General features: G+C 31.5%; 9 protein-coding genes and 2 long non-coding RNA genes across 19 annotated transcripts in view; 5 read left to right on the top strand and 6 right to left on the bottom strand.

Moving 5' to 3' along the window:
- Window positions 1-29,993: 29,993 nt before the first annotated feature.
- LOC131607737 (uncharacterized) lies at window positions 29,994-31,346 on the bottom strand. Its single transcript, XR_009285396.1, has 4 exons — window positions 30,994-31,346; window positions 30,770-30,904; window positions 30,550-30,679; window positions 29,994-30,480 (listed from the first exon to the last, which is right to left on the bottom strand). It is a non-coding gene; the product is annotated as an uncharacterized LOC131607737 (long non-coding RNA).
- Window positions 31,347-31,360: 14 nt separating this feature from the next.
- LOC131607736 (uncharacterized) lies at window positions 31,361-34,349 on the bottom strand. 5 transcript variants are annotated; one of them, XR_009285395.1, is made up of 5 exons: window positions 34,053-34,349; window positions 33,753-33,898; window positions 32,876-33,209; window positions 32,596-32,691; window positions 31,361-31,853 (listed from the first exon to the last, which is right to left on the bottom strand). It is a non-coding gene; the product is annotated as an uncharacterized LOC131607736 (long non-coding RNA). The 5 variants fall into 5 exon arrangements; XR_009285393.1 differs by having other exon boundaries at window positions 31,361-32,691; window positions 32,876-32,936; window positions 33,062-33,209; XR_009285392.1 differs by having other exon boundaries at window positions 31,361-32,691; window positions 34,053-34,169; window positions 34,249-34,346.
- A 1,121-nt stretch (window positions 34,350-35,470) lies between these two features.
- On the top strand, window positions 35,471-46,593 carry LOC131603114 (WAT1-related protein At1g25270-like). Its single transcript, XM_058875375.1, has 7 exons — window positions 35,471-35,747; window positions 37,926-37,988; window positions 38,101-38,217; window positions 39,108-39,360; window positions 39,479-39,637; window positions 45,766-45,917; window positions 46,025-46,593. The coding sequence occupies exons 1-7, from the start codon at window positions 35,548-35,550 to the stop codon at window positions 46,146-46,148; spliced, it is 1,068 nt and encodes a 355-aa protein (XP_058731358.1). The 5' UTR covers window positions 35,471-35,547; the 3' UTR covers window positions 46,149-46,593.
- A 6,884-nt stretch (window positions 46,594-53,477) lies between these two features.
- LOC131605702 (uncharacterized) lies at window positions 53,478-54,897 on the top strand. Its single transcript, XM_058878029.1, has 2 exons — window positions 53,478-53,671; window positions 54,618-54,897. Exons 1-2 carry the CDS (start codon window positions 53,478-53,480, stop codon window positions 54,895-54,897), a joined length of 474 nt encoding a protein of 157 aa, XP_058734012.1.
- Window positions 54,898-61,058: 6,161 nt separating this feature from the next.
- Window positions 61,059-64,834, top strand: LOC131607735 (WAT1-related protein At1g68170-like). The gene is made up of 4 exons (XM_058879706.1): window positions 61,059-61,172; window positions 63,580-64,000; window positions 64,178-64,329; window positions 64,588-64,834. The coding sequence occupies exons 1-4, from the start codon at window positions 61,090-61,092 to the stop codon at window positions 64,706-64,708; spliced, it is 777 nt and encodes a 258-aa protein (XP_058735689.1). The 5' UTR covers window positions 61,059-61,089; the 3' UTR covers window positions 64,709-64,834.
- A 14,035-nt stretch (window positions 64,835-78,869) lies between these two features.
- LOC131607733 (WAT1-related protein At1g25270-like) lies at window positions 78,870-81,037 on the top strand. The gene is made up of 7 exons (XM_058879704.1): window positions 78,870-79,236; window positions 79,335-79,397; window positions 79,490-79,606; window positions 79,880-80,126; window positions 80,217-80,375; window positions 80,523-80,674; window positions 80,776-81,037. The coding sequence occupies exons 1-7, from the start codon at window positions 78,956-78,958 to the stop codon at window positions 81,035-81,037; spliced, it is 1,281 nt and encodes a 426-aa protein (XP_058735687.1). The 5' UTR covers window positions 78,870-78,955.
- LOC131607734 (flavonoid 3',5'-methyltransferase-like) lies at window positions 80,210-82,489 on the bottom strand. The gene is made up of 5 exons (XM_058879705.1): window positions 82,344-82,489; window positions 82,007-82,092; window positions 81,776-81,920; window positions 81,562-81,690; window positions 80,210-81,443 (listed from the first exon to the last, which is right to left on the bottom strand). Exons 1-5 carry the CDS (start codon window positions 82,380-82,382, stop codon window positions 81,153-81,155), a joined length of 690 nt encoding a protein of 229 aa, XP_058735688.1. The 5' UTR covers window positions 82,383-82,489; the 3' UTR covers window positions 80,210-81,152.
- Window positions 82,490-94,434: 11,945 nt separating this feature from the next.
- On the top strand, window positions 94,435-96,529 carry LOC131607732 (protein BYPASS1-LIKE-like). 2 transcript variants are annotated; one of them, XM_058879702.1, is made up of 2 exons: window positions 94,435-94,642; window positions 95,018-96,529. In XM_058879702.1, exon 2 carries the CDS (start codon window positions 95,155-95,157, stop codon window positions 96,331-96,333), a length of 1,179 nt encoding a protein of 392 aa, XP_058735685.1. In that variant the 5' UTR covers window positions 94,435-94,642; window positions 95,018-95,154; the 3' UTR covers window positions 96,334-96,529. The 2 variants fall into 2 exon arrangements, with proteins under 2 accessions (XP_058735685.1, XP_058735684.1); XM_058879701.1 differs by having other exon boundaries at window positions 95,011-96,529.
- A 3,888-nt stretch (window positions 96,530-100,417) lies between these two features.
- On the bottom strand, window positions 100,418-106,252 carry LOC131603113 (uncharacterized). 3 transcript variants are annotated; one of them, XM_058875372.1, is made up of 13 exons: window positions 105,530-106,252; window positions 105,363-105,448; window positions 104,174-104,390; window positions 103,850-104,036; window positions 103,414-103,482; window positions 103,037-103,252; window positions 102,815-102,951; window positions 102,515-102,707; window positions 102,340-102,399; window positions 102,009-102,251; window positions 101,659-101,917; window positions 101,306-101,562; window positions 100,418-101,192 (listed from the first exon to the last, which is right to left on the bottom strand). In XM_058875372.1, the coding sequence occupies exons 1-13, from the start codon at window positions 105,706-105,708 to the stop codon at window positions 100,905-100,907; spliced, it is 2,391 nt and encodes a 796-aa protein (XP_058731355.1). In that variant the 5' UTR covers window positions 105,709-106,252; the 3' UTR covers window positions 100,418-100,904. The 3 variants fall into 3 exon arrangements, with proteins under 3 accessions (XP_058731355.1, XP_058731356.1, XP_058731357.1); XM_058875373.1 differs by having other exon boundaries at window positions 103,414-103,468; window positions 103,842-104,036; window positions 105,530-106,245; XM_058875374.1 differs by having other exon boundaries at window positions 104,174-104,359; window positions 105,530-105,583.
- An 11,925-nt stretch (window positions 106,253-118,177) lies between these two features.
- Window positions 118,178-121,979, bottom strand: LOC131603112 (probable U3 small nucleolar RNA-associated protein 11). Its single transcript, XM_058875371.1, has 8 exons — window positions 121,788-121,979; window positions 121,604-121,694; window positions 121,415-121,506; window positions 121,231-121,324; window positions 121,047-121,126; window positions 119,926-120,009; window positions 118,472-118,571; window positions 118,178-118,381 (listed from the first exon to the last, which is right to left on the bottom strand). Exons 1-8 carry the CDS (start codon window positions 121,841-121,843, stop codon window positions 118,289-118,291), a joined length of 690 nt encoding a protein of 229 aa, XP_058731354.1. The 5' UTR covers window positions 121,844-121,979; the 3' UTR covers window positions 118,178-118,288.
- Window positions 121,980-143,807: 21,828 nt separating this feature from the next.
- The window catches only part of LOC131607731 (ABSCISIC ACID-INSENSITIVE 5-like protein 3), a 2,239-nt gene continuing 1,867 nt past the window's right edge, over window positions 143,808-144,179 (bottom strand). The window contains exon 4 of one of the 2 annotated variants that reach the window (XM_058879700.1): window positions 143,808-144,179. This exon is cut by the window's right edge and continues 353 nt beyond it. The gene's annotated coding sequence lies outside the window, so the exon portion shown is untranslated. The other variant, XM_058879699.1, reaches the window with a different exon arrangement.

Here is a 144,179-nt window from a genome sequence, read left to right as displayed (position 1 = left end):
ACCAAAGGTAGAGAATGCAAAGTTAGAGAATCCTACTCCGTTTTTTATGTTTATATTTTTTTTGTCCCTCTAGGTATTAAATGATAACATTTGAAAAAGTGTGGCAGTGAGTTTCGAACCCTCTCCCTCTAGTTTATTGCTTCCTTTCTACTAAACCCCAAATGTTATTTGTTTCTTATTTACAATGCATTGGTATATTATGGATGTTATAAGCAAATATTTTAGTTTAATGATAGCAAATTGTCTTATACTTACTAACTTTAAGTTTGTTTAAAATGTTAAATGGGTTAATTACCTCAAGGTCCTCTAAGTTATTTAATTGTAGGAAAAATACTCTTTTTAGTCCCGTATGTTTACCTCGGGGTTCATTTTGGTCCCTTAACTTTAAAAAGTTTCATATTGGTCTCTTAACTCTTCAAAAGGTGTCATTTTAGTCCTTTTTGACATATTAGCGACCGATATTTGAGTTTTTTCGTCGCTAATATGACAAAAAGGACTAAAATGACACATTTTGAAGAGTTAAGGGACCAATATGGAACTTTTTAAAATTAAGGGACCAAAATGAATCCCGAAATTAACTTACGGGACTAAGAAGAGTATTTTGCCTTAATTGTAACAAGTTAGTTTTTTATGTGAGTCCTTTATGTTAACTAACGCCTGCGCACCGTTGACTTTTTTTTCAAACTTCTTTCCAAAATAGGTGAAGTGGCACTAATGGTAGTGATAAGTCACTTAACATAAGTTAGAGACTATCATTGGATCATATAATAAATTTTTCAAAACTTTTTAGTGCATAAAATTATTTTTAAACTAATTAAAATGCACACAAAAGAAGAAATTAAAGAAAAATAGTAAAATAGAAAATGAAATTCTCATAAAATTGCACGAAGACTATATAAGAAGAAATATTTTTAAGAACTGTTTCATAATTTTTGGACCAAAAACGGATTTAATATAAATTTTAGTAGTTAAAATAAAATTAATATAACAAAATAAAATAGAAAAAATGTCAAAGGTACAAACATTAGTTAACATAAATAACTCACATGTAGCGAAAAAGACATAAAAAACTGACTTATTACAACTAAATAACTTAAAGGAGACTGAGATAATTTAGCCATGTTAAATATAGTTAAATATTTTAACTATTTAATATCTCAACTATCAAAATATTTATGTTAAAAAATTTTACATTAAAATTTTCAAAATAATTAAATATACTTTTAAAATTTAATTGGATATTTCAACTATTAATATTTGAAATATTAATAATTTATAAATTTAATAGTTAAAATATCTAGTTTATTTATTAAATAGTTTATATATTTAATAAATTTATCAACTATTAATATTTCAAATAATTTAAAATATTAATAGTTTATTAACTATCAACTATTAAATATAATTTAAAATATTAATAGTTGATATATTAAATATTTTATATATTCAGTAGTCTAAAAAATTAGTAGTTAAAATATTAATTTTTTATATATATATATATATATATATATATATATATATATATATATATTTCAACTATTTATTAAATATTTTAACTACTTAATATCTCAACTATTAAATATTTCAATTATTAAATTTTTTTCTTACGATTTTACAGTATCATATTAAAATAACACATATTCAAACATAATTATTCTGTTTATAACTAATTGGGAGTCGCTTATGGCTTTTAGTTTGGAGGCTCTCATCTCCAAGGCGAGAACCATGCCAATAATAACGGCCTCGTACTCTATCTGATTGTTGTTGGCACTGAACTCAAACTTCAACACTTTCTCGATGAATATGTCGATAAGTCCCTCTAGGACTATCCCAATGCCACTTCCTTTCACGTTCAATGCGCCATCTATTGATAGCGTCCATTCTGGGGGTGTCTCTTCGTCTACATGAGAGCTGAATTTTGATACGAAATATGTCAAAGCTTGTGGCTTGATGCTTCTCTTCAGGGCATACTGGACGGCGTATTGTGGGAGTTCCACCGTCCAAGATACTATCTTTTAAAAAGGAATTCTTGACATGTTAAATTCAACAAAAGAATATGACATTGAGACAATACATAGTTGAAATGTGATAACATATGGTTATATGTTCGACAAAGGTAGTTTTCGACTATTGCTATCAAAGTTTGACGCACTAACCCTAAGATCTGGGACTTAACATATTTTCAAGAATTATGAGAACGATGTTCCCATAAACTCGACATGATGAGTTGTTGACCACAACAATTGAGACAAGATAAAAGATCACATTGAGTAATTGATTTTTTATCTTATCCTGGTGTCGAAGACACATGGAAGTAAGTTAGATAATTAGAAACCATGAAAAGGGTTACGTATTAAACACTGAAGACATAGTCGTTGTAGACAATTATTTATATACTAGTATACAAAGTAGTTCTAGCATTAGGAATTGGGTGGCAATACCATTGTAGAATCTCTATAGAACTCAATGTATCCAAGTCAAAGTGAGAAACAATTTTGTGAGGACTATGTATGATTCTCCACACCAAATTTTATACATTTAAGCAACTACCTGTTGGACATGATAATTGGTTTTGACAAAGATCTTATGACCCTATAAGTAAGATCTCAAATTCCTCGTTGCGACGAAGACAACTAGTGTTTGCTTCTCAATCTTCTGATAACGTGTTTCGACACCTCTGAACACCTTGCTTATGAAATACACAAGCCCTTCTGCCTCGTATGTATCCTAGACAAGAACTGAGCTCATCGCCTGATATGTAACTGAGCGATAGACGAGTAGTGGCGACTCCTCTCTCGACTGAGTGAGGATGTGAGGCGATGCGAGGAAAGCCTTCACATTTGACAAAGCTTCTTTGCACTTGGCGGTCCATTCGAACCTCTCTTTCTTCTTTAAGGTAGCAAAGAAAAGGAAGACCTTGTCACCTATGAAAAATGGGTAGTGAGATAGGGTGAAAAGGCTATTTGTAATCTGCTGCACTTCCTTGACGTTGTTGGGGCTTCTTATAGCGATGACTGCCTAGAATTTATTCGGATTTTCCTCAATGCCTCTTTTCGTTAGCAAGAACCCCATGAATTTTCTACCTTGAAATTTGAAAGAGCACTTGGTAGGATTCAAGCACATTTCGTATTTCCTGACTTACTACAGGACATCCTCCAAGTCTTCAGCATGGTTGCGTTTAGCGACGAGGTCCAGCGGCAGAGGACGAGAGTCTATGAAGGAAGAAGTCAACACAATAAAAGCATCAAGTGATAATACTCAGTTGTAAGAACTATGCAAAACCTCCTAAAATAGGGGATAAAGATAAGAGGAGAATGTTTTCAATATGAATTCATTCATAATACGCTCTAAGAGTTTCGTACAACAATATAGTTGTTTGTTACTGTTAAGAGTCATACATCGGACAATATATGGCTTGAACATGTACTTATAAGTAGGGGCAATCCTTTCCCTACAAGCCGATTTCGTAGGGTTGAATTAGGTCAAACCACATTACTTAACATGGTATTTGAGCCTTGTTTAAGCTCCGGTGGACCACCTATTATGATTTTCGCTATCGAGTCACCTACTATTTATTTTCACGATCCAGTTGTCTAATCCTGAGCGTGAGGGTGTATGTTAAGAGTCTCATGTCGAATAATATATAATCTGAACATGTACTTATAAGTGGGAACAATCCTCACCCTATAAACCGTTTTGAGAGTTGAGTTAGACCAAAACAACAGCTACAACAAAATCCAACACTAAATATCACAACTCATCATATCCTAACAAATCAAGTTGAGTCCCAAATCTGCTAGAACTTGAAAGAATAAAAACAAAGTATTATTTTATTTATAAAGCATATGATCATGGTACTTGGTAGAGATTCTCTTGAATGGGGCCTTGTGGATTGTTCCTTGTGTTTTCCTCTTCTTGGCCGAAGCCATTATCATACTACGACTAATTCGTTTCACTTTATTTTTATGTTATCATCTTCTCTTTTTATAGTTTATAAATTTGAGAATAATTTATTACAATGTCAAATTCTAGCACCAATAGTACATGGAAGAAAAAAAATGAGATTTGTCATTTCAAGCATAATTATTATGTTTATAATTAACTTTTTTTTAACAATTTTTAAAATATCATACTAAATTATAGTTTTTATAATATTTTCACTTATTTTTCGTGTATTTTGTTTTTTCATGAATCAAGATAAAGAAATTTTATATGAAATAAAAATAATTTTAATTATATCATTTAATTTTCTATAACAAAAATCTAATTGAAGACATAACAGAACAGTTTTGTATCAAATTTAAAATAAAAATTATTAACATTCTCAAATTCAAAATTTAAAACAAAATCACCCTTAAAGATTCTACCACCAAACAAACTATGGAGAATTTTGATTTTGATTCTTGACTTTCACTTAACTTTCAAGAAGTGTGTAGTCAAGTTGGATTTGATTTCCAGCATTAATTTTTCTAATAATTATTACTTAGTGCAGAAAAAAATGGATCCCACCACTTAATTAAGAGGCTTAGTTCTTAATTTCAATTAAACAACTAATAATGATAGTATCAATCAATAAATTTGATGGTTATCTTATAGATTATGTCTCTCCCCTTTTTGGTAATAATTAAATTAACCCATTAACCATAGATATGTTTTAAAGTGCAACTATCATATTAACAATGTGTCACAAATTCCATTGATCCAAACTTTACCTATACACCATTGAACCTAACTTTACTTTAACATGTTCATTATAAAATACTTTAATTTATAAATATTTCTTAGCAATGGACCTACTCATTCTTAAGTTGTCACCTAATCCTATGTATATACTAAGGTTGAGGTGTGTACATTTTTCAATGCTATGATACTTTAGTTATAGCTTTATTATACATTTTTCAAATTGAGGTGTATTGGAAAAAATGGTTGTAATCCAAAGCATATTCCACTATATATCACCGAAGGCTATCTTAGCATAGTGCTTGGATTAGCTTATAGTGTAATCTATACGTCAGAAAGTGATTCAGCAAGACTATGTGTGATTTATAGAAATTTTTACTAAAGTATAGTCTTTTTCCAAATTATTTCCTAAACTACCATATTTTCCTCACATATTCTTAAACTATCATTTTTTTCAAAAAAAAATAATTATTACTGAAGGTCCGTTCAATGTTTTGGCGGACCCATTTTTTTTTTAATTATTTGTTTAATACCAAGGAATTCGCAGATTTTATCTGCGGATTTACATGCAGTTTACCTGCAGATTATTCTGCGAAATTTTGAAGAAATTTCATTCTTACGGATTTACCTGCGGATTACTCAATAATATGATTTTTCTAAATACGATTTTACGCAAATTTGTAGGAACACAAGTTCTGCAGATTTCCACAAGAAAATCCACAGGTAAATCTGCAGGTAAATCTGCAGGTAATATCTGCAGGTAAATCCGCAGGTCCTTAACAAATAATTTAAAAAAAGATAGGTCCGCCAAAGCAATGGGCGGACCTTCACTAACAAGTTTTTTTATTTTTTGAAAAAATGATAGTTTGGGAATATATGGGGAAAGTATGGTAGTTTAGGAAATAAATTGGAAAAAGATGGTAGTTTAGTAAAAATTTCTAATTTACATGTTTAAAGACAAATTTAATTTAAATTATATTTATAAATTATTATTAAAGTATGTTTTAAAATCTTTGTTGATAAAGAAAAAGAAAATATAATTGAAAAGATTGCATAAATGAGAAAAATCATAATTTTCATAAAATTGTTTTAGAAAGTTAGAGATGTAGAGATTGGACAAAAATCGAAGAAGGTTGTGTTGGAGCTAGAGAAGCGGAAGTGGTAGGCGGTGGTGAGTGGTGGCGGTGGGCCGCAGAATTTCAGGGAGGGGGGCAACTGCGTGAGTTGGAGTGCAGCACAGGTGTCTAAATGACGGTAAAAAAAAATTTGTACAATGTTTGATTTTTCGATCTTTCAGCTACTTTTTTCGGTTCGTGTGCTATGGGAGTTTTCGATTTAGTTCATGGATCCATTTTCAAATGGGTTGTGTTTTAAACTTTGTTTGTTGGTTTTTAAAAATTATAAATATCTATCTCTTTTGTTATTATAATGTGACAATTTTAGAATTTTAGAGAAGAAGAAAAAGAGAAAATAAGAGTTTATGAAAACTTCTTAAAATTATTTAAAAGGTTCTTAATACCTTGAGTTTGTGTGATTACATATTAAGAGTTAAAGAAATTGGAAATATTTGGGTAAAAAAAATAGTTAGTTCTTAGAAATTCTAAAGATTATTTTTTTACGACACATTTTGTAATCTATTATGTTAAATTTACTGTTTATTTATTACTATTGTTGAATACATTTATTTTATTTATTAATGTTTTTTTCTCTATATATTTATTACTATAGTTGAATACATTTATTTTATTTATTAATGTTTTTTTTTTGTCTGTACATATCCAATTATTTGATGTGAATTAAATGTTATCATTGTCTCAACTATTATTTTTAAAAAATCAATCATATATGAAACACAAATGAACATCAAACCAATGTGCGACAATCCTAATAAAGTAATAGATAAATTACTTTAAGTGCGATAGTTTTGAAAATATATTAGAAATGAGTTTAAATTTAAAAGATGAAATTGGTTACGAAAAATGTTTAGATGAATTACATTATTTGAATAAGAAAAGAAGTTTGCAAAAAGTGAAATATTTAAAAATAAAATTATAAATTAAGTTAAATGGCATAAAAATTTAAGAAAGTACTTGAATTGAAATGTCGAAGGAAATTTAAATTTCTTGAGTGTAAAAGATTACATGAAATTAAAGAAATTTTAAAGTTAGTAGAAGGCATAATAAATAGCCAGGAAAGCTTGAACCTATTTCTAGTTAGGAATAGACTATAGAAAATTCAACCTCGTACATTTTGTCCTCTTGTGGAAACTATTATTTATAAAGAAATTAATTAAATAACTCAAATTCCACTATTAGATTGAGACAATTACCAACTCAGAACCATCCTCATCTTCTTTCTCTAATGCTTGCAAAGAAATAAAATGCTTTCTTTTATTTTCTAGATTGCTTTAGTTTTTTAATTAAAAATATATTATACTTATCCATTAGAATAGTTTTATTAGTTTAACTAGTCTCTTCCGTCAAAAAATTTTAAAATATTAAATATCGCTTACATGATAATTCTGATGCCTTTTTAAAATGTGACAGGACTATTTGTTTGATTTTCTAATTTTATTAATTCAATTATTTTAATTAAAAACTTAATTCATCTTTTGAAGTCATGCATTTTATTTGTTTGACTTAATTTTGTTTGCTTGCAATCTTTTATCACCAGAATAATTTCTTTTAATTTTACAATGTAAAGTTCTCAAGTTCTCTTCCTCTTCAGATAATGGTGTACCGAAAATATGCTGAGGCACACACAATTTCCCTTTATACTCTTTAAGCAATTCATTCAAATACACAAAATTTGTCTCTCCAGCCTCATCACTCTCACTTTTCAGCCGAAAATTCTTCAACCTCTTCAACAATGGATTCAAAATACTCTCATTTGATTTTTCTACCTAAATTCTTTTTTTATTGTGAAGTATATAGCTTGTTACCAATTAGATACTTGGGCGAGACTTGGCTTGGATTTTCCTACAAGACACGCTTCACAAAGTCAATAGAGCTGGATGTCAAAGTGGATTTGCAGAGAAATATGAATGGCCTCCGAAGAAGAAGTTGTTATGTTCTGGTGCGATTGGAATGGAGTGTTGTATGACAGTGAGTGTGAAAGTGATAGGAATTGTTGTTGGGGTAGCAAATGCATCATCTGTAAAGGATTTACTAAGTTAGGGTTTTGAGAAAGATGAAGAATGCAAATGCGCGAGGAAGAAGGAGAAGAAAAATGAAAGAAGAAGTTATAAAATCTAATATGTAACTAGTTTCATTTCCCACCTAATCTGATAACCCCCTCTTAATTTTACGAAGTACAAATATACTATTCCAATTGAATGATTGTTGGACATTGTAGTACTTCTTGAAAATTTTGACAATGGAGAAGATTAAAACCCTAGAAACGCAGTTTGAAAATCCAAAAAAGTGGAATGAAAGAAGATGATTAAAATACGAATGAAACTGCATCAAACAAATAACCCAGAAAAAAAATAGATGAATGAAAGAAAATGCAGCTTGAACACTTGAATAAAATTTTTTAAAAAATCAATCTTACCCCTCTATGTTATTCATTAAAAGAGAAGGAGCTAAGGTTCAAACCCATGTGTATAAGCATTTTCCCTTTGGTGTTTTAAAAAATGAGGGGGTAAAGTTGATAATCTTCATGACGCCTTTCGTTACCTCGCTTCTTTAGACAAAGTTAAATGCAATTCGCGTCCGAGGTGAAATGTGTTTTTTGTAGTAGTGCCTCTGATTGTCCAGTGATTCTACTAGTTGTCACTTGTTTTGTTCTGAATAAGTGATATATCTTAAAGAGTTGTTTTGCCACAATTTTCAAAAGAAGGAAATTTAACTTACTTGAGGATAAGATCTTTGGATTAATTGCATTTTTTTCAAAATAACAACATGGCGAGGTGTTCAAAGTGTTCAAGATTTATCTAGCTTGCTTACGCTACATGGAGGTGCATAAGGGACACATGTTGGGCGCAATGTCCCAACGTATTGGTACGACATGTGGACCTTGTGTAACAAGTCATTCTTACTGCATTTTGGAAGACTTTCTAATCAACGATTGGATTAGATTTTGTTATTATTGGTTTGGCAAAATGATTAGGTGATTTATTTGATAGTTGGAATAAGATTAATTCTGATTTAAATGGAAATTTAAATTTAGATTTAAATTGAAACAAACCATTTCTTGTTAGATATATTTATGGAACAAATAATATCCAACAAATTCTGCATTATTTATAATGAAATCAAATCAAATATTCATGAAGAAAAGTCTAGAATAATTATGTTTTATGAGGAGCTCATAACCTTCGTTTGAACTCAAGTATTCACATTGAAGATTTTAGAATTCTAGGTTTAAAAGAGTCTTATTATTTTATATACACCACACTATGTTTCAGTAACTTGGCATAGTTTTAAGTTTATCTAGTTGAGTTGTAAGATTCAACATCACTCTTCTTGTTAATTGAAGTTGATCACAAGGGTTTAGCGGTTATAGTCAAAATACTAGGGGTTAATGTTTGATAGAAAGTGAGAGGGTGTCTCATATTAAGGGGGAGTCCTAAATAGAAATTCATTTGGTAGTGTTAAGAAAATGCATTTAACAACATAAGGTTTGTTGTTGCTTGTAAGACTAATTGTACTAAGCTACTAATAGTGAATTTCCTCTCTTGGGCTGGAAGTCAATCCTCTTGACGTAAGTGCAGGTTGCATCGAACTGAGTTACCAATTGATTATGTTATTTATTGATTTTCTGCTCTGCCATCTTGTACAAGTTAATTATGGAGATTCTAGTTTAACTTGTCGAACCAGTTGGCAGGACATCACGTGCGACATCTGCCCATAAGGAACAAAATTTCACTTACTTAAGGGTTAATATGAACAAGTTGCATTTTGCAATTTCCCGAGTGTGATAACAGTCCACTCTGGTATCTATATTCACAACTTATTTGTCTAGATCCCTTGTTCCATCATAACTTTCTATCTTCGGGACCTTTTCAAGGGATGGGGATCCTACTATCAAGGATTCATCATGGCAGTGCGTTTCTCTTCTGGGAGTAGTGTGTTTGCAATTGATGATGACGACGCTCATCCGAAGGCGTGTAGCTCCCGCTTCTTCCTCCAAAACCAAATTGTGAAATTTGATGTCTTTGAAATAGATTGCAGTTTAGAAATCTAGAGGTCACCATGTGTGGTGAAGCTGTATCGATGAGGATATGTTTTGGTTAGATTCTCTGCTCGCCACAAGATACGGCCTCACAGGCTAAATTATCCTTGGGGAGAGAAATGTAAGTTTTATTTTGCTGTTGTAGTAGGTCATAGACATTGTTTAGCATATCAATTTCCCGTTGCATGCCTAAATTAGCTTGCAATTGTTAGAGATTGTAGAACATTTCATGTCTAAGAATTATAGGTTGCGAAAGAGGCTATTTGATGTTTAACGTTGGAGTTGTATTGAGAATGTTTGAAGGTTCCCTGTCCAATTATTAGAGGTGATAGATTTTACAGATTGTAAATGCAGGAGGAGCTAGTAACTAAGATCAGAACATCTTCAATCAACAGAGGAAGTAGAACCCTACTCACCGAATTAGAAACAATAATAGAAAGAGTAGTCAGGGTGTTTGCATTGTGTACAGTGGCTTTCACTACTTCCATGACATTAGGAACCAGATCGAAGAAATGCATGAGGAAAGATTGTGATGAAAAGATAGTGGTTCTTTGTGGAAATTTGCAAGAATCAAAAGTTATTTCTCATAGATGTCGTCACTGTTTCAAACTGGAACTATAAATAAATAGAGATCGAAAGGAATGAAGTTCTGATGGGGTGGAGTGAGATTTTGATACGACAAACGGGGGTGGACCTGTAAGATTAACACTAACGTCCAAATTAGTGAATAAGTGAGAAAGTAGTTAAAATGCATAAATGAGATAATACTTGAAATGGTACGAGTTGAACTTTATATAGTGTGACTGATGAAAGCAATCCTTGTGAGATACAACATCTCATGTGGATTGTCGTCCAATCAAATTTAACAATGAAAAATACACTACAATCTGAAATAACCTGTCTTCAGCTTGGGAGAGGGCCAACCTACTATGCGTATCTTTTTTGCGATCTTGTTGTTGAGCCTTCTATTGTGTATTTGGCAAATGGCTCGGAAAAATACATTATTTTTCTGTGAGCCTTTATAATCTATTCTTTATTTTCTAGCATATTACAAGCTCACGAAGTGAACAATTATGATTCGCCTTAGCCTTAGAGATTAAACGAGATTTAAAATTATATTGGGAATGAATGCTTAATAGTTGAGAGGAATTTGTTACGCTTGTTTCATGGTTATAAAGCTTATTTGGCAAGGTCACAAATGAGAAAAAAAATATAAATTGCAAATGTTATGAATGAGAAATCTTGATCAAAGAGAGAGGAGAAGAAAATTTGATCAAAAAGAAAAAAATTGGTGCCAAAAGGATAAATGGAGTTTTTTTTTTTTGGTCATTGAATTGTATTGAGATGAATTTGCATGCTTATTTATTTAGATTCATTCCTCACTATTCCTCTAACCTCTTTGGTTTTTAGTTAGCATTCTTACTTATATCCGTTCACAGCACACCTAAGCTCTATTTCAATCCTTGAAAAGACTTAATGAACTTTTTGTGCATGTTGTTCAAGTTGTAGAAATTATAGACTTGACATGTTTATAGTAGTATTAATTTTCATTAAGTGTTTTGAGAGTAAATACAATCATAAGCAATTCATGGTTGGAAAGTGAACCTATTGCGAATTCCATTAATTTTGGTTCATGTGATTATTGGATTTATCCTCTTGTATTATTTAAATGAAACGAATGTATTGTATTGCTGAATCAAAAATGGTTTAGAAAACAATTATCTCTTTTAAAGGGTTTTGAATATAATAATATACATAAACACTCTTGTTGCAATATTTTGTGTGGTTAATATAAAAAAAAAAAATTAAATCTAACACAATGCCAAACTAACTCCCGCTTGTAATTTTCTCATTTTCATCCATTAAAACTTACATATTTAAAAATTTTATGGAACAATTCTAGAATTTTCTCCCATGAGTGCAAGAAAATTTTACCCATTCTCTAACACTTATTCTCCCACCCCTACATTTTTTTTTATAAATATTCTAATTATATATATTTTGAATTTATTATTACTTTTTTTAAAATTGGAAAATTTTGTACATTTATACTAGTTATCGAAGAACGTCACTTAAAAAGTTTGATATATATTTTCTTCGAATATTTTGTAATAAAATATTTCGACAGATTATATATTCATTGAAGACCTTACATAAAAATTATTCGGTATTATAATTTTTTATCAAATAACTTAGTTATAAATTTTCTAGTAGTTTTCTTTTTGTTCACCGTTTTCTTTTTGTTCACCGTATAATTTGGTTATAAATTTTTGATAGTTTTTTTTTTTTTTTTACAATGATATAATAGACATGAATTTGAAGACAGTTGTCAAAAGTAGTCAGACCACGTTTAAAATCCTTCCAAAAAATAGGCAACAAATTTTTTTACTTTAGCTCACAATTTTTCCGTTGTTATTGAAGTCACCCGATATATTAACATAAGTCACTTGGAATGCAAATTTGATTATTTTTTAAAGCTTTTTTTTTTTCAGATATAATACACAGGTATTTGGTTAAATCAAATAAATTGTAAGGGTGAGAAAATAATTATTGGTGTATGGGATGAAATTTTTTGAATGCAAATATTCAAAGGTGGGCATTTCATGTATTAATAATTTTGAAGTTCCTTTGATTGTCATGTACAATGGTTGAATATTTAACACCTTCTTTTTTTATTTTTTATTTTCCACATCATCTTCTCTTTCTTCCACATAATAATTTAACACTCATTTAATTTTTACTATTACAATGGTTTTGTTTAATAAAATTCAACACTCAATCCCACCATTTTAAACAATCACAACAACCAATAAAATTTTGCAAAGTAATATATGTGGGCTCACACTTTCTCATTCAACATGTTGAATGTTTTCAACACATATTAATCCACATCACTTTCAACTCTTTATTCAACACCTCATTGCACCTATTCAACTATTGAATAATTTTTTCAACACCCCCATTATAAATGGTCTTATATTTGAGAAATGTTCCTACCAGCTCCGAAGTTGAATCTGACACCCCATTGTAAATGGTCTTATCGGATTTTTTAGGGTTCTATGAGTTTTTATCGGATTAATTTTTTGAGGAATATATGAGTTTAATTGGATTTTTAAAAATTTACTAGATTTAAATTGTCAAATTTTTCAAAAACACTACCAACATTTTCAAAACTCGGAATTTTTATCGGATTTTTTAAAATAATCTACCGAATTTTTCAAAACTCTGAGAATTTTTAACGGATTTTTTAAAACGCACTACTGGATTTTTCAAAAATATTTGAGTTTTTATAAGATTTTTAAAAAGTCAATGAATTTTTATCGGATTTTTCAAGAAATTTATGAGTTTTTACCGATATTTTAAAAAAATCTATGAGTTTCTATCAGATTTTTAAAATACACTATCAAAATTTTCAAAACTAAGAATTTTTATCAGATTTTTCAAATATTTCAATATTGTACCGGATTTTTTGAAATATTCCAGTAGTATTAATTTCAGTTTTTTTTATCTATCAGAAATAAATTTTTAGATTTTTTCAAAAATCTGAAAAATTACAAAACAAATAGATTTATCAAAAAAATATGGAATGTTTAATTTATTTTTTTAAGCCCGGTAAAAATACATGCCAGATATTTTAGAATACACTACCCAATTTTTCAATTCATAATGAATTTCAAAATTGCACTGAATTTTTTTGTTTGTTCTTTTTTAGTTAAATTTTAACAAGAATATTATTGTGATTATGAAAGATGAAGTGGTGTCAAATTCTATGGTGAGGGTGTCAGAAAGATTCCTCTTTATATTTGGACCACATAATTTATTTATTGGCCTATTATAGAATAAATGGATTAGTTTTGCATTAGTGGACTTCATTGGGCTTAATACTTGTCAATATTTGATTAAGACAATTTTTTTATAGACCCTATGAGGTGAAAATCCTGCTAGAAATTTTAAAATTACCTACGGAGATGCATCTTCAAAAAAGTTGAGATTTTGATTAATTCGGATATGCATCTGCGAAAAAATCCAAAAAATGGTTAAAAATTTTTTTGGATATGCATATCTGAAATAATCCCAAAAAATTAAAAAATTTGGGATACTAATTAATTCATATATCATAAAATTGATATAATTTATAAGTTATTAATAATAATAATAATGATAATTATACGGTTTATATTTCTATTCTAACTCCAATTATAAATTAAAAAATAAAACTAATAAAAAATATTATTTATTTTTTGATAAATTTCATATTAATAATTATTAAAATTATAACTAATACACAACAATTTTGATTATATAAAAAATAAATACATTAATAATTATTCAACAAAAATTTTAAATAAAAGAGATCAAGCAAGAATAGAATTATTTACTACTTTATTCATATTTTAATATAAATTTAAAATTACATAGTTTTTCAAAATAATAAATAAAAATCACAAATATAAAAATTATTTTAATAATTAATTATAATAAAAAATTTATTTTTTATTTAGTTTAAAAAATTACAAGAAGATTTTGTCTTAATTTTATTTAGTGAATAAATTATATATTTAATTTTATATAATTCAAAATTTATTTATGAAATATAATAAAAATATTTTTCATTTATATAAGTTAGTAAAATAATTTTTAACTCTAAAATTGTTTTGGAAATTTTGTTTATAAAATGAATTTTTTAACTATAAATTGTTTTTGAAAATTAGTTTATGAAATAATTTTTTTATGTATCATAAAAAAATAAACAAATAGTAAATAAATATATTTATTATTATTATTAATTTTATATATAGAAATAAGGTGTTGATTTAAATATTTATTAGGCTATTATTATTATTATTATATCTTTATTATAATGATATATATTTAATAATATATTTTAATTAATATAATTAATTATTTTATTAATTGTATTGATTCACCTTGATTTTAAATTTTTAATAATTATTGAGTTTTTTCGGATATGCATATCCAAAAAATTACAAGACCAAAAATTGGAATATTTCAAATATGCATTTACGAAGACACCCATTTCCCAAAAAAAAGTGTTTCTGAAAGTACATCTCTGAAATCACCTTTTTTTTTCTTAAAAGGGTGACTTCGGATATGCCCTTCCAAAATATAGGGGCATTTTTAGAATTTCGCCACGGGTTTTCAAGAAGGTTGAGGGGTCCATAAAGAAACTGTGTTTGATTAATTCCCGGATTTTATTTCCACTTGGCCTTGGAGATATAAGAGACATAACTATAATTTCTTCTAACTAGTAATAAACTCGTGCGGGTTCTGTTCGTTATGTGCATTTGGATATATAATTTATTTTAAATAAAATATTACAAAAATATATATTTAGTTAAATAATTGAATATTTTGTATATAAAAATATTTAGATCAACAATATATTTTTTCCCGTATACCAATTTTGGATCAAAAATATTTGATCATAAATATCATTTCCCGTATATAAAAATATTTAGATCAATAATAAATTTTGTTCCCGTATACAAATTTCATTTTTGTTTAGGTATCATTTATAAAAATATTTGGATCAATAGTAAATTTCTTATATAAAAATATTTAGATTAATAGTAGATTTTTTCCCGTATACCATTTTTGAATAAAAATTTTTTTGAATAATAAATACAATTTTTCATAAATAATAGATTTTTTTCGTATACAAGTATTATTTTTGTTTAGGTATCATTTACAAAAATATTTGAATCAATATTAAATTTTCGTATATAAAAATATTTAGATCAATAATAGATTTTTTTCCCGCATACCATTTTTGGATAAAAAATATTTGATCATAAATACCATTTCTCGCATATAATTTTTTTTTTTGAAATAATAGGAAGATAAATTATATCAAAAAACAGTAAATACATCGCAACCCAAAAGGTCCAGCTAGCCAAAAGGACTAAAAAGCAACTAAATCAATAAGGTAGCTAAGTAACTTCGCAACTTCACCTTATTCCAACCACGGTATACAATCCTATCAATAATGGTAAACCCAACCTTAGAGCTATCACTCACCCTACCAAACGACGAGCAGTTCCTGTAATGCCATACCCCATACACAGTCTCAGCAACCGCCAATTTAAGAATATCCGATCTTTGGGATTTGCCCTTACAATTCTGACTCAACCACTACAATTCTTCATTCCATGCTTTGGGCCTATGCCAAATACCAATCCACTCCAACACCTGTTTCCAAATTGCATTAGTTTCATTACATTCAAATAGTAAATGTTTAATTGTCTCCTCATGATCACAGTAACAACAAGTGTCATAACCCACGAATCCAAACCGCTTGAGCCTACTCCTCGTTGCCAACTTCCCATGACATGTTAACCACAGGATGAAGAATGCTCTAGGACTTGCAGTATTACCACAGAAAATCCTATACCAAGGCACCATATAAAAATATTTTGATCAATAATAAATTGTTTTCCGTATACAGATTTCATTTTTGTTTAGCTATCATTTACAAAAATATTTGGATAAATAGTAAGTTTCGTATATAAAAATATTTAGATCAATAATAGATTTTTTCCCTTATACCATTTTTGAATAAAAATATTTGGATCATAAATACCATTTTTCGTAAATAATAGATTTTTTCCGTATATAAATATTATTTTTGTTTAGGTATCATTTATAAAAATATTTGGATCAATATTAAATTTTCGTATATAAAAATATTTAGATCAATAATAGATTTTTTGGCTTATGCCATTTTTGAATAAAAAGTATTTGAATCATAAATAACATTTTTCGTATATAAAAATATTTAGATCAATAAAAGATTTTTTTCCCGTATACGGACTTCATTTTTGTTTTATTTGGATCATAAATACCATTTTTCATAAGTAATAGATTTTTTTCCGTATGTGAATATTATTTTTATTTAGGTATCATTTAGAAAAATATTTGGATCAATACTAAATTTTCGTATATAAAAATATTTAGATCAATAATAGATTTTTTTCCGGTATACCATTTTTTGATCAAAAATATTTGATCATAAATACCATTTCTCGTATATAAAAATATTTAGATCAATAATAAATTTTTTCCGTATACAGACTTCATTTTTGTTTAGGTATCATTTACAAAAATATTTGGATCAATACTAAATTTCTTATATTAAAATATTTAGATTAATAGTAAAATTTTTACCGTATACCATTTTTGAATAAAAAATATTTGGATTATAAATACTATTTTTTATAAATAATAGATTTTTTTGCGTATACAAATATTATTTTTATTTAGGTACCATTTACAAAAGTATTTGAATCAATATTAAATTTGTGTACATCAAAATATTTAGATCAATAATAGATTTTTTGAATAAATTTTTCCCGTATACCATTTTTGATTAAAAAATATTTCGATCATAAATACTATTTTTCGTATATAAAAATATATATGTCAATAATAGTTTTTTTTGTGGAAGAAAAAAACGAGAAAGTGATCAAAGTGAAAAAAATAGAAAATGGAGAGAGATTTAGTAAGTTTGATAATATATGAAGGTTGTATTATTTTAATAATAAAATTAAAAACTTTATTGTACAAAGATCAAATAATCATAATTTTAATGTGATGACAAAAAATTAAATAAAAATATTGTAGATTTTTTGTTATACTATAGATAAGAGAATCTTCAAATTCGGCTATATACAGTGTGAAAATAAGTCTCCATGAACAAGATTCCGACAGATATCACTTTAGCTAGCAGGGGTTTGTATCTTCCTTCTCAATGCTCTCTTTGTGGCTCTCATGAAGAATCTACTGCTCATCTCTTTTTCGATTGCGCTTTTGCGACCAAATTCTGGCGTTCCCTTTCGGTAGCTATGTCGCATAATTTCCACTCGGTCGATGACGTTTGGCTGGCTTACAATAGGTTATATTCGGCTCAAGGTAAAGTGGTTCTGCTGGCTGCTTGCATTTGCATTATCAACAAGATTTGGAAGGCGAGAAACGTTAGAAGGTTTGATGACAAGAATTCCATTTTTTCTTCCCTGTTTAATGAGCTCAAGTCTGAAGTTGCTGTAGCTGGAAATATCACCTCTAAGGTTGGGTCGAACGCGATTCTGGACTTCAATCTTCTTAATTTTTTCAACATTAAAGTTCACCCGCCTAAAGAGTTTAGAGTTAAAGAATTTTTGTGGCACCCTCCTATTCTCCATTGGATCAAATGCAATACGGATGGTGCGGCTTCGGGTAGTCCTTTGCGTGCGGCTTGCGGTGGCATTTTCCGAGATCATGTTGGAAACCATATGGGAAGCTTCTCTAAGTTCATTGGGGCTGGAAATTCTTTGGTTGCAGAGCTGTATGGAGCAATTTATGCGGTTGAACTTGCTAAGTATCACAATTGGACCAATATTTGGCTAGAGTCGGATTCTGCGTTTGTGGTTCTTGCTTTCTCCAATCCTCGCATTGTTCCTTGGGAACTCCGTAATAGGTGGGAGAATGTGCTTCACCACACAAAATCGATTAATTTTTTGGTTACTCATATTTTTAGGGAAGGAAACACTTGTGCGGATAAACTCGCTAATATTGGTTTGTCGGTTAATGATTTTATTTGGTGGGATATGGTTCATAGGGAGATCCTCAAGGATTTTGCTAGGAATTTTATAGGTTTACCAAACTATAGAGTTAATCTTTAAGGGGTTTTGGTTTGGTCCCCCCCTTCTTCTTCCTTGTATCTCCTTCTTTTTGGTTAATTGAATCAGTGGGGGCTTTGCCCTTTTGTTTAAAAAAAAAAAAAAAAGGCTTATAATACCTTAATAGAAATATGTTTCAAAGATATTTAACTGTGGAATAGATAGAGATGAAGATACACGACATGACATCGGAGGCCAATATACAGAGGATACATCAACACGAAAAGGGAGTTTAGAGTTAGAGTTTTTTGTTTTGTTTAGGAACTAGTTTTTGAAAGCTTTTGATAGTTAGATAGTTTTCTTTTATTTTTTATTTTAAGATTATTTTTTATCAATAGTTGAGGCTTATTAATTTGAAATTATATTTAAGTGTCAAATTTAATTGTTTTACATAAATATTTATCAATTTAAATCATAAATAATCACATTAAATTCTCTAATTTATCATTAAAATAAATATTTTGACTAGGTTATTCATGAACACATGTGAAAATGATCCAAGAAAATCTAAAGAACTAAGAAAAACGGTAGAGACGCTGCTACACGGTATATGGGGCATGCCGAGCAAAACACATGTTGTCAGTTCGTCCATCCAAGCAAAGACCTCGCCCAACCATATAAAAGGTAACACACGTAGAGATCTTCTCGTTAGGTGGGGAAGGAAATCCGCTTGGGAAGTTAATGCATGGCAAAAATTATTCAAACCTTTCTTCAAAGCCAAATTATTTCAGAGTGAGCAAAGTGAATCTCACTTGACCAGGATGACTATCTCGCCCAGCAAAGCAAGGCGATTAGAGAATTCTTAAAGGCTGAGTAATTTCAAGGGGAATAAACACATGCTTACTAGGCAAAAAATAAGGCATCGCCTAGCGAGATATGGCAGAACATGCCCACTTGGAGTAGTTTGCAGACAATTTGTGTGGAAAAAGGCAAACCCACTAGGTGAGCTAAAGGTCTCTCCTACCGAGACTAGTGCTAGCTGCCCCTATAAATAGTATATCAAACCAGTCAAGGAGACTTTTGGCATAAGATTGTTGAGGTATTCGCAAAGAAACACTCCAAGAATAACAAGAGAGAAAGAGAGAGGGGACGACTTAAGGAAAAGCGTCATCGGAGAAATCAACACAGACATTCAATTTCTTGGTGTTGTCTCCACTTTCGAAAACGGTTAGTACTGACATGTGCCCAAGCACCTGCACCTGCTCGCCCGTAGAGCCGACGAGCGTGACTTTGAAAGCAAGCATCTCGGAGGTTTCCATACCCATACCTTTGAAAGCATCTCAGTATAAGACATCCGTAGAGTTGCTCGGGTCAATCAGTACCCGCCTGACACTCCACTTACGAATATAAATCATTATCACCATTCGGTCATTATCGTGGGCCAGTACGCCCTTTGCATCTTGCTTGGAAAAACTCACGGTAGCTGACTCTTTCCCCCGTCCTCGGGAGATACATCCTAGGACACGTGCAACAACATCCAGTCATAATGCTTCCTTGTCGAGCTGGTCTCACCGCCCCCGGCAAATCCCCCCGCAATGGTGATTAAAGTGTGGCGCATCACCCGCATTTCGCACACTTCTTCTAAGGTTTTTACCTTTCTTAATCTGTGACTTTTCTGCCATGGACTCTTACCGAGAAGGACTTCTCTTTCTAGTTGGTGACGACGCGTCATCCTTAACATAGGATAATAACTTTCCGCTGTGAATTAGTGTTTCGATCTCCTTTTTGAGTTGTACACAATCATCTGTATGGTGACCCTTCATGCGATGAAAGGATCACCAAGGGTCGTCCTCCCTTCCTGTCATCGCGCCAACTAAGTGAGCTCGGGGCGGTTTGACTATTAGTCCAAGGTGATATATTTCATGTATTATGTCGGCTCTTCTTTGAGTGGGGTAAAGGACTTCGGGTTTCTATTGACTGGCCTCCGGCTCGAGCATGTTAAGCTCGGATATCGGGTCGGGTGTTGCTGGTTCTCCTTTTTGGAAATACCCCCCTTTGACCTGCTTGGAGGTCTCTCCTTGGCATCCCAGTGTCGTTTCTCTATATTACTTTCCTCACCTTTAATGTAGCACTCAGCCTGGTTCATCACCTCATACATGTTGGAAGCCGACTTTTGAGCTAAAGATTCATTGAAATGGCCTACTCTCAGGCCATTTCGAAAAGCTCCTATGAACATCTCCTGATTTAGGCGAGAAACCTTTATGGTATCCTCGTTGAACCGTTCCATGTATTCCTGTAGAGACACGGTCAGTCCTTGGCGAACATTGAATAGGCTTGTGGTGGACTCCTTTTTATTCTTGCTGGCTGCGAAGTGCTGAACCATCTTGTGCGTTAAGTCTTGATACCCGGTGACCGAGGACCTCGGCAAACTCATGTACTAACACAGGGCGACATCTTTGAAAGTTCCTGCCATCAGCTTACATTTCAGGGAGTCGAAGGCTACGACTATGGCCATCTGGCTGTTGATAAAAATGATGTGCTCCTGAGCGTCGCTCTTGCCATCAAAGGATGCCAAGGGAGGTGGTTTAAACTTCTCGAGAATTGCATCCTCCCAAACAAATTCTGCCAAGGGATGGAGGTCCAAGGGCTCCTCCTCGAAGTTGTCGTCACACCCTGTTTGAGTCTGTAATGTTTGGACGTTGTCATGGAGGCTCTCATTTTGTTGTCTCAAGGCCTCCACTATAGTGATAAGTTTCAAATTGTAGTGTTTTTTAGTATGAATAATTAGCAGTTATTGGCTTGACTCTTTAGTTTTTCTTGCAATAAACATCAACTTGTTTGTAAATACGTTTATATTGTGTATAATCGTAATTTTGTGTAAATATCATTCGATTGATTTTTTATCTTATTTTTTGTAGGTATTCCATCGATGATATTATTTCATTGCTAGATATAGCATTGAATAAGATTTCCTACGCTTAAAACCGTGCATAAATCAGAGTTATAATTCAAAAGTTATGGCAAAAACAAGTGCTGAACTTTTTTCAACACAATAGGTTTGGGGCTAAGCGCCCACAGAGCGGGCTAAGCGTGTAATGTGATTTTTTAATTTTGTATAAATATTTTAAATCCTACTTTTAGGTTATTGGTTGGGTATTTTTGAGCCCTAACTCCATCACTTTCATTCTTTTGATGTTAGAGCTTATAAAACACCATTTGGAGGTTGTAATCGGATGATCCAGAGTCGAAGCTTCTTTGCTCGTGATTGACACCGCGAAAGATTTGATTTTTTTCTCCATTATTCTCTTTGTAAGCTTCATTTATTGGGGTTTTTATAAGTATATCTTGTTTGTATGTATATTTATTTCTCCTAGTATTGTATAAAACCTCTTTTAGAAATCAATGTTGATGTTTATCCTTGTTTTTGCCTTGTGCTAAGATTTGAGTTGCTTTAGGCATAAACTCTTCAAATCTTGTCCTTGGATGAATATTTTCTAGGTTCTAGACTCTAGAGACAGATTTAGGCTTATTCACAGTGGGTATCAACTCTTAATGTCTCCGTGTTGGTTGAGTTGCGCGAGACATCGCGACAAGATCAAAATGGTTGATATCTCACTTTGTGTAGATATAACTTTTGTGTGAGTGATGCATGATGATATTAACGAGTAAATTAACTTGAGTATGAATGAGTTATAAGGTTAAGTATTTGATGGGTATATGAAATTCAATCTCGAGAGTTCTCTCATATCCAAAGAATGTACTTATTTCCTGTTCATATGTTTTATTTTCCGCTATTACATTTAAACCATCCAACCCTAGCTCAGAATTGCGGAAACTATTGAACATCATTCTTTCCCTCGCAATGATCCTTGTGGAGACGATAAAACCCAAAATATTTCTAATATTTTGCTTGCCGCTTTACCGCACCAACAAAATGGCATCCCTGCCGCGGATTGGTGTTTTGATATTTTCCGCTTGAGCTTTGTACATATCGTATATATTGTATATGTTCACTTGTATATGTCTACATGTATATGTTTACATAGGAATATACGTTGTTTGGTGAATGTTAGCTAAACAAGTTAAAATTGGACCAGTTCTTAAATTCAAATCTTCACTTCTCAACTTGCGTATCTAACATTCACCTATTTTATCTTTTAGTATGTTTATAGTTGTGCTTGTTTTCATACTTGTATATCTGTGTTAATTAATGTTTGTGTATATATTCGTTTATTTGTGTTTTCTTTTATCAATTTGGTTGCCATTTAGTCATTGTTAGATAGGGAATTGAGTAAAGAGGGCTTGAAAACAACAATAGAGCTTTCATCTTGATGATCCGGAGTCGGATTGCTCATCAATCAGAGTTGACAAATCGGAAGATTTGTGATTCTTCTTCTTTTATCTCTATGTATTCTCTATTTGTTGTGTTTTTTTGTAAGTTTACTCTGAACCTATGTATATTTGTTACTCTATTGTTGTATAAAATTTGCTTTATAAATATTTGTCGATGTTTCGTTGATCATTTTGCTTAAATGCTTTGGATTTGTGTTGTTATAGACATGTAGCTCATGAATCTTGATTACAGAGAATATATGTTAGCTTTAGATTCTAAATATAAGTTTGGGGTTAACATCCACATAATATCGGAGTTTAATGCCTCTGTGTTGTTCGACCGATCGAGATATCATCGAAAGAGAAATATGGTTGAACTCTCATCGGTGTTTCAGAAATGGACTTTAATATGAGAGATATGTGGTGATTCTGACGAGAATTGTAAGTTGAGTGCAACAGAGTGATAGGTTTAAGTTTATGACGATTAGTTAATTCGTGCCAGATTAGTTTCTCTTCTCGAAAGTGCATTTATTTTCTATTTATAATTTACTTTTCCGCACTTTACTTTAAAACCCATTTAACCCGAACTCTAGAACTAAGAATCCGTCAAACGGAAATTCTTTCCAACCAAACCCTATAAAGATGATAAATTACCGGAATAATTTTTCCAAATCTTTTGTTGCTAGCCCTCTATCGCTTCAACAAAATGGTGTCATTGCTGGGGATTGGTTTTGGTATTGGATAACATTGCAATAGTTTATTGGTTTTTGAGTTTTTGTACATACTTGTATATTTATACATGTTTTCATACTTGTGCATTTATATGTTTATGTTTATCACTCTTGTAAATTTAATGTTGGCTATAAAAATTGAAATAGAACCAGTTTTGAATTCTCTAATATTCACTTTTCAATTTGTTTAGATAATTAAAATTTTGTGAATATTTGAGTTTTGCGAATATTTGTGTTTTGACACATACTTGTCTATACTTTTTTTTTTTATTCGTTTGTTAAGTGTTTGGATTAGGATGCTTTCTTTAGGTTGCGTTGTGGTGAGAGCACCGACGTGTCATGGAGAGGTTGCTTTTCAAGCACGAAACAATAAAAGGCGTCAAGCTAACGACGTAAAACAAGCGCTTGCGGGAGGCACCCCATCATTTATAAATTCTTTCATTATTTAGTATATGTCAATAAATGGAAAGAGAGGTTAGAAGTGGATCTGTTTTAAGCTTGTGGGACTTTATGTCTGCTGGAGCCCGCTAAGCGGTAGAAAAGCCCGCTTAGTGTGGTCCCCTGGACACACAAAATAATCTTCTTCTTCTTAATCATTCTTGTCCCATTCTTTTTGTATCTTTTCTTTTATATTTATCCTTTTGTTTATTTTTTATACTATTGGTTGTTGTTCGTGTTTATTTATTAGTTCATTTTTGTTGAGGTAGCATGGTGGATTTTCAAGTTAAATGTCTCAACATGCTCTTGTACGGTAATGATAAATTACGAGTTTTGTGCATCGCCAAGGTACTCGTTTACCACTTTCTAGAACATAACATGATTAGGAAGCTTTTACTTTGTACAATTTGCATGTCACTTATTCTTTTGCATTACTTTTCATGATTGAAACACCTTAGATCCAAAAAAAAATTGTGAGGTAGCTTTCCATTGTTCATATATGCTTAGGAGACCAACCATTCTTGTTTTAACTGGATTTTATTATGCTGAATCTTTTATTTGTATTGCTTTTGTGAAAGCATGAAAAAGATCAAGGCACTTGTTTGATTTTAAGCACAACCACTTGGCCAAATAGTCAATTTACCTTATGAGTGAGTGAAAATTTGCTTAATCCCCCCCCCCCCTTTGAGTTTTTTGTCAACATCTATGTTATTCTTTAAGTTTTATGATTGCATTTAGTTCACTTATTTTTGTATGGATGTTGATTCCTTTTTTCTTGAACCCTCAATTTGGTGTTGCTGTATGAATTATTGCCTTGCCTTAGAAAGTATGGAGTATTCACATGATGATGTAGTTGAATTCAAGCTGGGGAGAGATGATTGTTCATTTATTGGTTGATTACTATGAGGTTGAGGTTGAGAAAAAAAAGAAAAGAAAAGAAAAGAATATATATATATATATATATATATATATATATATATATATATATATATATATATATATACAAAGAATGTGAAAAAGAAAATAAATGAAAAAGCCTTGAAAAAGGAAGGAAAAAATAGAATAAGTTGTGTTAATAAGTATTGTTTTTGGTGTAACAATTGGGAAAACAGATAAATTTGAATAGAATTGTGAATGCTTGAGATTTGAGAAGTGATCTCTCTCACTTGTTAGGCAAACATTTTTATTAAAATACCTTTAGAAATTGCCCCTTGTTTGTTAACCAAGCCACATTACAACCTTGAAAAGCCCTAGTGATTCTTGCTTTCATGTTTTCAATATGAGTTTTTAGGATGTATGCATAATTTAATCTTTTGTTTGCATAATTGTTGTGTGAGAGTTGTTTCCCCCCACTTCTATCTTTTTTCCTTCAAAATTTGAAGATGTGTGCGATAAGTGTGGTTTATGATTGATTGTGTATTGTTTTAGAATTTTTGACATGTACTTAGGATTTGTTTCATTTTTCATGTTATCGTTGTAGGATAGTGGTAAGCATTCTTTGACTTGTGTGTTTTTTAATTTTTACCCGTACATTAGTTTTTCATTGTTTTGAAAACGTATTGATTCATGATTCTTTGATTATTGCGTCTGTTTCTTCATTATTGAGTGACCATTGTTTGAGGACAAACAACATTTCAAGTGTAAAAATGTCGTTATTTGTGTTACTGTTTCGTAGCACTTATTGATTGTATTGTATTATGTGAATAAATCCCCCGTTTTTGTATATATTTTGTAATAGTTTACATATTGTATATAATCGAGTTACTTGTGTAAATGATGTAATGTTTGATACTTTTTATGTCTTTTTGTAGGTATTCATTCATAGTTGGAGCATTGAGTAATAAAGACCAAAGGCTAAGCTTCAGGAATGCAATGTTTAGCAATTCATCAAAGAATAAGGCTCAAAATAACGATGATAAAAATCATCAATTTGGTGATCATTTAGTCATTGTTAGTTAGAGTATTAAATAAGCTTTTCAATGCTTCGAACCGGGTGCAAATCGGGGTTACGGTTCTCAAGTTATGGCAAAAACAAAATCTGACTTTTGTTCTTGACATCAGAGTGTGCTAAGCGAGCTTTGCTATCGCTAAGCGAGATTTGCGGGTTTCAAATTTTATAAATAGAGTTCCAAACACATTTTTAGATCATGGGCTGGATATTTTTAAGTCCCAACACCATCACAACCATTTTTGAATAGGGAGATCTTGAAAACAACAATGGAGCCTTCATCTTGATGATTCGGAGTCGCATTGGTCATCAATCGGAGTTGACAAACTGGGAGATTTGTGATTCTTCTTCTTTTATCTCTATGTATTCTATATTTGTTGGTTTTTTTGTAATTTTTCTCTGAACTTATGTATATTTGTTACTCTATTGTTGTATAAAGTTTGTTTTACAAATTTTTGTCAGTGTTTCCTTGATCTTTTTGCTTAAATGCTTTGGATTTGTGTTGTTATAGACATCTACATAATATCAGAGTTTAACATCTACATAATATTGGAGTTTAATGCCTCTGTGTTGTTCGACCGATTGAGACATCCTCAAAAGAGCAATATGGTTAAACTCTCGTCGGTGTTTCAGAAGTGGACATTGATGTGAGGGATGTGTGTTGATTCTGACGAGCATTGTAAGTTGAGTGCAACAGAGTGATAGGTTTAAGTTTGTGACTAGTAGTTTACCTTTGTGCCAGATTAGTTTCTCCTCTCGAAAGTGATTTTATTTTTTGTTTATAATTTACTTTTTCGTACTTTACTTTAAAACCCATTTAACCCAAACTCAAGAACTAAGAATCCGTCGAACGATAATTCTTTCCAACCAGTCCCTGTGGAGATGATAAATTCTTGGAATAATATTTCCAAATATTTTGTTGCTTGCCCTATACCGCTTCAACATCCCTCAGGTGGGAGTCCTTATTTATACTTCTGAAATGATGAACTATAGCTTTTATGGAGTGACCCTTGGAGACCTTCAACAATGGCAGCTATCATAATTTTTGTCGCCCTCCTTTAAGAGGCATAATGCTCCGTGTAATGGTCTAGGCGTCCCTTTGTATCTGTAACTATCGTAGCTGACTATGGATAGTCGGCAATCGAGGTGATGACTGGATACCCCCTGACTTGGTTAATGATAAATGCCAAAATATCGTTATTTTGTGTATATAATTTGTTGCACTTATCGATACTTTTTGTTAACACCGTTTGAATAATTCCTCGTTTTGTATGTAAATTCATATACTTTGTGAATAGTTGTATTTTCATATAATTTTATACCGTTTGGTAGTTTTTGTGTCTTTTTGTAGCTATTGATGCGTATTTGGAGCTTGAGCAATAAAGTGTCGAAGACACCGCTTCAAACGGGCAATTTTGAGCAACTCGTCAACGAATAAGGCTCAAAATCAAAGAATAATAAATCATCAATTTTGCTGTTATTTATTCATTTTTAGATAGGAAATTGAATAAGTTTTCCAACGCTTCAAACCGGGCGCAAATCGGAGTTACGGTTCTCAAGTTATGGCAATTTTACTAAAGCTGAATTTTTCTTACAACACAGTCGGCGCGATATACCCTCCCAGTGCGCGACGTGCACTCTGCAAGTTTCAAAAGTGTATAAATAGTGGAAAACAGATTTTTTTTAGGTTATGGTTTTGGGGTATTTGTTCCCAACTCCATCAACCTTCATTTTTCGGTAGAGAGAGGCTTAGAAACATCAAATGGAGTTGCATCTTGGTGATCGGAGGTCGAATTTCTTATCGATTGGTGTTGACAAACCAAGAAATGTTTGGTTCATCTTATTCTTTTCTCTTTGTATTTCTCTTTTGTTGAGTTTGTAAGTAAATTACTCTAAACCCATGGATGTTTGTTACTCTTTCTATTAGTTAAATAAAGTTTGCATTACAAATCTTAATCGGTGTTTCCTTGATCTTTTTGCTTAAATGCTTTGGATTTGTGTTGTTGTAGAAATAGACATCATGAATCTTGATTACGGGGGTATCTGTTAGCTTTAGATTCTAGAGATAGGATTGGGGTTAACATCCACATAATATCTAAGTTTAATGCATCTGTGTTGTTCAATCGGTTGAGACATCGTCGAAAGAGCAATATGGTTGAACTCTCATCGGTGTTGCAGAAATGGACATTGATGTGAAAGATATGTGGTGATTCTGACGAGTAATATAAATTAAGTGCGGCAGAGTGATGAATCTAAGTTTCTGAGGAGTAGTTTAGATTCAAACCAGATAAGTTATTCTCTATCAAGAATGTATTTATTTTATGTTCATATGTTGTATTTTCCGTTTTTACTTAAAACTCATTTAACCCAAACTCAAGAACTAAGAATCTATCGAACAGTAACTCAGTAGCACTAATCTCTGTGGACACGATAAATTCCCGGATAAATATTTCCAAAATTTGTGTTGATTTCCTCTTTACCACTTCAAAAGTTAACGTTGTGAGTAGGATAGAATCTCTGACCTACTCGGCTAAATACTACAAGTCGGCTTCCTTGCCATAGCCACCAATCTCAGCATCCGAGCTCCAATGTCGGCCTAAGTATTTTTTGTGAGTACACATTTAATTCAGAATTAAGTTTTCAACAGAAACAAACTTTTACAACACTTCCTTAAAATCATAAGAACTACGGAACGAATTTTGAAAATCTCTGGGGCCTTCTAGAGACAATAAACTAAATACACATATACTTTTATTCTACAACAGTATGACGCCATTGTCGGTGATTTGCGTTTAGATTTTATAAAACACTAGTAACAAACCCGTGCGTACGCACGGGTTCTAGTATGGTACGCGCATTTGTTTATATATTATATTTATTTTAAATAAAATATAAAAAAATTTAGATCAATAATAAATATTTTTCGTATATAAAAATATTTAATCAATAATAATTTTTTTCCTGTATCCAAATATTATTTTTGTTTAAGTAACGTTTACAAAAATATCTGGATCAATAGTAAATTTTTGTATACAAAAATATTTAAATCAGTAATAAAGTTTTTTCCGTATATCAGTTTTGAATAAAAAATATTAGGATCATAAATATTATTTTTTCTATATAAAAATATTTAGATCTATAATAGATTTTAGAATAACATATATTTAAATTTTTCCCGTATAAAAATATTAGTTTTATATTGTCATTATATATAAAAATATTTGATTCAATAATAAACTTGTCTCGCTTATAAAAATAGCATCATTTATAAAAACATTTGGATTAAAAATACTTTTTTATCTATATAAAAAAAATGGATCAAGAAAATATTTGTTATAGTATTTATAATTATATGTCATATGTTATTTTAAAAAATATATATATAAATATTCTTTATTAAAGAATATGGACTAAAATATTTATAAATATACTATAATTAAATATAATTAAAATCAATTATACAACATATTAGAGAGAGAAAAATCAGTCATGTTATCTAATTATGCATATAAATACACATTCAATAAAATAAATATAAATAATGTTAACATAATAGAGAGAGAAATAAAAAACATATTAAAATCAAAATAAATGTTAACATAAATAAACGCTACAAAAATAATACCAATGTTGAAAAAAAATTGTTTTTATGATACTATTTAGATAATGTTAAAACATAAAAAATAATTTTAATTCTATTTATATCACTTTAATTACAAAATATTGTTGTTACACTTTTATTTAGCAAGAAAATTTAAAAATTAATATGAAAGTGTATTTAATTTAAATTAAATGGTATATTAAACATGTATTTAATTTGTAATAATACCACATTTAATTTAATTTAAATAAAAATATAATTAAAATTATATTTGTGAAAAATTATATATTCATTTAAAATCAAGAGTTTTTGATACCCTATTTGTTTAAATTTTATTTTTGTGAGAGTGAGTATATTATTATTTCAATGTTAATTATCACAACTAATTAATAAATTATATTTTATTTTGTTTCTTTTAGCATTGTGAACAATAAAATAAATGGAAAAGAAATTAATCAAATGAAGATCAGTAATGACAAAAAGACTGAAATTGTCCAACTTGTTAATCCTTGTAATTGCAATGAAAAACTTGTTAATCACTTGCAAACAGATTCGGTTTTGGCTGATAATAATTGCCCGGTTTTGGCTGATAATAATTGCCCATACTTAGATTGTAGCATAATGGATTAAATAATGACTTATTCATGAAAAAAATTCTTGAAGCTTCTGTAAAAGCTAAACCACCAATATTATAGTGATAATTCATCAGATCATTCATTAGAAGTGTTTCTGAATAATATTCATGTGAAGATAGTTCTTTGAGGTTGAGACAGTGTCGATATTAACATTGATGATTTTTCATTCTCTTTCTTTAGAACTGATTCAGTAATATTGAAGAGTGGTTTATGTGTAGCTGGGTCGGTCCCTTGCTTCCTTAGCCTCTTCTTCAAACATGAATCCCAAAAGTTTTTTATCTCATTATCTGTTCTCCCTGGTAAATGTGCTGCAATTTGAGCCCACCTAATAACACATTGAAAATTAACCTATAATCATTTTTGAAACATAAACATGTTTGAACATTTATGTTACCTATTTCCAAGTATTTCATGAAGACTAATAATAAGATTCTCCTCTTGTTGTGAAAACGCTCCTCTCTTCAAATCTGGTCTCAAGTAGTTTATCCATCTCAATCAACAACTTTTTCCACATCTTTGCAACCCTACAAGTTATTGATATATCTATATACGTTATTACATATATAACTTAATGTGTAAGTATATGTATGTATTTGTATTAGTTAATATTATACCAGCAAGTTTGGACACTGAACTCCAACAACCAACACCAAAGATGGTTATGTAGTATAGCAGGCTTGGTGATAAGAAATGTTAGCTACACAAATGTCTTCGTATTCTGCCGGTGACGTGCACACTTTCATCAATGACTGAAAATACAACGGAGTTAACATGAATATCCATTAGCCTAACTTTAAAATAATATAAGAAAATTATAGTTACAGTTGAAGAACTATACCGTAATAGCCTCACATCATGTCCAGCCATACGTTGTGCATCGATAAACGCCTCCACTCAATTAGAAGGAATAACTTTGTCTGCAAAACTCTATCAGTTTGATTGAAAACTGGAGCTTAAAAAGAATATTAGAATTAGTTTTCAAAATACAAATGTTGCTTGTGATTCCTTGTCGGCGAGCTGATTTGGCAACACATAAATTAGTAATGTAACCATCATATCTACTTGGTGATGTCCTGTTTGTGCTGCAAGAAAAAGGTTTCTTAACTCTTTCCTACATAAATGATGACTGTGTTGTGAAAAACATAAACAACATTAGTCTAGACAGAACTGAGACGGGAAAAGTATATAATGTGTAGTACCCCGGGAAAAGTCTCTCCTTGCAGGAAATACCGGATATTCAAATCAAGTGTTCCTACAACACTTTTTATTATCGAGCGCTTTACATTCTTCTGCTCCTTCCTCACCTGATAAACTTGACTTCAAACACCGTAAGTCGAAAATATACTCAAGAACAATCAACTATCAACAGTAAAGAAACTAACAGGTAATGTTAAAGTAATATATTTTTCAACTACATCAGAATCTATGAGATTGTTTTACCGCGATAATGCAATCACCTTTTTACCGCACAACTATCGTACCTGCTCGGCGAATTTCCTTTTGTAGACACCAACATATCTGGAGGGAAACAAACGTAATGCCAGTTATTACCAGAAAAATTTACATCTATTGTGAGTCAAGCCAAATGAATTACACCCACAATTGGCAGGGTCATTCATACTTCTTCCTACATCCTTGACCATTCCCCATTTAACCATGTCCCGGCTTCATATCCTTCATAACCTTGCACATGTTAACCTGCACAATCATAATGCAAAACTAACCTACCATAAATGAGTTATTACCATCTAAATAAGTGATTAATGAAAAAGTATTTGAGACATTTAACCCAAATATTGCATAAAGGATTTTACTTGTGCAATTTCTACTGAAGATCCCTCTTTAATTTTGAATTGTCTGTATATTATAAGTCAATAGAACACATCTGATGTGAAACCAGATTTGCCTATATAAACACTAATCAAAATGTGAGTAAAGAATCCAAGAAACACGTTAAAACTAAAATTATGTTACAAAAAGCAAAGGCAAACCAAGTTATAACAGGTTCGAGGCACAAAGCATATAGGTTGCGCTACCAGAAGGAAACATAATAAAAAGAAAATCGCCGACAACAACACTGAAACGACAATAGAACAACAGAGAGGAAGCACCTGTGACTGCAAAAAGAAACCAGAAACCAGAGACCTAATAAAAGGATTCAAATACATCATGTGTAAGCTATTATACATGCATTTCAACAATAAAACACCCTGACACGCGAGCTTCAATCAGACATTGATTCTGACCTCAACGAATTGAGTCCAACCTAACAGATATTCTGACATCCACATAACCCAAACAAAGGATATTCTAACATCCACATAACCAATCACACTTATAACAACAACTATCAAACATTCAAAACTATGTATAAAACCAAAAGAGCATAGTTTCCCTCCCTCAAACTAAATCACATATAAAATTAAAGTAGATAACATACCTAGGCAATAACAAAAATATCGAAAACTAGAAGTGTTCTTAAAAGCTTCAATCAATTCTTCTCGTTCAAAAACTGGAAACATATGAGACATACTTGCTGCAAAATAAGAGCAAAAAAACTTAGATTCACATAATCAAGTTTTTTGAATCGCTATAGCCGTCGCAACACCTGAACCGACCAAAATCACAAAAGGTCTTTAAAACCTTGACAACTACACCTCAATAGCATTGCATCATAAAACATTCCAAGAAATCAAATAAAAAATAACTTTTCTACTCACCCCAACGTAGCTTCTAATTCCATAGTAAAGTCTACTTAGACTTTCTCCTTCACTTTTTTCTCTGTAAAAATTAAAGTTGTGATCAGTTTATGATAACTAAAAAATTTATGGTTAAGATAACAAAACATCTTCCTCTTCAATACAAAAATATACCAGATTAAAAATTTTATGGTTAAGATAACTCACAAGTTTCCCTTGAATAGAAAGAGATCGGTAAGAACCTGAACAATCCATGAGTTTTTTAGTAATAAATGCAAATCAATACAAAAATATACCAAAGTGAATCATAAGCTTGTTTAAAAGGATGTGGAACTTTGACATGGATGTCACAACCCTGTATGATAGACCAAAAAGCAAAGTTTCAAAGAGCAACCACATATGAAAAGAGCAAGGACATATGAACAAAGATGTTAGTTTATCAAACTTTCAAAGAGCAACCACATATGAAAAAGAGCAACCACATTTGAACAAAGATATTAGTTGAACAAAGTTTCAAAGTACAAATAAAGATGTTAGTTTGAAATCAGTGTTGCTATAACAATGTTTCCATGAAAACACAAGTTTGTTTATACAATAAATCAAAGTATAAATACATTGGTATCACCATTTTATGTTATGTTAACAGAGAAATAAATGATATACCACCAACAACAAAAAGAACAGTTTCGTATAAAATGCAGGAAAAAATTAAAAGGACGAAGAGAAGAAATAAATTTGACACCCAGTTTGACATGCGTAGATCTTCATCATTAAACCCAAAGTTTGACTAAGCCAAAAGTTTAGATGGACAAAAGCATTTTAACAAAAAAAATGCAGGAAGAAGAACAAAAACGATGAACAGAAGTAGTAAACAAAACACCTAAATAGACATGCTTACATCTTTATCAACGACAACCGACTCAAAATGTTCTTTGTTCTTGTTAACAATCGTCCATTTGTGATGGATACGAACAACTACTTTCCAAAGCTCCTTCATATCATTAACGTTCTTCACCGGCTCAAACGGTCTAGCCATTATTGTGTCTACAAAACCAGAAAAACGATTTGAGAAAGTAAGAGGAAGAGATAGTGAAAAGAAAATTGTTCTTCGGTTTAGGGTTTGTTCCGGACAGTAAAGAGAAGAGGAAAGAAAGAAAGAGAAGAGGAAAGAAAGATAAGAGGAAAGAAAGATTACAACCTGTAAACAGTGGTCATTGGGAAGACCATCACTGAACACCTGCTCTGCAGACACATTTTCTTCAGTTTTCGGTGCTGTACAAACACCTTTTCTTCACAGTTTTCGGTTCAAATGCAACTCATAAGTGTAACAATAATATTAAATAATGGATGCAGTTCATGATATGGGAAAAAGAAACCAATTATGTAACTAATACCAACTAATTGCCTGACAAATGATTACTTTGGACCTAAATTACCCCCATAAGTGATACTTGTCACATAATTAAGGCAGGGTTATTGTGTCTTAACCATCACATTTTCCTTTCTTATATTATAGATTGCGATAATTTTTATCGTTTTAAATTTAGATTTGCATTTAGATTTTATAAAGCATAGATTTGAATCACAATCACTTACATTTGAGTCTTTGTTTTTGTGGCGCGCCATCAAACATAGAATAGTTATATATTCATCTAAAGTTGTATTGGAAGAGTAGGAATATTCATCATCTTCCCAAGTGATGTATGATCTACGGTCTTTAGCATTCTTGCTCTTCATCTTATAAAGCATTTGCTTAATTTTGTGCTTCACTAAACTTGGACAATCAGTCTTGTAGTTTCTAGGTTTACCATATTCATAGCATGTTACTTGTCTTTCTTCCTTCTTCTTGTATTCCCATTTCTTTGGTGGGTTAGATTTTCTAAATTTAATCAAGATTTTATTAAAATGCTTCAGACCATTTTTTTTATATTTGTTGTAATGTCCAACAAACAAACCCATATCTTCACCCTTTAAAGGGTATTCACGGCTAATATCTTCATCATTTTCTACTTTGGCCTTGGAAGAGAAGGCATTCAAGTAGATGCTTTTGTTCTCTTATTTAACCTTATATTTCTTTTTTGCATTTACTTTACTTACTTTGATTCTTTTCAACTAGTGTTCATGTTCGGTGAGCTTTCCAAATAGGTAGATATTTCAAGTGTTTTAAGACCATTGGATTCCTTGATGGCAGTTACTTTTGGCTGTCACTTCCCGCACATAGAACTTAAGAATTTGTAAGCACAATCTCGATTAGACATAATCTTACCCAAATTCTCTAACTTGTTGATTATATGGAAGAATCTCATATGCATGGATTTCCAAGGTTCCGATTGGAAGACTTCCCACTCTTATATTTAAAGTTTTTAAAAAAGTTCCTTAAAATTTCTTATTGATTAATGAAAGATAATAAGTAAATACCTACAAATATAGAAGTAGTATAAAAAAAACCAATAAATTACCAATAAAAAACTAACTAGTACTAACAAACTACAACTAGCATTTTTTTACTCACTTTAATAATTTCATTAAAAAAAACCACATTCCATTACCCTTTAACTCTTTTCAAATATATTTTTCCATTAAAATAATATACATAAATAATTGTTTCATCTATTAATCACTCCATTGTTGAGCTACAATTTTCTTCTTCTCTCTATTTTCTTGTCTCAAAACACAATAATAGCAACAAAAATATGAAGTGGATAATTTGTAAAAATTCATTGAAAGCACTAATACCAGTGGTGCTAATGGTGTTCTGTCAGATTGGATATGCTGCTGTGAATATAATGTACAAGCTGGCCATAAATGATGGGATGAGCATGAGGGTAGCCGCCGCCTACCGCCTCTGTTTTGCGGCGGCTTTCACTATTCCGCTTGCTATTATCTTTGATAGGTCCATTTACTCTTTATTAGTACTTTTTATTTCTAATATTCATGATTCTTTATATGATAATGTGCTATCTCATGTCTAAACTATAAAACATTTTTAAAAATATCTTAAATTTTTATAATATTAATGAAATATTATTAATTTTTTTTTTATCATTTTATTATTATTTTTTAAAAACAAACCTCCAAGCTTTTTATTCATATTAATTTTATTTGGACAAGAGAGAGTTTATTAATATTTTGTAAGATGCAAATTTTCAAAAGAAAATTGTAAGGAAAAGTTATTCAATTATATTGATTTTCTTTCACATTTTCGAATGAGCGTAAAATATTAATTCAGAATTCAATAATTAATAATTATATTTTTTTATAATATAATAATTGTAATTTGTAAATAAATATTTGATATTTATAAATTAACAAGTTTATAAAAATAGTTATTTTCTACTCTTTTTATTCTTCTTATGTTTTCTCATAAAACTAATAAAAAACATTTTTATTCTTTCCATTAATTTTTTCTTATATACATTCTTCTCTTTTCTTATAAAACCAAACACTAATGTTTCAAAACAAAAATTAAACAAAAGTAAATTGACAAATAGAATTAAAAGAATACACTTAAAGTTGTTTAAATGAAATTAGTATATAATTTGACTGCGACTTAATTTTTCACAAAAATTATTTATTATATAATAATATAATAAAAAACATATAAAGTATTTTTTTTAAAATAAATGATGGTTAAAACACAAATAAAAAACAAAACTAGAGCCAGTATTCCCAAAAGTGATCAATTTAAAATAATCATGTGTTTTGATTTTATAGTTAAGTTTTTTAATAAAAAACTGTCCCGTGTTAGAATTTTGTATATAATAAATTAATATCAGCTACAAAGCTGTCAAAATAAAATAAAAAATCATCTATCTATTAAAATATATATAAAAAGACAGGCTATCACGCATTGGCTGAAACATAATAACATTATTAATTACTTCGTCATTAGCCATGCAAAAAACAAAATTACTTCCTCATTAGTTTCTATGGTTTTTTATTTTTTATTTTTATAAATAACATTTCTTCATTAAAAGCCTCACTTTCTTGAAACTATCCAGCTGTCCAAAAAATAAAGATCGGCTATATATCTATTCAATTAAAAACAAACAAAAAGAAGGGAGGCTATCACCCCTTGGCTAAAATATAATAATATTATTAACTACTTGCTCATTAGTTTTTAATAAGAACTTCTTATGAGTTTTTTTTAAGTGCATTTCTTCCTAAATGCATTTTTTTTAATGTTTGATTTATAATTAACAATAATTTATATTAATATATTATAAAAAATTCAAAAAATTGTTGCAATTAGAGATTGAATTCTAAACCAACTACTTGCATTCTTTCAAAACAATCATATATTTGATATTTTATGAGAAAAGTACACTCCCATCTTTTTGATAAATATTTAAACTCCCTTTTTATGTAAATATACTCATTCGTTACTTTTTATGTAAAATATATTCGAGAAATATGTTTTTCTTCATAAAAATATGAGAATAATATTCATAAATTGACAAAATTATTTTACACCTGCATTCAATTAAATCATGATATATAGACATTTGAAGTTATATTTTAAAAACAAATCTATAAAAGTTGCATTATGATGTGATTTTATTAGATGCATGTATAAAATAATTTTACATCCACTATTAATCTCTTAAAATATAGTTGAACTACATATATCTTCTCTCTTATATTTAAATATATATTTATTTTTAGTTAAATATTTTGGTCTGTTTTAATATCAAATTAACAAAATTTATATTCTAATTTTAACTCCTCTCAAAATAGAAGTGCAATTATTGATATTATTACTATTATTTAAAAATAATATTTCAATAATAATATTAAAAAATGAATAATACTAACTTGTATCTTTGGGGCACATGTTAAAAAATATTTAAATAATAAATTTCTATTAAAAAAACAACAAAACCATTAAATATAAATTTATAGTAAATTCAACACACAATTTCAAAAAAAATATTTACTATAAGTTAGCATTACCTTTTATAAATATATTTCAACCCTAAAATGTATGAATAGAGAGACAAATTAAAATTAAACTCGTGCATTTAAATAACTAAGCTAAAATGGTTCTGACTTTTTTCTTTCTTTTGTGAAGGAAGGAGAGACCAAAGATTACTTGGAAGGTTCTTTATATGGCATTTCTTTGTGGATTGTTTGGGTACGCTACCTCAATTGTTCACCTTTTTCTCCATATAGTATATATACTAGTATGCTTGATATTATATAATTAAATTGTAGATACTAGCTAATATGGTAATCTAATGTTGTAGGGGAAGTTTACTTCTAAACCTTTATGGCCTGGGATTGACTTTGACTTCAGCAACGTTTATGTTGTCCATGCTCAACCTTGTTCCAGGAGTAACCTTCATCATGGCTATATCCTTCGGGTAATCACTCACACTTAGAATAATTTAGAATTTAGTTTACTTTGCACAAATAATATTGCAATGAAAATTTATCCACACGTCTTATCATATTATTACATTTTAATGGAAAATATTTTAGAAGTAGAGCATAAAAAGTATTGGAATTACTCAAAACCGCACTAATTAAGAGAGATAGAGTTACAAGATGAAATGAGAGAAAAATGAAAGAGATAATCTAATTTCAAAATTAAATGGAGTCAAAAGGCGTCTATTTTAAAAAAAAAAAAATTATATTATTGTTCTCTTGTCTTAGACTCCTATTTATTAAAAGACTCAATATTTAGAGAGATTATTCTTTGAATAAAATATTTAAAAGACTAAAAATGAAATTTGAAATATTTAGAGAGACTAAAAAATTCATTAATCCTAAATTAAATCACACAAATCCAAATACGCTACCTAATTCGGAACTCCAACCCTCCATATATTATTACTCTATACATATTTAAACCTATTTACTTAAGGTGAACACTCTGGTACTCTTACATTTAGTTGGACACTAATACCCTCGTCCAATCAAATCTTATTGATCAATAACGCATCACTTTTATAATTATTTTATTTTAAAATAAATTTAAAATTTAAACCAATTTATATTCAAGGTATCGGTACCCAATTACTTATCATGGGTACCTAAGAATTTACCTTTACTTAATTAAAAAAAAATTATATAACTTGAGGTTGAATATGGAAGACATCTTGGAAAAAAAAATATTTACAGCATTTGTACACCATTATTAAACTCATGATAATTTGAAAAACTACATACTCTCAATTTATTATAATCTAATATAAAACTAAACCGATTGGTTTTCTGTTTTGTTATTATATATATTTTTTATTTTTCATAGATTGGAAAAGCTAAATTGGAGATTAGCAGAGGGAAAGGCCAAGATAATAGGAACAATAATTAGCATTGGAGGGGCAATGCTAATGATATTTTACAAAGGAGTGGAAATTAATATTTGGAATTCCAATATAAACCTTATGCATGACCAAAATGGGATTGTGGAACCAATACCTGTCAACTTTAGTAGTAAACTCTTGGGTGTTCCATGTGGCATAGGAAGTTGTTGCTCTTTTTCTTTGTGGCTAATTATCCAGGTCAGCATAATTAGTTAAATGATTTTTTTATAATTTTGTCTTTTATATAGAATTGTTTTTATATGAATGTGATGTTTGAGTTGTTTTTCCTCTTATGGGTCCATAATAATTTACGCAGACTAAGTTGAATGAAGAATATCCAAGTCATCATTCTAGCACAGCTTTGATGTCTACTATGGGAGCAATACAATCAATTGTTCTTGCTCTATGTGTCGATAGAGAATGGAGCAAGTGGAAGCTTGGTTACGATATCAGACTTCTCACTATTGTTTATTCGGTATGTTTCTATAAATTTAAAAACAAACAGTTAATTATATATATATATATATATATATATATATATATATATATATATATATATATATATATATATATATATATATATATATATATATATATAGGAGGATTATATTTACTCCAGGAGTAAGTTATTATAACTTACTCCAAATCTAGACCATTGATTCTTTTCAATCTAGTGGTTAAAAATAATAAGTAATTAAATGTGGAGAGAGAAAACTATTACTTATTATTTTTAACCATTAGATTCAGAAGAATCAATGGTCTAGATTTGGAGTAAGTTATAATAACTTACTCCTGGAGTAAATATAACCCTCCTTTTATATATATATATATATATATATATATATATATATATATATATATATATATATATATATATAGACACACATATGCGTGACACCCCTATAATAGTACGAGTGATTAGAGATTTTAGAGTTTGTGGTGGTTAGAGCAAACTCACACAGGTGAGAAGCCTTGTTTTGGAAGAGTTTGTGGTGGCTTCAGCATTCGCAAGATCTGGCCCCGCCTTGCTTTTAGGAGGAGTCTCCTTTGACATATTTTTTGACGTGGCCCTTTTGAATTAAGTGCTCTATCTCCTTTTTAAGCTAGTAGCAATCTTCTGTATGGTGTCCCTTAACCTTGTGGAATTTACACCATCTGCTAGGCTCAAGTCCCATGACATCCGCCTTTGGAGCTGGAGGCGTAGGGATATCATTTAAGTGGATAAGCTCCTGCCATATCTTCTCGCAGTAAGTGTTTAGGGGCATGAAACTCTCCACGATCTTTCCTCCCGCTTATACAATGTTTTGTCCCTAATGGCTAAAGTATAGTTATTCTTTCACGAGTGTTGTGAGTCTTCGGCATTTGAAACACGCTCGTTCACATCTCGAGCCTTATTCTCGCCCTTAATTTCCTCTTCCTTTATATAACACTCTTCCCTTTTGACCACCTTCTCTAACGAAGACGCTGGCCTTTGGGAGAGGGACTCTAAAAATTGCTTCGGTTTGAGACCATTCTAAAATGCTCCCACAAATATTTCTTTGTTTGGGTGAGAGACTTTTATATTAGCTTTGTAGAAATGGGCGGGGTATTCCGTTAATGATTTTGATGGGCCTTACCGATTATTAAATAGAATGGTGGTCGATATATTTCTATATCGACTAGCTGCAAACTGGTGCATGGGTTTTTTCGCATGATCTTGGTATCTGGCGATGGAAGATCGTGGTAAGGCCCATGTACCATTGTATGGTTGCACCTCTGAAAGTTTCAAATAAAAGCTTGCATTTTAGAGTATCATGTGCTCTGATGATGTTCATTTATGTGTTAATGGAGTCAACGTGCTCATAAGGGTTGCTACGTCCATCAAACTTCTTCAACGAATGAGGTTTGAAACCTTCAGGAATAGGTGCTTCTCATATCTTGTCTGAGAGTGGTTAGGGATCTAACACCCCCATCTCCTATTAGGGGTAACATATTGGTGTTTTTGAATGTCAAGGACATTGTCCTCTAAAGTTTAGTTTTGATGACGCAACTCGTACATGGCGTCACGCATCTCCGCTATGGCGTTAGGATCGCTGCTACCTCCAGTATCCTCCTATGTGGGAGACTGTGCTCTCCTAGAAACCATGACTGGGGGCGTTAGGGATAGGAATGGATACTTTGATAAGTGCCAAAGTAGCTTACCAATGAGGCTTCTATATTGTGTTGAGTCACTAAATGGTGTGGAATTGTCACATGTTAGGTTGTGACTATGGCCCATAGGTGTTGCCTCCAACATGGCTGCAATGAAGCTTGATTCTTGTAAGAGGTCAAAATTGTACTTGTGTTGGCACATGGAGATTCCATGATGAAATCTGGAAACCGTAAAACTTAAGAAATATTTGCGATTGCCAAGGTCATTTATGCTAAAAGCTGGATCCATAACTTATTGTATATGATTGTTTTCGATCATGTTGTTACCTGGAAGAACTAAGTCATCAACATAAACAAGAATGGCAATAAAATAAATGTTAGCTTTATTATTGAATAAGGAGTAGTCAGGTTTTGACTAAGTAAATCCTAATTCAATAAGAGTTTGATTTAATTTATGATTTCTTTGCCTACTTGCTTGTTTAAGACTATAAATAGATCTACTAAGTTTGCAAACAAGGATTTTGTTAGAGGCTTTTTTCCATTTCTTTGATTGAGTCGTTTGGTAACATGGTATACCTTGTTTCTCTATATGGTGCCATTAGTTAGGAATTTAAGCTTGAAAATCTATTTACATCCAATAGTGGAGACTATGTCTTTAAATAGCCTAAAGGGAAAATAGTTTGATGAGGATAATTGTCTAATAAATTCCATTTAACTCTAACTAATGTATAACTAATTTTATTATTCTCTAACATAATAAATAAGTAGATAAAAAAAAAGTAAAAAATCCTAATAAATACAAAATACTTATAGTTTAATAGGTCCTCAAATGTAAAAGGTGAGTCGAGGAAGGCACAAAATTTATTGGATTAAGGACACGGAACGACAAAGATAACACAAAGAATACAAAAAAAAACAATAAAAAATATACTCAAGTCTCGAACAAAAATAAACTAAAAAATTGAACTAAAATGAATAAGTCCCAAGCAAAAACCACCTCAAGAGAGGTAAGGTTAGATATCAACCGAAAGAAATCACCATCGACAAAAAAGAATCCTCTAGGTAAATAACTAAGAACACTCCAATGTAAGATCAAAGATTCTCAACATGCTATAGGCTCATAAAAATACTATATTTCTAAAGTTAGGCACAAAAAGCACAATAATTTCCTACAGACTTAAAAATATATCATTTCCAAGCTAGGAAAATGCTCTTGTCTTCCACATATTTCACGCTATTAGAGGAACCTAAAAAAATAATTTCATTATGGGGTTTACATAATGACCACACTATTAAACACTATATTATATAGAGACTATCCCTCATCCTAGATATAGGGAAATCATTCAATATACAATTGAGTAAAATCATCAGCCCTTCTAGGCTAACTTACCGATGTTTCAATCAGTTCAAATGGATAGATATTAGACTAACTAGAGAGTCTCCTTGTTTTAACCTCTTTTGGATTCTAATTTCTTCGGTTGCACAACCATTCATAAAAACTGCAAGTACCAGAAAACACACATGCATGCATCTAGGATTTCAACTTAACATTAAAACCAAAATTGATGAGGTTATAATCCAGAAAGCTCGAAATGATTGTATCATATGCCTTTTCAAAATCCACCTTAAAAATGAAACAAGGTATTTTTAGTTTTCTTTTCTAGGTTCACCAACTCATTCACGACCACCACCCCATCCACTAACAATCTACCTTTAAAAAGATCTTCAGATTCGGGGAAATGAGTTTGTCCATAATCTAAGAAAGCCTAGTTACTAACACTTTGGCTACAAAATTATAAAGAGACCCCATCAAATAAATAGGTCGAGAGCAACCCAACTATGAGGGGAATATACTTTATGGATTAATGTGACAAATAGGAAGAAAAATTACAGAGTAGAGATGAAAATAATGAAACTACGCAAACATAGTTAACAAGTCATCCCTAAGAAAATGTCAAAACCTTCTAAAAATAAAAGTAAAAGTAGTATTATCCTCTTTATACCTGATATATCTCTAGAGCTCTTAGTTCTATCACAATAGGAAATCTTTCGATCTATATCTAAAAGCAAAAAAGGATAGTAAAAGTAGTATTAGCATCTCCTTACTTAAGCCATATAGCTATATACCTTTGAAAGAATTAAGAATATTTAATTCTTAGCAAGGACCAAAGATCTATAAAGACCCTTTTCATTACCACCACATCCTCTATCAAAAGAGCACGAAGGTTAACTCTAAAGTCCAAAGAACTCACTGCCTCCCTCAAGGAGTAGATTTGGGAATCAAGATTTCCAAACGTATTTTTCTTTTCTTTTTTTCTACCTTACAGGAAACAGATTGCATAAAGTTATTACGATATGAAATCACATTGTTAATGATATTATAATCTTCTGGTTGAGATTAAATATTCTAGATTCGAAAATTACTAATTTAAAAAATAAAATAAAAAAGCCAAAATTTGCTTGAGACTATGGCACTTTTATCTCGACCAGAAGGTAAAAACTCCAAACCACAAGATTGTATGCTTTAATGGTGCAAAAACTTCAGGTTATCACTACATCATGATAACAAATAAGAAGTTAAATATAATACTATGTAGCAGACTAGGTTGGAATGAGTTAGGTATTTCCAAGTCATACCTGATCAAAAAAATTAAGTTTTAAGTTTGACTTATAGTCTGCCATAGACTTATTTTTAGGTTCGGGTCTAACCTTTTTGAAAGTCTGGAGCACCTATTGGTATACTTAAAGCCTATGTATTTTGAAAGTATTTAAATAAGTAATCTTCTGTTTAAATAGACTAACAAGTTAAAATATCTATACTACAAAATTCTTGTTTAAATTGATTTATCTGAGTTAATCTAAAGGCATAATTTTGTAACTATTTGTTTGAAAGAACTTATAAAAAAACTTGTGTCATTGTTCATAAGTAGTTTTTAACTTATATAAATAAGTTCTCCAAGATAGTAAAGTTTTATGTTGGTATTTAACTTGAATTTGACTCTAGTTTCTAACAAATTTTCTATAGAATTTGACTATATAAAATATCATATTTCAACTCTAATTTATAATTATATTAAATATGAAAAAAAATTATGAGGTTGATAAATAGATAATTTAATTTAAATTATAAAATGTAATATATAAAAAAACAGAAAAAAAATAAGGATATTTGCTTAAGTAGGTCGGCTTAATAGACTTAAAAGGTTTTTTATAGCCTATGACATAGTCTTTTTCAACTAAATAGGATTATAAAAAAGTCTGAGTCTTTTTTATTTTAAAAAAGAAAAATCTAACTTGTCTTAGACCTAATGTATGTTAGGTCATAGCTCTAAGCCAGACATTTTAACTTATTTTCAATCTAAAACAATATAACTTTAAAACACCAATGAGCGGATCATGGAAAGGAGAATGGATAGAAGTAAGAGGCCTAAGGAGAAACATTTGTTACAACTATAATTGTTTAGAGCTTGAGGTGTAAAGAAATGTAGTGTCTTAATTATTTATCAAAATACCTCACATTTTTTACTTAAAGGAAATGTATAATATGATCAAGAAATACATTGTTACAAGGAGGCAGTTGTTAATAATAAAGATAACAAATTAAAGAAAGAAGTCAAGGGTTGGGATTTCAATAATGAGAATAAAATAACTTATAAAAATAAGGGTTACAGAGAGAATATATAATACAACATAAATAGAATAAACTATCTTTAGTCCAATTATTACAAAAAAACTCATTATATAGTATCACACAGTGGTGATTTACAAAATAAAAAGGATAAGATTTTGATTTGCAAGGTTTAAGAATATTGAATGCATGAGGGTATTAATTATAAAATTAGATGAGATTTTTATAGGAGCTTTGAAGATTAATACGAACATTCCAAGGTTACGACATCATAGTACAAAAGAAAATAAATGGTAACAAAACAATCTGAAAAAGCATATGAGAAAGTATGCAGTAGGTGGCTTCACAATATTCCACGACTAACAATCAAAGAATATTTGCATAAGCATTAAAATTAAGTTATGTTAGTTGCCTTGGAACTCAAGAAATTAATGAAATGGAGCAAATTTGAAAGAGATGGGAAATTTAGAACGATTGTATTATGATTGGTGTCTTATAATACAATAGGATACATGGACTTATAGATCCATTAACACTCCCTAATTGGATTTCTTGGTGATTAAGTAAACTAGTAAGCCTAGTTAATCTTAATTAATTTATCCTCCTAAATACCTACCTTAGGTAACTAATAATCACAAACACAGTTAATTAGTTATGTTATACAATAAATTTTTGATTAGTCCTAAGATTTTATTAAACAACACTATGGCGTAAAAATTATGCATTAAGACCTAGAGGATTCAAATGGATGAAAAAACCTTTATATACATTGATATTTACTTAATATGTATGTCATTTTCTACTCAAATGAAGTTATTATAAGCATGAGAATACTAATGCAGGGAGTTATAGCTTCTGGATTATTGATTGTTGTTATTGCTTGGTGCATAAAGATAAGAGGTCCTTTATTTGCATCGGTTTTCAATCCTCTTCAGCTTTTACTTGTGGCTATATCTGCTTATTTATTGTTGGATGAGAAGTTATATTTAGGAAGGTATATCATAAATCTTATTTGCTTCAAACACATTATTTTCCATTTTATCATTTTTAACCTTTCAATTTTCCATACGTGTCATTTGATTTATTTTTTTTTGCACACAGTGTATTTGGAGCCGTGTTGATCGTATGTGGCATATATGCAGTGATTTGGAGCACGAGCAAAGAAATGGAAAATAAGAAGAAGTTATTATCATTAGAAACCAACATTAAGTCAGAAAAAGTATAACTTGTTATGCCCAATTTATACAAGTGAAAGAAAAATTACATGAAGTGAAAGAGAAATTATATTCCACCATTATCATTTTACAGTCTAATAAATTAGAATGCATTCATTCATACATACAGTTAAGGGAAGAACTTAACTTGTGTTTTTTATGAATAGAAATGCAAAAATAGAAAATGCCTAAGTACTCAATCCAGGAAGTGAACACAATACAAAATATAGATCGGAGACCATCACTCAAACCTTCAACAATAAACAATGTTGAAGAACGTATAATAGGTTTATATTGAGGGACACGAAACCTAGTTGTCGATGACGCTGTATAAAGGCAATTTAATGTGTTTTAGAAATCTTATATATATTGTAAGTATTGTCTATTATTGATTAAGTGTGTCATTAATTCTTTTGTTACTTATACATTTCATATATTTATTGTGATATTTTTAAATTTTTTTCTATGATTTATATGTATTTTTTATATATTTTTACATTTAAAATTTGTTGTAAAATTTACTTCCAAAAGCAGTTTACATTTTTTTCATTTTTGTTATTATAACTTTATTTTTATATTCATGCATTTTATTTTGTGCATTTTACATATTTCAATCAATTTTTTCTTTTTTTCGTAAAAATTTTATGTTATTTTATATTTATAAACTTTTTACATTCTAATTTTTACTTTTCTTCATTAAAATCAATTGATGTTCATTATTTGAAATAACTATAAGTCAAGTTTGAACAAATTAATGTCCCATCTCCGAATTTATCTACATACACATTAAATAGGTTAAAACTTATTTTTATCTTGTTAAAGAATATCACATTAACAAAAATTTACATTGCATGAGATGAAAATGAAATGACCTCCTTCGATGAATCCAGAAAAGTGATAGAAGCCAACATATGTCTAATGATAAACCACAAAGAAAATGAGATAAATAATCTAACATTTGAATTTACTTATTATGAGATCTTCACCATCTTTAAAGAATTAAAGTATGAATCAAGTAGATTAAAAAATGTTTCTATTTCTACAAAAGACCATTTTCTCTCTTGAAAATAAAAACAAAAAACTTATCGAGGAAATAAGATTTCTTAAAGTAAAACAAGATTTTTTAACTAACAACTCTCATACTACTTCTTCAAATATATTAATGGATAAATATATTAATTCTTTAGAAAATAAAATTGAATTTTTGTATAACACACTTGGTAAATTTATCAAAGGGGGAGATAACTTGAATATGATCTTAGATAATCAAAGAGAAACTTGAAATTATGTTCTTCAAGGGACGGATATTAGACCAAATGTCTGGGATAACTTGTCCAACTTGTTAAACCAGTTTTAACACAATATAGTAACAACAATAATTCAAAGTACAATCAGTAAAAAACACAAGAGAATTGGTGACTTGGTTCAGTGTAACCACACCTACGTCTGGAGGGCTTCCAACCCAATAAAGGAAATTCACTATTCAATAGAATTAGTACAAAGTGTATTAAATGAATAAGCTCCTTATTCAATATCTCTCCTCTTAATTATACCCTAGTGTCTTTCTATTTAGGTCTCCCATAAATATGAGAACCCCTCTCACTTTCTCTCAATCATTAACCATAGTGATCAACATCAATAATCAAAATGATGAATGTTGAATTACAACTCAATTAAACAAACCAATAACTATGCCTTATGATATGAATGTAGGTGCTAGTGTGGTGTATAAGTAACACAACAAACAAGGACTCAAATAAAACCATAACACCAAGATCTTCAATTAAGCATGTGGTCTTCAAAGATGGAATGAGTCTCTTTAAATAGAAATCCAAAGCTAGGCTTTTCTCCAATGGGAATTTGAATTGCAATCACAAATAATGTGGAGATTTGGTTAAAATTTATTTTTCCAAAACAACTCTCCTGAATGATTTGATTTGATTTGATTTCAAATTTAAATCTCCATAATTTAAATTTGACCTTATTAAATTATCAAACAACTATAACTAATTAGGTTGCTAAAAGATAACAATAAATCTAATTGAAATACAATTAGAAATTTTTCTCCAAATAGCAACAACATTGGCCAGGTAACAAGGGCCAGATGTTGTACACATGTTGGAAAATCGTGTCCCACATGTGTTCCTTCTTCACCAAAACATTTGTATACTCCATGTTGATTTGAATAATACAACCAATAACATTGAATAACAATCTCCCCCTCTGACAAATTTGGGCAAAAAACAACTCTTCCAAAACTCATTAGATGTGCATGGATAAGTATTCAAAACTTAACACAAGTTAGCATCATAAGCATACCACACTCAGAACACAAGGAATAGACTATATTAGGAGCACCTTCAATGATTATACATTTTGCAATTGAGATTTTGTTGGCACACCATTCAACAAAAGTCTCCAACATAAAATATGGATTTTGCTTGAAATATTTGGTTTCCATTATTTCTCCAATCCTTATAAACACTCTTCATTCTACTTGGTGTACTTTCCAATCCCTCTACTACTTGAATATGTCCTCAAAGTTAGGTGACAAATAAACTTGTTCAAGAATTTGCAACAAGTCATCCAATTGGGTTGATTCTATTAAGTCCAAAATCTCATTCTTTAAAGCTGGGTTCAACTCTTACCTCCTCATATTCCATAGACCTCTTTCAACAACCCTTTGTTCTTGGCGCACTGAAATATAAAAAATTACATGATAAAGCTTTCTCAACAAGTCATTCGCACACCATTTTGATTTCCAAAAACTAAATGAGATACCATTTCTAACTCTGCATCTTATGGACTTAGAGAACCAGTTCTCAGTATCTAAAGTGTTAAACCCTAAATCTACCATAGCTCTCCATCATAAGGAGTCCTTTTTATCTTATTGGTGTCTTTGAAAAACTTAGAATCTTATATTTCACATCGCCATACCTGAAAGCTAGAAGCTCCATCCAAACTGAATTTGGCTCTAATAGGATTCTCCATGGCCATTGCTCAACAGTCCCACCTTGAAAGCTTTAACATGCTTGAACTCTAATACATCCTCTTTCTTAATTTTACAGATTTTCTTCCAGTTTATCCAACTCATTCATTTATGGCCACTAACACCACCCCACAGAAAATATCCCTGAATCTTAATGATTTCTTTCACTATGACCTTAGGAGCTTTATGAAAAGATAAATGATATATTATTATACTAGAGAAGGCTCGGTTGATCATCACTACCCTCCCTCCCGTAGAGATATTTCTACCTTTACAATATGACAATCTACATCTCAACTTGTTTACTAATGGATTCCAAGCCTCATTCCTTCTTGGATTGATCCAACCAGTTACTTTTAGAAAAGTGAAGGGCATACTTCCAATGGGATAGGTTAGAAAAGAAGAAGCAACTAATATAAAATCATCCTTCAATTTTAAACCAAAGAGCTTACTTTTGACAGGTTCACTCTACGGCCAGATGTCATCTCAAAGCCCCTTAAAATACCTTTAATGCTTCAAAGATGGTTCCATGCTCCATCACATAACATAATGATGTCATCTGTGAATTGTAGCATCTAAAAATGAATATTATCACTAAGATGACCAAGCAACTCTCTTTGACTTGATGCTTTGTGGACCAAGCCATCTAGGCCTTCTGCAACTAACAAGAAGAGAAAAGGGGATAGAGGATCCCCTGCCTCAAACCTCTCCTAACTTGGAATTCATCAGTGGGGTTTCCATTAATCAACACATACATAAAGCTATTGAAAACTAGGGCTTTCATCCAATGAAGCCACTTGGATCCAAAACTCACCCTCTTCATAACATTTCTCAAGTAATCTGAATTGACACTATCATAGACTTTTTAGGAAGTCCACCTTTACCTACAAGCAATCTTTTTGTGTCTAAGAACATAATCCACCACTTAATTTAATATCAAAATTCTATCCTGAATGTTTCTCTGAACCAAGAAAGAAGAGTGGCATTTAGATATTGAATTACTTTCTTTAATCTTAAAGCAAGAAGCTTAGTTAATATCATGTACATGCTGGAAATCAGACAAATTAGTCTATAATCCTCCAAGCTTTTTGGATTGTCTGATTTAGGAATCAGAGCCAAAAATGAAGTTGCACTGCTCTTAGAACTTAGCTTTGAAGTGATATTCATTAATAAAATTGACTAAGTTATCCTTCAAGATCGCCCAACACCCCTTGAAAAAGTTAAGAATAAAGCCATCAAGCCCAAGAATTTTGTCTCTTGCATTAGATCATATCACTTCCTTAACCTCCTTTATACCAAATGGTTCTTCAAGATAGCCCTTTTCCTCTAAAGATAACTCCTTGAAAGAAACTCCATCTAATAAAGATCTTATCTCATATAGTTCTTTGAACATTGATTCAAAATGTCCCTTGACAATCCTCTTTACTTCATCCCTCTTCTTTACCCAAAATATTGCAGAATGAACACCTACTAGTTTATTTCTTCTAAACCTCTGCTTCATACTCTTGTAAATGAACTTTGAGTTGGAGTCTCTCTCCCCACACACACATACATATATATATATATATATATATATATATATATATATATATATATAAAGGTTTATATTTTTATTATATATTAATTATAATAAATTTTCACATATGCAAACAATGTAACAAAATCTTGAGATACATGAATTTATGAGATAGATGAATTGAGTACTTCAACTATTCACGAAATTATTCCAACTAGAGTTAAACTTAGTAAGAGAGGTGTTGTTAGTGGCCCTCACAATATAATAGAGCTGTTAAAATGGGCTCGGCCCATCATACCGGCTCATAAACCCAACAATTTAACGCTTGCCAGGCCGTAAAATACTTAAAAAAAACACAAACCTGTCTATTTGGGACAGCCTATCGAGCCTATGTTTTTTATGGATTGGGTCGGACCGGCAATGCGGGCTTCAGGCTGGCCCATTAAAAAAAGATTTTGGTAAATTTTAGAGAAAAAAGATTGAGATAAGATATGATTTCATAAATGTGTTTTCAAGTGATAAAGAAAAGTTAAAGATGATGAAGATATATTTTTAAGATGATGTGATCAAGGAAATGATTGTGAGATGGAGAGAAAATTTGATAAGTATTGGTGATAATATTAAGTTACTTTGTACTTTTACATGGATAATTTTGTGGTATTCATATATATTTATGAATAAATATTTTAAACATCACTTATATACATTTATGATGACTATCTACTTATATTGTGTTCATTTATCTTTTACATCTTTTTTATAAAATTAAAACTATAATATTGAAATACGGGCCGGACTGACCCATCAGACCGCACGGACCTTTGAAAAATAGGTCAAACTCATTTTATGTGGCCCATTAAATAATCGGGCCGGATCAATTCTTTTAAACATATTAGTCCACCGAGGCGAAGTGGGCCGGACCGACCCATTTGACAGCTCTACAATATAGTGTGCCCCCTGTGTTTTAAACATGAAGAAACTAACGTTAAATATTTACTTCTCTATTGCATTGTTTCATCGCAAGTTTGGAGTGTTTCTCTGTCTTGGATGGGATTACCTGAGTTCCTCCACTTGATTCGAATTTAGATAGCTTTGTCTTGGCGGTTGTTATTTATTTTTTATTTTTTTTGTAACTTGATGTATTTAGTTAATTAGGAATGCTATCTTTTTCAAAGGGATCATTTGGTTGAGAAGATTATTGTTTATCTTGTTAAACCTTTACCGTGGGATTGGTTTGTGGCAAGTTGTAGAAGTACTTTAGATCTTTGTTTTCCAACCCAATTCTGAGTAGATCTCTCTTGTAATGGTTCTCTTTTTTTCCTTTTGTATTGGGCTCAGTACCCTAATGCTATTTTTTATTTTTTTTATTTATTAAAAATAATTCATGAAATTGAAAAACACACAGAGAAATACAGAGAAATAACTTTCAAAAGTTTTCATAAATTTTTATAAAAGCAAAGAATGAACTCTATCTAAAATAAAGTATAAGAAAAATAGTATTTGATAAGTTTATCTGTTTAATATTAATTTTAAATTTGATACATTAATTTTTCAAATATAATTTTTCTTATATTTTATTCTCGAAATAACAAAAATTTAACATTTATATAAAAACTCTATATTAGTGTTTTAATATTGACATATTATTTAAAACCAACTTTTATAATAAAGACTGCATCTATTTACATACTTATAAATATATGTTCTAATCAACATTTAATTTAATGTAAGGCTTTTGACAAATTATTTATTAGTGATATTTTGGATAACTAATAAGAAAAATAGTTTTTTTTTAAAATTATGTATTCCAGACACAAAATTACAGAGACTAATTTCTCGAGTCAGATATGATTATAATAAAACTCTCATTTAAAAAAAATTAATATTGCTACGTGTATAGAGCCGAGACCGAACTAAGAACCTCTGTGTAAGAGAAAAAGAGATCTCTTATCACCTCATTCAAATTCAAATGCTTTTGATTAGAAAAGTAATTATTTATTTATTATTGGTGGGAAAAATAGTTATTATTTATTTTTAAAAAATTTATATATCTACTAGTATTATATACAAATAATTTGAGTGAGAAAAATATATATAAGATAATTTTGAATAATATTTTTTGAAATAAAAATCCAAGCATTTACTCTCATTTACTTTACTTTATAGAGAGTAGAGACTATAGACAAGTTATTAATATTTTGTAAGATGTATTAATTTACTGTAGTCATGCAATGACAAAAATTGTAGTCATACAATAAATGAGTACTAAATGGAAGTATTTAATGTTTTTACAAATTTCGATAAAGGGGTATATAGAAAGGAAAAAAAAAGCATTTTATCTATTTATTTAATTTCTTATATTTAAAATTGAGTGTATTTTAATTGTAGTTATTTTTTTTTTGGATTTTTATATATAAAGATAATCAATAAATTTCATTATTTTATTTATTTCATATTATTTTTAATTATTTATTCTTTTGTGTTTTTTCTCTATAATAAACAATCAATAGTATTATTAATTAATTAGTAATTAATACTATATTAAATTTAAAAATAATACTTTCAATTAAAATGTATTGTAACACCGTTATTATAAATTAAATATTAATTTTTAAATATTTTTATTGAAAAATAAATTCACATTTTGTCTAACACTATTTAATTACAAATACTACTTTACATAAACTCTACATAGAAAAAGTTTTTTAAAACAAAAAGAAAATAAAATATATGTATTAGAGTCCCAATAAATAACTGAATATCGTGCTTCATTTTCAAACCAACACCAACTTGTTCTCTCTAATTTCGTTGGTTTCCCAAAAATATATTGTGAAGATGAAGGGGATATACAAGTCATTGGAAGGATTGAAACCAGTAATGCTAATGTTGTTTGTGCAGATTTCATCAGCTGCTGTGAATATCATAACTAAGCTCGCCATAAATGATGGAATGAGCATGACAGTCGCCACAGCTTACCGCTTCATTTTTGCATCGGCTGTCACTGTTCCACTTGCGATTATTTTTGACAGGTAATCACAACTTCATGAACCTACACTCACGTTCCATGTTTATTCTTGGTTTTACTCTCCTCTTTAGACTTAATGGCTCTTAAATAATTTCAATTTAGTGATTTTATTTTATCAATTATTTAAAAAATATAATTTTTGAATTAAAAAATAGAGAAAAAAATTTGCATTGACAATATAAAATTATTTTACATTGTCAACCAATCACCATCATATATTCTATCAAGTCATACCGATATTTTTAAGTTAATTGTATAACACGACTGAATGATAAATCTCTATTGAAAGACAGTATAAAACTATACACTATCAAATCATATTGATATTTTAAAATTAATTGAATAATATAATTGAATCATAAATATCAATTAAATGAGAGTATAAAATTATACACTTTAACTGCACTACCTGTAATGTTTAAAAAATATATAGACTTCCCATATATTTTTGTTTGACTAAAATGAAATTTTTACACACTTGACACAGTCGGAAGCTCTAGAAAATGACAAACGTTAAACCTAAAATAAAGAATAAGGTTGTAAGCGAAAAACCTAGAATAAAACATAGGGTTGCAGGCGCAAAATTTATCAGATACGCTCTGGAGTCCACCATGAATAAAGAAAATTTCAAATTTTATTATATGAAAATATAATCTTATGACCACGGCAAAAATCTTTAAATACGGAAATTAAAGAAACTCTATTAGACCTTATGGGCTTTTAATCCAATACAGAGTTAAATAAAACAAATAAAATAGAAATTGTTTAAATATTAATGAATAGATAATCCATATGGCCACACCAAATGTCTTTAAATACAGAAAATCAAGAAACTCTATGGGGCCTTATCGGCTTTTAATCCAAAATAGAATTAAATAAAACAAATAAAATATAAATGTCTTAAATATTAAAAAACAAAAAATTGCTTAAATATTAAAATGTTTTTCTAGGCGATCAACCTTCCTACATCAGTTTCCTCCACCTCTGAAGAAATCGACCCCAAGTTCTCTTCTTGATAAAGAGTTTCATTTGACTGCAGCTTGCTGTAGGTACCAACAGGAAACTTCTCCTTACGCAAACTCCAACACATCTTATGTCACATTGAAAACTTTAACTTCCATTTGTTTATCTTCCATAGGAGGCAAATTGTTTGGTAGCTCATCTGCGGTGAACTCCTTGAAATCCTTTAGGACTCCTAGCAGCTCTTCTGGAATTATTGTTTTCTCCTAAACAACACTCATCACCTCTTTAGTTAGTACTGAACATAAAAATTTAGTTTCTCTATTAGCCTCATCGAGTTTCTTTTCACTCTGTGTCATCACCAAGAAACTAGACTTTTTTCTTCCGGATTCTTATGAAAGTGAAAAACAGAAGCCATAGCAATTTCATGTGTAACCCATGTAAACATCATCACATTATTGCGTCCAGGGTCGGCCCAAACAATTTAGAGGCCCTGATCTATTTTTACATTAGGCCCCTAATAGATGAAACACAACAGCTTAAAAAAAATTATATTTCATTTAAATTGTAAATAAAATTAATTATATAAAGAAAAAATCATATAATTTTTTTTAACTCATTGAACTTTAGTTATTCGCTTTTTTCTAATCCTACATTCCTTGATTTATAAGAAAAATTTATACTATTTAATAAAAGGTAGTAATTCTTTACACAATTTTGACAATGTTAATAATAAAGTATTTTAATTAATAATTAATCAACATTGTGAATTTACAAAATATAAAAGTATAATTTGATTTTTCAAGGTCTAATAACTATTGTGTCAAATTTATTATTGAGTCAATTCACAATAAAAATCTAAATTAATGAAAAAACTTGTAAAACAAGTTAGGAAAAAATATATTCAAAAATCATTTAAATAAAATATTTTAATTTATTAACTTAATATATTTAATAATATTTTAAATAAAATGAAATAAATCATTTATTAAAGTTTTAAAACATTATTCTGAAAGAAAACAATACTCAAAAATAATATTGTACATTTAATTATAAAATAATAATAACAAATGAGTTCATCATATAATAAATTTTTAATTATTTAATTATAACACCTTCTTAAAATGTTGTAACAGATTTTATTTTAAAAATTTATATTCATGTTATTATATAATAAAGGAAATGAATCTTTATTAGCTTTTCTTTATAGTAAAATCTGCGTGTCCACTCAGCAAGGTTTCAACCTAAAAGCTATACATAATGCTATCTTTAATAATGAAAAAATAAAAACTACACATAATGAGTTGAGATGCTGGGAATCGAACAAGTATGGTTTCAACTCAAAAGCATGCTCTCAACCGCTTGGCTATAGCATAACAATTACTCTAAGTTAGCACAAAACTTACATATTATTTAATAATATATTTATATCAAGCCCATCAATTAAATTTGGGGCCCTTTAAATTTGGAGGCCCTGTGCGGTAGCACTCTTTGCACCCCCACAGGGCCGACCCTGATTGCGTCCTTGATAAGTGATATCATTATCATACTGCCAAGATCTACCAAGTAAAATATGACAAACATCCATAACAAAATTTCCATCTTTTACATCATTAATTTGCAAATGTTCCACCTTTTTATCCATGTCATGATTTTCACCTTTGCTCTCATGCATATCAGAAGCTAATAGCTTTGAATTTTCACTTAAAAGATATTTTTTCTCAGATTTAAAAGAAATTGCAGTTGTAAAAGGGTTTTCACTCACTTCAATACAAGAATTAAATTGAGTAGAAATACCATTATCATCGAGCTGATTTTCGCAATTGATTGTGAAACTCTCATTCCATAATTTACTTCAGTATCCTTTGCTGCCCCTTTGACAATTTTGGACCTTGTCTCTTTAACAACAACTGCCTCCAACTTCTTTAATTTAGGAATGTTCCTCTCAAGTTTGCAAGGTATAGAGCTTTTCTGCAAGCTGTGTAAATTGGAAGCTTTTACTTGAGAAAAGAAATCAATGAAAGGAAATGGCTTCTGTAGGCCTGATGATTTTATTGTCCATGTTTGATGCATTGTTTGATGCATTGTTTGATCCATTCTAAATGGTGGACATAGAACGAAAATTTGATTATACGAAAGTTTTCCACCCCTAACATGTTCTCTCCTGTCTCTTCGTTGATTCCCGTTGTTAGCATTGTTCACTTGATTTGCTAAATTCTTCATTTGTTCAGTCAAAGCAGTTAAAGTCGCAGTAAAACCCGCAATAACTCCATCAAGATCTTCTCTGGTTACTGGTTGATTTGCCATGGTTGTCAAGCTACAAAAAGTACACGAGAAACCTGCTTTGATACCAACTTACCCAATCGAAAGTCCTAGGGAATAGCAAGCGCTAAACCTAGAATAAAGAACCGGGTTGCAAGCGCAAACCTAGAATAAAACACAGGGTTGCAAGTGCAAAAGTCTAAAGTCTTTATTATATGAAAAGATAATCCATATGGCCACGCCAAAAGTCTTTAAATACAAAAAACAAAGAATCTTATTGGACCTTATGGGTCTTTAATCCAAAACTAAATAAAATAAAATAAGTAAATTAAAAATTGCTTAAATATTAAAACAAAAATTATTTAAATATTAAAATAATTTTTGACGCGCGATTTCTTCTTCAATACGGTAGCCAGTCTTCCTATATTAACACTCATTTCAAGAAATGACTTCTATTGACTTGTCTAAGTTGTATCAAATGTTTGTGATGTCATTATTTGAATTATTATTTCATTTAATTTAAAATAAATATTTAATATTATTAAATAATTAATTATTACAAAAGAATCTGATATTAAAATCAAGTTTTAAATTAAATTCAAAGAAAATATAAAATTAAATTTTAATTTAATATTATTATCATATCACAAATCAAAAATTTAATCATCTCAATGTTTATGCAATTTTCAGAAGTTATATATATTTAATATTATCTAAGTTTCATTCTAAATGCACGTGTGCTTACTTTAACATAGAAACAAATGTAAGCTTCACTCTAAATGCACGTCTCAATTCTTTTTAAGATGATAACAAATTAGTAGTTATAAATGAATTTCATATACCAATTATTCTGGTGTGGAACAACATATTGATAACGCGTTGATGTAAAGATCTTTGATACAGTGACGCAAATCTCCAGTATAATAAAGGAGGAGTGTGTTTGTAAAGTTAGCACTCAAACGTTCAAATTAGAGAAATTAGAGAGGTGTAACTTTGCAAAAAAGAATGAAGTATAATCTATTATTGCACAAAATTGATCTTATATATTATTGGTGGTTAAAACTGTCCACTATGAGTGTGGCGTGGATAACGAGCAATCGTTGGATTGGATGCAACAACTTAAGATGAGAGAGCAACTTGATTCTGGTGTGCACCCTTCTTGGTAGAGTCCACATGTTCATCATTTTGATATGAGAGTGTATTGGATTGGACATTTAGATATTATGTTAGTTTTATCAGGCCTCTTGACGGACGCGAAACAGATTCCCCAACTCCTTAATGCGAGGTAAGGAGCAAGGATTGTGAGAAAGCATCGAGACTGACGTCAAAATTGTTCTTCTTCGCCGTCTTGAAATATCCATGAAGGTTTCCACCTTGGTGACAAGGTCTGATATGTGATGAGTGGAAGCAGGTGACATCGAAAAAATGCACATTAAATTATTTTCTTTTAAGTGAAATGTTTCACATCATAACTTCTCCTCGTGGCCCTAGGGTAGGGGAATGGCGATGTCATTATAACACTCGAGTGCATCCAAGTGTCGTTGTAAAGTTGATGTTCATCTTGATCTGTTAATCACATCCTTTGGTATTTTATTAAATTTTGGTCATCGATTTGCACCCTCTGGTTACCTATAAAAAAAGGTGTTATTTGCCAATAAGTTTCATATTTCCCTTTATCCGTGTAATATCTGCCTTGCAAGTTTCATATTTCCATTTATCCGTGTAATCGCATTGTTTCTTTTACCTTTATCCTTGCGACGCTTCTTGGTCTTTCCTGATTTTTCTTTGTTCCTTTGACTCAAACTCTGCAGTTTCTCGAGGTAACATCTTTTTTTTATTCTTTCTGTCGTTTCCATTTATTTCTATCCACGGTCAACATTGGAACCCAAGCATTGTTTTTTCTTCATTATTTCCAATAAATCTTATATATATATATATATATATATATATATATATATATATATATATATATATATATATATATATATATATATATATATATATATATCATGATCTAAATATGTAGTTATTCAGAGAATTATTCATAAATATTTATCGATAATGACAAATTTTGAAATCATATACAGAAGTGAGATATCAAATGATTAGTTTTTCAAAAATTATACAATCATTATTCATAAAAAATATCAAAAAGTTCATTCTATATAATATTTTTCAAAATTATTTTATATAATTAGATCACAATAAGTATAATTATTAATAAATCAATTCTTTTTGGATACTTTAATATTAATTTTTTTACGGATTATATCATACATGTTTCTTATAATTTATGATAAAAAAATATTATTCATTGTACAATCCTTCTGGAATATTTTAAAATAGTCATATAAATCAATGTATGGTATAAATTCTTAGTTCTTCATGAAGTAAATAACAAACATTTTTATTTCAGTTCTTCAGGAACTCAATCACAATTTTTTGTCGTTCTTCGAGAATTCAATCACAAATTTTTTTATGAAATTCTTTAGAAACTCAATAACAAATCTTTGTATGTAGTTCTTGAGGAGCTCAATTACAAATTCTTTTATTAATAAAAATAATAATATTTGCAATCCTTCAAAGATGTTTGATAAGTTCTTCAGAAATTATATAACAAACTTGTTAGGGATACTTGATAAGTTCTTCAAGAACTATAAAACAAAATCATTATTTTACTATCCTTCCGGAATGATTCATATGTTCTTCAGGAACAGTATAAAGTTATTATTTTTCTATCCTTCAGGGATACTTAATAATTTTAAAAGAAATAATATAATACCAAAATTCAAAACAAGTAATGTAAAATAAATGAATTAAAGACCAACATTACCTTTTTGATAAATAGAACTTCAAAATTTTTTTCTTTTTATGTTTGGTAGATTTTCGTGCTAATAAATGATATTAAACAAAATAATAAAGGAGAGAAATAGAGAAGAATAAAGTGTATTGTATTATTCTTATTATCAATATATATTTTAAATATAATATAAATTCTATTTATAAGACATATGTAATGAATGAAGAATCAATATAAAATTATCTCATTAATGAAAATCCATAATCATTAATGAAGTGTTGAATTAAGAACCTTAAACATTAAAGAGATTTTAACCATGAAAGAACGTGAGATGAATGATGAGTTACATAATGTTTAATTTGTTCTTCAAATATAACACAATTGTTCATATAATTATTTTCCTAACCAATTTTGAGGCGTTATATGTTCAGTTCGGGTTTAGTGAAATAAGCAATCCATTAGATTTAATAAACTCAATCGTGTTTTACCCGTTGATTTTATGTCAAAATTGAGGTGAAATGTGTTATACTCATCGGTGGAATGTCAAAACTGAGAGGTATTGAGTTTTTTTCCATTTAAAATTTCAAAAAGAATCTTCTTGATGATCAAACTCATATGAAGAACATTTTACCCCTCCTTGTTATAATTGAGGTTAAAACCCCTTCGCATCCGAGTTTAATTGAATTTTTTTATAGGAGTGGAACTAAAATAAACAAGCACCTTGATTTCGGTGCACGCCTCCTAACAAAAGTCTGTATGTTCATCGATTTGATAAGAAAGTGCATTGGTTTAGGTCTTCCAGCATTTGGCCGAATTTATTTCTGAGGTGGCATATGCAAAATTAATGTAAAATGCGGCATTTAACTTTGAATAATATAATTTAATAGATGGACTATATTAAGTGGTGTTCTTACAATTTTAAAAATTCATTTGCTAGTTCTCAAAAATCACACGAGACTCGTGCTTCAGATTAACTATAGGCTAAATTTGTTTTGCTTTTTTTTTTTTTTTGTAATATAGGAAGAAAAGGCCAACAATTACTTGGAAGGTTCTTTCTTTGGCATTTCTAAGTGGATTGTTTGGGTACGTTACTGTTGTTTAATTTTTCCTATACATTAGAGCACCCGTATTAGCACAAAATGGTATGAGGTGATTAAATGAAATTAGAAGAGTAAAGATCAATTTTACCAATAAGATATTATGTGAATTGGCAACATGCATGACTATATTTTATTGAAAATTCTTGGATTTGATTTCTATGGTATCATAATTAGAATATAGCACAACTATAATAAATAAAAATTAGATTTGTCTATGGGATTTTATAATCTCAAAGTAATTTAAAAAGTTTAATACTATATTTCAGGGGAAGTTTAATTTATAATCTTTATGCCGAGGGCATGACTCTGACCTCAACAACATTTATGTTTGCTTTGTTCAACCTTACTCCAGGCATTACCTTCATCATGTCAATACTTTTCAGGTATTTACTTATTCTACACTCGATATTTTTGGGTCTTTTTGAATCAATGTACAAAGAATTTTGTTGGACCAGAGAAGCTTACACAACATCATTTACATTGATCTCTTTGAGAACTTATGCCTGACTCGAGAGAGTTTTATCCCTTACAATGGAAGCGCGACCTAAAGGATTCAAAGGGTAGACAATAAGACCATGGAGTTACAACGAACTAATGGTGTCTTTTGGGATAGAGGAAACCGAAAAAACAATGAAGATCCAATTCGTGGTATATAGTTGATTGTAAATTCGTGTACAACTATATTATCGGATGTCTGGCGCTATCCAGCCTAGGAGTGTCTCTTTGATGGTTCACTTGATGTTAAAGCGTTGCATTTACGAGGAAGTCTGGCTACTATGGAAATGGACTTGGAGGCATGTTGTTAGGCTACATTCACAAAACCCTCTCACTCGCACTAGCATCTTCCACCTCAGGATCTGAACATGCCTTACCAAGCCAAAGAACTTCATAGCTCAAATAAGAGATTCTCTTCTTGAATAAAGGACAAACCTCTTGTTGAATTCTCCTTAATTCCACATTATCCAGGGCCAACGATAAAATTTTCTCTCCCAGTCTCTCAAATATATTTTCATCAGAATAGATCTTCAAAATATCTTCCTCGAATCTAGAAGCTACCCCTTCATTATTCTTCAATACATATGACCATCAAAACGTTAACATATTCTTCTCTTTGTCCAACAACTAGATTTGGTCTCAAAGGTAACTCTCGGTCAGTCGGTGGTTCTTAAAGAGTTTCTTCAAATATTTGTAAAAGTGAAGGAGATCCTCGTCGCATTTCTCTTTTACTTTTTTAAGCCTGGATTGAACATGGAGGAGCGTATTGGTATCATTCTAAGATTCAGATCTCGCTCGCTCTGACTAACCCATGAGCTGCATCTCTCTCAATGTTTGAGTACCATCAAAGGCAAGGAAATGAAAAATCAAAGCCACTAATTTAATCATGTAATAAATACACTCAGACAACACAAATTGGTGACCAAGAGGCCTTAAACCAGTAACCCACAAAGAGTATACCTCGGGATCCAAAGCTCCTATACAGAAAGATCAGAATGAAGTATTAAGCCAAACAATATAGGAAACTTGTGAGTGACCTTGTTATCGGAAGGTCCAACAATAAGGTCTCGCCAACGGATACAATCAGATTACCTTTTGTCTACTTCGAAGACCTTGTTTTCTCGCCTTCTTAGGCCTCGCCTGACGTGTTTCTATTCTTTCCCAACAATGAATGAAGTGCGGCCAACATGCCATCCATGACACATTGATTCATGAGAAACTTAAGACAACAAATAAAGAGCCACAAAGTGAAAACAAAATTCTTCTACCAACAAAGGTAAAATTTTGAAGAGAGGGAAAATGACGTAAAAGTAACTAAACCATTCTAGATGATTTTAAATATAGCATAAAATACCGCGATCTTAGGTCTTAGTTAAAGGCGAGTATATAAATTTTAGAAAGATCGAATATAATTCCAAGAAGGAGAGAAAATCATAGAAGGGGGCAACATCAAACTCGACAATAGATGATGTTCAAACAAGGTGAAATAGAAATGAAAATTGTAATCCTTAAATGTGACCTCATACAAAATAAACCATCAAAAAAGAAACCTCGTACAAATTTGATTATTTTTCCTGGGAAGGGCCATGGCCCATTCCTCGGGTTTTTCAAACAAGGATTGAGAATCAAAATGCCGCAACCTGCTGGGACCCAGATAAATGGACCAGAAAAATATCTACATTTTGTTTATGCTAGCTCCTAAATGAGACATCTCCTTTGGAATAATGAATTTGGAGGAAATCATAAAGAATCATCTACGATTACCTGTCAAAGGAAAAGGGTGTGTTAAAACAATATTTCCCAAAATCATTAAGTTGGAAGTTTTTACAAGACTTCTAATGGATAATGTGTTTTAATTTTTATCAATATGATTCATACCATTCAATCAAAACTCACGCTGCAACGGTCGTAATGTGTATCGCAACATCTGCATTGATTATAATCGCGACACCTGTAACCACATCTGTGACTGCAATCGCAATTTAAAATCATATTTACGATACTCAAAACTCATGGAATGAAAAACACATTGTTTATGCTTTCATTGTGGGGAATAATATTATCCCTTCATTAGTACGTCGAGCATTGGAATTACTTTGCATCAACAAGACCATTAATGAAAATGGCGAGGTGATAGAAATATATGCAAAAGAGGGAGATGTAAATGAAGGGATCAAATGCAACTCCATTGGTCTATTTGGGTTGATAGAAAGGAAACACCATTCAATTTGATTTATAAAAAAAATCTTACACTGATTACTTGCTTTATTATTTTTATGCTTTTTTTCTTCACAGATTGGAAAAACTAAATTGGAGTGCAACGGAAGGAAAGGCTAAAGTGATAGGAACATTAATAGGAATAAGTGGAGCAATGCTATTGACATTTTACAAAGGAGAAGAAATTAATATTGGATCATCTAATATATACCTTTTGCATACACATCACAACCAAAATGGAGATATAATGCCACAACATGCAGACTTTAGTAATAAACTATTAGGTGTTCTTTGTGCCATAGGAAGCAGCTGCTCATTTTCTCTATGGTTCATCATTCAGGCTAAAATGAACAAAGAATATCTAAGCCATCATTCAAGCACGGCTTTGATGTCCACAATGGGAGCAATACAAGCTATTGTTCTTGCTCTTTGTGTTGACAGGGATTGGATTCAATGGAAGCTTGGTTACAATATCAGGCTTCTCACTGCAGCTTTTCCGGTATGCTAATAAATCAAATATAGTTTTGCTAGCTTTCCTCAATAAATTTATTCATTTCAAATGTATGAAACACGGACACCTGATACGGACACTGACACATACATACCTTTTTTCAGAGGTGTTGATGCTAACAACTTCAAATGAATATTTGTTTAATTTAAAAGAATGTGGATGTAGGGAATAATAACCTCTGGAATAGCCACTATTGCTGTTGCTTGGTGCATAAAGATGAGAGGTCCTCTTTTCGCGTCGATTTTCTATCCTGTCCAACTCATAATTGTTGCTGTCTTTGCTTATTTATTGTTGGATGAGAAGTTATATTTAGGAAGGTATATATATATTATAAATTTTTATCTATGAGAAAACTTGCCTACAATTTAGTATGTGTGGTTTATGCTATTTGTCAATGAAAATCTGACAAGTGTAATTTAATAGAGTGAAAATAGGATAAAAATGTATGTGTAAGAGAAAACTATATTTGTCATAATTTCATTGGAAAATAGTACAAATCACATCTAAATAATTGTATCTAAGTATCCTCCATGATGCATTAATTTTGATATAGTTTGGTTATATGCTTTATACAGTATTCTTGGAGCAGTGATGATCGTGTGCGGTTTGTATGTGGTGCTTTGGAGTAAGAACAAAGAAATGCAAGAAAAAGCTCAATTGATAAGTAGGGTTAGTCTAGAACATGCTGAGGCCTAATGTGAATATTAAGATTAGGTCTTATATGTAATGGAGTGTTTGTTTCAATAAATGAAATTACATTATCGGGGGATGTGACATTGAAAATGTAATAATCTCATGTTTGTTTCAGGTTTTTAAAAATTATTTCAGGATATATTTTATTTCTATGAATGTTGTTAAAGATGGAAATCCAACATTTCTGTGGGATTAAACTCCAACTAAGTTAAACTTCCCACTACTTATTACATTAACATTTTTTATTTTTTTTATAATTTTAAATTAAATAAATTTTATAAACATTCCATGTAAATTTATTTTTTTAGGCAAACATATAAGTAAGAATATTATTTCTGAAAATAATAATTCATGAATAATGAATAATTTGAAACAAACACACCCTAAAAAAATATAAAAATTAAATTTTATAGAAATAAATTAAATATACGGTTATGATGAAAAAATTATATATATATATATATATATATATATATATATATATATATATATATATATATATATATATATATATATATATATATATATATTGAAATAAAGGTTTACATAGGTAAATCGTGCCACGTACATTAGTGAGTTTTTTATTTTCGTCCATATATCTTTTTAAAAAAATATAATTTCAAAATGTTAAAATTTTTTGATAACTATGAATTTTAACTTTAGAGACGAAAACAAAATAATTTTAACATTAAAAATTATTTTAGAAAAAAGTAATATTTAAACATAAAATAAATAAGAATTTACTGTAGTTGATTTTTTCTACAAATATTAAATAAAATTACATATAAGCAATAATCTAGTATAAACAAGTAAATTGATATACACGTTAGTATTTTTATGTTTTTGTATGATGTTAGTTTTTTTTTTTTAAGTGTTGATTCATAAATACAACTTGTTGGATTAGGAGTTTATATTTATTTAATTCACACTACTATAAATATAATATATTTTAGGGTTAAATGCAATTCACCCCCTGCCATTAGGACGTGTTTCAGATTTGCCCCCCTGAATTTTTTTTTTTAAGAACACACCCTTATAAAAGTGCAAAGCCAGTTTCACCACACCCTTTTACTACTAATGCTGACTGGGCTTTGACCAATTAGCTGACGTGGCAATTAGTTAATTAATATTTCATTTTATTATTAATGATTATTATTAAGAAAAATCTTCATTCTCCAATCACTCTTCATCTTTCTCTCTTCACGATCTTCCTTCATCTTTCCTCATTTATTGGTGGCCGGAGAATTAATCGGAGAAGATGAGATTGAGAAGATGCCGCGGCCATGGGAGAAGGGAAGAAGTTCAATCGTTGCATCAAGAATCCCTAATCTCCCATTTCCGTCAACAAACTCAGAAGAAATCATGCATTCAAACCCAGACAAACCCTAATTTCCCCAAATAAATCCCTAATTCAGTCAATAATCAAGAACCAGATATTGAATGTAATAGATTGTTGATTCAGTTGTAGAATGTTTTCCTGGTCTGCGTTTGATTTTGTTGGATCTGGGCCTGAAATGAAATTAGGGTTTGAGTTGATGATGGTGGTGGCCGCCGCAGCCCAAGGTTGAAGCAAGTGAACAGGTTCAAAATCCAGGAACAATCTTCTGCAAAACCATAATCCTCTCATTTATTCTCTCCCTTCTTTGTCTTGCAGTCACAGTTTGTGGACCTTCTTTGTCCTACGATGAATTTGACAATGAAAGCGATGAATTCGGTTGCTGGAAATTGATATTTGATGAACCAGGACACTTCTTATTATCATCACCCCATCTTCGATTTCGGTGGTTTCTCTGAGATAAGCTTGTAACCAAATTCAGTAGAAGCAGAAGAAGAATTCTGAGTAGTAGTAGTAGTAATACTAAAGTAAGGATCATATTGATCAATATTAGGCCTTTTTGTCGAATAAACCTTGGATAGATAATTCTGAGTAGTAGCATTAGTACTATCAGATTCAGCAGAAGAAACTGCACTAAAGTTCCATAAGTTTCGGTTTTTGCAATCAGAAAAAATCAAGTGATGTTACTATTAGTAGTGGCTGAAAGCAAACAATCAAGTGATGATTCAAGAGAACAGGTAGTAGTAGTACTCTTGCTGTTTTGTTGGTGGACCATGTTGAAATCTGGTACATAATTGTTAGGTGAGTTGATATTGACTAAAAGTGAAGAAGGGTAATAATCATTAATAATAAAATGAAATATTAATTAACTAATTGCCACGTCAGCTAATTGGTCAAAGCCCAGTCAGCATTAGTAGTAAAAGGGTGTGGTGAAACTGGCTTTGCACTTTTATAAGGGTGTGTTCTTAAAAAAAAAAATCAGGGGGGCAAATCTGAAACACGCCCTAATGGCAGGGGGTGAATTGCATTTAACCCTATATTTTATAACAATGACACCTCACGTAATAAAAAAATTAAGGTATAATTCTTAGACGCGCTATATTATTTTTTTCTTTTAAAAATATACAATATATTATGTCAGTTTTAGTTTAAAACTGACGTGTAAACTAATTCATGGGTACTTACTTCGAATCACAGCAGTTTTAGTTTATGTTTTTATTTCATTAAAAATGGCGTCTTCCTGAATATTTAATTTTTAATCCAAAAATAAACTACTTTTCACCTCAGTTATGTTTTCCAACCGATATGAAATTGTTTATATATATATATATATATATATATATATATATATATAAACCCAAGATCCACTGCTCCGCGCCGACCATAAGGTCCAATAACACGAGGCTCATTATCCAACCTACTCAGTCAGACCCAAGGTATAATACCTTCGTAAAGAATTTTCAAGTACACAATCTATAATCATCATTTTCATTACCACTATCTTGAACCCTAAACTGACTTGGACATTGGAGTTTTAACCATGCAGGTATCCCCCCAGGTCCATCGTGTCGGAGACAACCAACATCGATTAATGGCATCGCATCAAGACCGATACTGCTAGTTCAAGAAGTAGTATGATCGAAACCTTCGATTTGTGGTGTCGTCACGTCGTAGTGCCTTGGAAGCTTTGCTTCGTTGTAGTTTTTGCAACAATCACCATTTTTTGTTCCGCAAGAGAATAGTGGCGCCATCGGTGGAAGTCGACTTCAAATTCCAAAGATTTCCATGATTTTAGATCCAAATCTTGTAGTCGATTTAAAACATCTGAGAAGCGTCAAATCAGATTCACGTTCAACCTCCCTATCTAAGCCACCTTTGTGAATCTGTGCGAGCCAATTCGATCTCTTTATTCGCGCATCTACATATCTCAAAAATAGTAGTGTTCAGAGGAAGACGGGGGGAGTCACCTCTAACAAATCGGACATCCATCGCCTTGGACACTTCCCCACTAGCGAGGCCAACAACACCCTTAGCAACTTCGAAATTGGTGGGTGTCATGGCCTCCAACTCAACTTGATGATCACGCTAGACCTTGAGACCGACTCCTAAAAGACTGGACATCATCCCCATCGAGTGTCGGCCAAACAAAGATATCAATGTTTTCCACCGAGACCAGGATGGGTGCAAATTCGGCATCAAACAGGTGAAGCAAGTTCGTAGTTAATAGAACCCGAGTGGCGCAACTTTATAGTTAACGTCGAGCGCCGAACAAGGATCGAGGTGTATTTTGCGGATATCGTAGGATTTTTGGTGAATGCATCCAAGACTTTCATTGACCGTATAACGAAGCAGGGAGTCACTGGGGATATCTAGTGTAGGATTTTTGTATTCTTCATTCATCTCACGTTCTTTGATGATTAAAATCTCCAATATTTCTAGTTTTCATTCAAATTTCTTCCACACTTGTTGAACGAACAAGTATGAAAGAAAGTTGAACGAAAATTATAAGCATTGAAGAGATTTTAACCATTAAAGAATAGGAGATGAATGATGAGCTACATGATGTTCAAAAAACATTAATTAGTATGATTTTTTCTTCAAATTTAATTGTTCATATAAATATTTTTTAAACCAATTTGAAAAATTATATGTTCAGTTGAGGTTAAATGATACAAGCAATCCACATTAGATATAATAAACTCAAGTTTGTTTTACCCATTGATTAAATTTCAAAACCGAGGGGATATGTGTTTTCTCCGTTTAAAAATTCAAAATAGGATTCCTTGAGGATCCAACCCAGGACCATTTCAACTATCCCCTTGATTATTAAAAAATCGAAGGATAAAATAACAAATTTTCATGTCGCCAATTGTTACTTCGCATGTGTAACTGAGGTGTTGGAAATTATAAAATAATAATTACCATAGTGTGTTCCAATGTGACAAAACTGGGAATAGATTTTTGATTGTTGCATAAAATTTGTTTTTCAAATTCAAATTTACAACACTTCATGAAGGGGTGCCTTGTGTCATTATAGATGAACCATTGCAATATATGGTGAAAAGGTGTTGTTTCATCAAGAGTTGCAAACTTATGAAACAACACATGCATGACCTATAAATACACATTTATGAATCCATAATGAAACACACAAAATCATAAATCCTCTTTATTATTCCAGACACTCTTCCTTGCATTCGAGTTCTTCACCGGTCTTGTGCAAACTCGAGTAAGGCTGACATTATCCTGAGTATTCTTGCTTTCCAAACTCTAAGACAATTAAGAGAGTGCTTGAAATACTTTTAAGGAAAGTGACTCCATTCACGATTCAGCCTGGATCCTTTTGATCTTTCCGATATTTCTAACAATCATAAAAGTATTTATTCTTCAATGGCTTTCGACGATGTAGTTTCAAGCAACAAAGTTATGAACCAGGATTGTAACACCCCATTTCTACCCGACAATTATAATGCGGAAAATATCAGAGTATTTAAAAATTTCTCGACAAACAAATGAGGCGTCACATATTCACTTCGGCAATAAATCACTTCATCACATTTAGCGGATACATAGCACTTTCTAAAACAGAATAACTTCTCTTATTAATAAAACAACGAAGTCATGATTTTCAATTTCCGAATCAAGTAACATCTTAATCACATAAACAACATCATATTAATAAGGCAACTTCATTTAACATATCATCCTAATAAACCAGGATAGTCACAATAAACAACAACATCATAAACATTATAAATCGTCCCCCCGAGTGCTACGTATCAGAGCGACAACCGACTCGATTAATGGCAACTAAATCTTCATACTCGAACACCTGCACGTTACTAATATAAAGGCAACGACGAACAAGAGAAAAGGGTGAGATATCAAATCATATAAGTGAGCGTATGATAAATTGTATATTAGGATTCAGACATATATAGTTATCACATCACCAGTATTAATATTGCCATACACTTCATACTTTTAATAACTCACAGATCTCACATACTTCTCATCGCATCATAAGTCACACTACTTCACATTCGCATCAATTATATATAAATACATCAGTCATTCACTTGCAAGTCAAATCATGATACATCACGAGTATAAATCACAATTTTATTCTCAAAACATCACAACATATAAGTCACCCATCTAGTCACAAAACATCACATATACATTTAATTATAAAACATCACATATAAGTCACACCAGACATATTCAGTTAATCGCATTCACAAATATTGACATCATAATACTATTAATAAAATCATCAATTCACATCTTCACATACTTCCATCATTTAACAAGTCACAATATACAATCAAGATATAATCACAAAACGTCACAACTATGAATCACATAAGACACATGGGACATGACTCATGTATATGCATGTGGTACCAATCGGAGCTTCAGCCCCCGTCACCAATTGCCCAAATCTGAGGCACAAGGCATAAGCCTTCGTCACTAATTTGCCAATCCAGGCCGTCACAGAGTATGCATATGCAATGTGACTCGACAAACAAGACATACGCAACATACTCATCATAATCACACGTCACTGCGAGGCATACGCCTACATCACTGATAATTACCAATTATTAGAGGTAATTCAACGTCACAATTAATCATTCATCTTCACTTAGTTACAAAATTATCATCACAAATATATACAACATCACATATTATCAATCATCACAAACATCGTTATGTTTCGACACACCATAGCAATTATACAACTTCTCATATAGACAAGATAATCACAATTATCATCATGTTCGGCACGTCATCACAAATACACACTTCATCAGGACAATCACAACTATCGTCGTAATCGACTAAACTAACGACAACTCGCTAGGGTTCATGCCATAAGGCTAATCACATATGATACACATTAATAAACATATTGGCAATCACAACATTATTCACAACAAAGGCATTCAAACCGAAATCACAATTTTCGGTCGGTTCTTAGAGTAATCTCAACATGCTAATTTATCAAGTAAATCGAATCAACTTCCAATTAACATTTAACTAAATTAGATATTATGTTAAGTATCAAAACGACAACGTCATGCTTCGGTATATCCCAATAATTTGACTTATTAAGTTAATTCAAATTAGTCTCATAATCCTCTATAAATTAGTCTTCTAATTAACTCACTAATCCACTATCAACTAACCAAAATTAATCACAAAGTATACTTCAATTAATTGTGCAAATTTCGCGTCGCTACCGGTTATCTAATTTTCGGTTATATTCTTAATATTCACGACTTTATGAGTCTTTGGGTTACACTTCTAAGTCACCAAAAACACAACTCAACCGGTTAATTCGGATACAATTCTATTCTTTACCGGTTATTCGATTCGTTCGGTTAAATTCTCAAGATATCGTAATTTACCGATAAACCGAATAGTTAATCTAAGTTCAAGTTTATTTCATTTAAATAGGCTTATTAAAAATTAATTCAACTATTAATTTAATCATCCGATTAATATCACAATTTCGACAAAAGAACACCACCACGTTAATGTACTAATTAAACTTAGCTACCACGTAAGTTTTTATCAAATTCCGGACAACTAATTATACCGCTTAATTCGGCTATTTCGATCGACGGGACTGTTTTGCATTATGTAAATACTATTGTTATTTAATAGATTCCAAAACATGATTCTTATAATAAAATATTTTGTTTAACTTAATATACTAATTACTACCATTATACATAAATATATGTTATAATTAATATATTATACACATATGTATATATATAAAACAGAAAGACTAATACACCAAATAAATTCATTGCAGCCGTCGTGTGGGGTAAGAAGAAGAAAACTAAAGACCTATACTGGAGGCTAGCGTCTCAGCAAATAAAGAAAACAATGGACCGCAAGCACTTGAAGGCGGCATCTCATGAGAGTGTCAATTGCCATAAACCATACCGAAAAACAATGGAACACGCAAGCCTGCTGCCCTTCATGCCATTTCTCTAATTTCTTATGTATTTCAATATTTCAGCCTCATATTTAAAGCACAACATAATCATTTCAGAAGCATATCAATATGAACATAAACAGCAGCAAATAGCAAACACACAGATACACAGAATTGGAACAATTTAACACAAGCATATGCAATAAATCTACACACCCAATTTCTTACATACAATTGTTCATAAGCCCGAAGCAACTCAATGGGTCTCCAATTTGGCACCATGGATGGAAGTTTCTAAGCTTTGTTCATCTTCTCCAAGACTTGCCTCCTTCTCTTCACAACTTGATTTTCCCCAAATGACAACACTACTCTTCTATCTCTAAAATCCTAATTTTATTCTTTGCAATTGGGCTTAGCCTTCAGACTATTTTTCACAAACCAACTTAGGCCCAATAAGATAATTAATCCGAAATAACCAATATATCACTTTTAATAATATTTCGTCGATATAATAATTCCGACTTGTAAATAATATTATTCTTAATATTATTCTTCGACCGTCCGACTAAAATCCGACTTTTAACTTAATAAATTCAAATACGCTTCTTAAAATAACACCAACAATCCAAATTCGACCAATATATCATATTTCCGGTCTAATCTTAATTACTCAGAAAATTCTCAAAACTTCAAATATTATTCCAATAATATTTCTAATACTGAAAATATCAAAACTCTTGATTAAATATCAATCCGCTATCCCGAACTAATACTGACTAAATCGTCTCAAAATACGAAAACATCACTAAACGCTCCGAACGTCTAGATTAAGCGAATAATCGAATTTCCGGGTGTTACAAGGATCTTGTCAAGTTGGATTATTTTGATAGAACTAACTACACCAGATGGCAAGACAAGATGACATTCCTACTGACTTCCTTGAAGGTTCATTATGTTTTGAATCCTGACTTAACACCAATTCCTGAACCAACCGAAAATCATTATGAAGAAGTCAATAAGGAGCGTATGAAACGTAAGGAGGACGAATTGTTATGCTGTGGACATATTTTGAACATGCTGTCTAATTGTCTCTATGACCTCTATATGGATAATCCGTCCGCAACAGAAATCTGGAAAGCACTCGTATTCAAATTCAAGGCTCAAGAGGAAGGTACGAAGAAGTTCTTAATTTCTAAATATTTTGATTTTAAATTCATAGACTCTAAACCCATTCTTCCTCAAGTGCATGAATTGCAAGTCCTTGTGAATAAAATAAAAAGCAGTAAAAATAGACATCCCTGAGACCTTTCAAGTTGGTGCAATCATTGCAAAATTACCACCTTCTTGGAAAGGCTACAGAGATAAATTATTGCACAATTCTGAGGACTTATCCTTGAAGAAAATTCACAAACATCTTCGAATCGAGGAGGAATCGAAGGAAATGGAGAAATCAGAATCTGCGGGTCTTTCCAAATCAAATGATGTGACCACCAAAGGAAAGAAGAAACACGATGACATGAAGAGTCATTTTGGACCAAAGAAGGAACATAACAAGTTCAAGAATTCTGGCGGTCCTAAAGGTCCAAAAAAATGGATATTACGTGTGAGATGAACCTGGATACTATGCTCGAGATTGCAGGCACAATAAGTCAAAAAATGAGATCAATGTAGTTCGAGCCAATGATGACATAATTGCTTTGGTGAGCAAAATTATGGCAATCAAAGGGAAAGTTCAAGGTTGGCGGTATGATACATGTGTTATGGTGCATGTCTCATATGACAAGATTGCGTTCAAAACCTATTCTGAGGTAAATGATGGACAAGAAGTACAAATGGGAAATGAAGTCCGCTCTAAGGTTGTTGGAACCGGATCGGTCGAACTCAACTTCACTTTCAGAAAGAAAGTTACTTTTGTCAATGTGCTTCATGTCCCCGACATGAATAGGAATCTTGTTAGTGGGGATTTATTGGGAAACCGGGTATTAAATCTGTTTATGAATTAGACAAACTTATTTTGACCCGTAATAGACTGTTTGTTGGAAAAGGATATTCCGCTGAGGGAATGATCAAATTATGTACTACCGACAATATTATTAATGAAATTTCTAATTCTGCTTACATGCTTGAGTTTGTTTCTTTATGCCACAATAAATTAGAACATTCCGGTATTAGTTCTATGAAGAGACTAATTAAATCTGGATTAATTTCATGTAATATAAATGATTTCAAAATTGTGAATTATGTGTCAAATAAAAAATGATTAAGAAACCTTTCAAAAGTGTTGAAAGAAATACAAATCTACTTGATCTTGTACATTCAGATTTATGTGAATTTAATGACATATTAACACGTGGAGGAAATAGATACTTTATTATATTCATCGATGATTCCTCTAGATACACTTATGTATATCTCTTAAAGCATAAAGATGACGCTTTTAATGCCTTTAAGATTTATAAAGCAGAATTGGAAAATCAATTAAGTAGAACTATAAAAGTTCTTAGGAGTGATAGGGACGGTGAATACTTTTCTACTGAATTTGATGTGTTTTGTGAAGAACATGGCATAATACATGAATGTTTGGCACCTCAAACACCTCAACACAATGGCATGGTTGAAAGAAAGAATCAAACATATCAAGAGATGATGAATGCCATGTTGATGCATCCCGAACTACCTTTCAATTTATGGGGTGAGGCCCTATTATTCGCTTGCCACATAATCAATAGAATTCCTTTAAAGAAAACTGATATTTCTCCATATGAATCATGGAAAGGAAGAGCGTCAAATATCAGTTACTTTAAAGTGTGGGGGTGTGTGGCTTACTACAAAAACATGGATCATAATATAACCAAGTTGGGTCCTCGAGGGATAAGATATGCCTTTGTAAGATATGCACAAAATAGTAAAGCATATAGACTATTAAATTTAGAGTCTAATGTAATTGTAGAATCCTGAGATGTAGACTTCTTTGAAAATCTTATCACCAAGGATAAACAATCGGAGTCCGCCGCGAATAAAGAATCTTGTGAAGAAGAATCTTCTCGGATTGTAGAAATACAACTTGAAGGCACTCCTCGAATCAGTGAATCACAACACGAGCCTAGGATAAGCAAATGAGTCCAGAAAACAAAGAATATAGGACCATATGAAATCGATCCTCAATTTATCTCCTTTCATCTGGTTGGAGGAAATTGTAAGAATTTCGTTCAAAGTATTCTGGTCATTCTCCAAGAAGGGGATTATCCTAAAACATACAAGGAAGCAATAACTTCAAGGGACTCCTCTTTTTAGAAGGACTATATCCAAGATGAAATCGATTCAATCGTGTCAAACCATACTTGGGAACTTGTTGACTTACCAAATAGATCAAGGCCCATTGGGTGCAAGTGGGTGTTTAAAAGAAAATACCATAGTGATGGTACTTTAAACACTTATAAGGCCAGACTAGTGGCAAAAGGATTTAGACAAAAGGAAGGCATAGATTACTTTGACACCTATGCACCGGTAGCAAGGACAACCATAATTAGATTGTTGTTTGCCTTAGCTTCTTTATAGTTCATCAGATGGATGTCAAAACAGCATTCTTAAATGGAGATCTCGATGAGGAAATATACATGGAACAACTAGAAGGATACGTGCTTCTTGGAAACGAACAAAAGGTGTGTAAACTTGTCAAATCCTTATATGGCTTAAAACAAGAACCAAAACAATGGCATCAAAAGTTTGATTATGTGATACTCTCTAATGAATTTATTCCTAATTCTTGTGACAAGTGTTTAAACACAAAGGTGTGAAAAAAATACTGTTCCTTTGTCTCTATGTTGATGACATGCTGATAATTAGTAATGATTTGAATGGAATTTTAGAAACAAAGAGGTTTCTAACTTCCACTTTCAAGATGAAAGATCTTGGACTCGTTGACACAATTCTAGGGATCAAAGTTAAGCGACATAATGGGGGTTATGAACTTAGTCAAACACGTTATATTGAGAAAATGCTTGATAAGTTCAAACACCTAAAATTTAAGAAAGTAACCACTCCTTTTGCTCATGTCGTTAAACTTCAAAAGAACAATGGAAGAGTAGTGGCTGAATTGGAATATGCAAGTGCAATAGGGTGTCTCATGTACTTAATGCAATGTACCAGACCCGATATATCATTTGCAGTTAGTAAAATGAGTAGATTTACTAGTAATCCAAGTACTGAATATTGGAAGGCAATCACGAGGATTTTTGGCTATCTATTGAAAACCAAAGATCTTGGCCTTCACTATGGTAGGTTTCTTTCCATACTAGAAGGATATACCGATGTGAGTTGGATATCTAATGTTGGAGATCATAAATCTACAACTAGGTGGATATTTACACTAGCTGGATGAGCAATTTCTTGGAAGAGCAAGAAATAAACATGCATTACGCTTTCCACCATGGAATCAGAGTTCATGGCTCTCTCTCTTCCGCTGGTCAAGAAGCAGAATGGTTGAGGGATCTTCTATTGGAAGTTCCATTGGCTAAAGACACTGTCTCAAAGTGGTTGATACACTACGATAGCCAAGCCACTTTAGCAAGAGCGTTCAGCAAAGTGTATAATGGAAAGTCTAGGCATATTTGATTTAGACATTCGTCTGTGAGAAAATTGATTAAGGATGAAATCATTTCACTCACCTATATACGAACAAGCTATAATTTGGCAGATCTGTTTACTAAGCCACTAGCCAGAGACTTAGTAAAAACAACCTCGAGAGGGGATGGGGTTGAAACTCCTCAAATAAGAGTTCCGACAGCGGCAGCAACCCAATCTTATGTTAACAGAACATTAACTTCAAGATTCAATGGGTAACAGCAAGTCGTTGAATTGGATGTAAGTCATACATTTGGGTAACAATGTTGACTATTTTAAATAGAAGGTTGAGGTTATCAAAACCTCTTAATGAAGTTCATAAACAGAGAAACGTATCTATGAACTTCACCTATGTGAATTTCGAGATGGTGTCGTCTCAAAGTGAGAGTTGGAGTTTCTCTCATGAAAAATTCATGAAACAGGATAGCATATGGCCATAAATAAGTGCTAAGCGAGATATGTAGAGGAAGAAACTTTAAAGAGTGTGTGTAAGGTAACACCGATTTAATCATATGGATTAATGGTTTAAAAGCATGGCTACCTAATATTCCGATTAAACTTTGTGTTATCCTCACTAAGGTTAAGTTTTAAATCAAAAGATACCTAACTCTACTAACATTCTTTATATCTTTATTTTTGGAATGAGTTTTTGTCATTATTAGAACAAGTGGGGGATTGTTGGAAATTATAAAATAATAATTACCATAGTGTATTCCAATGTGACAAAAATGGGAATAGATTTTTGGTTGTTGCATAAAATTTATTTTTCAAATTCAAATTTACAACACTTCATGAAGGGTGCTTGTGTCATTATAGATGAATCATTGTAATATATGGTGAAAAGTTGTTGTTTAATCAAGAGTTACAAATTTATGAAACAACACATGCATGACCTATAAATACACATTTATGAATCCATAATGAAACACACAAAATCATAAATCCTCTTCATTATTCTAGACACTGTTCCTTGCATTCGAGTTCTTCACCGGTCTTGCGCACACTCGAGTAATGCTGACATTATCCTGGGTATTCTTGCTTTCCAAACTAGAAGACAATTAAGAGAGTGCTTGAAATATTTTTAAGGAAAGTTACTTCATTCACGATTCAGTCTGAATCTTTTTTATCTTTCTGATATTTCTAACACGAGGTACAATCCACTTTACACCTGAGACAAGATGCGTTTTTTGTCGTAGTGATAAACTAGAAAAACAAAAAAACAAAACAAAACAAAAAAACACTTTGTATTTTCTAGAACCCTGGCCAGAGGTAGAAAAAAGAGCATTAGCTCAAGCCACTTTAATGATTTCGTTACTTATTACAATACTTTCAACTATCATATCAATGTCTCATCGTCATCTACTGTGACAACAAATCAACATTACACATACTAACTAATTATGTTTTTCAGGAAAGATCCAAAAATATTAAATTAGATTGTAGAGACAAAGTAAAAGAATGAGTTGAACATTTTCTTCCCAATAACTCTAAAGAACAAGTTGAGAATATTCTAACTAAGTCTTTACCCATTCAATAGCTTACAAGGCAAACTAACAACTTTGAGTTGTAATTGCCATAACAACTTTTAAACTAACCTATGAATTAGTTAGAAAACTGGTAGATGATTACTAACTTGACTTGCTTGTCATATATACGCTAGAGTCTATCATTTGCAAAGTTTAGATTGTTTATAATAACAAAGTGTGATCTAGCTTTCTCATTTCTATCATAGTGTTGTGTTTATATTTTTGTCATGCTCAATTACAACTTTAACATCTAAACAATTATTTAAAATGACAAACTGTTTTAATTAGCTTCTCCAAATAAAAATCATTTTTTATTAAAAAAATTGAGATTTTCAATCATGATAAACAAATGCAAAATAACTTCTACTTATTTTATATTATTGAATAACAAAATCACTTTTTTTATTAAATTATTGAGAAATTTGAATTGATATGTCAGCAAAGTCAAGAAGTTCCCTCAGACAACCTTTTTAAGCTAACAAATAGACAATCTTTATTTGTCTGCAACAAATAGGAAAACCTTATTACTTAGAAGTCAAGTTATTGAAAACTGAAATATAATAAAATAAAATAAATAAAAGTTTAAATAACGTTAATTCTAGCATAAACTTGAAATAAAAATGTCTCTTTGTGAATGTTAAACTTCATGTCTCATTGATATAACAAAAGGCCAATCCAAAACTATCAATTTCATCAATAAAATCTTAATTCCAAATACACAAAAAGTTGATGAATCTTACTTGATTCCAATAACACAAACCAAATTATATAATAGTAATAAATAAATATAACCAAAACAACATGGACATTTTATGGTGCTGCTTTTATTAATTATTTGGTGTGTTAAACATTGGAAAAAAACTAAAATTAATTTAAGTTTGTTATTGAAAAATATGGTTAATTTATTCAGTGTTGAAGCCATAGAGAGTGCAAAGCCTATTGTGTTGATGATAGTGGTTCAATCAATATATGCAGTTGTTAATATAATGTTAAAAATGGTAACAAATGATGGATCAAGCTTAAGTATTCTTATTGTTTATAGATTTGTATTTTCTACTGCCTTCACTGTGCCATTAGTTTTCTTCTTTGAAAGGTACATATATATTTCTTATCTATAAAATATCTTTTGGTTTCTATTGAAAAAAATAATATCAATTATATGCTCAATTATTTTTTGGTATGTTTCCTTAGAAAAAGTGTGCAAAATTTGACTGGAAAGGTGCTATTCCAAGCATTTCTTTGTGGATTATTTGGGTAAAGTTTTCTATTAGATTAAGTATATGATTATGATTTTAAGAGAGTAATTTAAGCAAGGATTAAGTGTGATGGAAATTTAAAATTTTCAGGGGATCATTACAACAAAACTTGTATATTAAATCTTTGGCTTTGGTATCTGCAACATATACTATAACCATGTTAAACCTCATTCCTGCCATTACCTATGTTCTGGCTGTTTCTCTAAGGTAAGTAACACTATTAGTCTGTGGCCTTACTATCAGCCCTTTCAGAGCCGTCTCAATTTTTTGAGGTTCTGTATAGAGGTTTTATTTTACCACAATTTAACTGGGACAAATATTTTATGAGGTCCTACTTAGCCTCAGTTTAACTGTGATAAATTCTGGGCTTTATATGAGAGTCTGTTTTGCATGTCTTCAAAGACGGCTCTGAGCATTTCTCATGGTTTTTAAGCGATTTTGGATTAAACAGTGAAAATGTGTTTTGATTGATTTTTGAAGAATGGAGAAGCCAAATCTTGGAACACCAGCTGGGAAGGCAAAGTTGATGGGAACATTAAGTGGAATTTGTGGTGCAATGATCCTCACTTTATATGAAGGCAAAAGATTATTTAACTTATCATTGCACATTGATTTGTTGCAAAATGTTACATCAACAACACATCATTCCCCTGCTGGTTCTCATGTTTGGGGACTCATGCTAGCTTTAGGCACTGCTCTCAGTTTCTCATTATGGTTTATAACACAGGTAGTTACAATTTCTAACTTCAATTTTACTATACAAAATGTTGAAAACATTGTATCTTGTTTATAATGTTGTGAATTTGGATAAACGCAGTCGAAGATGAGTGAGAATTTTCCGTGGCATTATTCAATTGCGGCTTTAACCTCTATAATGGGCACAATCCAGTCTTTTATATTTGCTGTTTGTACCGAGAGAGATTGGAGCCAATGGAAGCTTGATTGGAATTTGAGGCTTTTGACAGCAGCATCCACGGTACGAAGATTCATAACATACATTAGTACATGTTTGGTATGACGGTAATTTTATCAGAATTATAGCGTTTTTGGTAAATTCACCGTGATACCAAACATGTAGTATCAAAGTTGTGGTATTCAATTGTTGTTGGTCTTTGTTTTGTAGGGTATATTGGCCTCAGGAGTGTGCTTTGTTCTGTTGGCTTGGTGTGTGGGCATGAAAGGACCCTTGTATGTGTCTGCTTTTAATCCTCTAATGCTTGTTCTCGTGGCTTTCATTTCGTCGTTCGTATTGAACGAGTACATTACGGTCGGAAGGTAAACTAAGCAATCAGATTTCAGAAACATATTCATTGCAGTAAATATGTGACACAGTTAGCTACTGATCTCGACGGTTTGTTATCAATCGTATTGTGCAGTCTAACAGGAGCCGCGTTGATTGTTTGTGGATTGTACATGTTATTATGGGGTAAAAGCAAAGAAGCGAGAAAAATGCATAATATGAATGAAATAGCTTCTGCAATAGACACTGTTAAATGTGATTCATTTCACATTGCCAATAACTCGGCTTTATCTTGCATACAGAAGGAGCATGACAAGAAGATCGCAACTTTTGCTCCCGATGTATCACTAAATGTCAACAATAACACTTTAGGCGAAATCCAAAAATCGAACATTTGAAAACAACTATGTATATGATCATGATTACATAGTTTCAATAAGATACATCTTTCCGTTAAAATGCGAACCAACCATCGACATTGCTGCTTTTATTTCTTTCTTCCTTTGATGGATATTACAGAACTCGGCAGAGACTTACACCATCCCCGATAGAAAGGATTGTTGACTCAACGCGAGTATCATTTGCAATATAGTTGTTGAATTCAATTGCAACTTTTCTTTTTCGCTTTGTGATATCGTCCATTTCATCATCCTCAGACATCGCCACGGAACCAGACCATAATGTATTGTCATATGCAATTATTCCACCCTTTCTTACCAATTTCAGTAACACCTCGTGATACTTTGTGAAGTTCTCCTTGTCAGCATCCACAAACGCATAATCAAACGACTCTTCATGTTTGCCCTACGATACAAGTAATCCGATTTTCATTTTCCTTCGATTTTCTATCCATCATCACATATGTGTTCACACAAAAATTATGCAAAAAGACTAAACCCTAAACCATAAACTATAAACTTACATCAATAAGGCCGTTGAGGCCTGATAATGCATCAGTGTGAATAAAATCAATTTTGTGCTCGACTTCTGCCTTCTGAATGAAGGGCAATCCCGTCTTGTACGCTTCTCGATCCATATCAATTCCAATTACCTGAAGAAAGTATTAAAATTCATAAACTACATTTCATTTCAATTTATTCATATCATCTTTATCGTCAAGATTTACGCTATAATACCTTGCCGTTAGGAGGAAGAGCAAGAGCTGTAGTAAGAAGAGAATAACCAGTGAAGACTCCAATTTCTAAAGTTTTGCTAGCATTCATGATTTTCAGAAGCATAGATATGAATTGTGCTTCATCCAAAGGCACATTCATTACACTCCTGTGACAGTGTTCACAAAAATAATGCAGAAATAAATAAATTGGGTTGAATATATAATAGATATATTGTAGATATATGCAACTTACAGATTGCCGTATTTCTGAATTGTCGTCTCTCTAAGTTGCTTCAATTGTTCATGCTCTTTTGGATATGAACTTGTTTCAAGGATGTACTGGTTAAAAAACACATGCAGAAAAATAAATGAATTAATATATCAAGGTTTTAAAAATCGGTCCGCATGCAAAAACGACCGCGACAAAACAGTATCGGAAATTGTCGATATGACACCGTATCATATTAAATAACGAATTATGATTAATTCACACTGCGACTTCAATGTCAGTGAAGCAACACTTATATATATCTATTAAAAGTTGTATGAAGACATGGACTAATTTGGGTTGAATGGAATAAGTAAATTACCTGAAGAAGTGCTGGAGTTTTGAGGATGTTCTTGGCCATGGTTGAAGGTCAGCGCAAACTGGAATTGATCGGTTGATGAAGTGAGTCTCCTGTCTTTATCTATGATGATTAAATTGTTATATAAAATTAATAAGGGAAGAAGTATTTTTGTCCCAATTTGGGCTTTGAGAAATTGGCCCACAGGCTTGTCAACATCAGGGGTGATTTAACGTGCCACCTCCAAATTATACACGTGCATCCACATATTTTCATATTTTTTTAGGCCGTCTATGGACAAATTTAAATTAAAAGTGCGAACAAATTTCTGATAATAAATTAAAATTTTGATAGTTTATTTTTAAATTGTCAGATATAAATTTCATTGGAAATTTTGAAATTTTTGAAAAAAATACAATTTCAAAATTTTTTTAAAAAGTACAAGAGATTTTTACCGGAAATTTTTGGTAAAAATTAATATATTTTAAAATTTTTGATAAAAAATTTCAAGAGTTTTTTATTAGAAATTTCAAATAAAAACTCATGAAAATTATGATTTTTTACTGGAAATTTTTAATAAAAACTCATAAAAATTATAATTTTTTATCTGAAATTTTGAAATTTATGGTATAATTCTGAAATTTTTTATAAAAATTTATACTTTTTGAAATTCGACAATTTTAAAAAAAAAAGTCTATAAATTGTCATGTATTAGCTGAGGGGTGGCAAGTTAAATGTAAAATTATTTTTTCATTAGTCTACTAAAAAATCCAAATCGTATTCTAAAATCTAAAAGTGCTTTTGAAGAGAATTTAAAGTATGTTTAGATTGATGGAAAATGATGAAATAGAATGGAATGGAGTGGCATAATGTTATGTTCTATTATTTGGTTCTATAAAAAAGGAATGGAACGGAATGTGATGGAACTCATTCCATCGAATACCACTACTTTAGTCCATTTTTCATTCCATTCAAATTGGGGTGTATACAAAAGAATGAAATAAATTAGTAGCACAATTCCAATTTTGTCCTCCAAAATTTTACATTAACCATATTAATATTTTTTAAGTAAAGGGTAAAAATGGAGTAAAAACAGTATAATGTTTTCCGCTCTGTTCAATTTCCAAACAATGAAATGAGATATTAATTCTGCTCCGTCATAAAATATTCAAACAATGGAATGGAGTTTATGTCCTGTTCCACTCCATTCCGCTTCATTCTATTTCGTTCCGCTCCGCTCTGTTCCGTTAGTTTTAAATTATCCAAACAAACCAACAATAACATAATACATCACCAACAATAATACATCAACAACATAAAGTTACATCAATCTATAAAACACAAACAAGATGATTGAAGAAATAAATTAGATTTTACATTTAGTCCAATTGATATATGCATGGACTCGGCAACATTTCATATTATAGAAATTGAAAGCATATACATGTTCAGATTTTGTTTTATGTCGATCAGAAGTGCCATCGATCGCGGCTAAAAAGAAGTAGTTATTTACTCGAAGAACCTACAACGTGCGAGGAATTATTAAAAGAATGAGTATAGGAAATTCAGGTCCAGGATACATCTAAGGGTTTCATGCCTAAAGAATAGCAATCTGTTACAACTACCCATATAAAGAGCATGTGCGTCAATTCCAGGTACACAATTTCAAATTCAAACTCTACTCACCCTTTTGCTTCTCGTACTGACTTGGGTATTAGAGTGTTAATCTTGCAAGTCAACTTCCCTTCCACTATAGAGTTCTAGAAGGGCAGAGTCAGAAACCCTTTCCTCGTTAGAGAGTCTTCCAGAACTGATAAGATAAAATATTATCACTTCCATAAGGACCATAGTTACAACACCAATGACTGCAACCAACTGAAGGATGCCCACTAGTTATATTTTAAATTTTATATTTGATGTTATTTTTTGTATGACTAATTCCCTCACTTAATGCTCGATGAAACTTTAAATTATTAATAAATAAATTGCAAATTTTTAATTATCTCTTTTTATTGTGATTGTGTAAGGTAACGATGAGTCAGTGATACGACCAAAAAGATCAAAACCCCAACATAATGACTCAGGGTTATTGTCACCAATTCCACGAGTGTGCAACTACAACGATTAAAACGCCTCAATACAAAGCACGCACGCAAAGAAAGTGGAAAAACCACTAAGCAAAAATAATGATCCACCTCTCTCTAGTATCTAGCCACTCTAGAGGCCGCAATGGGTTGGCTACACGTCAACCTCATACCAGGTTTTCGTCTGGGGGAATGGTCATCGACTCTTCAGAGACGCCCAATAAACTTCGAGGGAAGAACTCGTAAGTTCATTTAAAGTCCTAAGAAACTTACTCGAGATCGAGTATATATGCCCTAAATAGGTAAAAAAATAATGACACCATATCTTTACAGTGTATGATGCTTCAAAAAAAAAAGGAAGAGGGTGGTTAATCCCTAAAAGAGACAATATTCCCATCTTTGAGATCATTTACGCTCTAAGCTAGGGAAGCATTCTCAAGGCGCAAATTTTCTAAATCTTCCTGAGTAACAGAAATGGACGCATGTGTAGTCAGTAAAGTAGATTGCGCAGAAGCTAGAGCTTTTTCCTTCCTTGGTGAAAGTACACTAATCAACTTCGAAGTGTGTTAAGAGTCCTCTACGACCAAGGTTGGTCAGATTCCTCATCTCAACGGGGAGATTTCTACTTCATCCTTCATCGATTTTTCAAATAGGGAATACCAAAGTAAGCGCATTACAGATAATCAAATTAACGATAGGGGAAATACTTCTGAAATTCACCAAAAATGACCTTCATTTCCTCCTTGGTGCGAGTATCCATCAGCAATGTGGTTTCTATAAGTTATTTTAAATGTTTTTGCGAAGCCTCTTCTCGAGGTGTGACGCCCCCTACATGACCCAACTCTTTGATAGAACCAACCAATCATCTCTTCAGATAACGATCCTCCTGAGACAGATCAACCTCCTTGTAGACATACAATCTATTCCTCGTTAGGAAATGACATTTGTTCCAGTAATTGGGGAACAAGTCAGTACACCTGTTTTCCACCCTGGTCCCTACAAAACATATTGTTGCATGAGCTTTTTTATGGAGAGGAAAAAATAGGAGAATTAATTTTCAAAATGTTTTAGGCTCATGGAAAACGTTTCAAAACTAAAAACAACTTGCACCAGATTAATCAAACCATGGCTTTGCGCCTAGTCTACAAAACTACATTGTATTTTGAAAAGATGGAAGAAAAGGGACACAAGGGATTTTCCCTTTTGATATTCACACCAGTGTTGGAAAACTTTGATATACGTGTAACTCGCAGGGTGCACTTGCGAAGAGGAAACCATCAATTGATTCAAAAATTATATTTCAAAGTTGTTAAAGGGAAACCGAAAACCCAAGATCGAGAAGGTACATTCACATAAAGAGGTGGAACATTCATCATACTCACTACAAATTATTTTTTCTTCATCAGGATTCAGTACGCCCCCGCCCAAAGATGGACCTACGTCCAAAAAGGCTCTATAGAGACCTCCATCTCGAACAAAGATAGAGATGGTTAATGAAGATACAGACTCAACCCAAGAGGGGGGTATCTTAATTTGATTTTTGAGTCATGATAGGCACTATTTTCTTCAATTGCAGAAAGGAAAGCGTTGTAAAACATTGCAGGTAACAAAGAAATAAAGTTGGCGTTCTAACAAACTTCAAAACTAACTTTTCAGGAATCGTGTTATAAGCTACTAAAAATAACAGTCACTACGCTTTAGATCACACCAACGAGGAACTTGAGCATTTCAGTTCCCTAAAAAGATGTCTGAAGCATGGGGCGCATTAAAAGCTCAAATTCCCAAGAACTATAACGTCACTTCTCGAATCTCCACTTTCACTAAGATGTGGCTGGCATGAACGAGGAAATATGAAAAACCCTCTCACTATCAAACAGAGACGAGAGCTTGGGGAAAATGTTATGGGCCGACCAGAACAGCCATCGGCCGCCGCTCCCAAAGAAGTTGTTATTCACTCAAAGTGCCTGTAGTGCGCGAGGGGTATCTTGAAGATAAGCATAGGAGATTTAAGTCTAAGATACATCTAACGGTTCCATTCTGTTCACACTTGAAAAATAGTAGTTTGTTACAACTACTCCATTTTACAAAAAGCATATACACCACTTCTATGTACACAATTTCAAACTCAAACTCTACTCACCCTTCTTTTTCATGTATTAACTTGGGCATGGAGTGTTAACCTTGCAGGTCAGCTTCCCCTCCACCATAATAGAAAATCATATCTACTGTTGCATACCAATTCTTTGGTTTCATTTGGTTCACAGAGTCTCAATCTTTATACAAAACACCCTTACTATTTCCCAACCAATTCTTCAATGTAGCATGTGCAGACTCAACTTGGTTAGATGTTGTATTTCCAAGGTGTCTAACTTGATCAGTCCAAGCATAAACAATTTTCTCCTTCACCTGGTCCAAAATTATACTTTCAACATATTTCAACAAATCTAGATATTTCTCACACATCTTCCTAAAATGTATAACAACATCTGCATATAATCCTTTCGTAAAAGAATTCATTATAGTATTTCATGCATCCATTATTCTTTTCATTATTACACTAGCTTTGAAAATTATTCTGTATTCGCCCTTAATTTGTTTGGTCTCTACCGCGAGTTTAACTCGACTTCACACATTCTTTGTGATGTGATACCTACAAAGTAATGTGTATGAAGTAGAAAACACATTTGTAACTGAATTCATCAATGTGGTATCACGGTCGGTGGCAATGACTTTTGAAGTGTCTCCTTTGTCAGTCTCTATTGTCCGACACACTTCTAAAGTCCAAGTAATATTTTCCTCTTTTTTTCGCTTTCTAGAAATGCAAACCCGACAGAGTAAGTCTTCTTGATAGAGGTAGAACCAACGGTTTTCTATAATGAAAGCTTGTAGTTGTTGGTCTTATACGTTGGATTAGTGATGAGTATAGTAGAAAACATGTTGAACAATTTTATGGAATCAGGATGAGTCCGAAATATATTTCAAATGGTTACTCCATCCTCGCACGTTTGATACCTAGATACGTAATTGTTATTATCTAGAAGTTTCAAAAATTGTTGCAGTTCCGTTTTATCTCCCCTTGATGCCTTGTTTCTAATGACACAAATATTGTATACTTGCTTGATATTTGAAATATTTTCGGATCTTTTACGTTTCAAATTTGCAAGTATGTTTTCAACCAGAAAACCATATTAATATGAGCAATGAATAATGAACGGGTAGGTTCAAGGTGGATACTAGTGTCTCCATTACTCAAATCGTCTCTATATTTTATAATCGGGGAAAATACAATCTTGAACCTGAACTCAAACTTAGTCAATGCAAGTTTTCCCCGTCAAATTTGAGGCAGGTTCATATGGATACTCGCGAGTATAAATTATGTTGTCATGCCTAGTCTCTATGATATGATTAAATTGTATTCGATAAGAAAAAGTAATAGATAATTGATAAATTAACTTGTAAGGGTAATTAAAATTTTAGATTAAAACATGTTCAATAGCGAATAGTTAATTGATTGAATTTGTAGTATAAATAAATACAATTGTCTAAGTTATACTAATAAAATAATATTAACCAAGTAATTGGGCTTCAGGAGCTCCTGAAAAAGACGATATTTAGGGAATACCATGTTTGATTCATGTGGGAACAATGTTTTGTCAGTGTTTATCAGTTCACAATTCTGGATAAATAGAGTCTCTTTCTCTTACGATCAATAGAATTATAAAGCCAAAAAAAATATTATAAAAAAATATGTAATTAATAAGTTTTTTCAATAAAGATGCTAATAGAAACAAAATTGAGATAAAAAATCAAAAGCTACAAACTATTTAAATTAAATTATAAAAATAAATTACAATCTCATTAAAAAAATGATGATACTAATATTTTTTTTAAATGAATAGGTGAACTAGTATTAATTAACAATTATTTTGACTCTTACCCATAAATATTGGAGATGAAACTGTCTCTATTTTACAAGAGAAGTGTATATTTTATTTATGAAAGAAAAAAAAAATTAGTGAGACTCAATTTTAAAATCATTTTTTAACACAAGTCTTCTTCTTCTTTTTTTTTTTTGTTTAAATTGCATTTTGGATATTAATATATTCACAAAATTGATCTATTTATTTTGAAACTCTTTAATTTTGATGCTTTTCCGTAGAATTTTGAGTTAAAAATTGATATGTTTTTTTCACATATTAAAGAATATAATAATATTGAACTTTTATTAATAATTCAACGGTATAATTAAAAAAGACTATAATAATATTGAACTTTTATTAATAATTCAATGGTATAATTAAAAAATAACAATTATTTTTTATTGAAAAGTGAAAATGATATTTATTTTAAAATAAATATATTTTCCTAAAATGACAATCATTATAAATCCTAACAATAATTTAGGAAAAAAGCTAGTGCAATAAGGATACTTATTAAAAGTTTAAAAATTAGGGATGTCAACTTGCCTCCATTAGCGGGGATCCCGTGAGGATTCTCCGTTTGAGGCCCTAAAGACGGAGAATTTTCCTCCCACAGGGACGGGAATGGGGAACAAAGTCTCCCCGAAGGACTTCGGGGATAGGGGTGGCGTAAATATCCTCCGCCCCGTGGAGTCCCCGTCCCGCATAAAATAGTCAAATGTCCTTAATTATATATATATATATATATATATATATATATATATATATATATATATATATATATATATATATAATAGCCAAATGTCCTTAATTTATTATATATATATATATATATATATATATATATATATATATATATATATATATATATATATATATATATATATATATATATATATATATAACTTTAAATTATTATCTAAGTCTATTTGTCATTTCATATAATTAATCTTATACACAAATTTAAAATATATATGCATTGTTAGTAAAAGAGTGAGATCTAAATGATTATTTCAAGTTTATTTTAAGTTTGAAATTTTGGTGGTCATGACACTCAATATTATAGATTAAATATTGTTAAAAGAATATATTTATCGTAAAAGAATAATTTATAAATTTCTCGTGGTTACTTTTTGAAGCTTTTACTGTTAATTTGGTTAAAACAATAATAATCATATCTATGGATCTCCGCATGGGAACCCACGGGGATCCGCGGGGACGGGGATGGGGGACAAAATCCCCCGTAGCGGGGACCCGAAACGGAGATGGAAAATAGATTCGATGGCGGGAATTATGACGGTAATGTATCCCCCAGCCCCGTCCCGCCCCATTGACGTCCCTAAAAAAAAAAATTCAATAAAAACTTGTATTCAATCTATTAAAATTAAAATAATTAATTTTTATAAGGAATAAAAATGTATGTTTTTTTAATATTTATATTCAATGCATGAAATTGAAATAATTTTTCAAGAAATAAAAAAGGTATGTTTTTTTTAATAAAGTATTGTATTCAATGTATTAAAAATTAAAGTAATTAATTTTCTTAAAGAATAAAAATATATATGTTTTAAAAAATATTTAGTATATTAAATTGAAATATTTGTATTCAATGCGCTCTTTAGCATGATCCTAATAACTTAATAATTTATAATAATTAAGATGAGTCAATTGTATTAAATGTTATTAAATTATAAAAATGAAAAAATTAAGTTAATATTAAAAATATTATAAATATTAAAGATCCATATCACTTTATTGAAAATATTATAAATATTAAAGACCATTATTAAAAAAATTTAAATTTAAAACTACAATTAAATTGTTTTTGAAGCAATGACTTAATAAAATGATGTTGAGACCAAATACTGTGTAACTTGTCACGAGGCAACCGAAGACAGAATTGAATTCAGATCAACAGCTCTATTAAGTTTCTCATGACTTTGTCGGTCCATCTTAAGTCTTAACACCTCTAACCTTCCCATCAATCCTTATCCATTCATGTGACCAATCTAAAATATTCTTATATTCAACATAATTTGACCCAAATAAAATTTAAGTTAAATATTTCACTAAAAAAATGATATCAATATTATTAACTTTTAAAAAAATAGGTTAGTTACTCCCTTTAGTTCTATTTATAATAAATAAAAAATTAGATTATAATTTAAATATATTAGTTATTCAATATATCTAAAAATCAATCTTAACTTAAAAAAATAATTTTAAAAATTATTCTAAAAAATATTTAATATTGAGGGGGATTAAGAATAAAATAATAAATATATGTTAAAGAAATTCTAATTAAGAAATTGATTTATTCAATAAATAAAAAAATTTAACTCATATTTTGCAAGAGTAAAGTTTCAAACATTTCAAAAAATATATAATCCGTCCCAAAATAAGTGTCATAGTTGACACTTTCACACAGATTAAGAAAATGAGATAAATAAAAGAGAGAATAATAATTTTACCAAATTATCCTTATTTGTTATTGGTATTTTCTTATTATCATTAATGCAATGAGAGAGAAATAATAAATTAAGAGTATTAATTAGAGGGTACAATTGAAAAATAAAAATAAAAATTGCATTGAAAATTAAAAGTGACACTTATTTTGGGACAAATAATTTTTACAAGTGTGATATTTATTTTGAGACAGAGGGAGTATTATTCATAAGTAATGTGTGAATATTTAGATTTTAAAAAAAAGAGTAATGTTAACATGTGCCCTAAGGCACATGTTAAAAAACCTACATTTAAAAAGTTTGCCTGGAATAAAATAAAAAATAAAATTAATTATATATTTATTAACAAATACTACTTTTTACATTTTTAATAATAATAATATAAAAATATTAACAAATTAAAAAATATCCAAATTTTAAATCTAAAATTATAATAATGGTTCTTTCTTATAATCATGAGAGCGATGGACTGTTAAATTAATGAGTTATTTAATAAATCTATTATATTATTATCTAGCCATTAATAAAAGATGTCACCATTCTACCAAAAATGTCTTTCACTCTTTTAAAATTTACAAAGCAAAAAGAATTGTTTTGTCTTTTCATAATCAAGTCAATATTCCAACATTCAAACAAATGTCCAAGTGACATGTGCATTGACCATTGAATTTTCTTTTGTCTCACCTTTTCTTCACATGTTCTCTCTCCAATATTTTCACTTTTATTTTAATTTCCCTCCTCAATTTTCTTTTTCCTTTTTTATTTTTTCAAAACATAAATAAATTAATAAATTGAATCTTTCTTAATGAAACGAAAAAGAACACGTAAAAATTCACTTAACAGAAAACATAATTATTTTATGATTATTAAAAAATTGTTCATAATTATTAAAAAATTATTTTCAAAATTCTACTTTACTGACGGGTAACAATTGTCTTTATTTGAGACAAAAAATTCTTATTTTTAAAATTCTTATTTTTCTCACGGGGCATTATCAGCAAAATATATATTTTATTTTAACTAACAATTGTCTTTATTTAAGACACAAAATTCTTATTTTTAAATGTCAAATTTTCTATTTTTATTACGGGACACTATCAACACGATATATATTTTATTTTTATTAACAATTCTATATAAATACACAAATGAATGACTATTCTATATATATTCATTGCTACATAATATCATTATTCAGCTTTGGTATAATTTTTACAATATCAATCTCAAAATCACATTACATCTTACTCATTATAACTTTGCACTTGTCTTTAATGTTATTGGACACAACAAATTAGATTTAACCAACAAAATATGTATAAACGTTAATTTGCACTTGATAAAGTGACACTAGACACAATTAGTTAGATCTAAACAAAAAAATACATAAATTGATCCTTTCAATGATAAAATATTTTAAATATTAATATGTATTGCAATTTTTTCATTGTAATATTATTGAAAAATCGATTCATTCTTACTCTAAGGGTCTGTTTGGTTCAACGGAGGGGAGGGGATGGAAGGGAATTTTATAGAGGGGAGGGGAATGGAGGGGAAGGGAGGGGAGGGAATTTAACTAAATATATGTTTGGTTCAAAGAAGGGGAGGGGAGGGAAGGGGAGGGGATTTTACCAACATGTATGTTTGCTTCACAAGGGGAGGGGAGGGATTTTAAAATTAAATTACCTTTTTATCCTTATAAATATTGTTATTTGTTCTTCGTAAAAATAATTCTAAATAACAATAGTATTGAGTAAATTTCCCCAAATAAAAACTTGTTCGTTCATAAAACATACTATAACAGTAAACAACAGCACACATTAGTTGAACTATAGATCTTCAACACAAATCAAACAATTATCTGATCTTGATGATTCATCTAACCCAATAAAAAAAATTTTATAATTAAAAATACATAAAATAATGTTAGAATGTTAAAAAAATTAGACAAATAATATTAAAATTAAAACCTTTATTTATAGCATAAACATAATATATTTGCATATTGTTATTATTAATAGTATAATAAAAAAGTCGTATTACTATCATATATTATAAATAAGAACTGATATAAGGATGTTATTATTATTAAAAAACAACATAATATCAAAAAAGAAAATTCAACAAAATAAAAAGGAAAAAATTCACCTGAGAGCAACAAGGCACAAATAGCAACCGCAATGAAACGTGAAATAACATAGAAAAATCTAGTCTTTAATAATTCAAAAAAGACAATCTTGGAATTAAAAAAAATAATTGAGGATAAAATAGGAAAAATAATAAAATTTTGATTAATGAATCTTCCCTCCCCTCCAAATCCCCCCAATTTGGAGGGGAGCAAAAAGTGAGTCTAGGAGGGAATTTGCTCCCCTCCCCTTCCCTCCCCTCCCCTCATAAAAAATGAACCAAACACATTTATTTATAAATATCCCCTCCCCTCCCCTCCCCTCCATCTACTTCCAACCAAACGGACCCTAAAGATAATTTATTATTTAATAGGTGTTGAGTTATCACTCATTTGCACATGTCTTTAATGTTAAAAACGTGAATGAAATATTTTATGATGTGTCATGGGACACAACCAATTAAATTCTAAGCAGCAAAGCATACATAAACCTAATTCTCAAATTGCAGTATAATCTTACACTATTAAATAATATTTACCCGTGCGGGCGCACGGGTATATTACTAGTTATGAATAGAAAATAACTAATTATTAAAAAGTAATATAAAAATAACTTTATATGTTCAATTAATATTATTAAGTATTAATTATTATTATTTTTATTATAAGGAGGTCTAAGCCCGAAGACAAATGAAACTTACACGCTAATAAGTTTAACTTACGATACACCCTAGACATCTTTTTCAAGCAACTTCACAACTTCACAATGCAATCTGGCGCTATATAAAAAATAATTATATCATGGTGAATCCCACACTCCACATTGGCAAGCACATTCTCACATTTATTCGCCTCCATGTACGAATAACAAATAACCACTTCCTCCAAATTATCAAGAAGTCTGATATGCTATTAATAAGCGATAAATTGTCTATCATACTAGTGCCCCTTCTCTCAATAGCTTTAAAAAATTTAGTGGAATAAATGTTAATTCCACTTTCAAGAAACCCCGAAACCCCGACTATGAAATAACTTAACGCTTTCATATAAACCTTAAAGTTTTGCCATAAAAGCATTACATTGAACCTTTATTTTTAGATCAACTTAAATATTTTTACCTTCATATTCTTTCTCTTTTTTTTTTAAATCACACTTTTTTTTTGTTAAAATAATATTATATAAATCAAAAAGGAAAACAAAATTAAGAGAAAGATAAAGAATGGAAATAAAATATTATTAACTCAATTATTATTTAAGAATTTCCATTCCTATGTATAAATCTAAATTACACAATTCTTGCATCTTTCTCCATTTTACGCATCTATTAATTAATTATTCAATAATATTCTATTTAAATCTTTTTTATAGTACATAAGTACTACTTACATCAAAATTATTTATAAAATCTTTCAAACAAATAAACAATTCTAACCCCAAAAATTATAAAATCTTTCAAACAAATAAACAATTCTAACCCCAAAAAAAAACATATAAGCAAATATTCTTGATTCTGTAATATTTTATTGTTGTTTTAAAAAAATGCAGTGGTGTCAGTATTCTCTGTTGTAACATTCTGATTACGCTTCCCCTTCAACTAGCGTGAACCAAAGCCAAACCCCTTTGCTTTGGTCTTTCGCTAGGGTTTGGGGATTCGCCATTTTTCATCTTTTACGCTTCCTATTTCAACCCTTCTTCAATTTTCCATTATCCTACACTTTCTACTTCAAAGGTACTTTTTTTATACCCTTCTTAAATTCACTATTTTTCTTCATGTTTTTTGATATTTTCATCGACATGTTTCTTAAGTGGTTATTGATGATTTCATGATCATATTGGTATCTGGGTGTTAGAAAATTGGGGATAAAGGTTTGATTTTTTTGGTGGGTTTGGTAGCTTTTCTGTTTTTTTTTTTTTTTTTGATTTTTTCTATGGGAGTCTTATCATTGAAAGTTAGGATTTTTTTTATTTGGGTTTTGATTTTAGTATTGAAATTTGTTTGATCTGTTTGTTAAGATCGATGTTTTGATATAATTGTATTAGGTTTTGAAATTGAATGTTTGATTATGTTTTGAATTAATTGGATTCGGTTACTTGTAGGAAACAGAACTGAAAGAGGGGACATTAATGCAAAACAGTTTTTGATGGGTTTCATGTGATTTTTGTGGTTGTGGTGTCAAGTGTTGTGAGGAGGATCTTGTGTTTAGGGTGCTTTTGCTGAAGGCTGTGAGTGAGTCCGTGACAATGCCGTCTACGGAGAATCAGAGCTCTTCTGCTTCTTCATCATTTTCATCCTTTGGTAGGTCGTTATTCGGTATCAGGCAGGAACAGGTTCATTCTGTGGAAGTAAGTCATGAATCAGATTCGTGTAATTTAGAGCTTGGATCGTTTCAAAAGCGTGTAACGGATCGTTTTCATGACCTTTCTGTGGTTAGTGATGATGAATTGCTGTCAATTGATTGGATGCAGAAGCTTCTTACTGCATTTATATGCTGCCATGAGGAATTCAGAGCCATTATGTTGAATAATAAAGAGGAGGTGTCGAAACCTCCTCTGGATCGGATGACGTCTGAGTTCATTGAGAGGTCGGTTAAGGCTCTTGACATTTGTAATGCGAGTCGAGATGGGATTGAGAATATCCGTATGTGGCAAAAGCATCTGGAAATTGCAAGCTGTGCTTTGGGTTCAAATAAGAGACCCTTGTCAGAAGGGCAGTTTAGGAGGGCTAGAAAGGCGCTGATGGATTTAGCATTGGCGATGCTTGACGAGAAAGAATCAGGATCCGTTTTCTCTCAACGTCATAGATCTTTTGGACGGCATAACACAAGCAAGGATCATTCGCCAGGGCATTCAAGATCACATTCATGGAGTGTCTCTCGGTCCTGGTCTGCAGCCAAGCAATTACAATCAATTGCAAACAACCTGGTTCCGCCTCGCGCGAACGACATTGCTGCAAACAGCAGGCTTTCGGTTTCTGTTTATACCATGAACTGTGTTCTCTTGTTTGTTTTGTGGATCCTTGTTGCAGCTATTCCTTGTCAGGATAGGGGTTTAAACCTTCATTTTTCAGTCCCGAGGCAATTTACCTGGAGCACTCCGGTTACTTTGCTTCACGAACGGATCCTAGAGGAGTCAAAGAAGCGAGAACGCCGCAACTCAAGTGGTTTGCTGAAGGAGATATATCAAATTGAGGTAACCACCCGCCACTTGACAGACCTGGTAGATTCTGCTCAGTTTCCGTTGACCGAGACATATAAATTGGAAGTTGAGCAGGACTTGAAGGAGCTGAAGCTTGTTTTGGAAGCTTTTAGAGATGGATTGGATCCGTTGGAGTGTCTGGTGAGGGAGGTGTTCCGAAAGATAGTGATTTGCCGAACCGAAGGGCTTGATTCCCTTGGTGCATCAAACTATACAGGGCAATGAAAATGGAGGGTTGTTGCTGAACATGTACATTTTAAATATTATTACTAGCTTCTTTGAGAGAAGGAAGAATGATAGGGGAGTTTCACAGATAAATCATTTAGCTCACATCTAATGCTTGCTTGGTATTAGTCTCAATACTTTGTGTAGAAAAAATTGGTCAGGTTATTATGAAATATCTTATGGTTTATTTGCTTAATTATATCTAAAGCAAGTGTTTTCTTTCTCTTGTATGGTTTATTTATTTGGAGCCTTCTGGTATAACTTTTGTGGTGATCAAAGCAAGAGGGGTAGGGGAGATAAAGTTTTTTTTTCCATTTTATTTTCCATCTAATCTTTTTTCAAAATATACAGACAGCACAGTAGAATGTTGATAAGAAATCTGTGGGGATTGCATGTAAAATGAGGCACATGATAGCATCAATATGTCTTCCTACATATTATAAAATATACTGTATTGTTTTCCAACATTATTGTTAAAAAGGTTACAATTACCTCACCTATTCTTGTATGTATATTTTATAATTAGTTTTTTTTTTCAAAGCATGTAATTGGTGGGAGAACTCACCTATTCTTGTATGCGTATTTTATAATCAGTTTTTTTTTTTCAAACAATGTAATTGGTGGGAGAAGCTGACCGACCACAACCACCTTTAGTGATGTTTTTCCTCTAAATTATGTTTCTTGGAACTATCTTAGACATACACAAAGTTGGAAAAAATCGAGTCAACCCGACTTAATAAGATTTGGTTTAGCTCAAAAGCTTGTTTAAATTTGTTAGAATATTTTGGGAATTACTTCTCCCAATCTGTGGGGGGAAATCACCCTAAGAAAATTTGAAAATATTCTTTAGAATTTAGAGGTGTGTTTTTGGACGCATTCTTTTCACATCAAAACACGTTTTAACTGAGTTTCATCCCATTTTTTTCTTAAAATTTAGTTTGGAGATGCACTTTCGAATTTACCCTATACATTTCTAACTGAGACACTCATTTTTAGATAAATTGCTCTGAAGATGTATTTCACTTTACACAGATTATAGAGATGCACTTTCGTATTCATCTAAAATAGCAAATTTTGACTTTTTTTTATAAAATACACCGATTATAATTGTACTAGCATAATAATTTTTTTATAAATACACAAGATCAAAAATGTCATATAAGAATAAATCAATCCATAATACATTTAAAATAACAAAGTAACAAACAATAATAATATCCATAATGTCTAATACAAATACTACACTTTTGTGTATGTCGAACCCTCTGTTTCTACAATGCCGCTTGTACTGCAATGTTGTTTGTACCTCAGTAAGGATGACATCTACAATATTTGTCGCCTCAGAGCCTTTCGGGAACACTCCTCTGTCTAATCCGCCTGCGCAATATCCATGATACATCGACATCTATGCAACACATCAACAACATGAAGTGCCTTTAGTATATCCTAATGAGATGGCCTAGGTGGATCTTCCCCAGCATCCAATGTCATATAAGGATGCGACACTCTGAAACACCACTAGATGTAGTTGTAAGCAGCATTATAGTTCTTATAAGTTAGGGAGACGCAACTGACGGTGATTAGTGTATGCTTGAAAGTGTATATCTTCTGCTACCAAGCGATCAAGATACACTCTAAATGACTTTGTTGCCTAGTTTCTTCTGAACAGGGCAAATCTAGAAGCACGTGACACATCCTCAATGTAGGTCGAAACATATGACTAGTCGAATATACATGGAAAGTGTTGGAGGATCCAAGCCTGAAAAATGGTACATATGAATTATTAGTAATGGTGTATCACAAGTGTTATGAAAATGATATACGAATAGTGAAAGATGCAAAAATATTATCGCCAACAGCATGCAACTAGTTGTCATTTGTTAGGTCTTCCACATACAACCTTTAGCTAACTTGGAGTATAGGTAGACTAAACAAGAGGCCCGTAGTTGTTCTCATGAATTCGCTCCAAGTCAGCGAAGTATTTCAAGCAAATCGCATTCACATAAGTGACACTCTTGTTCACAAAAATGGACATGTCAACCAATTACAACTGGTATGCTCTTAATGCATATGTTCTATGCTGCATAACTTGCCCATCATCATCAGAGGTCTGCTCTACCGTATTTAGCTGCTTGCTTTCAGCCTCTCCGAGAATCTAAACCTAGCATGACATCCTCGGGTATCTTTTATCTTCTTCGGGACATCCCTTTGGCCAGCTTTCAAATATGTCACCATTAACTCTACTGCCTCATCTCTGATAATTTTGCCATGGTATAACAATTTTCCCCTAATCAAAAGATGGAGCAGGCATAAGACATCGTCTAGTGTGAAGGACATCTCACCTGTAGAAGATGAAAAGATGATGTCTCATAGTGTCATTTTCAACAAACGTCGGCAGCATACCATAGTTAATAGGAATATAATTAGTCATGCATAAGTCTTGCAGCCCAAATAGATGCATCATATATTGATACCACTATTTAGCAGGTTGCGACAAACCCGCAATCTTTTCGGCCATGATTGATGCATTTTAAAGCATCACGTTCTTGTAGAAATAAATCATCAACAGAAACTTTGAATATTATAGCAAATGTGTTTCAAAGAATGAATATAATTGAATTTTACTTCTCTATCTCACACATGTCTGACAGCATGATAAAGATATAAAGGCAACACCGATAAATTAGACGGGTCTCCTCCAAACCCACAGGGTACCTCAACATCAAGAGGGTGACACATGTCTCCTCTAGGAAGACAAAGCGAGATTCATAAGCCTCACAAATTGATGCATCCACATCAACTGAACTAGAATGGACATAATGGAGTGGTGCCTGCGAGGCTCGGGCTCTTTTCCTCCGAACCAATGCATGTTGCAGAGCTTTTTCGTAACTCAATCTAGTTTGATTATCAGCCATAATGCCTATAATTAAACCACACAAGCATTATACAGATAAAACACAATAAAAATAAAGCCAAACAACGCATACAGACTAAATACATAAATGTATTTCCTGATTCTGAAAAATCAAAATGTTGAACAAATCTGAAAGTGAATTTATGTATTGTTCTGAAACTCGGTGAAGAACGAAAATGGCATAAATGCCTTTGAATCAAACATCTAAAAATATGCATTGATTATTTAAATTACCTATCAAACACATTGCTCACTTAAATAATATCTCTAAACTACCTATTATATACTCTAATGATCAATTTCTACAACTGTATAGAGAAATTAAAATTTATCAAATGTGAGTTTGATGTTGAGCATTTTGATCGATTGGATATTGACGGTAGAAACATGAATGTGAGTTGAATGAGTTTGTAAGTTGAGAGAGTTTGAGAGTTAAGAGGTTTTGAGAGTTTGGAGAGTTGGTGAGTTGAGAGAGTAAAAGATAAATGAGAAAGGAGAGTGGTCTGGCGCGTTTTTTATTGATAACGCGTCCGAAGATACATCTCCGTAAATTACACGGAAATACATTTTCGTAGCAATTTTTTATATAACCTTAAGACCCGACTCAAAAACAAATGATTTGTGGGTAAATGAGGTACATCTCAATATACATTTTTAAATTTTAAGAGTAGTTTTGTTTTTTTACTATGATGGAGGAAACAATATTGCTAAGGGTGGAAAAACCAATTCCCAATTTTTTTTACTTCAATTTGACTCATGTTCAATTCATGAACATTCAGGTTTTACTTGTTTGATTTAACTCTTTGCCCAAATTACATAATCTATTATTATCTTTTGGTTGAGGAAAAAAAAAAAAGTCAAATTTTTTAGATCGTGACCTATTATTTTTAAAAAGACGTGATAGACACGAATTATTAAAATATTTGAAGTTCTATATCTAAGTATGATTTCAAAAGAAAAAGTATAAGTTGTTAACTTACTCTTCATGATCACATTGTTTAGTCCATGTTTGAAGTTGGAATCATTCTTAAGTTCCTCCAAAATATCCCATTGTTAACATATTTTGCTTTAATCACATGAAGAAAGAGACAACAGAAGAAACAGTTGACACATGGATGAATGGATCTAAAACGACACAAACATTAGAAAGTGTCACATAAGGTAAAAAGATGATAGTAACTAGTCTAGAAAATCCTTTGAATATATCAACTGTCACTGAACACCATTACCTCTAAGTTCCTAAGCCTAAAGAGTTAATATCTTCTATTCTATGAATAAACATGAAACAGATATGGTACACTCATACTTCTGCTCTTTGTACATGCTAGATTCATGTGCCAGATATACTACTCATAAAAAAAAGCCTGTACTGTACTCCTATCTATCCATAACTAAGAGGAATCTTTTTTTATAAAAAAACAAAACATAACTAATATTGAACAGCAATTTACAAATTCCAAGGTCCCATGATTTGTCTTCTGCTCTTCACATTCCCCAATTTCCCTGCAAACTCATGTAGTTTTGACCCTTCAATGTGGCATCTCTGAATATTTGTGATTTACAGTGCAATGTTGAGTTCCACTGTTCAAGTAGTCTCTTGTCTGAGTTGTGTCAACTTCACTTGTTCTTTCGAATTCCATGTAAGTTCCTTTCTTTGTTATCTAAACATCTCTGGGAAAGACCACATTATGAACTTTGCGAAAATGTCGGACTCTAAGAATTCAATATGAGCTGCACGTCCGATAAGTGTGTTCAGGTTCCTTCCGTAGGAAGATGCGTTGAAGTTGACGTCACAGCGCATGATCACGCGATGGTCAGAGAAAGATCGGATTTGATCTAAGCAATTATTTAGCATCTGTAGGAAGATTTTCCCTCGTTTCGAGAAGTCCGAAGAAGCTGCTGGACACAGTTCTATTCTAGCGGAATGATATGGAACGTAACCATCCTGAAACGTAATGAGTACGAAGCGTTATGACATACCTTATCATCGCCTCGAGGAAATGATCCAGCATTTGAATGCAGAATATTTTAAAACTCGAGCAAGGAAAAGGAAGTTACCTGAGGTGAGGATAAAAGAAACACATTCCGAAAATTTTCCAGTGTTTTCTCCTTGGAAAGATTGTAGATGAAAGTATTCTCGAGATCAGGATCATCTGTAAAGGTCAGTTGATGGATACATTGAGTGCCCTTAAGCTTCTTCAAAAGCCATAGCCCTGAATTGAATAGTGAGTTCGAACTGTACATATAACCCAAGTGTGGACCCGATATCGACACATAGGTATATAAGTATCTTAGATATGGCTCCATCATGCTTTCTGGAATTATTTAAAAAGAGAAAAGCACGTTAAGCTCCCTGGTTATAATTTTTTATGGATAGTAGCATCGTTCAAAACTTTGTGCATGAATAGTACCTGCTAAGGCCGTTCTGACGATGAGATTACCGATAGAATGTCCAACAAAGCTAAGTTTGATATCTTTCAAGTTTCCTCTTCTTGAAGCTTTATCCATTTTCTTTTTTAGGAAAGAGATCACTTCCTTAGCAAGCCGAAAACCCATTTCTCTGAAGTCCCCAGATGTTTTATCTTCATTTGCCTCTGACATCAGAAACTGTATATCGGGGTCAATTAAAAGCCACTGGTTACGAACGAGCCGTAAATCCAAATGATTTCCCTGTTAATTTTGAGTGATGAAGGATAAAATTAGTATAAAAACCAAAGACAGAACAATAAGATAAAAGCAAATGCAAGTGTGTGAAACATGCCTGAAACCCGTGAACAAAAACAACTACTCTCAAAACATGGCTATTTTGCTGGCTACTCCCAGACCACTTTTTTGCGGATCTGGAACCATTTCCTAGAAAATGTCTTGCATCATTCTCCATAGAAATGTAGCTTGAATCCAGACTTGCAGAACGGTACACATTCGCCATGCGTTCTACAATAATAATAGGAACAAGCAAAGGATCTCCAAATAAATACATGTCTTGAAGGGACCGATTGTTGATCTGCATCAAAAATCATAGATATGTCATAAACTCTATTCAGCCAAAACAGGAAGATCATAAAGAATCCAAGACAAACACATTCACTTACCCTCATTTGTGCTATACCTCGCCTATGAAGTTCTGCACGCATTATTGCAGTTTGAATAGGCTGAACATAATAACAAGAAATATAACATATCATTCAGTAATAATCAATTTCAAACACGGAAGAGCAGATAATAATAAACTTTATGAATCTTGTACAGCATAAAATAGATAATTACATCATCAATCAGTCTCCTTATATTTAATGAACTTCTATGCAAGCCATGGTGCAACGATATCCCCTCAACTCTGTTATGCAAATACTGATGAGGCATCGCAACCTTTGAGTATACCATCCATATTGACCATTCAGTTCTCCGATCTGTAGCCCATGATTTGCGGAGAAATTCTAGTATTTTTGTTTTGTTTTCCCTGAGTAAAGCGATGGGATTAGAAAGAGATTTTACAATAGAAACCTTGCATTAGCAATTATAGTATGCATAATATAAACCTCAAACCAGAGACATGTATGAACAAACCTGTGGAATTTCAGAAATATGTTCCAGAGACATAAGAGCTGATTTGCTAGAGACTGGAAAGAGTTTAACAGATGATCATCAAAAGAAAAAGGTTGAACTGATTTCCCGGTTCGATAATTGATATAATGAGAACCGTCCTGTTTAGGAAATTATTTTAGTATTCGATAAGCAAATCTTAGTATAAAACACAAATAAGCAACAAACAGTGACAGAATTAGGAACCTTGACGCTGACTTCTTCTCCCCCAAGCAGCTGAAGTGATTGTTCACCCTCGACACTTTTGACACGTGCAGGCAGAGGTGAATCAAACCATTTTGTATCATCTGATTCAAACAAAATTTCAGTCAAATCAATCTCTATGTTAATGCCAGTGCTTAATCTTCTCAGATCTTCAAGCAGGATATCATGTGCAGCCACCAATGCTTTGATGAGCATAACCTGATTTAAGTTTCACCATTAGTAAAATAATAAAGATCAAAAGTAAGCAGAGAGATTTTTCGACAAAATTAATCTTAGCCACTAATATATATCACAAAATTGTGATTTCAATTCAACTTAAAATGACTTCATAGGTATTACATCAACATATCGTATCATACCTTGTTTGACCCAACATAATCTTCAGCATAAGTGCCTTCTGAATCTCCACAATCACTGGTACAATTCAACTAACCATATTATTCAAAAGTTAAAACAATACAGTGTAGAAGACAAACAAAACAAATGTAGTAAAATTATGGCTGTTTATCGTGGTTATTGTCACTTCGTCTGTTTACCCAAAAAAGACTAAACTAGTAACGATACTTCTCTCAGGAGCTTATAGCGTTTTTTCTAGATGCTACTACAAGTAGCATTTGAGCTTAAAGTGTTTTCATTATCATAATTGGTTAATGAATTAATAAAAAGTATATTTTTGTCGTTTTATATTTATTAGTTAGTTTAAATGCTAATTTTACCGAATATTTCAAAGATATTATGAAGATATCTATGGCATATATTTAAACCCAAAACTGGAACTCTGACAAACCTTGGTACCTTCTGTCGAGTTGTGATGTAACTAGCTTTTAGTAGACTGATGTGAACACTTGTATCGACAACGACAGAATGGAAAGCGTCAAAGTAAACAGGACAATATGAATGCAATCCTAGAAGAGCTTTAGGCGGGATTTTGTATTCATGAAACGAAGCAGAACATCCATCCAGTGAACTTTGTAAATCAGACCTGCACAATGAATATGATGCAATCCATTTCAAAATCATTTTACTCGACTTTCAATCAATTGTATCGTATTTAACTTTCATTTGTTTAATACACCATTATATCGGGAAAAAGGGGGAAAGAGAAACATATGAACTAACCCAGTTGCAGTCATAGGAGCATGCATGAGTTCAAACTTCAAGATAACAGCAGAGGATTCTCTGTCATACTCACCAAAAGCTAGGTAGAACGAGATCATGATAGAAAGAAAAACATCCTGCCTTGCGTATCTAATCTGGAATGGCGGAGTTGAAAAACTGTTGTCCGTATCATCAATCATCCAAACTCTACATAAATTGTCAGAACCTACTTCAGGAGCTGCAGCTCAAAGAAAAAGATCGATTCTAAGATTCTACTCTAGCTGAAATACATTTGTATATCATATCAATAAAAAAAAAAAAGAGCAAAGTAATTACTGAGCATATCAATCTTGTAAGTGTCAAGCTGTCATGTATATTGAAAAGAGTACGGCAATCTGAAATAGCAAGCTTAGAGAGCTTACGACAGAATTACAACAATGGAAAATACATTCCAGAACAGAGAAAATAACAGTAGAATATTTCTGACGAGGATTGAAATAAATTATGATAACAAAAGAAGACAACAAAAGAAAAACTTGGTGAGAAGTACAGTCCATGCTCCCTAAAGCTGAAACATGAGAACACATACAACAGTCTGATGTTCGTTTGATATCAATTAAACTTCAAAATCTTGAGGATAAAAATATTCAGCAAATAATTCAATAGATGTCAGTAATTGAACAAACCCTACACGGCCATTTTTCCAGTAAAAACTCAGAAAATCACTATCCCAAAATAAAGACAAATATTGCATACTACAACAAGAATAGAGAATAAAAGATGATTTAAGTACCATTTAAAGAACCGCAATGACTCTAAAAACTTAGCTGGCAATTTGACATCTCTCTCACTATACAAATCTCAAATTTATTTCGCAAAGCAAAAACACAGTCATCATACAAATACCCCTATATTGACCAGTGTCGTTAATTGCAGAGTATCAGAAAATATCGGTTTGTTCAAATTTCACTATTAGCAGCATTTTATGCTAAATAGCGCATTGCAGGAAAATGACAATTTGTTCAACTTCTGCCGCGCAATCGCGCTGCTATAGCCACTATTTACCAACACTGGTGATGACACAGTCACAAATCCAAGTGAACCTGAACTAAGTGTCTTCATTGAAGTAATTAATCTAGTACATAACTAAATACAAACTAAAGAGAATAACAAACAACTACTACTTTAATAGCTTATGAACACAAGTCACCTTCATACTGAGCAACCCTCGCCGGAATCCCGGGATAAGAATCTTCACCAACCTCCAATCTCATGGTAACCTTAATTTTATACCATCTGCATAACAAAAATCAGAATAAAAAAAACCAGAACTAAAACTAAAAACCAGAAATAAAAATTGCAGAAACTGAAGCTTACCCTTGTTCAAAAAGATCAAGATTATGAAACCTATGAATGTAAATTGCAACTTCATGAACAGCATCAAGCATAGGTAAGTGATTTGGCCTTGAAAGGCCAGGTAGATCAGCATTGACCAACCTTTTGTTTGACCAATTCTTTTGATTCAAACCAGCAAACCATCTCAGTCTCCGAATCATATGTAGTAAATACTAGAAGAAGCTAATACAGTAATGTTGAATACCCCAAATCCCCCAAATCCAATGATCATTCATCCCTTATCCTTTTCTTCAATGGAAGTGGGGTAGGTACCAAAACCCACAAACACCTAAATCCTAAAAAAGGAACCAACTTTCAGTTACTAACGGATTCAACTTCAAACAAAAACCCATTAGAGATTTTCAATTAAAAAAAAAAAACTTTAAACCCTGTGCAATGTGGGTCTATGCTGAAGGATTGAAAAAGGTAGGAAAGAAACAAGATGAAGAAAAGGGTGAATTTTGATCATAGAATGAATCGAAAGAGAGGAAACAAGAGAAACAAAAAGGGGACTTTGTTCATGATGAATTAAAAAAATTCATGATTGCTGAAAGAACATCATTTTCGTCAACTCTTTTTGCAGGTTCATGGTATTAATTATAAATGTTTTTTTGTTTTTTTTTAATGTGGTTTTTGGAAAAAAGTTTAAAAGATTAATAATAAAAAAAGAAAAAGAGATTGAAAATGGTAACATGGGATGTTGTGTCGGTGAATATTAGGGGCGATGATTATGGGACCTGAAAATGGGATCGGTGTCGTTGCAACATTATAACAAATCTTATTTTATCTCTTGGCACTAAGGTTATTAAGTTATACCTCAGTTTCTTTTATAAATTGTTATTTTTTTGTCTAATTTAGGCACTTTAGTGGTTGGAATTTAGGATTAAATATGTTTGTGTTATTCTTAAATATTTTTTTATTTTATTTTAGTTTTTTTAAAAAAAAATTAAAAATGGTTCTCATAAAAAATAAAATCATATTTTTTTTTTCTTCAGGCTAAAGTAGTTGTTAAAATTATAGTTAATTTTGTTGCTAAGATGCAGAAAAGAAGAAAAATGTAAATGAAAACTTTATAACCAAAAATAAAATATGAAATATTTAGAAATATCACAATATATTTAATTCTAAAGTATATTTGTTAATAATAAATAAGTGGAATATCGTAAGTTTAAATATATGTTATTCTTAGGGGGGCTTTGTTTCACGGAATCATAATTTATGATTAAGAATTACTTATTCGGGAAAATAAGGATATGAAATTTGTTCTAAAGAATTATTTAAAAAAGTTGTTTGACAAACATTTTGATATTCATAGAAAAATTTATGTCTTTAATAAATTTTTTTAAAAAGTTTATAAATTTTAATTGAAATCTCATTTTATCCTTTTATATGGGAATAATTTCATGGGAATGTGAGAAGTTATGGGAAGTTATTTTTTTCTTGGAATCTTTATTTCTAGGAATAATTATTTTTATTTTTTTTTTGTTACATGAAGGGCCTAAGCCCCGGGGAAAAACAAACTAACATGGAACAAAACGCGGGAAATGTTTTCCCAACAAATCACCTTCAAAACTAGACTGAATAAATCTAGGACACTCTCTAAATAACATAAATTTAGCTTGTTGATGCATGGCTCTCTTTGCTATAGAATCTGCGCACGTATTGGCCTCCCGATAGATATGCTTAATGGAAATTACTAGCTCATGATGGAAATAGTTTCTGATTTTGTCCAGCAAGCTTCTTCCAATAACAGTTGAAACCTGATTACTAGTGATATCCTTTACTACTTGTTTAGAATCAACTTTAAGAATAATTTGATTGAAACCCAGATCTTCGGCTAATTTTAATCCTTCAAAGACACCCCAAAGCTCTGCACTATGTGCATTGCAAATGCCTATCATCTTAGCAAAACCTCTAATCCACTCCCCAACCGATCCTCTAATTATACCACCACATCCTGCATTGTCTTTCTTATCTACTGCTCCATCAACATTGATCTTAATCCACATCCTGCATTTCCTTTCTTATCTACTACCTTTGATTATTTTCATTCTTGTAACTATTCTATATTCATGTGAGTCTTATTTCTAAACTTGAAACAAACACACTCTTACATAACTATCAATTATTATATGTGTGAATTTTTGTTTGCAAACAATTTTTGTTAGTTTCCTATTTACTATATTTTATAGGTTTGAAATTTTTATACTGATTATTTTTTGCTTACCATATTTTGCTTATTATTTTAAGTTAATGGTTTGACTTTATCAAACAGACAACAAATATTATATTTAGAATATTTGTTTATTTAATATTCTTTTTTATTATAAAAATATTTTTTAATATAATAAATGATTAATGTATCGAGTATATATAATTTAGATACAATGAATAAACATATTAAAAAAATAAATTTATTTTCTTACAAAAAGAATGAGAGGAACATTGTTTTTTATTTTAGATTATTTTTTATTTTTTTAATAGGTTAATATTTTTAAATTATAAATATAATCATCGTCCACAATAAAATAATATAAAATACAAATTCAAATAAGTTCTAAATTAAGTCTAATTGCAAATAAGAAAATTGTGTTCTAAATAAGTTTTAAATAAAGTTTTTTTTTTAATTACAAAAAAGACGTCTTTATTTCTGAGAAAAAAAACATACATTTGACCTGAAATTGTCAATTTATCAATTTTTTTCAGTTTTGATCAATTTTAAACTATTTTTACCTACTCAATAACATATCTAGCCCAGCAATTAAACTAGATGATGACCCTTTTAATTTCTAAATCGACGAATTTGATCTGATTTTTAAGACTATGCACAACTATCAATAGAATTTAGCATAATAACTACTCATTTTTATTATCAATAGGATTTCATTTAATATTTCAAGTCACGGAATTACATTGCATCAGGGACGATAACGGCATCTTTATAGCAGTCATGACAGAATGGTTCTCTCCTATCTCTGAAGTTATTGTTGGAGAAGAAGCTATGGGGCTTCAATCAGCTATCAACTGGGTGCATATGCTTGGTTATGATAATGTGAATTTTGAGTTAGGTGCTAAAAGCGTTGTGGATAATGTGAATAGGTCTCATCATAACAATACGGATTGTGGTGCTATTACTCTCGAGTGTAAACGGTTACTAGCATCATTTTTTAGGAACTCTCATATTAAGTTCATTAGGAAACGAGCTAATGAAGTAATTGTTATTTCCTCTCAAAAGAAGAAATACTGAGTATATTTTAAACTTTAAATTTTAAATTTTAAAATATATTAAATTATAAACAAATATAATAAACTAGGGATAAATAACTGTTACCCCTTCTCATTAGGGTGAGTTTTGGTTTTCCCCCTATTAATTTTTTTTTTGTATTACCCCCTTGATATATGAAAAGTTCTATGATTTACCCCCTAAGACCCCTGTAAACTTGTTTTTTTGATTTACCCCATGGGTTTTCATTGTTTTTTACACGCTTAGGGGTACCCTAAAAATCCAAAAAAAATAATTAATAGGAGGAAAACCAAAATTCGCCCTAATGGCAGGGGATAAATGTCAATTATCCCAACAAACTATGAATACTTTTAAGCTAATAAAATTCCTACTAATTACTAAATATAAATATTTTTTATTCAAACTTTAACTCATTGAATTTTTAAAAAAAATCTTTTTTCATAAGAAACCATTTCTTTTAATAAATTTAATTTGTATTTATATAAGATTTTCAGAAATTATTTATATTTAACAATATTTTAATCAATATACAATTAATATTTTAATTATAATAATAACAAAAAGAAATATGTGTGTACTCTCCTATTTTATGTGGATTTAAATATATATATATATATATATATATATATATATATATATATATATATATATATATATATATATATATATATATATATATATATATATATATATATATATATATATATATATATATATATATATATATATATATATATTTTTGGGTTTCCTAACACTCGTCTTTTATAATATAATTTTTGGATTTAGAAACATATATATACAATATGGGGTCAATTTTAACATAAAGTGATTCTAGGAGATTTTGGTGAAAATAGGAGACACAAGAGAATAGATTCATTATTGCAATGGTTAATGATTATAAAGGCAAATGATTCTGAAATATAGTGTGTGGTGTGCAGTAATGGTAATTAAGATGTGTGACACTGACGTGGGTGCCACTGCACTAGAGGTAGTTGAGCTGGTATTAAGCACTAACCATAAGGCTATACTCGAATTTAAAGCCTGTAGATAGAGGTTGACTTAGGAAGCATTTCAAGCATGAAAAACATCCACTAGAAAAATGTATTTACATTTTAAAATACATAATTTGTTTGTTGAATATTAACCAACAAATAAAGTTAGGATTAGTTGAATTTTTCATATAAAAATTGTGGATAAAAACAGTCGAATGAGAGTTAGTCAATCTTTTTTAAATTTACTTGGGTCTATAATATCAACGAGTTGTTAGAATCAATTAAACTAACTAATGTGATATTCTTTCTCATCTATACTATTAAAATAAGGGATAATTGATATTTAACCATATAGGCGAGTTTCGGATTACTCCCTATTAATTATTTTTTATGGATTACCCCCTGTATTTTTAGGGTATCCCCTAAGCGTGTAAAAAACAGTAAAAATCCAGGGGAGTAAATCAAAAAAACAAGTTTACACGGGGGTCCTAGGGGGGTAAATCATAAAACTTTTCATATTTCAAGGGGGTAATCCAAAAAAAAAATTAATAGGGGGTAATCCGAAACTCGTTTATATGGCAGGGGGTAAATGTCAATTATCCCTTAAAATAATATCTTTTATATATATATATATATATATATACATATATATATATATATATATATATATATGAGGAGGGTTATATTTATTCCAAGAGTAAGTGTTCAATACTTACTCCAAATCATAATCATTGATTATCATTAATCCAACGATTTTAATAAAAGTTTTATATAAAAAAAATATTTCCAAAAATAATTAGATTATATGATCAATTAAAACCGTTAGATTAATGAAAATCAATGGTTATGATTTGGAGTAAGTATTAAACACTTACTCTTGGAGTAAATATATTTACTCCAGGAGTAAGTTATTATAACTTACTCCAAATCTAGGCCATTGATTCTTTTCAATCTAGTGGTTAAAAATAATAAGTAATTAAATATGGAGAGAGAAAATTATTACTTATTATTTTTAACCATTAGATTGAGAAGAATCAATGGTCTAGATTTGGAGTAAGTTATAATAACTTACTCCTGGAGTAAATATAACCCTCCTCATATATATATATATATATATATATATATATATATATATATATATATATATATATATATATATATATATATATATATATATATATATATATATATATATATATATAAGGAAGGTTATATTGACTCCAAGAGTAAGTGATAATAATTTACTCCACATCTTGACCATTAATTATTTTCAATCTAATGGTTAAAAATAATAAGTCATTAAATGCGGAAAGAGAAAACTATTCCTTATTATTTTTAACCATTAGATTGAAAATAATTAATGGTCAAGATGTGGAGTAAGTTATTATCACTTACTCTTGGAGTCAATATAACCCTCCTCTCTATATATATATATATATATATATATATATATATATATATATATATATATATATATATATATATATATAAGGAGGGATATTCTTACTCCAAAAGTAAGTTATCAAGACTTACTCCTCATCATGACCATTGATTCTTCTCAATCTAATGGTTAAAATTAATGAATATTATTTTCTCTCTTCATATTTAATTACTTATTTATTTTAATCATTACATTGAAAAAGAATCAATAGTCATGATGAGAAGTAAGTGTTGATAACTTACTCTTAGAGTAAGAATATTCCTCCTCCTCCTCCTCCTCCTCCTCTCTCTCTCTCTCTCTCTCTCTCTCTCTATATATATATATATATATATATATATATATATATATATATATATATATATATATATATATATATATATATATATATATATATATATATATATATATATATATATATATATATATATAAGTTTGTGTGATTTCAAAACAACATCACATTTGAGGCGTCACATATATCAACTTAAACAATATCTCATGCAAGCTCATATATAAAGATACATAACACATGTCAACGGATGAATCATACTTCATTAAACATTCAAATCCAAATAGTTCATAATATCGGAGCGGAATTCAAAGAACAACATAAATTAAAACCATAACATATTTGCCAACATGGCAATAACTATCCAACATGTCACAGCAAAACGATAACATCAACAAAATCCAACAATATATAACAATGTAATCAAAACAAGCAACCATTCCCCGAGTGCTACGTATCAGAGCATAGACACACCGACTCGAGCTATAAGGTAAACGGCTACTCCACGTTGTTACCTGCACGTTACCAACAAAGGGTAACATTCAAACAGAAGGAGTGAGGTATCAAATAGTATAAAGGAACGTATGATAATATTCAAAGCAAAGAAAAAATCATACATTGTTCGCCACTTCTCACCATAAAGCATCTTACAACAACTTTCATCACAAGCAACATTGTCACTATTCAATTACAACAACATATTCAATAGCACAACTAATCACCAACATATCACAATATTCACGTCATCACCACAAACATTAAAAATGTGACTCAATATGCGACTTAACTTTATGCACATGCATGTGGTACCATTAGAGTAAAACTCCCGTCTCAAACAATTGTCATTGGGTCGTCTCAAACATTTGCCTTTAAGGTCGTCTCAAACATTTGCCATTAAGGTCGTCTCAAACAATGCAATGGATGCGACTCAAATGACGCACATCCACAAACAACAAATTAAAAAACATAAGCAACATAAACAACATGAGCAACATGTCATACCTCGTCTAAAACAACACCAACTCAATGCCAAGGTTCTATGGCAATAACAACATCTCAATTGCGTCATTACGGCATACAAACATTCATCACGTACAACGTCACAAAACATCATTAAATCGGCAACATATAAGTTCAAGAAAAGCTTCTAAAGAATCATGCTAATCACATTTATTGGTTAGACAATGATTTCAGGGTTACGGAGGTTCAAACGACACTTAAAAAGGAATTACAGATCAAAAGTTATGATCGTTTCAATTTTTCACAAACAGAGCCTTTTCGCCCGGCGCTCGGTAGCAGAAACATGGCCACTCTCTCGCCGCTATGCTAGCCCAGAGGAAACCTGTGGGCGCTGGCTCGCCTGGCGAAGCAACTCGCTCGCCCGACGGAAGCCACAAAACAAGCGCTTGCCCGGCGAAGCAAAAAGCTCGCCCGACGCTCTACACCAGTACTGGAAAAATCTGTGCGTTTACAGCATTTTCAACACTAACTCAAATTCGATTTTAACCATTCAAAACTCATTCAAACAGCAATTTAGCACACATAAAAGGTTCCTAAACATGTTTCTAACCATGGGTTCATATACAAACATCATCAACATGATTAATGGCACAATTTCATGGAATTCTATCATAAACCCTAACAATTTCAATTCATACATTCATGGACAACAACATACAATCTAACTCACCCTAAACATCATCATGCAACCATTTATCATGAAAGAATGCCACCCTTACCTTAGGTTTTGGATTGAAGTCAACTCTAGCTTCATTCTTGGATTCTCCTATTCTCTTCACTCTTCTCTTCTTTTCCCAATTTCACCAAATAAACTTATAATTCTCTATTCTCTAAAACCCTTGTTTTTTTAAACCCTTACTATCTTTCTCATAATGCTAATGGGCTCTAATTAGCACCTCTCAAATACTAATACTAACTTAGGCCCAATAACTAATAACATCACTAACTTATATTATTTACTAATAATTCCCAAATAAAATAACATAAAATCAATTAAGCATATAATTAACACATAATTCACACAATTGTCAATTAATTCACACAACATACATAACATAAATAATTAAAGTAAAAACAGGCGTTACATTAACTCAAAGCATCTCGAGAATCCAAGGGAACTAGGGTCAAATTGGTTTTCTTACTTAAAGTTAGTTGATCATTACAATGACGAGACCTGTGCAGGATCCATGTCACTCTAATATAACAAGTTCCTTTTATTCTCTATTATTTCAGTCTCGATTGGCACTCATTCCATGAAGTCCCAAATGTATTGTGAAGTAATCGGGGTCGTATGATTAAGGCAAGAAAAGATCTAAGATCATATGTCGTCTAAAACATGTGTCCTCAAGATAAGGTTCTAAGGACATAAACCCCTAGAGCCCTATTATAAAGCCTAACAAAAGCCCCATATTTAGGTACCCATTATTTTTAACTCTAAATACCTCTCATTACCCATCATCACCAACTTAGGCGTCATATTGCTTCCAAGTACCCACCCCAGCAAGATCGGAGCACCAGGACACCAAATCATTAGCACTGATTTTTATCGGATCCAAGTTCGCCACCTTGAGCCTATTCGGTCTTATCCATATCATTTTGGAGTTGTGTGTGGGAATTAATCTTCGAATTTTCCACTTTATATTTCACCTTGATGGAGAACTGTGACGAATCCTCAATTGAAGACTCAAACTATAGAAGGAATCAAAATGGTTCTATGGATAATCTCACAAGAATCTCCTTTAGTAGAACAGATCATGATTGTTACCCAGAGGACTACGCCAAAAAAATGGGGACGAAGAGAAGGGGAGTTGTGCATCTCTTTTCCTAACTTCCAATCTTCGACAGAGGTTTCAACCGTTAAGATAACATCCATATTCTAGCATGCGTCACGAGACAAATTTGTACCTCTATAGAGGAATTACCCATTATATGTTCTAGCTAGACGTAAAGCATAAAATTGAACCCAGTCAGTAGTCGTTTTAGTGGGACTTTCCCGGTCAAAAAGTGTGATAAGTTGTTCCCTTAGAGGAGAGCAAAAAATGAAGTGGTTACAAGCACGACATTAAGCAAATATTCAGTGAGGGGAAACTTACCCTGTCTTTTATTAGGAGTATTTGATTAATGGCATACCAAACCACCACATGTTGGTACTAATAAAGGCGGTGATGGGTGGTTTTAATGTGTGTCACGCACAAGTGAATCGGGGAGATCATGTGACATGATGTACGTAGAAATGTACAACTAGTTAGGTCTGGGGAAAACCTTTCAACCTTATGGACATGAAGGAGTTAGGAAGACTTATATTTGGAGGGATATGTCAACGATATTAAGATCATAAGGTGGAAATTTTTATGGATCTATGTGCTCAGAGTTACATTAGACTACAACACATGTTCTGATCATACGTTGATCATGGTAGTTTTAATGATGACTGTGATGTTCGATGTAATCATGTTTTTTGAACATGTTGGTCCATAGTGATATCTTTCCAATTGTATTTCATGATAATGTTCATCTTGAAGTTATCTCAAGCCTTATCTCATGAGGTGGCAAATTGCTTTTAACGGTCAACCTAAATAACCGAATTTTTATTCTAGTCGACCTCTAGTCAACTTCGCACGACGCATGAGGCAATTGCAATGAATGAAAATGCATGGAATGCAATTAGATTATTTTTTTATTTTTAAATGACGCGAAAAATTGACTTAATGTCGGCTTTCAACCGACCTAATGCATTGATGACTAACCAATGATGCAAATGCGGTGAATGAATGGTCTTGGGACCAAAGTGGGGTATGACACACTCTTATTCGCAAGATTAACTAAATGATTACCGTTGAGTATAACAGATGTGTGAAGTGCTAATACCTTCCCCTCGCATAATCGACTCCTGGACCTGAATTTGGTTATGATGACCATATTTTCGTTCTTTTAGGGTTATATCGACGTTTTGCCTTTCAAAAATAAATTTCAGTGGTGACTCTTGTTTTATTTCAAGCGTTCGTTCGCTCGAGTATTTTTTGCGCTGCAACACCTTCGCAACCATAATCTACACAACAAGAAGATTTTGCACCTACAACAATAACAACTACTTCTTCTACTGAATTAGCAATAACAAGAAAGAAGAAAGAGGAGATTAAAGAAGAACAAGTTTATGGAGTTTTGCAGACTTATTGTGTACAATTTTGTCAACTGAATTGTCACATAAGTATAAATTAATATTTTTAATCAAAATTTAATAAAAATGATCAAGTCAATTATTTTTGAAAGACTGAAATGTAATCTTTATAAAGAATCATAGTAAAATCTTAAATTAAATTAAAGGATCACAACTAATTAAACCTACTGTCTATTAGAAAATGGAGAATTTAACTTTTCTGAAGTATTATAATTTCGGCATACATGACATGACGATTGAAAAGTGCTCAACTTGTTGACATCTCTGCTAAAAAAAAGTTTGAAAACAATTACATAGGTTGTTGACGCAAGGATATTATTGATAGACAAAAACTATATGATTAATAGTCCTTTTAGTATACAACTTCTTAAGTATTTTGGAGATTGTATTTGAAGAAGATTTTAGGAAATTCAAGAAAGGAATAAATAATTTTTCAAAATTCAATGTTTGTTATTATATTATTTTTAAAGTTAAAATATATTAATAAATATCATTTTAACCTTAAAATTATATTTTTATTTTTGTCTTTGCTCATGGTCCTTCATAGTTATCTCTTTCTTTTCTCTCCAAACTCACAAAGATAATTTTAAACTTTAGTTAAGAGTTTAAAGACGAAGACTTTGATTTTTCTCATATAATACAAAATTCTTTTAATTCTTAGATTTTAAAAATAAATTTAAAGGTAGTGTACTGTGTGTAAACCAATATTACACATACAATCAATCAACATTTTTATAATTGTCATATCAGTATTTTAAAATTAAAAGTAAATTTTAATTGGATACATGTCTCTCATTGGTTGACAATATAAAATATTTTACGCTATCAATACATATTGTTTTTTCTCTATAAAACTTATATTTTGAAAGATTTAGGTAAATTTGATCTGTATTATTATTGGTGAAATGTAAGGTGAACCAACTTTTAGGTGTTTTTACGATGAACCATTATTAAACACATTATTAAACGTGTGTTCCTCTCAAGGTTCTGAGTTCGAATCTTATTAGATGCTATCAATTTTTTTGTTGGGTCAGTCCATGACTTTAAATAGATTCCCGCTAATGGACGGTGAAATCGATCCCTCTTGAATTAGTCGGTCGGAAAGTCGAATCCCAAGATTTTAAAAAAAAACACATTCCTTTGTTTTTTCCAATTTTTCCTTTGTTTTTCCCGTTAGTTTTCAAACATCTACTCACTCTCAGACACACTCTTACCCCCTTATCACTATGTCATGTCATGATGAATGATGAAATTTCATAAGCTCCTCAACTACTGTCAAGCAATGTTTCCATCTAGTGGTATTTCGAAGACAAAGCCAAGAGTTTCTCACCAAACAAACACCAAAGTTTCTGAAAAAAAATGTTCAGAATCATTATATTTATATTGTGTATTTTTGTGGTTCTCAATCTTCTCACCATGGCATTGGTACTTCTCAATCATGTTATCATTTTTTGAGTTCATCTTTAAAAAACTTATAAATAAACCTGATTATTTTTAGAATCAAGAACCAAATTTTTCTTTAATTTTGAGGGGGGAAGAAATTCACACAAAACCTAGGCAACCAATTGTCCAAAATCAAAATACCATCGAAATTGAAATTGAATAATCCAAATTCATAATGCTTTCTTAACCGTTGGGTTCAAATCTCAAGCAAAAATTACACATTAAGGGTGATAGTAAGCCTCATTTTCTAGTCCATGAGATAGTATATGAGAATGAAAAACTGAGGTTTGTATAATTGTATCGGAGAAATTGATGGAGGAGACGCGAGAGTGCTTCCATGCCTAAAAAGGCATAAGTTGAAGAAAGTGATTGCAAAGGGAGGATCCAATGCGATAATGAGAAATGAGAACATTTAGAACTATTTGATCTAATGATTAAATTGACTAGTGCATATGTGAAGGATTGAGTTGAACTCATGCGCCATTCTTATAATATTTTAAATTTTAGAAAATATATTAGTAATAATAAATATTTATTTATCCTTCTATTAAAAAACTTTTTTTTAAACTCCATCTGAGTCTAACATTAATGATTTTTAGAAAGATAAAGAAATGAAACTTGTATTTGTTAACTGTGATTTCCTTCTTTTTAATGCAGTGTTTCTAGCAGAAATTATATTGATTAATTTATAAACTAATCTTGTTATAGTAATAGTATTATAGAATTGTTTTGATTAGGCAGTAGAGGTGCTGGTTGGGAGACATGGAAGGGTTATAAAGACTGAGAGCAAGATGTTTGGGCACAGCAGGGAGGACTGGGAGGAGATAGGAAAGTATTTAGTGGGGACTGTAACAGAACATTCCATGGATCACTTCAATGCAATGATTAAAAAATGCAACATACAATTAATACCTCACTTGTGCATGTTAGAGTCTTCTTTAAGAAGACATTTTGTTGATATAAATTTCGGTACATAATAATTAAATATAAAACGAACTACCAGCAGAAATTATAGACAAAACAAAATAAATTAAAAATGTCTTAATTCTCAAAATCCAGCCCCAAGATGGAAGTAATTAATCATTATACAACATGATATAAGGCAAAAATAATCAGCTCAACATTTTATCAACTCTTTCATCGCTTTCTTTCAGCACGCCACTTGTAAACCGGTCTATTGGTTGGATTGACAATTTCATCTGGACGTAGTTTGCGCTTCCTACCATTTTTCTGTTCATATACGGAATATTTTCTGTCTGAGTATTTTGCATATGTAAGACTACAATGGGTTCATGCCAAGGAAATCTAAAACATCAATACCTGCAACTCCTTTGTCAGTGCCATATCCATGTAAACTTTCTCCAGTTGGCTGACTCTAGCTTTCCTTGCTTCCAACTCTTTGTATGATCGTTCTGTTTTCCTGTGCATGGAAAATAATACTTAGAATCCCACATGGTGCTAGAAATCAAGATGAGAAAACAGAACACATCGAAACAATAAGTTTTTGTAGGCAATTAGCAGTGGGACGGTACATCACAATACAGGACAAGCCAGCTTTCAACGAGCAATATCACCACAGAATCAACACAACGTGAAAATGACTCAATATGACCAAAAAGCAGGGAAATGATAGTGATTCTAAATAATGATTTAACAGAGAGTGCATTTCTGTAATTTTTTAAAATTACTAATAAGTCCCCACTTATGACCGCCAACATTCTCCCCTTCTACCACAACACACAATCTCATAAATCCCCCCAAACCTATCCAGTGCAGAGCAGTGCTCCCTCATTAGTATAAAACCAGGTCGCCTACAACCCAAGCTCCCGCAAAGCACTGCCCAAGACCTACCACTATTTGTCTCTTTCTGCTAATCATGCCAGCTGACAACATCATGAATGTAGCTAGTCACCACTGTTCTTTGACCTACAACTTAATCACTATGCACACAATCCCTTCAATGCAGACTTAGATCATCCTACTTTCACAGTGAAATCAGCCTACTGGGTCAACTCTGATGGCATCATCCACATCCACCCTCAATAAGATCCATGATGCATATTGGTACTTCCTCTTCAAATCAAATATTGGCACCATTCAATTTTTTCCTGTTTTAACTTGTCTATCAAATGATTTCTTTGGTGTCACAATGAAAAGTGACATAACAAGATACATTAAAACAAACATATGGTATTAAACTCATCATTCATGACCACACCCTCAAACTGTGTGTTTGGATAGGGTATGGTTTCTGTTTCGATATGGTATAGTAATATATATGAACAAATATCTCATGCAAAACTTAATTAACACGGTCTTCTTTACCATTAACATGAGCCAAACAAATTTACATAAAGAGATCAAGTTAAATCAGTCATGAATTGTCATGGACCCACCAAAGGGACCGGAGATGGAAAAATTGCAGTGGCTCAGCCAACACATTACTGTACAGAACATCCTAATGCTTAGGCATTCATTAAAGTTAAGATATTTACAAAATTAACAACCTTAAAGTGCATTGAAGAGAACGGATAAAATATTGCAGTGGCTCAGCCAACACATTACAGTATAGAAGTTCCTAATACTTAGGCATTTATTAAAGTTAAGATATTTACAGAATTAACAGTCATTGAACGGAACAAATAAAATATTCAGTAGATCCTTTAAAAAAATTAGAGCGGACATTTTTTAGAAGTTGTGTAATCCCAGAGAAAACATCAACAAAATGAGAAAAATAAATCAGTCTTCAAAGACAAATGCATGTAGGGATGTACCTTTTGATATTAACAGGAACATCACCAGAAGTGGATGGAACTTCTCTTTTTGAGTGTTTTAATTTTAACTCTTTAGCCTCTTCCCTGCATTTCAATAGATGATGTTTAAAAAATATATGCATTCAAAATATATTAGGAACGAGGATAAATCTACTACTACTACTACGCACATGCAACATAACAAATAACAAGAATACAGAAGAGAGAAGGGAGAAGAAAAGGAACAAAAACATATTGATCAATAATTCAAAAATAACAATGGGTTTGCCCAATGAAGGGACCTTCTAATATGACTACATCCAAATAGCATAGTGCATTAGCACATATATTGAAATCAAACCAACTATATATAATTTGTAAGAATTAAACAATTGCAGTTGTCTCTTAAGTCTCTGGTGGGGTATATTTTTCTGAAAACATCCTAGCATTGGGTTGATGTTAAAGGATTTCGAGAAGATAACACTCCACAAACATACGATTGTAAGCGATAGACAGATCACAAATCACAACATACACTTATTCAAGAAAAAATCATTTCTTTATTGCGTAAATTTACTTAAGAAACTAATTTGATTAGACATGCCATGGTCAGCTTTGCCACTTCTCAATTGACATTGGAATGTTTGAATGATAACAAGGCATCCCTAGTTAATTTAATATGTTCACATCCAATTGAAGTCTAGTAAACTTGCAAGAGTGTGGTTTTTCCTTACTGATAGGATCTTACAATTTATGCTATGATCCTCGTGGTATGATCTTTCAACCCCCTCTCGATCCTAAGTAGCATCTCAATTTTCACATCATTGATCCCAAGTCCCAACCCATCAATATGCATCAATGGCCTAATCAAGCTCACTAATTAAGCATAAACTTCGGTACAAATTTGACATGGAAGATGAAAGAAGTTCTCATAACATTCACAAGACCATCCAACAAATCTGATCAATGAATTCTTCTCATTTTTAAGGTAAGAATAAAAATGTAAACTACAATTCAAAATAAACAAGGTTGAAACACATAAAGCATCAAGTAGAGACCAATCTTATCCGATACAGTATACAAATGAAAATTGAAAAACCGTCCTATTCTTAGTTATAGAAAGATAGTTCAAAAACTCAAACCTGTCCTCAGCAAAATAAACATGGCTATTCACCGGCTTATTACCAGTAGAGTGCAGCATGGCAGATAGCGATTCGACTTTCTGCAAGGAAAATCAGTAAAACCCACATTGCCAATTATTCCATAAACAATTATCAAAAACTAAAACAAAAAAACAAAAAGAAAGAAAAGAGTACACTTAACCACCTTTTTCTCACTTTGAAGCACTTGAAGAACATATCCCATATCCTGTGTTTTCATCAATATAAGCTCTTCTTGAGTGTACTTGTTATCCTCATTCCTAAAAAACGAAAAAACCCGAAAATCTAAGCGCAACAAAATCAGCAATCAGCAAACTAGCACTATAAAAAAATTGAGAGAAAATTGTTACACTGGTCTATGAACTCCATTAACAGTTTTTGATTTAATCATCTTAAAGTAAAACTCATCCTCGTTCCTGTTTGCAGCTTTTTCCCTAAGTTTCTGTGAATAAAACAGGAAAAAAAATCGATTATAAGTTCAAATTAAAAATAAATTAAAAAAAGTGAAATATTGCATAGAATGGGTGAAATTGATGTACCCGTAGAGTGTCCTCCTTCGTGTGAAAGGCTTTTGCACGTTCGACATAGTCTTTGTGCTTTTCGAGCACTCCGAATCTTCTCCTCGAAGACCTAATGAGAGAAAAGATGAAATTGAGAAAAAATGTGTGATAATTTATACGAAGAGAATAGCAGTGAAGGGTAAAGAGTGAGAGGGAGAGTTACGGTTGGGGGCGCTCTTTGTGAGCAGGTCTGGGAACGGCGTTTCTCAGAGACGACATGTTGTATGGAGGTTCTCTTTGGAATGGAGCCGGCGTGATCGTATTAGGGTTCTGCCGTGACCGGTGGTGGCTGCGGTGTTTCTGTCTTTCCAAAGACCTCTCACTTGTACTAGTACATTGAAAATAAAGAAAACTATTGTACTCTTAATTTGACCATAATATCCTCGTAATTATAAAATTCATTTTTCATATTCTTAATTTTACTTTTTGAATTTTTTTGATTTGGATTATGTTTTTTAACGAGGATGCGTGGTCTATATGATATTTAGACGTATGCACGGATACTGTTGTGATACATGATTTTGTTTTCAAAATATAAATGTTGTTTTCAAAATATAAATGAGAAAAATAAAATTATTTTATAAAAAGAGTTTATTATTTTTTTTAAAAAAGACATATTTTTTTAATAAAAACAAAATTATTTTACAACAATAATATATATTTCAATTTTTTAAATATTATCTAAAAAATAACAAACTTTAAAATAAAAATGTTAGTAACATAAATAATTAAAAAACAATACATTTTTCTCGTGGATTCATACATTATTTTAAATATTTTTTATTTTTTATTTTTTTAATTGTATAAAAAATGTAATAACTCATGGATTCGCACAAATTCTTATCTGGACACCGTGCATTGGTACGGTTACTAGTGCACTACGCGCATATTCTTCTAAAATGTAACAAGAGTGAAAAATAGAAAGACTAAATTATTTAACCAAAAAAAATTATTATTATGTAAATAATAAATTTTTTTTGACATTATTTATAATAATATTTATGCAATCATTTAATTTTATAAATACCAAATAATAATAAAGTATTTGAAAATATTATTTTAATTATATAAATAAATATTAGTAACATAAATAATCACGTTTTGGCTATTTAAAATATATTTACTTTTAATTTCTTTAATTGTACAAAAATATAATTACCCGTGGACTCGCACATATTTTAGTATGGATAGGGGTGACAAAACGGGTTGTGATCCACCGGGCCGGTTCGAATACCCGACAAAAAGTGGCGGATTGGATTGGGATTTTGGGCCCGCCGCGCCGCCCACCAATACCCGCCCGCTAATGCTCGCCCAGCCAAAGCCCTCCGCCTTTCAAAACCCGCCTAGCCTATCTGTTCAGTCTGTTGCTCCTTAAGTCCGCCCTTTTTTAGTTAATTTAGTAATAACAACTCTTGATGGTTTTATTTTATACATTTATTTGTGAATATATGCAATATTTTTTAAATAAAATTTATTAAAATGATGCTTTATAGAAAATTGATCTAAATAATAAGTGAAAAATCTAATTGAAATGTAAAAAAAGTCAATTAAGCTATTATAAAAATGAAGAAAAAATAGGCGGACAACTCCGTCGCCGCCAATCCGCCACCTTGGATTGGCGGCCTAGATTTTCATGCTCATTTCCACTTGGTGGGTTTGTCCGTCCCGCTATTTATTTACGGGCATAAGGCGGGGGTGACCTGCCCTTTTTGCCACCCCTAAGTGTTAGAACAAGATTTGTTCTTATCAATTATCTTAGTTTTGATGATAACAATAATATGAATTTTGCTTAAGATAATATGGTACTCTAATCCAATGCAATTTCCCTTTCAGGAAATATATATAAAGAGTACTCATAATTCAGCGCTCAGAAGCTTTGTCTCAAATGGTTCAGCATGCAACATCAGAACATGGTCTGGCAAGACATCAGAAGATGGTCGAAGCAGAATCAGAACATGGGTCTATGGAAGCATCAGAAGAACATGAGATCAGAAGCACTGAAGATCAGAAGATGGTATCACGCAACAGAAGCACTTCAAGATCAGAAGATGCTATGCACCAAGCTGTTTGACTCTGATGATATTCAAACGTTGTATTCACAAACATCAGATCAGAAGGAAGTACAAGTGGCAAGCTACGCTGACTGACAAAAGGAACGTTAAAAGCTACTAAAGGCTACGTCAGTAGACACAGCGTGAACAAGGCTCGAGGTAGTTGACAAAAGCGTATAACATTAAATGCAATGCTGTACGGAACACGCAAAGCATTAAATGCACTCAACGGTCATCTTCTCAACGCCTATAAATATGAAGTTCTGATGAGAAGCAAGGTTACCAATTTCTACATCTATTCTGTGAATATCAAACTTGCTGAAACGCTATTCAATCAAAGTTCAGAATCTTCATCAACTCACTACATTGCTGTTGTAATATCTTAGTGAGATTAAGCTTAAACGATAAGAGAAATATCACAGTTTGTGATTATAGCTTTTAAGAAGCATTTGTAAACTCTTGAATAGATTACATTAAGTTGTAAGGAACTAGAGTGATCGTGTGATCAGTATACTCTAGGAAGTCTTAGCAGTTGGCTGAGCAGTTTGTAACTAGAGTGATCAGGTTGATCAGTAGACTCTAGAAAAGTCTTAGAAGTTGTCTAAGCAGTTGTTCCTGGAGTGATCAAGTTGTGATCAGGATACTCTAGAAGACTTAGTCGTGGACTAAGTGGAAAACCATTGTAATCCGTGCGATTAGTGGATTAAATCCTCAGGTTGAGGTAAATCATCTCTGCGGGGGTGGACTGGAGTAGCTTCGTTAACAGCGAACCAGGATAAAAATTATTGTGCAATTTATTTTTATCGTCCAAGATTTAAAGTCACACTTATTCAATCCCCCCCTTTCTAAGTGTTTTTCTATCCTTCAATTGGCATCAGAGCGCCGGTTCTAAGGTGCAAGCACTTAACCGTGTCTAGAAAAGATTCAGGAAGAGAAAAACGCTTCATTTAAAAGATGGCTGGTGAAACTCCGACAAATCCACCTGCATCTACATCTGGCTCTGCTGAGCAATACAACGGTAACAATGGTTATACAAGACCGCCGGTATTTGAGGGTGAAAACTTTGAATACTGGAAAGATAAACTGGAAAGTTACTTTCTTGGTCTAGATGGTGATCTATGGGATCTTCTGATGGATGGTTACAAACATCCAGTAAATGCCAGTGGCGTAAAGCTGACAAGGCAAGAAATGAATGATGATCAAAAGAAGCATTTCAGGAATCATCATAAATGCAGAACTGTTTTGCTGAATGCTATTTCTCATGTTGAGTATGAGAAAATATCAAACAGGGAAACAGCCTATGATATATATGAGTCCTTGAAAATGACTCATGAAGGAAATGCTCAAGTCAAGGAGACAAAAGCTCTTGCCTTAATCCAGAAGTATGAAGCCTTCAAGATGGAGGATGATGAAGACATTGAAAAGATGTTTTCGAGATTTCAAACTCTGACTGCTGGATTGAGAGTTCTTGACAAAGGATACACCAAGGCTGATCATGTAAAGAAGATCATCAGAAGCTTACCCAGAAGATGGGGTCCTATGGTGACTGCATTCAAGATTGCAAAGAATCTGAATGAAGTTTCTCTGGAAGAGCTGATCAGTGCCTTGAGAAGCCATGAGATTGAGCTGGACGCAAATGAGCCTCAAAAGAAAGGTAAGTCTATTGCATTAAAATCAAATATCAAGAAATGCACTAACGCTTTTCAGGCTAGAGAAGAAGATCCTGAAGAATCAGAATCTGAAGAAGAAGATGAACTGTCCATGATTTCCAGAAGGGTAAATCAACTCTGGAAGAGCAAGCAAAGGAAGTTCAGAGGCTTCAGAAGTTCAAAGAGATTTGAACATGGAGAATCTTCTGATGACAGAAGATCTGACAAGAAGAAGGTCATGTGCTATGAATGCAATGAACCAGGACACTTCAGGAATGAATGTCCAAATCTTCAGAAGGAAAATCCCAAAAAGAAGTTTCATAAGAAGAAAGGTCTTATGGCAACCTGGGATGAGTCAGAAGATGATTCAGAAGATGAGCAGGCTAACTGTGCGCTGATGGCGACAGAAGATGACGGATCAGAATCTACATCAGAATCAGATTCTGAAGAGGTATTTTCTGAACTTACTAGAGATGAGTTAGTTTCCGGTCTAACTGAACTTCTGGAACTCAAGTCTCAGATTAGTCTCAAATACAAAAAGCTGAAAAAGCTATTTGAATTTGAAACAAAGAAGCTTGAGTTGGAAAATTCTGAATTAAAAGAAAAACTTTTAAAATTATCCAATAATGTTGGATCTCCTTCTGATTCAGAAAAATCCACTCCTAGTCTAAACCATATTCTGAAAGAATATGATTTAAGTTTCAGGAAGTTCTTATCTAGAAGTATTGGCAGAAGTCAGCTAGCTTCTATGATATATGCCGTATCTGGAAACAAAAGAGTCGGCATTGGTTTTGAGGGTGAAACCCCATACAAACTTGAACCTGTTGATGAAATGAAACTCACATACAAGCCATTGTATGATCAGTTCAAGTATGGCCACTCTCATGATATTAGGCACACTTCACATGCACAAAGTTCTCACATAACACACACCAAGAAGCATGTGACACAACCTAGGAAATATCATGAAACTCATATTAAAAATTATCATGCTGTTCCTCCTATTGCTTATAATGTCAAACCCAAGTTCAATCAGAACTTGAGAAAATCTAACAAGAAAGGACCCAAGAAAATGTGGGTACCTAAGGATAAGATTATTCCTATTGCAGATATCCTTGGCTGCAAGAAGGACAAAGCACAACATGTCATGGTACCTGGACTCTGGATGCTCACGACACATGACAGGAAGAAGGTCTATGTTCCAAGACCTGGTGCTTAAGTCTGGAGGAGAAGTCAAGTTTGGAGGAGATCAGAAGGGCAAGATAATTGGCTCTGGAACTATAAAGTCTGGTAACTCTCCTTCCATTTCTAAAGTACTTCTTGTAGAAGGATTAACTCATAACCTCTTATCTATCAGTCAATTAAGTGACAATGGTTATGATATAATCTTCAATCAAAAGTCTTGCAAGGCTGTAAATCAGAAGGATGGCTCAATCCTATTTACAGGCAAGAGGAAGAATAACATTTATAAGACAGATCTGCAAGATCTTATGAGTCAGAAGGTGACTTGTCTTATGTCTGTTTCTGAAGAGCAGTGGGTCTGGCACAGGAGATTAGGTCATGCTAGTTTGAGAAAGATCTCTCAGATTAACAAACTGAATCTTGTCAGAGGACTCCCTAATCTGAAATTCAAATCAGATGCTCTTTGTGAAGCATGTCAGAAGGGCAAGTTCTCCAAACCTGCATTCAAGTCTAAGAATGTTGTTTCTACCTCAAGGCCATTAGAACTCTTGCACATTGATCTGTTTGGACCAGTCAAAACAGCATCTGTCAGAGGAAAGAAATATGGATTAGTCATCGTAGATGATTATAGTCGCTGGACGTGGGTAAAATTCTTGAAACACAAGGATGAGACTCATTCAGTGTTCTTTGATTTCTGCATTCAGATTCAATCTGAAAAAGAGTGTAAAATCATAAAGGTCAGAAGTGATCATGGTGGTGAATTTGAGAACAGATCCTTTGAAGAGTTCTTCAAAGAAAATGGTATTGCCCATGATTTCTCTTGTCCTAGAACTCCACAGCAAAATGGGGTTGTAGAACGAAAGAATAGGACTCTGCAAGAAATGGCCAGAACCATGATCAATGAAACCAATATGGCTAAGCATTTCTGGGCAGAAGCAATAAACACTGCATGCTATATTCAGAATAGAATCTCTATCAGACCTATTCTAAATAAGACTCCCTATGAATTGTGGAAGAATAGAAAGCCCAACATTTCATATTTCCATCCTTTTGGATGTGTATGCTTTATTCTGAACACTAAAGATCGTCTTGGTAAGTTTGATTCCAAAGCTCAAAAATGTTTTCTTCTTGGATATTCTGAACGCTCAAAAGGCTACAGAGTATACAATACTGAAACATTGGTTGTAGAAGAATCAATCAATATCAGGTTTGATGATAAGCTTGGTTCTGAAAAACCAAAGCAGTTTGATAATTTTGCAGATTGTGATATTGATATATCAGAAGTTGTTGAGCCAAGAAGCAACGCATCAGAAGTAGAGCTTCTCAGAAGCAAAGAATCTGAAGATCAAGTATCAGCTTCTCTGGAGGATCTAAGTATTTCTGAAGAACCATCTGTCAGAAGATCATCTAGACTCATCTCCGGTCATTCAGAAGATGTCATTCTTGGAAAGAAGGATGATCCAATCAGAACAAGAGCATTCCTTAAGAACAATGCAGACTGTCAATTAGGTCTTGTATCTTTGATCGAGCCAACTTCTGTTGATCATGCTCTAGAAGATCCAGACTGGATAATTGCTATGCAAGAAGAACTGAATCAGTTTACAAGGAATGATGTTTGGGATCTTGTTCCTAGACCAGATGGATTCAATATAATTGGTACAAAATGGGTCTTCAGAAACAAGCTCAGTGAGAAAGGTGAAGTGGTAAGGAACAAAGCCAGATTGGTGGCTCAGGGTTATAGTCAGCAAGAAGGGATTGACTATACAGAAACCTTTGCACCAGTGGCCAGGTTAGAGTCTATTCGTCTATTAATTTCTTTTGCCACTCAACATAACATCACTCTCTATCAGATGGATGTTAAGAGTGCCTTCTTAAATGGTTATATAGATGAAGAAGTTTATGTCCATCAACCTCCTGGTTTTGAAGACTCTATGTCTCCTAATCATGTTTTTAAACTAAAGAAATCATTATATGGATTGAAGCAAGCTCCCAGAGCTTGGTATGAACGCTTAAGTTCTTTCCTTCTAGATAATGGTTTCACTAGAGGAAAAGTGGACACTACTCTCTTTTGTAAAACCTTTGAAAAGGATATCTTAATCTGTCAAATATATGTAGATGATATTATTTTTGGAACATCTAATGCTACACTTGGAAAGGAGTTTGCTAAGTCTATGCAGGCTGAGTTTGAAATGAGCATGATGGGAGAACTCAAGTATTTCCTTGGAATACAAATAAATCAAACATCAGAAGGAACATATGTTCACCAAACCAAGTATGTGAAGGAACTTCTGAAGAAGTTTAATCTTCTGGACTGCAAAGAAGCCAAAACTCCTATGCATCCAACATGCATCCTAGGTAAGGATGAGGTAAGTAAGAAGGTAGATCAGAAGTTATACAGAGGTATGATTGGATCTCTTCTATATCTGACTGCTTCTAGACCTGACATTCTGTTCAGTGTTTGTTTGTGTGCTAGATTCCAATCAGATCCTAGAGAATCTCATTTAACTGCTGTTAAGAGAATTCTAAGGTATCTGAAAGGTACTACTAATGTTGGTTTAGTTTACAGATAATCTAAAGAATACAACTTAGTAGGATTCTGTGATGCTGATTATGCTGGAGACAGAATTGAAAGAAAAAGTACTTCAGGAAGTTGCCAATTTCTTGGAAGTCATTTGATCTCCTGGTACAGCAAGAAGCAAGCAACCATTGCTCTATCAACGACAGAAGCAGAATATGTCGCTGCTGCTGGCTGTAGTACACAGATGCTCTGGATGAAGAGTCAGTTGGAAGATTATCAGATATTTGAGAGTAACATTCCTATATTCTGTGATAATACTTCTGCTATATGTTTATCTAAGAATCCTATTCTTCATTCAAAAGCTAAACATATTGAGATTAAACATCATTTCATAAGGGACTATGTTCAGAAGGGTGTTATTTCTTTAAACTTTGTGGATACAGACCATCAATGGGCTGATATCTTTACAAAACCCCTGGCTGAAGATAGGTTTAAGTTCATTCTGAAGAACATCAGTATGGATTTATGCCCAGAATGAGAAGATGAGAAGTTCTCATGTATGAGTATCTTCTGAAATGAATGTGGAACATTTTTTTTTAATCAGAAGTTCTGATTGAATTCTTTTAGAAATTATGATTCGGTTATTACTAACGTTTCATTGTCTAAGTTGATTCAGAACCTCTTTTAAAGCAAAACAGCTGTAACGTTTTATCTCGGGATGGTAAACCTGTCGTTACTATTCATGGATAAACGTGCGTGCAGTTGAAGGGACACCGACCATAGGTAACTGTGCTAGTCACCTCATTTGTCTTTATTATTTCTCCTCTTTTCACGCAACATTAAATGTTTTTCTTAAATTGCTTCACTTTATTTTCTTTTAAATACTCTTCAAAATGGTTTTTGGTTTCCTATCTCTTTGTTTTCCTCTTAAAAGTTTTTTTTTTCCTTCTCTATCTCTCTCTCTCGTTTTTCATTTCTTCTCTCAAAACCTAGCGTTCACCCTAAGCCTGTTGAAGCTCCATGACTCAAAGGCGACAGATCTCTGTGCATCTCGGGATGGCTCTTCTAATACCTCTCAAGTCAGATCCTTCTTTGATGTTGTTATCAACTTTCATCCAAAGACAGAAGACTTTCTTGAGTTGTAGGAAGATATGCTCAACTTCTATGTTGAGTTTCTTGACCGAATGTTGTATTTTTTAATTTTTGTAGTCATTTCCTCTTTGGAAATTCTACTTTGTATTTGCTAGGAATGTTTTTCCTCTTGTTAAACATAGGAACTTCTTGTAATCCTTTTTGATTATCAATGAAAAAATTTCTTTGATTTACATTCCAGTGATTCTATTTGTCGTTTTATGCATCTAAATCTTTTTAAATATTCTTTTTGATGTTATGACAAAAAGGGGGAGAAGATAAATGATAAATGATTTGATTAAATCTATCAGTTGCTGGGTAAAGAGGCTCCCACACATTCACTAACAAGAACTGCAAGTTCTATATGGTTTAAGTGTTTTGCAGGTACAGAGAAGTGAAGTGAATCTTCAGAAGCAAACACTAGAAGCAAAACCATAAGAAGCGTTATTCTGTAAAAGGAATAAGCTCTTGGAAACTGAAGCAAGCTGAGTGCTGTCAAGCTTCAGGAATCAGAAGCACGATCAGAAGCACTGATAATAGAATTTGAATATCATTGTCTATCCTGTTCTGACAAAATTCTATTTGCTCTGATACATATAATGTTATGGCTCTGATACATTATTTGCTCTGATACATTATTTCAGCCTATATGGCTCTGATACATATAATGTGTTCAAACATACATTTTATGTTCTAACTCGTTCATGCTGACTTTTGTCGTTTAGTTTTTGTTCTGTAACATTTCAGGATGTAGAGATGCTCTGATGATGCTCTGGTACATTCAACAATGTTCTGATACAAATCTAGCATGAAGTGATGTTGGTAGACATTCAAAGTTCTGAAGCTATCCGAGGGAAGCAGAAATCAGAAGATGTGAATGTTCTAAAAGATCCAGAAAACTCAAGTTCTGAAGCTGTCCTGAATGGAAGCAGAAATCAGAAGCTGTGAATATTCTGAAGATCAAAGAAATTCAAGTTCTGAAGCTGTCCTGAATGGAAGCAGAAGTCAGAAGCTGTGAATGTTCTGAAGATCAAAGAAATTCAAGTTCTGAAGCTGTCCACGATGGAAGCAGGAATCAGAAGCTGTGAGTGTTCTAAGGATCTAAAGAAATTCAAGTTCTGAAGCTGTCCAATGGAAGCAGAAGTCAGAAGCTATGAATTCTCTGAAGGCAGAAGCTTATATGATCGTCTCTACCGAAATAATCAGGGAAGTCTTTTATCAAAGTTCTTCGAGTATTTATTTCAGGGGGAGATTATTTATCTCAGGGGGAGATTGTTAATCTCAGGGGGAGACATATTCATATGCTTATGCTATAGCTGTGTAATTTGTCTTTTGCCGTCTACTCTTTCTGATCGCAAATTCATATCATTTATATATGTTTTTGTCATCATCAAAAAGGGGGAGATTGTTAGAACAAGATTTGTTCTTATCAATTATCTTAGTTTTGATGATAACAATAATATGAATTTTGCTTAAGATAATATGGTACTCTAATCCAATGCAATTTCCCTTTCAGGAAATATATATAAAAAGTACGCATAATTCAGCGCTCAGAAGCTTTGTCTCAAATGGTTCAGCATGCAACATCAGAACATGGTCTGGCAAGACATCAGAAGATGGTCGAAGCAGAATCAGAACATGGGTCTATGGAAGCATCAGAAGAACATGAGATCAGAAGCACTGAAGATCAGAAGATGGTATCACGCAACAGAAGCACTTCAAGATCAGAAGATGCTATGCACCAAGCTGTTTGACTCTGATGATATTCAAACGTTGTATTCACAAACATCAGATCAGAAGGAAGTACAAGTGGCAAGCTACGCTGACTGACAAAAGGAACGTTAAAAGCTACTAAAGGCTACGTCAGTAGACACAGCGTGAACAAGGCTCGAGGTAGTTGACAAAAGCGTATAACATTAAATGCAATGCTGTACGGAACACGCAAAGCATTAAATGCACTCAACGGTCATCTTCTCAACGCCTATAAATATGAAGTTCTGATGAGAAGCAAGGTTACCAATTTCTACATCTATTCTGTGAATATCAAACTTGCTGAAACGCTATTCAATCAAAGTTCAGAATCTTCATCAACTCACTACATTGCTGTTGTAATATCTTAGTGAGATTAAGCTTAAACGATAAGAGAAATATCACAGTTTGTGATTATAGCTTTTAAGAAGCATTTGTAAACTCTTGAATAGATTACATTAAGTTGTAAGGAACTAGAGTGATCGTGTGATCAGTATACTCTAGGAAGTCTTAGCAGTTGGCTGAGCAGTTTGTAACTAGAGTGATCAGGTTGATCAGTAGACTCTAGAAAAGTCTTAGAAGTTGTCTAAGCAGTTGTTCCTGGAGTGATCAAGTTGTGATCAGGATACTCTAGAAGACTTAGTCGTGGACTAAGTGGAAAACCATTGTAATCCGTGCGATTAGTGGATTAAATCCTCAGGTTGAGGTAAATCATCTCTGCGGGGGTGGACTGGAGTAGCTTCGTTAACAGCGAACCAGGATAAAAATTATTGTGCAATTTATTTTTATCGTCCAAGATTTAAAGTCACACTTATTCAATCCCCCCCTTTCTAAGTGTTTTTCTATCCTTCACTAAGTATGGTGACCTGCCCTTTTTGCCACCCCTAAGTATGAATACCCGTGTGTTCGTACGAGTACTGGTGCGTTACGTTTTTTCAAAAATAATATTTTGATTCAATAATATTATTATTTTTCTATATAAAAAATATTTTTGATTTGCCATTATTTACAAAAATAATTGAATAAATAGTAAACTTGTTCCCGTTTTTTATCACTTTTTTTATCAATAACTATATTTTCCCCGTTGCATAAATTTTCATATCAGGAGAAAATAAAATTTATTAAAATTTTAAACAAATATAATTTTATGTTTGATTCAATAATTATATATTAGTTTTATTTTTGTGAGCATAAAATAATTAAGAATATTTCATCTACATAAATATTATTTTTGAATCAATAATATTATTTTTTCTTATATAAATAATTTTTTTGCATTATTTACAAAAATAATTGAGTCAATAATAAACTTGTTTCCGTTATTATTTAATTTGTTTACCAATAACTTCATATTTCCCGCTACATAAAATTTTCATAGAATAAAATTTATTAAAATTTTAAATAAATATAATTTTCATGTTTAAATCATAATTATTTATTAGTTTTATTTTTGTGATCATAAAATAATTAAGATTGATTCATATTATCATACAATTTTGATACTATTTAATTCATACATTTCTTATGTATTTATTCTATATCACAATACTATAATTTATAATCTTACCAATTTTAATTTATAATACATTATAATCTTTAATTTTTAATGCATTTCACGCGTTTTATTTTATGCCTCATTCTATGCTTAGTTTTATTAAACTTTATTTAATTCATTTATATTGTATTATCATTTTGTAAAAAAAAAAAGATTTCATAATTATTGATTTTGTTAAATAAATTTCAATTAATAACTTACTATATATATATTATAACATAAATACAACTAAATGAATATAATTTTATTTTTACATTTTTGTTCATCATAAGTAAAATTTAATATTATTTATTTTAATATGTTATAGATTTATAATTTTAGATGATATATTATGTTATAATAATAATTATAAAAAATTAGTTCGAATTTTTTTATTAAAATTAACTCAACTTTTTAAAGAAGAAGCATAATTCAATCTTCTTCCAATAAATTTCGAATAAAAAAATCATAATTTCTAAAAATCTACCTAATTAAACCAATTTAAATGAAATATTATGTATATTTCTAGCCATAATTGAATTTAATAAAACTCTCGTAATCATATTTAAGACAAATAAAAATTAAATTAAGTTTGGCATAATATACATTTTCTTTTAAGACAATTATTTTTATTCATAATTTTTTTGGAATATCAATCTATCACTCATTCACTAAAATCAAATAATAGACAACAAATTAAAAAAAAATGTAACAAAATTCAAGTTAAATAATAGATCATTAACTCTTATTATTAATTATGATGATATTATAAAAATTATATTAATATAGTTATTAATAATTATTATAAATAATTAGTTTGAATTTTTTTATTTAAATTAACTCAACTTTCTAAAGAAGAAGCAAAATTCAATCTTCCGCCAATAAATTTCGAATAAAGTAAGAGTACTTCTGTAAAAAAAAATACATAATTTTTAAAAATCTACCTAATAAAACCAATTTAAATAAAATATTATGTATATTTCTAATCATAATTGAATTTAATAAAACTCTCATAATCAAATATTTAAGACAAACCCTTACCAAAAAATAATATTTAAGACAAATAAAAATCAAATTAAGTATGACATATTATAGATTTTCTTTAAGTATTTAATCAGTAAATATAAACAATATATTGTATTAAAATGAAATTAATTCAATTTATAACTACTAAATTCCTCATAAAAATGGCTAGTAATTAACATTCATTTCTCGTTATACTAAATATATAGTAAGTAATATAATTTTAAAATATATAAACCACAACCATAGTTTGTCATAATATAATTTTAAAATATATAAGCCACAACCATAGTTTGTCATAAATTTATTGTCATAAAATACAATATTTTCAAATGTATCCTACCGTTATGTATTACTTTATATTAAAATAATGATTTTATCAATATCCATCCGATTCTATTCAACTTCGATCAAATCTTTAAGTTTTAAACTCTTTTTTACAAGAATTAAATAATTAGCGTGATTTTAATTATATTAGACAATTAAAAAATAAATTAAAAAAATTAGAAACATATAAAAGATGATAATAGAAAACAAAATTTGTTTCTTGACTGAACATTATTATCATGGAATGTATGTTTCATCGGTACTTTACCGATTACAAAAGAAAAATACTCTTTTAAAAACTAATTTATGATATATTAACTTTGTTGATGAAGAGGGCAAAACATTGAAGTTAAAACCCACCTTCAAAGTGACATTAACGACATTGTAATGTGTTCCTTTCAAAGCAAGTGTCCTCCTTCGTGCGAAAGGCTTTTGCTCGTTCGACATAGGCTTTGTGCTTTTCAACACTCCGAATCCTCTCCTCGAATACCTAATGAAAGAGAAAAAAGTGAAATGGAGGGAAAATATGTGATAATTTATAAGAAGAGAATATCAGTGAAGGGTAAAGAGTGAGAGGGAGAGTTATGGTTGCGGACGCACTTGTGACCAGGTCTTGGAACGGCGTTTGTCAGGGGACGACATGTTGTATGGAGGTTCTCTTCGAAGTGGAGATGTGTGTCATTGTGTTAGGGTTCTGCCGAGAGCGGTGGTGACTATTGTTTAATAGGTTTCCAAACACATCTCACAAACTATTGTACTCTCATAATATCGTCGTACTCTTAATTTGATCATAATATCGTCGTAATTATAAAATTCAATTTTCATATTCCTAATTTTACTTTTTTAATTTTTCTCCAAAAAAACATAATTTTTTTCAACGAAGATTTGGATTATGTTTTCTTAATGAAGATTTGTGGTCTATATGATATTTACACGTCGGTTTTAATTAAATTAAGTATTTGTAAATTTTGTATCACATTTTTTTTTTATAGAATATCAAATATTTAATGAAAAATGTGTTTTTTATCAAGAGATTAATTGATATAGTGTAAATTTTTTTACACAAGGGATGCATCACAAGATTCACAACCACTCCTAAGTAATACTTTGAATGTGATTAAAGCAAAAGTCACACAGTTATAAAAATTTGACGATTATGATTAATTGACGGTGTAAAATTGCGTTACACCGTCAGTGTATATCAATTAAATTCTTTAATCAATTTAAAAAAAAATTGTCACTACTAAATTTAGGTGGAGTCTAAGGTGAACCACCAACTAAGTGGTTCATGGTGGACCATGATTCCTAACCATTAGATTAAATGACTCTTGTTAGATTTATCATGTGCTCACCACACCAAATTATTTTATCCTCCAATTGTGTCATTTCCAATGAAGTTCACCATTACAATGTTCTCCCTCCTCTTGTATGACTCAACCGTAAATTTGCAGTATTATAACTCAACAACCATAAATTGAATTGACCAATTTTTTTTTCATACTGCATTTAACATAAAAGTATACAAATCTAAAACACTTTATAACTTCATATTACAAATAATTCATAATCAATTAGCAGTTGTTAATTAATTCCTTGTTGCACTATTGTGAAAAGTCTTTCTTATTCCTTCCCTACTGCACCGCATTACTCAGCATCATTGCAGCTGCAAAGAAATGTTTTAACTTCTACTTTCAAACTTTTTTTGGGGTTCAATCCAATTGACAGTTGAGTTATAATACTGCTAATTTCTATCTCAACTTTTATTTCCCATATAACAATTCTCCCTCCAATTCTTACCCAACTAAATCTTATAATTAAAATTTAATGAATGAGAACTGGTAGAAATAAGACAAGAAAGAGAGGCATATAAGACGAGAAAAACAGTACTGTAATGGTGAATTTCAATGGAAATAACACAATTAAAAAGATGAAAAAAATATATGATGGGGTCAACACATCATAAATCTCATAGTAACTAATTAATCTAATGGCTAGGATTAATGGTCCACCATGAACCACTTAGTTGGTGGTTCACCTTAGACTCCACCCTAAATTTATAGTTTTATATCAATAATTTAGAAATATATAGTATAATCTCACATTTTGTTTGTATTTTTATCGAATTTTTCTAAAAATTTGGTATCTATGTATTAGCTGAGGTTTTCTACACCATATTATCCTAATAAAGAAGAGAAAATATCTTTTAAGATATTATGAGCTTTCGACAAGAATAGCATGTCTGCTAAAATGCAGTCGAAGTCACCCTTTTTAAGAAGAAGATATTGAATATGGACTTAGAGAGATTTGCTAAGTGTGATATTTGTTCGACGAATAAGGATGTGGCATTCGACGGAGAGGTTTGAATTTGAATGAAGGATAACTGACTTTCGTCCTTATCCTTTTTTACCAAAGAACGCGTAGAGCTTCTGGGCAAAAGGAAGACATGTCGAGCAAAACGTGGCATGTTCTGAGCGAAAGGCCGTTGAAAATGGTTACTTTGATTTAGTATATATATAGGAGTCTTAGTGTTAGGATTCAGGGTGTTCATTCATTTGTACAAATATCTCACATAAACTTAAAGTATATGCGTGTTGAGAAAGAGTGTTGAATAAATGTACGTGTAAACACCATCTTTATTCAGTTTTCAATTTACATTTCCAGAATTTACTTACTTCTTGCAATTTACTTTTGTTTTCCTTTATTTGCACTTTCTTTACAAATTTTGTAAGATTACTTTAGTGAATCACTTAGATCAGAAAAAACATTATGATAAGATTATGAACATTGTCGAAATGTTCTTCGTTTCAAAGAACAAAGTTTAAAGTAAAAAAGCACATGTCCTAGGATCAATCTATAGTCGATCCTGTGAGTAACCTAAAAACATTTTAGTTTTGGAAGACTAGCGCTTGTTTTACCAAATTGTCACGGTAAACAAATTGGCACACCCGGTGGGACTTATGCTTTAATATTCGTTCTTGGGAAAGTTATAGAAAAGTTCTTCATTATTTTATTGTATTTTACTTTGTTGCATGAGACTTAGAAGTGGTAAACTAGCCACAAATAACGGAGAAATACCTAAAAGAAGATATGTTAGGAAAATGGCAAATCAAAGTCAGCCAAGTAATCAAAATCCCCCTAACAATAATGAAGTACCACCCTCAGTTTCTTCCACAGGGGGAACTACGGTCTCAGCATCTGTTTCAGATAATATACCGTCCTCAACACGTTCGACGTCAATGCAGACGAACACTCAAATTGGCCCTATTTTGACTTATATAGGACCACAGGATCCACTAGTGACCCCCCCACTGATGGGCAATGTTTCCCAAAGGCCCATAGGGCCTCCCCGGTTTTCTTTGCCTTTGAACAGTCGTGAACAGCCTCATGGCATGCCAACTTCGTTTATGGAAAGTTTGCATAATTCCACTTCGACATATCCAGAACCTATAATGAACATAACTTCCCCGTTACAAGGTTCTGGATCTGGTGTTAATAACTTGGGTCAAATTAGCCAGCCTTTTGGGGCAGGATTCTCGTCCCAAATGCTAAATCTGACAAATAACTCTACAGTAGTAATTAGGCAGCAAATGGACGAAAGCAACCATGAAATGGTCCAAATGCTTGCACAGACAATGGGTCCAATTTTTATCCCCTTGATCCAGAATACCACTCAAGCGAACCAACAAATGGCAACGCAAATGACGCGCATCGCTGAGTTCTTTGGTGTGCCACAACCCCCACCATATTTCCAAAGGGATTGGGTTAGATAAAATTAGGGGTCAACCCTTGGAGAAGATCCAACAATTAACCAACATCAAAGAAATACACTCCAACTGAGTGTGGTAAACCAGGGAGGGGCGGTCGAACCTCTAAGGGTCGAAACTCACAGGCAAGAGCAACAAATCCCTAGAGAGAGAGAACTAAGGGTAGTAATGTAACACCCCAAATTCTACCCAAAATTATAATGCAGAAGTCAGAGTATTTTAAAAACTATCAACAAGCATTTGGGATATCACATTTACTTCATATAAATAACACATAATCAGATACGCATCACTTCAATCTCAAAGGATCACAAATGACTTATATCAGCTCTAAGAACAAACCAACTTTTATTTAATATGCAGCGGAATCATAACATGCGACTTTATAAACAAATCATCTTTATTCAATTAGAAACAACTTTAAAACATCATAGTATTTCTCATTATTCAACTTAGAACTCAACAACTTATATATTAACTACATGAAACAACAAAATAAACATCCCCCGAGTGCTACGTATCAGAGCGACACACCAACTGGACTCGATTAAGCTACAACTTCCACAGCTATACTTGAGTAACTGCCCATTTCCCGTGGTAGGGGAAACATCAGCAGAAGAGGTGAGATATCAATCAGTATAAAAGAATGTATAATAACACTTATAGCGAAGATAAGATCATACACTATTCACCACTTCTCATCTCAAAGCAACTTGCATCACAACAACAATGTTAATAATCAATCATAATAACATATTCAAATTCACAACTGAGTCATCCATAACTACAACATTTCCTTTATAATCACAACGAGAATCAACGTAACTATCATCACGACAAACATCAACAAAACATAGCAATGAATTCACAACCACGAATCCAACTTAAACAACAACATAATCAACTTAATCCAACTTAAACAACAACATAATCAAATTAATCCAACTTAGACAACAACATAATCAACTTAATATAACAATCATTCATCAACACAACAACTCGATATGCGACTCATTATGCAACTCAAATTATGCAAATGCATGTGGTACCATTCGGAGTAAACTCCCAACTTAGAACATTGCTAGTAATTTCGAGGCATAAGGAAAATCCTTCAACGTAGAACGTGCCAATCCAGGCCAACTTTAATGAGCATTAGCTCAAACTTAGAACATTGCCAATCCAGACCAACTTTAATGTTATGATATGTTATGCGACAACATACAACGACCACAACTCGACAACGAAACAACGACATAACAACAACACAACAACGGTCACATATCAACAATCACACCGTTCAACCTTAGCCAAAGGCTCACAACACAACTTAACAATGAGATTATCAACTTCAACAACAAATTCACAACAGCGGAACGACAACAACAACACACAACAAACAACAACTTATAATATGCATCAATGGCATCAACTTAGATCAACACTGGTCATACGACCTACAACTCAAGCATGTCCATAAATCGGGACAATTCAACTTATTCAACATTGGCCATAGGCCTACCATTTCGTCAATGCATTAACAACAAGTTATAATAACAACAACTCAACAATAACAACATATTCAACTTCACAATACATCATCATCATATAAGTATCATCATATACTCATTCTCGTCATAACAACAACTATTCGTCATAAAGAGCATACATCATGTTATTTCAAACATAATCATTTCCAACTATACAACAATATTCACTTCATGCTTATCCATACAATACAACCTATCAACTTTGACCATAAGGTCCACAACAACAACAAATTCAACAAACTAACAACAAACGTAATTACATGTTATCCACAATTCATCAATATATAACACACACAAACATGATTACATGTTATCAACAATTCATCACACAGCTTGCACAAACATAATTACATGTTATCGATAATTCATTCAAAACATGATTAGAGTCAATTTCATGAGAATCTAACATAAACCCTAACATTTTCAATTCCATAACTAAACCCATTATTTCACCATCAATGGTTTACCCACAACAAGCACAACAATATAATGCACATAGATTATCAATTACACACAACTTATCACATTTTCATCACATTTCAACAAACCATCAAATACCCAATATTGCACATAGAAGAACATGGATATCAAATATAGAATCTACCCACCATGACATATTATCATACAACCCTTTATCATGAAAGAACCCTACCCTTACCTTGGTAAATTTGAACTCTTTCACCATAGCTCTAAGCTTTTCTCCAAAAGAAATCCTTCCTAACATCATTTGGAGACACACTTAAAAACCAGTTCAGAAATCGGCTTATCAGACGAACTTAAAACCCTCAAAATGAAAATCGCTCTGGTCAGAACTTACCTTGAGTCAGGAACGTTGTGTCCAAGTATCGAAACGCTCCAACGGTTGGATTGAGAGATACGCCCGATTTGCCAAGGTGGTTTTCTGCTGAAACTTGCTGCGAAAATTGAGGCTTCCTCTATAATTTTTCTTCCTCCCTCAAGTGCTCTTCCCTTTGAGTTTTTCTCTCTTCTATTTCTTCTTTCTCCCCCAAAATGAGTTATGATTCTCCAACCCTAATCTCTACTCTTACTATCTCTTATCTTAATGGGCTTAACCCATAATCCATCTATTATGCTATATTCTACCACTTAGGCCCAAATCATTAAAACCTCTCTAATTACTTAATTAAGCCAAATAACACAAACACACACATAATTAAATACTTAAATAATTATTATATCACATAATAACTAAATAAATAAATAATTATTACCAACATCAAATAATATAATTACTAAAATAATAGCAAATAAAATCGGGCTGTTACAAGTAATGGTGGATAAAAACTAGAATGCTGACGAAGTTATACATCAGATTCGACACGATAATATGGAAGCAAACAACAATTTGGTAGTCATGGTTGAACGAATCATGGCTCGAAACGGTGTAAATATTAGCCTTCATGTGCCAAGTTACACCTCTCCTTTGAACGAATACATCCTACAATTGGATAGGATATACACCCTAGGTGGAAGGTCCCCAAATTTACTAAGTTTTCTAAGGACACCACTGAATACACTATCGAACATGTGGCTAGATATCCAATACAGGAAACTGAAATTGCTGGGAATGAGAACCTTAGAATTAAATACTTCCCAAGTTCGTTAACAAAAAATGTCTTTACCTGGTTTAATACGTTACCAGCGAATTTCAACCATAACTTCTCGAAGAGTTCAGCTTACATGATATCACACGACTTCCCTCGAAACATCAAAGTGAGCCAATGTGGCTGTTTCGTCTACCTTTTAGTTATCTCTAAACCATAAAAAGAGCCTATTCGTTTCTCATGAACAGACATTTAAACTTGTTTATCTACCGCCATTAGTTCGACAATCTTCCAATGCCACTTTAATGAACCAATAAATGTACTCTCAAGGGGTTTCCTTTTTCTTTTGTTGGATTCCATTAAGGACAACTATCCTTTTGGTTGTCGTTTTTACAATATGAATTGCATTGTGAATTTATCATATAAATTTATCCAGGAATTGATAGAACTACGCTTTAAGGTCTTAAACAATGTGATATAGGCTCCTTTAAGAGTTAATACAAATAGTTTGCATTTAATGATGTTCTTGGTGTGGTGATAGTCAAACATAGTGTGTACGTATTTGAAGTGTTTGTCTGGATCTCTAGTCTCGTCGTAATTATTTAACTTAAAAGGTTTCCCAAGGGATTTAAGAATCTTGGAGTCGACAATGTGTTTTGCAAATGAGTTCTTCAATGACGAAAGAGATCCAGTTGAATGGTGGCTTGTTCATTACTCCTTTTGGAATGGTGAGAAGGGATTCCCTCAAGAGGAGTGTAGCTACCATTTTTTCCTCCTAAATTTTTAGGAGGATAATTTCAAATATGAGGAAAACGATGTTTTGGCGACTTGGATGCCTTTCTTTATTGTGATGGGGCATTGTTAGGAGTTGCGTTAGGCGTGGCCCCGAGGTTGTTATGTACTAATACCTCCAATTATGTGACAGCTTGTGGAAAATCTCTTAGTTGATTTTCTCCTACACATAGAAGTCTCTCATTAAAAAGATGCATATTGTGTTTTTGCACTAGGTTGTAGATGCTCGCTATGAGTATGTTCAAGCCTTGTATTTTGACCGTGGCTTGGAGTTAATAAAATTTACCAGACATATCTGGTTAGGCACTTGCATTTACGATGGATATTTTTTTCGATTTCTGACCTTGGGGTAGTTGCTAAAAAGGCTAGAACGACAACGAAAATTGGAAACATTGAGGGATCAGAATTTAGCCAAAAGAAGCAGTGGGGAGGTCATTAGAATCAAACTATCTACTCTAATAAGATGAGGAGGATATTTAGGAATGGAGACGAGGAGGATATCATAACATAGTGAAATTATTATGTTTCACATGTTAATGAGTTAAATGAATATATGTGATGCTCATAGAAAATGGACATATTCACTGTGACTATATTTTTGTGATATAAAACTAATTTTATTTTAGGTTAGATTGAGGTTGTTCGTTAAAATTTTAAAATGTTGGCCCCATTTAATTTTTAGGCTTGAAATATCAAAATCTCAATGTTTAATTTGATTGTTTATTCATCATATCATATGTGGTAAGAATAAACATGATAAGATTATAAATAACAATATTATAGAGTATTAAGGCAACACCTATAATAAAAAGATGGTGGAAGATAGATTTAGGTGATTTGGAGAAGTTGAGAGAAGATATGTAGATTTTGTGATAAGGAATTTAGATCATATGAAGATGAGTCAAACAATTAAAGTTAGAGAAAAACCTAAAAAAATTATAAGAGAAGTTATTAAGAAAGATTTCAAAATTAACAATTATGATAGAAAATTATAATGGAAGTTGATATATGTAATTGACCTCACTTAGTAGAATAAGTCTTGGTTGTTATTGTATATTCATCTTAAAAGAAAAATCAATTGTATATTTTTGCACTAACATTTACAAAATAACTTAATTGGTCATCTTTAGTTTGATTTACCTAATACTCTCTCCGTCTTATAATAGATGTCCTCTTTGAGATTTTCACATTTTTTAAGAAAATGATTAATTATATTGATTTCAATGATAAAATGAGTCTCATTTACTAAAATAACCTTATTAATAATAGATACTGGAGTACTTTAATGAATTAAAATACAATAAATAAGTGTAAGTTAGTGGAAAGAAATAATAAATATTACATTGATATTCTAAATAAACAAATAATTTGAGACAAATAAAAATTATAAAGAAGACATCTATTGTGAGACAGAGGGGTAAGAAAAAAAGTTTGTTATAATGATAAACTATAAAGTACCTTATGCTCTAGTGGGTTAAATGATAAACTATACAGTACCTTATGCTCTTCCCTTAAAAGCCTCTAACAGCCTGACTCATACTTGGAGATCTGAGTTTCAGGATCAGATTCTTTAAATGTCTTGAATCTTATCAGATATGACACATAAACTTATCAAGAAATAACCATTGAAAAGAATGAACTATTATTAGTACATGAAATATATGTCAGAAACAATCATGTGACATAAAAATCCTCTAAATTCTACTAACCTTTACCTGTTCAC

Source organism: Vicia villosa, linkage group LG5 (genome assembly GCF_029867415.1).
Source record: "Vicia villosa cultivar HV-30 ecotype Madison, WI linkage group LG5, Vvil1.0, whole genome shotgun sequence".
Lineage (NCBI taxonomy): Eukaryota > Viridiplantae > Streptophyta > Magnoliopsida > Fabales > Fabaceae > Vicia > Vicia villosa.
The sequence above is the reverse complement of the archived record's forward strand: the minus strand, read 5'-3'. Positions and strand labels throughout refer to the sequence as shown.

Bases quoted from the DNA above. Each gene is read 5' to 3' on its own strand.
- LOC131605702 (XM_058878029.1), top strand. From the start codon at position 53,478: ATGAAGGGGATATACAAGTCATTGGAAGGATTGAAACCAGTAATGCTA. The intron at 53,672-54,617 runs GTAATCACAACT...ATGTTTTTCTAG, and splicing joins CTTGCGATTATTTTTGACAG to GCGATCAACCTTCCTACATC.
- LOC131607734 (XM_058879705.1), bottom strand. From the start codon at position 82,382: ATGGCCAAGAACATCCTCAAAACTCCAGCACTTCTTCAG. The intron at 81,691-81,775 runs GTATTATAGCGT...TACTTTCTTCAG, and splicing joins CTCTTCCTCCTAACGGCAAG to GTAATTGGAATTGATATGGA. The intron at 81,444-81,561 runs GTAAGTTTATAG...CTTGTATCGTAG, and splicing joins GCCTCAACGGCCTTATTGAT to GGCAAACATGAAGAGTCGTT.
- LOC131603114 (XM_058875375.1), top strand. From the start codon at position 35,548: ATGAAGTGGATAATTTGTAAAAATTCATTGAAAGCACTAATACCAGTG. The intron at 39,638-45,765 runs GTATGTTTCTAT...ATACTAATGCAG, and splicing joins TTCTCACTATTGTTTATTCG to GGAGTTATAGCTTCTGGATT. The intron at 45,918-46,024 runs GTATATCATAAA...TTTTGCACACAG, and splicing joins GAGAAGTTATATTTAGGAAG to TGTATTTGGAGCCGTGTTGA.
- LOC131607732 (XM_058879702.1), top strand. From the start codon at position 95,155: ATGCCGTCTACGGAGAATCAGAGCTCTTCTGCTTCTTCATCATTTTCA.
- LOC131607733 (XM_058879704.1), top strand. From the start codon at position 78,956: ATGGTGCTGCTTTTATTAATTATTTGGTGTGTTAAACATTGGAAAAAA. The intron at 79,607-79,879 runs GTAAGTAACACT...TGATTTTTGAAG, and splicing joins GTTCTGGCTGTTTCTCTAAG to AATGGAGAAGCCAAATCTTG. The intron at 80,376-80,522 runs GTACGAAGATTC...TTTGTTTTGTAG, and splicing joins TTTTGACAGCAGCATCCACG to GGTATATTGGCCTCAGGAGT.
- LOC131603112 (XM_058875371.1), bottom strand. From the start codon at position 121,843: ATGTCGTCTCTGAGAAACGCCGTTCCCAGACCTGCTCACAAAGAGCGC. The intron at 118,572-119,925 runs GTACATCCCTAC...TTCCATGCACAG, and splicing joins GTTCCTGTTAATATCAAAAG to GAAAACAGAACGATCATACA. The intron at 118,382-118,471 runs GTATTGATGTTT...GTATATGAACAG, and splicing joins CACTGACAAAGGAGTTGCAG to AAAAATGGTAGGAAGCGCAA.
- LOC131607735 (XM_058879706.1), top strand. From the start codon at position 61,090: ATGACTCTGACCTCAACAACATTTATGTTTGCTTTGTTCAACCTTACT. The intron at 64,001-64,177 runs GTATGCTAATAA...ATGTGGATGTAG, and splicing joins TTCTCACTGCAGCTTTTCCG to GGAATAATAACCTCTGGAAT. The intron at 64,330-64,587 runs GTATATATATAT...TGCTTTATACAG, and splicing joins GAGAAGTTATATTTAGGAAG to TATTCTTGGAGCAGTGATGA.
- LOC131603113 (XM_058875372.1), bottom strand. From the start codon at position 105,708: ATGATTCGGAGACTGAGATGGTTTGCTGGTTTGAATCAAAAGAATTGG. The intron at 102,952-103,036 runs GTTCCTAATTCT...TTTCCTAAACAG, and splicing joins GAGAAGAAGTCAGCGTCAAG to GACGGTTCTCATTATATCAA. The intron at 101,563-101,658 runs GTACTATTCATG...AAATAATTCCAG, and splicing joins CGTCAGAACGGCCTTAGCAG to AAAGCATGATGGAGCCATAT.